The sequence below is a fragment of the Mauremys mutica genome, chromosome 1, assembly GCF_020497125.1.
Source record: "Mauremys mutica isolate MM-2020 ecotype Southern chromosome 1, ASM2049712v1, whole genome shotgun sequence".
NCBI classification, from domain to species: Eukaryota; Metazoa; Chordata; order Testudines; family Geoemydidae; genus Mauremys; species Mauremys mutica.
Window position 1 is genome coordinate 309487242 of NC_059072.1, and position 144179 is coordinate 309631420.

The 144179-nt window shown below is 42.6% G+C and overlaps 1 protein-coding gene across 1 annotated transcript; it reads left to right on the forward strand.

Moving 5' to 3' along the window:
- Positions 1-9828: 9828 nt before the first annotated feature.
- Positions 9829-102367, forward strand: FOXO1 (forkhead box O1). The gene is made up of 3 exons (XM_045014883.1): positions 9829-10876; positions 96657-98013; positions 98433-102367. The coding sequence occupies exons 1-2, from the start codon at positions 10271-10273 to the stop codon at positions 97998-98000; spliced, it is 1950 nt and encodes a 649-aa protein (XP_044870818.1). The 5' UTR covers positions 9829-10270; the 3' UTR covers positions 98001-98013; positions 98433-102367.
- The last annotated feature ends 41812 nt before the right edge of the window (positions 102368-144179 follow it).

A 144179-nucleotide genomic window follows, 5' to 3' on the forward strand; every position in this document is an offset into this window, starting at 1 on the left:
CTTGTGCACCTGCTTAAATGCTTTTCTAAACTGGGGCCTCTCATAAGTAATTCTTATTTAGACAGCTCACACGGTTGAAGCCAGTAAGATTACTTGCATAAGTAAGGATTACTCATTTGAGGAAAGTATATAGGATTGGCCCATAGGTCTTTATTCTCTTAATAAAGATCTGTGGGGATGGAGTGGAATTTAGAGTATGCAATATGTCCAACGCCCATTGGTTTTAATGATGCAGTATTTGGTCTTATGTGTTCCTCGTGTCTATTCCTTGAATTGTCAATACAGTGCAGCATTTTGGAAATTGGAATTTTTGATTCTTGGTGTCTGCCTTGGCCATACTTCAACAATCCCACTAACAACAGGCAGCACAAACTATTTGATATTTATGTTCACTGATAAGATCTGACCAAGAAGTGAGTGTGTCAATGACAAGTGGCACAAACATGACAAAAGAATCTGACAGAAGAGGAGGTAAACAATATCAACAATGTAACTGCTTTCCTAATAGGAAAATGCAATGTTAATCCTGTAAAATGACCAGGTAGAAAGATCAACACAGAAGTAAGCTTGGCAGAATTCAATTTTTTTATAATTTTGATGGATAATTTTTTATTTTAAAGCTTTTTTATATTTTTATTGATTTATATTTTCATAGTTGCATAGAATGATGGAATCAGAAAATAATTATTTAATGAGTAGATGCTGAGATTCAAAAAGTTAAATATTTATAACTGTTAAAACACAAATTGTCAACATCACATCTCAAAATACACAAAGTAAATATTCTTCAATTATACGCTAATAAGTTCTAAAGTACCATTTCCCCCCTGCTTTGCCTATTTGTAAATTTCAATTATCTTCAATGGAAATATTTTTTCATTGGTTTAGTATGTATGGTGCAACTGACACTTACCTACATTTATTTATAAAAATCTAATCCTTCCAAGACTACTAATAAATTATTACTGTAAAATTCTAGTAATCACTTTCTATATGGGCCAGGGAATATTTTTTTTTAATATCAATTAGTGTAGGATTTTAGAATTCTTAAATGATACTCTGGTTTATAAAACCATTTGCTTTAACAGGATGAGTGCTACCTCGGTTCTTCAACCTCTTTCCAAACACCTGTGGAAGGAAAGAGAAAATGTTCAAATTTTCTCAACCACACCTTTTTTGACTCCCTGCTAAACATGTCCAGTTCAGTTGCTGTTTCTTAGGGTATGTCTACACTACGGAATTACTCCGATTTTACAAAAAACGTTTTTTTAAAACAGATTGTATAAAGTCGAGTGCACTTGGCCACACTAAGCACAGTAATTCGGCGGTGTGCGTCCATGTACCGATGCTAGCGTCGATTTCCGGAGCGTTGCACTGTGGGTAGCTATCCCATAGTTCCTGCAGTCTCCTCCGCCCATTGGAATGCTGGGTTGAGATCCCAGTGCCTGATGGGGCAAAAAACATTGCCGCTGGTGCTTCTGGGTACAGCCTCACCCCTCTCTCCGTGAAAGCAGCAGCAGACAACCATTTCGCACCTTTTTTCCTGGGTGAACTGTGCAGACGCCATAGCACGGCAAGCATGGACCCTGCTGAGCTCAAGACAGCAATCATGGATGTTTTAAACACCTCGCGCATTCTCGTGCAGTCTATGCTGAACCGGGACCTGCAAAGCCAGGTGAGGAGGAGGCGGCTACGGCAGAGCGTCAACGAGAGTGATGAGGACATGGACACAGAATTCTCTCAAACTGCGGGCCCCTGCGCTTTGGAGATCCTGCTGGTAATGGGGAAGGTTCTAGCCATTGAACGCCGATTTTTGGCCTGGGAAACAAGCACAGACTGGTGAGACCGCATAGCGTTGCAGGTGTGGGATGATTCCCAGTGGCTGCGAAACTTTTGCATGCGTAAGGGCACTTTCATGGAACTTTGTGACTTGCTTTCCCCTGCCCTGAAACGCCAGAATACCAAGATGAGAGCAGCCCTCACAGTTGAGAAGCGAGTGGCAATAGCCCTCTGGAAGCTTGCAACGCCAGACAGCTACCGGTCAGTCGGGAATCAATTTGGAGTGGGCAAATCTACTGTGGGGGCTGCTGTGATGCAAGTAGCCAAAGCAATCACTGAGCTGCTGCTACAAAAGGTTGTGACTCTGGGAAATGTACAGGTCATAGTGGATGGCTTTGCTGCAATGGGATTCCCTAACTGTGGTGGGGCGATAGATGGAACCCATATCCCTATCTTGGCACCGGAGCACCAGGGCACCCACTACATAAACCCGCAAGGGGTACTTTTCCATGGTGCTGCAAGCACTGGTGGATCACAAGGGATGTTTCACTAACATACACGTGGGATGGCCGGGAAGGGTTCACGACACTCGCGTCTTCAGGAACACTACTCTGTTTAAACGGCTGCAGCAAGGGAATTACTTTCCAGACCAGAAAATAAAGTTGGGGATGTTGAAATGCCTATAGTTATCCTGGGGGACCCAGCCTACCCCTTGATGCCATGGCTCATGAAGCCATACACAGGTAGCCTGGACAGTAGTCAGGAGCTGTTCAACTACAGGCTGAGCAAGTGCAGAATGGTGGTAGAATGTGCATTTGGCCATTTAAAGGCGCACTGGCGCACATTACTGACTCGCTCAGACCTCAGCCAAACCAATGTCCCCATTGTTATTGCTGCTTGCTGTGTGCTCCACAGTCTCTGTGAGAGTAAGGGGGAGACCTTTATGGTGGGGTGGGAGGCTGAGACAAAACACCTGGCCGCTGATTACGCACAGCCAGACACCAGGGTGATTAGAAGAGCACACCAGGAAGCGGTGCGCATTAGAGAAGCTTTGAAAACCAGTTTCATCACTGGCCAGGGTACAGTGTGACTGTTGTGTTTGTTTCTCCTTGATGAAACCCACCCTTCCTTGATTGACTCATTCCCTGTAATCCACCCACCCCTTCGATCACAGCTTGCTTTCTAAGGAAATAAAGTCACTCTCGTTTAAAAATCATGTATTCTTTATTACTTAATTATAAAAAGAGGGAGAGAACTGACAAGGTAGCCCGGGTGGGGTTTGGGAGGAGGATAGGAGGGAAGGAAAAGGCCACTAAAATTTTTTCATAATAATGACAGCCTTTTGGTTGGGCTGTCCACTGGGGTGGAGTGGGCGGGTGCACGGAGCCTACTCCCACGAGTTCTTACTCGTCTGGCAGGTGAGGAGGCAAAGGAACATGGTGAGGGTGGAGGGTGGTTATACGGGGGCTGCAGCGGCACTCTAACATCCTGGTGCCATTCCTGAAGCTCCACCATACGCCGGAGCATGTCAGTTTGATCACGCAGCAGCCCCAGAGTTGCATCCCGCCACCGCTGATCTTCCTGCCGCCACCTCTCATCTCCAGCATCTCTCCTCTCATCTCGAGCGTCTCTCCTGTCCTCACGTTCGTCCCTCCTGTCCTCATGGTCACTGGCATCTTTCCTGTACTTTGCTACCACGTCCTTCCACTCATTCAGATGAGCTCTTTCATTGCGGGTCACTTCCATGATTTCCGAAAACATTTCTTCTCGCGTCTTTTTTTTCCGCCGCCTTATCTGAGATAGCCTTCGGGACGGAGTAGGGAGGCTTAAAAAATTTGCAGCTGAATGAGGGAGGGGAAAAAAGGGAGAGAAGTATTTAAAAAGATACATTTTAGAGAACAATGGTTATACTCTTTCATGGTGAACAACACTATTCACCTTACATAGCACAAGTGATTTCACTACAAGGTCGCATTTTGCATCTTAATATTGAGTGCCTGCGGCTCTGGTGTTAGAGATCTCACAGACGCAGGTCTGGGCAGCAGAATTCGGCTTGCATGCGGCCATGGTAAGCCATTGTCTTTTGTCTTCTGCAGCCTTCATATATCCAGCGCCCTCCTTTCCCAAATAGCAAGCAAAGCCCGTTGAGTGCTGCTTCTTTTCTGTTAACGTGCAGCAGCAGAAACCACCTCCCCTTCTAATTCTCTGGGATGATCGCTTTACCCCTCCCCCCCACCGCGTGGCTGGTATCATGGAAGATCACTGCTAAACACCCCGCTTTCCCCCCCACACCGCGTGGCTGGTAGCAGGGAAGATCCCTGCTAGCCAAACGCGGAAAAGCTCATTGCCAATTGCCCCCCCACACACACACACTTGGCTACCTGCAGGGAAGGATTTCTTTTAAGCCACAGGCAAACAGCCCAGTAGGAATGGCCATCTCTGTCCCCTTACTTAAATTCCTGAATTTCAACCAGGTTACCATGAACGATATCACTCTCCTGAGGATAACACAGCGAGATAAAGAACGGATGCTGCTTGAATGCCAGCAAACACCGGGACCATACACAGCTAGGCTTTGTCATGCAATGATACCAGATTACTTGCTACATGCATGGCGTGGTCAAGTGTCCTACCATGGAGGATGGAATAAAGCAGCGCTGCCCAGAAACCTTCTGCAAAGGCTTTTGGAGTACCTCCAGGAGAGCTTCATGGAGATGTCCCTGGAGGATTTCCGCTCCATCCCCAGACATGTTAACAGACTTTTCCAGTAACTGTACTGGCCGCGAATGCATCCCAAGTCCTCAGGGCAAATTAATCATTAAAAAATGCTTGCTTTTAAACCAATTTTTATATTTACAAGGTACACTCACCAGAGGTCCCTTCCATGGCTTCATTGTGTGGGATAGTGGCTTGGGAGGGCTGGGAGGGTAATTCCGTCAGGGTGAGAAAAAGCTCCTGGCTGTTGGGGAGAACAGAGTGCTGTGTGCTCTCTGCAAGCTCGTCCTCCTCTTCCTCCTCATCTTCCTTGTCCACAGAATCCTCAGCCATGGCTGAGATTACCACCCCCACCTCAGAATCCATGGACAGGGGTGGGGTAGTGGTGGCGGACCTCCCTAGAATTGCATGCAGCTCAGCGTAGAAGCGGCATGTTTTCGGCCCTGCCCCGGACTTTCCGTTTGCTTCTTTGGTTTTCTGGTAGGCTTGTCTGAGCTCCTTAACTTTCACACAGCACTGTACTGAGTCCCTGTTGTGGCCTCTATGCATCATGGCCTTGGAAATTTTTTCAAATGTTTTTTCCTTTCGTCTTTTGGAACGGAGTTCTGTTAGCACGGAATCCTCTCCTCATACAGCGATCAGATCCAATACCTCCCGTGCGGTCCATGCTGGAGCTCTTTTTCGATTCTCAGGAGACTGCATTGTTACCTGTGCTGATGAGCTCTGCGTGGTCACCTGTGCTGGTGAGCTCTCCACGCTGGCCAAACAGGAAATGAAATTCAAAAGTTCGCGGGGCTTTTCCTGTCTACCTGGCCAGTGCATCCGAGTTCAGATGGCTTTCCAGAGCGGTCAAAATGGTGCACTGTGGAATAGCTCCCGGAGGCCAATACCATCGAATTGCGGCCACACTAACCCTAATTTGACATGGCAATACCAATTTGAGCACTACTCCCCTCGTTGGGGAGGAGTACAGATATCGATATTAAGAGCCCTTTATATTGAAGTAATGGGCTTCGTTGTGTGGATGGGTACAGGGTTAATTCGGTTTAATGCTGCTAAATTCGGTATAAACGCGTAGTGTAGACCAGGCCGTACACACAGCACTGTAGTTTTCCTCTCTTTTCATTATGTCATCTTTGCTTCTTTAAATCTGGGTGCTCTCTCTTACTACAGGAAACCACTGTAATGTTGTGTAACACTGCTAAATAACTCTTTTCCAAAATGAAACGTGGCATGGAAGGTTTTAGGCTGAGTTGGGACTATTTTTCTTTTTATAGAATTAAAACAAATATTTTAAAATGTACTGGTTTTATGTAAATATAATTCAGAAATGACAACTTAAAAACAAATAAACCCTGAAATTTGACAGGCAGCCAGCCTATAATAAGGTTTAATCACCTTTGTCATTCTGGAAAATAAACATGACACATACTGTTGCAAATTGGATTGGATTTCTCACTTCTCACCATACATTTTGAAAAGTTTTTAAACTACAGACATTTATATGTGAATGTATGGTATATCGTACAAATTATACACGGTGGGCCTAAATTTTGTCTTATACTGGTTTTACCTCACTGTTATCATAGAATAGCATGGTTAGAAGGGATTTCAGGAGGTCATCTAGTCTAATCCTGTGCTCGAAGCAGGACCAATCCCCAGACTGATTATTGCCCCAGATCCCTAAAGGGCCCCCTCAAGGATTGAACTTACAACCCTAGGTCTAGAAGGTCAATGCTCAAACCACTGAGCTATCCCAGTGTAGTTGTGAGGTAGATACACCCCATCATGGAGTGTTCTATCACGTGTGACAAATAATGGGTTCCAGCTCAAATGGCTAGAGTAGGTATTGCTATCCTAACCTACAAAGCGGGGCAGTGCTGCCTAGTAGTAGCCAGAGTCCTTGGGGCTGCCCTTGCTCTCAGGGGAGCGTGGCCTAATAGCCACAATTCTTGAGCAGTATATGTGTAGGGCATGGTAGGGGGACCTGGGCCCACCCTTCTCCAATGGCTCCTGACCCAGGGCCCTGTGAAACCAGTGATCCATGATTTGGCTCAGTTTCCTATTTTAACAGTCACTTTCCCTGGGTTCCTGCTTTGTCAGTTCTCCTGGGGGTGTCACTCATTGGCTCACTCTTGTCCTCCAGGGTCAGCAGGGGTTCTGCTGTTGATCCCACTGGCTCGGCCTCCACAGTCTGTAACTCCAGCCACTCCCTGGCAGGAGCTAGCAATATGTATCCACTCTCCTCCTCAGACAGGATAAACTGAGCTGGGCCACACCCTTTTATAGCCTGTCTTCAGGTCGAGTATGCCTAGCAGGGGCAAGGGGGCATGGCCTCTTCAGCCCACAGTGTGCAGTTGACCCCAGCTGGGTCAGTGCCAGGTAGATACACCCCACTGCACCCAGCTTAACTCTACTGACTTCATTATTGTTCTTCCTGATCAAAATCTATTTTTATAGGAGCAATGAGTTACATTTAAACATTGCCCGCCTTGATTTAAAGATAAGGGCAACAGCAACATATCTACTGGCTGGAAGGTGAAAGCAACCCTGCCTCAGGGGCTCCTTGAGATTCAACACTGAGTGGTTGGGTTAATAATGTTTTAAGTGTCTAGCTTTGTACTGTATTACATCTAATCATTTATTTAGAAAAAACACAGTTGGAAAGAAACAAGAAGCCACAATGCTCAACTACCTATTTAGGTACTTATATACCTCCCTTACTACAGTATTCAGTGTCTGAGGGATGGGTGAAGGGCAGCAATGCTGGCAAGGTAATTTTTTAGACTAAGCTCACACTCTTTCAATATATAAACATAAAATTATAAGAATTAAGGATGAACTGTCAGATGCTACTGGTGAACGTTGTGATTTATTATTCCATGTCAAAAGTACATTATTAAATGTACTGCTGCTAGTAAGGACAAACGGGATCTTCTAAAATTTGGAGTTGCCAATTTGTAGGCAGTGTTGAAATGCAGTCATGCATCATCCTTTGTGATCTTTTCTCTATAAGAAAACATCTTTATTTTAATTTTGAATAGAACTTAAACTTCTATGTTCCCTGGAACATACTGGCCTTTGTATGTACATCCTGGAACCGATGTCTTATTGGGAGGGGAAAGTAAAGCCCTACTAAGTTATGTGGCCTTGGGGTTGGCTGAGAAAAGGAATATTAAATGTGTTAATTGTTAATTTAAAAATGTAATTATCTCAAAGTCATGTTCTGGCACACAATATAAAATATATATTCTGCAAAAACAGAGGCAACGTAAGTCAATGTTCACATCTCCTGGCAAAGTACACTGGCCAAAAGGGAAGATGGTGAAGTTACATCAGCAATCACTTTGGTCCTCACTTCTCCCAGGTTGCTTTTACTACTGAGCAACAACTGGCTGTCAGGAAGAACAGACCATCTGCCTGTGTTAGAAGAATTGTCTTTTAATTTATCCCATAGATTTTGTGTGCAGGAGGAAAAGACATTGCATCATGCTTTTGTATGTTCTAAAATCTAAATCAAGGGCTGGCTCAGACTGACAAGACTGCAAAGAGTCTCTTATGCTGATGTTGACCGTTCTGTGTATGTCAGGTGGGTGGGTGGAGTAGTTCAATGGCCTTGTTGCTGCTTACAGCTGTCAGTCAGCAACAGCAAGTAGTCTGGATCTCCATGTGGTCAGGGAGAAATCCAAAGCCAGGATAGATGGTGGTAGCAACAGAAGCTGACTGTGTGCATCAGATCAGACATTGCATAGTCCAGGGGTCGGCAACCTTTCAGAAGTGGTGTGCCGAGTCTTCATTTATTCACTGTAAGTTAAGGTTTCGCGTGCCAGTAATACATTTTAATATTTTTAGAAGGTCTCTATCTATAAGTCTATAATATATAACTAAACTATTGTTGTATGTAAAGTAAATAACGTTTTAAAAATGTTTAAGAAGCTTCATTTAAAATTAAATTAAAATGCAGAGCCCCCCGGACCAGTGGCCAGGACCCGACCAGTGTGAGTGACACTAAAAATCAGCTCGCGTGCTGCCTTCGTCATGTGTGCCATAGGTTGCCTACCTCTGGCATAGTCCAACACTGCTGGCAGAAATTCTCTCTCTGAGGGAGTTGGATGCTGGTTCTTACCAACCCTAAAACCAATTGTCCATTAAGGAGCTCTCCCTTTCAAAATAAAGCCAGACAATAAAGTCCCTCACATGTTAAGCGAAAGTAAGAGCTACCATACATAGCAGATTGATTTGATAGAAAATAAATGCCACTGAGAGAGAGGATGTGCGTGCTTACATTTGCATGTCTTTCTCTATCTACCTTAGGTACTTGTATAGCTCCCATTACCATGAATACCTCACAATCCTTAAAGAGACAAGGTGGGTATTTTTTATTAGACTAACTTCTGTTGATAGTTTTTTTGTGTTTCCTACATGATGTCTAGGTAAGTTTCCTGGTTGTTTTCTTCCAATAGGCAGGTGCATGTGATGATTTCCTGTCTGAGATGGCCCATTCTGGAGTACATGAGGTGCGCTAAATGGTTCTTCAGTTTTTCACCAACCTAGTCTCTCTAATATCCTTGGACCAACACAGCTCCACCCCCCGCATATCACAGTCCTTAATGTATTACTGTAATCCTCACAACACACCTCCGAGGCAGGGAACCACTGCTACGTCCATTTTACACAGAGGGAAGCAGGGGTGCTGGAACCATTTGTTCAGCGGGGGTGCTAATAGCCACTGAACCAAACCGTAAACCCTGTATATGATGGAAACTCCTTCAAGCCAGGGGGTGCAGCATATATAGGGGGAACCCAGACACAGCCAGATAAGTGATTTGCAGCAACTCTAGGTTTGTGACAGAGCAGGGAATCAAATCCAGGTCTGGCGAGCCCTGGTCGAACTCCCTAACCTAGACCATCCTTCCTGTCATTTAGTTTTATTACCCGAGTGATAGGGAAACACCCAGAGAACCGATTGCACGCAATAAATGGAATACCTTGCAGTGATAATTGCCACTTAATGACTACAGGGCAGCAGTCCAAGGGAAGCCCGCCTAGGAATCAGTGCAATGTGCATACAGAACTGAAAACAAACTCTTGCAGCCAGGCGAGTCCCGCTGCTGCAAAACCCTGGAGCAAACTCCAAAGCTTCTTCTCTGCTTATTTTGTAGTAAACAAACCCTGCTGCTGCCTGCTCCGGCTACAGGCTCCGCACCACCGAGCCAGGCTCACGCAAACACTCTCCCCTCAGTGACTTACCAGCAGCCACACACACGAAACCCTCATGGAAAATTGGCCTCTGCATAATACGACAGGCAAATCGTTTCCTAAACGGCGTGGGGCGCCCATTGGCTCGGGCGGGCCCGTCAATCACACGGCGAAGGAGGGGGGAGGAGGCGGGCCCCGCCGCGGCTGCGGGGCGGGCGGGAGTTCCAGTAAGTCCCCGCCGGGCTGCCGCTGAGTCGCTGCTGCTGCCACGGCCGCGTCCCGTACACTCAACAGGCAGCTGCGCGACCAGGGGGAGCGAGCCAGGCTGCAGCCGGCGGCCGCGCTGAGCCCCGCGGACCCCACGGCCGCGCAGCGCCGACCCTCCCCGGGAGCCTTGATGAAGTGGCGGAGCTAAGTGTCCTTCTCCTTCCCCGTTCTCCGGGCTCCTGCCCCGGGGCTCCCGCCCCCCCTCTCCGCTCGCCCCAGCCCCGCTCCGCTCCTCCCTGCGGGCTCTCTGCCGGCAGCCTCCCCGGCTGCCCAGCGGGCTCCCCCGTGCCGTCCCCTCCCCGCCACCACCATGGCTGAAGCGCCCCAGCTCGTGGACATCGACCCCGATTTCGAGCCGCTGCCCCGGCCCCGCTCCTGCACCTGGCCCCTGCCCAGACCGGAGTTCAACCCGTCCAGCTCGGCCACCTCCAGCCCGGCGCCGTCCTGCGGGGGGCAGCCCGACGGGGCCGCCTCTGCCTCGGCAGTCAGCGTCGATTTCATCGGCAACCTGAGGCTGCTGGAGGAGAGCGAGGACTTCGAGCCGCCGCTGCCCCCGGCCGCCGCGGGGGCAGCAGAAGGGGCCGCTCCCGGTGGCGGCTGCCTGTGCGGGGACTTCCAGTGCCAGGAGGCCGGCTGCCTCCACCAGCAGCAGCAGCCCGGACCGCCGCTCCAGCAGCAGCAGCAGCACCCGCCGGTGTCTGCCCTGTCCGCGGGTCCCATCCCCGGCCAGCCCCGCAAGAGCAGCTCGGCCCGCCGCAACGCCTGGGGCAACCTGTCCTACGCCGACCTGATCACCAAGGCCATCGAGAGCGCCCCGGAGAAGCGGCTCACCCTGTCCCAGATCTACGAGTGGATGGTCAAGAGCGTCCCCTACTTCAAGGATAAGGGCGACAGCAACAGCTCGGCCGGCTGGAAGGTGAGGCGGCGGGGCGTGGGGAGAGCTGGCCGGCCCGGGGCCCCGGGAGCAGCGGGGACACTTGCCTCTTCCCACCTCGCTTCTTTCAGAGGAGGCAGGAAGCTTCTTCCAGGGCGGTGCAGCGCACGCCCGGCCCCTCGCTAGTGGGGTGCGTGCCTGGGTTTAGGGTGCACTGGGGTTTGCGGACCACTGCAACCCCCTAGTGATCGGGGAGCTGGAGGGGAAGCAGGGCGGTTGCAGAGCGCTGCAAATTCTGCTCCCTTGCCCCTGTAGGTGAAGTGCACGAAGTTAGAGGGCAGCGTAGTGATTTGCAGCCTGCTCGCTGTCTGTTCACTGACGCTGGGGTGGCCGGAGTTTAGGCAAGTTGGCTCGGTTTGCAATGTGGCTGAATACTTTAAAAAAAATGCCCCCCCTCCCCCGAGAGTTGGTAAGAGATAGGAGGACGCGGCTTAAGGGGGAGATGCAGGGGTTACGCTGTCACAGGTTGCATGTGTCTGCGGCTGTCCCCGGGGGCGGGGGGGTTCCTGCCACTTTCCCCGTTGCCTAAAAGGGCAGCCGAAGTTGCTTGTGCCGGGTTTGTAACTTAGCAGCCAGCCGGCTGCGGAGACTCGCTGTGTCATTTCCCTTTGCAGAGTTGGGACGAACTTAAAGTGACAGAGATTCAAGGGCTAGCCGAGAGCTAGAGAAGCGCAGTGTTAGGGTGCCACGTGCTGAGGGCGACAGGGCAGCAGACACTAGCTCATTTTGCCTGTACTGTGCCCGGTGTGGAGCTAAAGTTCAAGCCTGTCAGTGTGTGCAATGCATTTAAAGGGCCGGTGCTTCGTGCTTCAGATCCAGTCCTAAGACACATGGCAGCGCCCTTCACCCACTTTGTGAGACCTTCCCCTGTAAGTAAGTAGGGGAGTACAGAGTCCTTTCCAACACACACTTTAATTGCAGTTAATCTTATTGAGGGAATTTGCCATTTTTTAAAGGTAGCTTAGCTGGAGCTAGTAGCGCTAGTGCTATTTCAGGTCTAAGATATAAAATCACCTTTTCATCCCATTGTTTATTATGTGCTCAGGCATTTGATATATGCTTCACCGAAGCAAATAGACAAGTCCTTGCCCCAAGGAATTTACAATCTAAATTCAGACATGACCCAATAAATAGGGGAGGGGGTCATAAACTAAAATGGGGAAGGGACATAGGCAGGACAAGGGTTATAGTAACACTGCATGTTTACCTAGTGTGCTGTGTGTGTTCATTGTAATGGCTTTGTTAAATTTAGTTTATAGGTTTTTTTAATTAGCGGGACACTCTTTCCCTCAGAATGAAGTCTGTCTGTCTAGAAGTAGCAGACTGCTAGGTGACCTGTTGATCATAGGATTTGCTACTCTGCCTTGTACAGACTGGAATGGGGTAGCAAGTACACACTAGCTGTGCATCAAGTCCTGATTCCGGCTTCAGGGTGGGAGTGATGATAATAACAAACAGCCAAGAGTTCTGGTCTTTCAGACTTCTAACACTGTTCAACAGTGGACATGTTCTCCTTAGCAAGTGACTTGACCTTTCTGTCACTTCACACATCACCAGCAGCTCTAAAAGTCAGCCATTAGCTGTAGTGATGGCTAGACATCCTGCTATATTTATCAGTTACATCTCTTCTAAGACTGGCTATTTGAATTGGTTTACAAAGTGCCACTTGTCTGAATACACTGATTATTAATGCACCGCCCTGTCCCATAGTCTTTACTGGGGACAATATTTAAACTGTTAATTTACTTCAAAGAAGTTAACCTTTGGTTTGATGCTGTATAAAGCATGCTTTGTATACTCTCATGACAGAGGTATATAGGGTTTTGTCACTACCTACCAGATTATTGTTAGAAGAGGTCTTCTGTTTTTTTTTGCCTACATAAAGGGAGAAAAATCCCCCACACAGTGGATTACATTACAGTAATTAATTTAATACTGCCACAGTATTTTACAAGTTTTAGTGTTTTCTGCTGGCTGGATCATAATATAATTTCAGTCAGTATTAGTTAAACTTTGCAATGTTGTAGATTTATCAGTTTTTCCAAATACATTGTACTTGGGTTTCTAGTTTAGATAATACTTAAGGCTTTTTACGTATTGGGGTAGTTGTCCATCCAAACAATGTCTTTTAAATTCCCCCCCCCTCTACCTCGGGATATGGTATTAGGAAAGGTACATTTTTTGTTTTGTTTTTATAGGTAGACAGCATCCTGCAGAGTTCGTGTAGTATAAAATTACAAAAACAAAAGGACAGTACTTAGCTAAATTTACCGCTAGGAGCTAAGAAACCTAAAGGTTGATGTGTGTGAAGAAATTTGAATGATAAAGCTTAACAGAAAGACCAGCATTTAAAAATGAGATCTTTCAGGTGGTTGTGCAGTCTGTTGGTACAGATTGTGATTATGTCAAGTGCATTTTCAGTTTGAGTAAAGCAGTATTTAAAAAACTAGAAAGCCTAAAAAGAATGTCACTGACTAATTACTTTGTATTCTATTACTTATCTTTTGGTGGTGCATTGTTTTAACAAGCTGTACAAAGCTTCAGCTCTCAAGTTAAGACTTTCCTGTTGCCAGCATTTGTTTATAGACTAAAAAACTGCTGCTGTTACTTCATTGGATGTGGAATGTTTGGGGTTTTTTGGGGCTGTCATAGTCTATGAACCCCTGTTTACGTATGGCTTTTTTAATGTTTGTTGTACTGTCTCCTTGGGCATAAGTCACTGTGATTCCTTTTTCTCCTCCTTGTGCATATTTTTGACGGGGTGGTAGGAAAGTTGTTAACCACTTATACACCCAGTCATTCCTAATTTCTTGCTTAGGTAGTAGCTGGAGGCTTTTTTACAACCCCCCGCCCCCACACGCACACTACAGGGTTAGTTATCCAAGTCCTGTTGAACTGAAAACCCTCATGCAGTCTTAACTATTGTCTTTCTACTGCTCCACCATAATATGTTCTAAGATATTCTGCTTTTAACCAGTTTTATAGCTGAGTTGACTGAGGCACAAGGAGTTCAAGTCACTTGCCTCATTTAATGTGATGAATCAGTGGCTCAGCTTGAATAAGGGTCTGTTTGGCTCAGGATCTGTTATTTTAGTACTATATTGTAATCAGTGGACTTCTTTAGGTGTAATTAAAACATTCTAAATTTCAGTCAGTTATGGGCCTTGAAAAAGGAGTATTACTTGGAAAGTTGAATAGAGATTAGAGGGTAAACTTTTGCTGACAGGATTCATAATAGTCTTGGGTCCATTTATTTATGGCCTGCAATACACAGTGTAGTATAGTTGCCTCTTTCTCAATTGGATTGCATGTCTTATTTGGGTAAAATGTCTGAAAAAAAACTTTCCATATTGTTATAATTAGAGTTTAGATGCTTTTACAGTTATAAACCTAATGTAGTGAGCTGTCAAATTACACACCTTGTTTTGAGTAGAACTTCAGAATGAAATGTTTAACCAAGATCTGATTTCCAATGCCTTCAACCTTAATTATGATATTCTGCATTGGTAACTGATTATTTAGGTCACTGACTATGTCTCCTCAGTTTCAAGTGTCTGTGATTCTGTAACTACCAAATTGTAATTTCAGTTGTTAAACTGCATTTTTCACTAAAAGAATTTTAACTAAGTCAACTTTATCTATCAGGTACTGAAAATAAACAGAGTCCAGGTCCAGTCTGGTGTATTTCTTGATTGCTAAAACTTCATCTCCATATTGTGAATAAAAGGAATGTGAAAGCCAAAGGCAATATAATTTTACATTACACAGAAATTGTACTTAAGTACATATACCTCTACCCCGATATAATGCGGCTTGATACAACAGGAATTCAGATATAATGCGGTAAAGCAGTGCTCCGGGGGGAGGGGGCTGCGCACTCTGGAGGATCAAAGCAAGTTCGATATAACGTGGTTTCACCTATAATGCAGTAAGATTTTTTGGCTCCCGAGGACAGTGTTATATCGGGGTAGAGGTGTACTTAAGTAATGTTTACTAAAGTAGGTAAAATTGAACTCAGTTATATGTGTGCATAGACTGCTCTAGAGTTCCTGAGAATTTCTAGTCTGAAATGTAAACTCTGCCAGCCCCCCTCAAAAAACCAGTGCCCACATGCTTATCAACTCCTCTGAATGAATCATGCAACAAAGGAAGAGCCTAAACATTCTTTACCAAACCCTTTTGTACTATTGAACGCTAACAAGCACTGTTGATAACCATATTTGCTTAAAAAGAATTGTAGAAAGACCAAGATCTGTTGTAGTGATAACAAGAAAGTTACTGAGTGTGTTGTGAAGAAGCACAAAGATTTATGGTACTATTCCAGTCAAAACAATCTCTTACCCAAGTTATGCGGATAAGGGTAGAATGTGGTTAAGAAATGGAGTCTGTTGTGGTGGCAGTGGACTTACCTCTGAGGGAAATAAGTATGGGTAACTTTTTTCCTTATATAAGTCTGATGATTTTTGGTTAGATATCCTATATAAACTCAAACACCTGGTGTGCGCACACTGCATGATGTACAGCATTGGTTTACTTCAGAAAAGTTGTGAGATTAATTATAAAGAACATCTATCACATCCCCTCTTTCAGCACTTGCTGCTCTAGTTCTTTTATTCAGCCTTTGAAAATGGAATAAAGCCAAAAGTTGACCCTACCAACATTCAGATATCCTCAGAGTAATTCTTTAGACAGAATGTTCCGTTGAAACAGAAAATACTACTAACTTTGGATGGCTTTCTCTGATTATTGGGTATATTATTTAAGTCTTGTGGAGATTATTAAGATTGCATCACTGGTTACACCTTCTTGACTTCTGGCTTAGTGAAGGCTTGATCACCTAGATTTACCTGTTGTCCTGGCTATAGGAATGAGACTAGATGATAGCAAGTTGCAGAAGTATGAGTGGAAGTATGCCTGATAGGGTGAGTCCAAAGCATATGCTGAGTTGAATGTCTTTGTCCATAAGAATTGTTGTAGTGGTCATGACTAACTCATCATTGAATAAGTGTCTATACAAAGATGATTCTAGGATGTGGTATTGATTCAAAAGCGACATAACACAATTTTAAATATTTCAAAAGCCTTTTGCAAATAGAGTACAGAGCACGTTACAAAAATTAGAAAAACCTTAATTTGCTATCTGAATAACTGAAATAACAAAAATACATTCCACGCTGAAGTATTTAAAATAGGTTTTATCAAACGTGTTTTTTTTTTTTTTAAATATGGAAGGTGATAGGATACTAGTTGATGGACACTGAATTTACTCTGCAGAATTGCTACATGCTCAAACAGTCATGATACAAGAAGTGTAGGGATCTAACTTTGTGATAGAAATTGATACTTTCCTAACTGATTCGTTGCTATATGTCTTTAACTTTCAGTGAGAAGGGACAATGCCAACTTAAAACATATTGTAAATAAACATATTTGGTCTGATGTCAAAATAAATCTTTCATAGCCATAAATGTCTGTCCATTGCCACCTCATTTCACACAAGCCACTAAATAGCTCTCAGTAGTTATTTTCACTATCTTTAATAGGCAAGATTCATACCAGTGACTCAAGTGAGAGGCTCTGTATAGAAGAGTGCCTGCATTCTTATTTATGTGCTGAGATGTTATGATCAGGAAAATAAAGCCAGTTTTGGCAATTAGTACTTGTGGCAAACTTACGTGGCAAAGAGCATATTTGTTTTAAAGGGACGTATATGTATCTCAGATGCACAGGTTAGTTTAATGTAATATTGAAACGATTCTGGCAACTTGAAAGCTAATTAATTATTTTTTTTAAACCAAGCTAAGTGACTTCAGGTCTGGGATCTCCTTACCAACTTCTGTGGCTTTATAAACTCATTTTCCTATTCTGTTTCAGATAACAGAAGACAACAATATTTTTAAAGGCCCACACAGATAGGTGCAAAACTGACTATTTTGGGGCAACAGTGAAATTAATGGACAGAAAATGCTGTCAAATGCACATGAAAGATCTTTTCCATCTTTTAGTTATACCAGCTGTAACAGTAGTAGATTTAAAAACCTCTCCCTTCTGTATGATTTAAAAAAAATAATTACCAGGCCCCTGTAGGTTGCACACAATTAAAGTAGCAGGAAGTCAGGAAATGTGAAAATTAAAAATTCAGACAGTAATGTTAATTTGATCATACTACAGATTCTATATATTTTAAATTTTACCCTTATGACATATATATGAATGTAATATTAAGGTATATGATTAAGCAAAAAACAAATCAAGACTGGAACATAATATGTAAGTCCAAGGTGGCTTGAGTTAGTGTTTCCGATTAAATCTTGAATTAGAACTTACAATGTGCAGAATACCGTGGAATGCAACAAAATTGCATACAGTCTAAGATCACAATTTCTCTTCTTGATAAAGCAGATTGTTTTTGGTGTGGATTTTCCTATGTGTGTTTTATTAATGCTTATAATCTTCCTTATACAAACTGTTAATGCAGCAGCAGCCAATGTCCGTGTGCAAGTCCCCTCCTAAGACTGGGCAGTTTGAACATGCATTTCGTATCCTAAAAGGGAACATACTTTCATTAGCATCTATTAACAATCAGAGATGAACATTGAGCATGCTCTTAAGTGATTTTTTAAAAAAAGCGCTTTAACATTTTTATTTATTTCCTACCTTACTTGTCTCCTCCCCACCCCCATGCCCATGTACTCTGTGGTAAGATGGACCTAGGTTTTGTGGTAAAAGCCCTGGATTCTGTCACCCTCTCATGGTGAAATAAAATTAGGCAATCTGTATGTTAGCCATTGTGGTGTTTGCTTTTATAATACATTCAGTTTGGTTATCTCTTTTTCTGATTTTTTTTCTTTTATAAACTATGCTCCAGATTTTTGTATTAACTGCATTGTAGAAGTTGTCAGGGAAGCTGGAGATTTTGGTAGCTATGGCTTTTGGCACACGGGACCGTATAAGAGAGGCAATCTGAGACAGTGGGATAAAGCTTCTAGTTGGATGTTTCTGATAAAATAACCCACAGTAAAATAATTGGCAGTGTTTTCTAGGTTTGAGTCAACACTATTGAGATAAATTGGGGCAGTTCACGCCTCTATGAACTATTGTATCAGGCTGTCTGCAGATTCAAGATGACACTGCCTTGTTATTTTACGGACCATGAATGCTAGACACCCTTTTTTAAATGAATTCTTTGAGAGCATAATTGCTGACAAATTCCATGGCAATGGAATTGCAAAATACACAGGACACTGGTTATGACCATGCTGAGCTTCAGTCTTCAGCCACCTTTTTGTTTTGGGGAAAAAATGTGAAAACAGGGAATTCTAATGGAAGTGATTTTGTAACTCTGAGTATAGCAGGTACTGACCCAGCTAATTCATGCAAAGACATACCAAATCTTTCTTTCTGTCTTTCTTCTATACAATAGAGACTCTGAGCTGATGATAGGCATCTGTTTGAAGTCAGGAGGAAACCTCAGGTTAAGTCATACATGCAGCAGTTAACTGTGACTTTCTTAGCATTTGCTAGTTTACACTAGAGTAGTGATGAGTTGTGTAGAAATTTTATTTATGAATTAAAATGCAGGGCAGTTGAATTTGATGTGGTATTGTAAGAATTCTGTCCTTTACCACACTAGCCTGAACTTCTTAAATCTAAAATGCACAAGGGAACAATCATGCATGTATTGGAGAACTGCATTTATGCTTCTGCATATAGAATTTCACTAGTTTGGACTATTTAAATATTGTTTACTGCACTTTACCTACTGCAAAGAATATATTTGCTGAGTTTATTCATGTGTCTTCATCCAGCAAAGTTGCTGTGTAGCTGTCTTTTAGGCTTGTAATGTGCATCTATCATATGTTAGCCCTGATGCAATGTAACATGACTGCTCTTGCAGTAGCTTTCAATTAGGTCATAAATGAGGATACAGTGAATGAAATCAAATGCTAAGATTGCACTGGAGACTGCTTCAGATTTTTCATTTCACTAGTCTTGGTGTCTATTTTAGATCTGTATATGAATATTGAAGAAACTACATGTCATGAAGTTGCTTAAAATCTGAGATGCTTAAGGGGTGAGTTTATTTGCTCCATTTGAAACACTGTTGCAATAGTTGCTAAAGATTTTGAAGTACTTTACTATTTGTGGATACATCAGGGGACAAGAGGCTCAGTTTGAAAAGTGTTTGCTGAAAATCTGCTGGAACTGTGTGCATCACTGGGTGGAGTGGAGTAGTCCTAGAATTTTGATGTGCAGAGGAAAACTGTTAAGGCTTATTGCTGAATAATGTGGGAGTTAAAAATGAGATTCAACAGAGGTAGTGAGAAGACCTGGCTATGTTTCAGTACTCCTTAAACTTGTGTTGGTTCTGGACTTGCAACTTACAAAGAGAATAGCTAAGTGGTTGTTGGCATATCATACCTGTGCTGCTGCTGCTTTGTATTGAGAAGGTTTCCTTATTCTAAGGCCAAGGCTAGTGACATTTAGGGCTGAAACTTCTCTGAAATCTTTTCTGAAATATTTGTTCTTGGTCTAAAAATTAATTTTTGGGCAAGCTAGAAAATCCATTCAGCTGTTTGGTTTGCAACAGCACAGAGTAATGTTTTCAGTGTTTATTGTGGCTGTCTTGTGCTCACATAATTCAAGCAGTTTAAGTTCCAAATTTCACATGCATGTACTGAATATAGTATATTGGGCGTGTGCAGTAAATTTTCCTTACATGAGTACTTATCCATACTTATATATTTGAGAACCCCATAATCTGCCTTATAAGCTAAAGATGGCCCCTTTCCTGCAGAGTATAGAAACTAAATTATATCTGTGCACTGTAATACATAGAAGCACTTGATTAAGTGATTAGATGTTGAAATACGTGAAGACAGTATATTACTCAGAAGTCCTCCCATATTAGACCTTCCCAGTGCTGGCAAATGTGAAAGGACTGTGTAAATCCCACTGCCACTGCCCTTTTCTGTCTCTCTCTCTCTTTTGAAAGGTATTAAAAGCTCAAAAACACTATTAAAGCAGTGCAAAAACTGAGATTTTAATTGCCCACCAAAAAAAAGGGGGAAGGAATTGAAAGCTGTTGTTCCCACAACAACCAGAGCTCTGTCATAATGGATGTAGAACGCATTGGGGAAAATCAGATATACAGTAATGAAATATTTATATGTGCAAGCAGCCATTTTATTCTCCATGGAAACTATAACTTTGTAGAAAGTTAGAACTTTTATTTAAGGGGGCCAGATGGCGCAGTGCAGCTACTTTGCTTCACATAGCCTAAAGTAACTGGTGTGGGGAGATCACTCCAATGTAAAGCTGATCCTCTGCTGACATAGGCAATGTGCGGCTCTGATGGCACTCCCTCTCCCTGTTGCCCCATTTTCTGTAATACAGAAGCATGCATGGGGGAAGGTGGTATGCCTGAAAAGCAATTATACCCTGTTATTTCGCAGCTGTGTTTTCTGCCCCATGCAGCTGGTCTAAATTTGATCAGTTCTTCAGTCCTTATGTTGCTCTAACCCAGCACACAGTCTTTTTTACAGAACGGCAGCTGGATCAGGGAGAGGTGACATGATCCTTAAGCAACCTTTTCATCCCTCCCACCTTGTACTCTACTGATCAGCTGGACTGTTGGATCTGGCCTAGTCTCAGTCTTAACGCTGCATTCATATAGGTTTTATGAAGTACGTAGAATTTTTCTTTTTTTATTTATAGTGAATTCAGCAGGGTTTTATTATTTAGACTGCCTTACTGCTAGACCACTTGTGACAGTCCTTATTTAACATCTTGTAAAGTAACTTTTCCCATGGTCGTACATTCTGGGCTTTGTGAGTGTTTTAGGAGTGCTGAGGTGCAAGAATTGGTTAGATAAAAGAGTAGTTAAAATACAGATTACATCGACTTTTCAAATAGGTAATAGAACTACATAGATCTGATCAGATTTTGGGTTTACCATTGATACTGTCTGAACAATATTAGATAGTGCTAATTTGTGATTCCATATTACAACAAAAGTTAGCAAATTCTTCAATTCTCTCAGGTTTGACTCCAGAAATTATCACATGGGTGGAGTTTCACTTACCCATCACCATTTAAGCTAGGCAGTTAGATAAGATTGAACTGAAGCAACTTGTTCTAAATATGGTGACTTGTTAGACTGCATTTTTTATGCAAATGAGCTTACATCTTGCAGGATCAGCAGAAATGTTTAAGGTTTACTTAAAGGGAAGTGGATTAAATTAGGTGATTTTAATTACATGAATTGCATACCTATCAGTAATGAGATTAAGGTATTGGATTTGTTACCCACTGCGCTATAGAAGGCTGTCTTCCTATGCCCATAAAATGAATAAGATAATTGCAAGTGGTGATTGAGCTAAAGCCACCTCAAATTTCATTTGCAAATTTTGTTGCCATTGGAGTACGTTTTGAGTCAGACATCACTTCTCTGCTAGTCCAGAAAGCAAATTTTGGCCTATTTTAAACAGCTAAAGGGAGAAAGAGAACACTTACAATGGTGCTACTTCAGAGTAAAACTGAAGTAATGCAGTAATGAATCACGGCTGAAGATTCCTAGTTTGTCTGCAGTGGGTGCAATTTGTATATGCCAGATTAAATCAATCCCTTAAATAAAGTGTGTTTTTTTGTAAACTCAATGAATTAATATATTAAAATTTCTCTAGTGTTTGGGACCCAGTTTCACTACTCTTAGAGGGGTTGCTTTAGAATGATTGTGTTATGGAATTACTGTAGTTCTAGGTCTCTCTTAAATTAGTGCTTTTAATTTCCATTCAAGGTATCTGATTTTTGGGTAAAGAGGAACTTTTAATTCTTTTTTAAAAATCAATAGCTGCAAGAATGAACTTTTTTTCTTCTCTGAAATATCAACAGAGTTTGACTGCTACAGGTCTATCATTACTAGCTCTGATTTGTTGAATGTAGTCTGGAGCAGCCATCAATAATTCCCCCTTGAATCATTGTCAAATTCAAACCTTGGAAGAAGGAAAAACAGTTGGGAGATGCTTGTACCAGGGTGAACCTAAATCTTTTCACTCTAAGGAGACTTGAGATTGGCCACTAAAATATTAGTTAATTGAATAGCAATAGGCCAGTTCACCAATTCCTTTTAGTTAAGAGTTTGAATTATGAGGTAATAGCCCTTTTACGTCAGGATTTCAAGCTGGCTGGAGTCTTCTTAAAGAAAGACTTACTTTTAGTTCTTAGATTAGTTTGCAAATACTCTGGCAGTTCATGTGTATCTGGCACTGATATACTGTAGGTAACAGGAAGGAATAAGACTTCCTGTTATGTATTACAGGGAGTATGTTAATCATCTAGTGATAAATATATACCAGTTAAGACTATTTAAAGTAGAATATTTATGGTGGCTAGTCTTAAAAATATTGTGCTTTTGGTTGATTTCTGTTTCTGTTCTTTCAATAAAGCATTTTGTTTTTTTTCTGATTGATCCAGCAAGGAAAGTAAATAGTTGAGGTAGAGTGGAAGATTCATGATAAAGAAGCAGTTCAGAAAGAGGTTTCTTGGTTAGGTTCCTTAATGTGAAATCTGGAGTTGGTCGGCTGTCCTGATAACAGAATGCTTTTTTAAAAATAAATAAATTGCCATGAATTTGATGATAATGAACATGAAGGATTAATCTGCTAGAGACAGATATGGTGCAGGTACTGGATTCTCTGCACAGCTCAGTCTCCAACTATTTCAAATTGCCTCATCTCTGTTAATCTAGACCTGGGCCTTTTGAACCAAGACTTCCTTGTGTAAAAATGGAGACTTTGGCTAGACCATGGGTGGGCAAACTTTTTTTGGCCTGAGGGCCACATCAGGGTTCCGAAACTGTATGGAGGGCCAGGTAGGGAAGGCTGTGCCTCCCCAAACAGCCTGGCTCCCGCCCCCATCCACCCCTCCTACTTCCTGCCCTCTGACTGCCCCCCTCAGAACCCCTGACCCATCCAACCCCCTTTGCTCCTTGTCCCCTGCCCCCCCAACCCCTAACTGCCCACTGGGACCCCACCCCTATCCAGCCCCCCTGTCCCCTGACTGACCCAACCCCGTCCACACCCCTGCCCCCTGACAGGCCGCCCAGAACTGCCACACCTATCCAATCCCCCATCCCCTGCCCGCCCTTCCTCGAACCTCTGCCCCATCCAACCGCTCCCTGTCCCCTGACTGCCTCCCGGGACCCCTTTCCCCTTATCCAGCCCTCCTGCTCCCCACCCCCTTACCATGCCACTCAGAGCAGCAGGACTGGCAGCCGTGCCGTCCAGCCAGAGCCAGCTGCACCACTGTGCATCCTGGCAGGAGCTCGCAGCCCCGCTGCCCAGAGGACTGGTAGCACAGCGAGCTGAGGCTGCAGGAAAGGGGGGACAGCAGGGGAGGGGCTGGGGGACAGCCTCCCCACCCGGGACCTCAAGGGCCCGGCAGCACAGTCCCACAGGCTGTAGTGTGCCCACCTCTGGGCTAGACCAATGTCCAGGAAAGTTTAGGGCGAGAACACAAATTTGTTTTAACCTAATCAATCCTTTGATTCAAACTTGAATTCAATTGAATCCTTTGATTCAAACTTGATTTGAACCTGGATCTTAAGAGCTCATAGGGAAGAGGAAAAAAACCCCCTTTTTTTGAAGGGTGGGGGGAACCCAAAATGTAATTAGATGCCTAATTAGAGGCCACTTTGCTTTCTTTCCATTCATTAGGATGGCTTTGTGAAGCCATTCTAATCGAGGTCAGAGGTGTATAAATGTTGTTACAGAGGCTGTTGCTACACTAGAGAGCTTACAGTGGTGCAGCTGCACCGCTGCAAGCTCTCTAGTGTAGCTGCTCTAAACAGACGGGAGCTGTCCCCTCGGCTTAAATACTCCAGCCCCTGCAAGTGGCGGTAGCTATGTCCTTGGGAGAAGCTTTCCCGCCAACATAGCGCTGTCCACACCAACACTTAAGTTGGCATAAGTTATATCACTCAGGGGGTGGCTAATTCATGCCCCAAAGCGACATTACTTATGTTGACTTAAGTTGTAGCGTAGCCATAGCCAGAGTTATAATAAATTATTACATTTCAAATACAGACATAATCTGACTGCAAAAACTGCATGTCCTCCTTTATCACTTGCATGATAAGATGAACTTTTGAGCCCTAGTTTGAAATTAAAAACCTCAACATTCACCTATCTTCCCCCCTCATCCCCACCTCTCCTTTTTCCTTGAACATGTATATCCACATTTATCACTATAATAGACTTGTCCTCAAATTTCTACCACCAAGTAATCTGTGCTACAAGAACTGAACAGTTCTCTGCCAAAATTAAGGGTATTCATATTCTAACAGATGTGAATTGCCTCCAAGTGATTGCACAATAAGTATTCTATTAGCCTGACTGCATAATAGTAGTATGCACATGCATAGAAATAGCATTTTTTGGTGGAAGGGGGAGAATATTTAGCAAAGAGAGCTAACGCATTCTTTACAACAACTGGGATAGCTGTATTACTGGCTTTAGCCATTGATCAGACAGCCTCCAAAGATAAAGAATACAAGAAAAGACAATTTTTACTTGAGCAATAACAAATGCAAAAATCAGTTCATGAGGACTGGCCCTCTGGGAGGAGTTTTTAGTCTGAGGCACAGTGTCTAGGCAGTTTAGTCATCTATCTAAAGAAAATGTCCTGAGGTGTGGCAATTACTACTATGAGAATAAAACAAAGAAAAAAAGCATTGCATAGAGATATTTTTAATAAATGATCGTTTCAGTTGAATGCACTGTGCACTAGCCCATCAGATCAGTATATGAATGTTCAACATTCCATTCAACTTGTAACTTAATTTGTAACTTCCTACATTGTATTGTATTTCTCTGGAAGACAGTGCCACTGACTCTTCCCCTTTGTGGTCAGGAAAACACAACTTTATTGCTTCTTTCATTTGGGCAGGTAAGTAGGTTTGATGGGGAAGGTGTTTATTAAAGCTACATGATGCAGACAGTCAACTTTTTCACTTCTTCTGACTTTGAAGCTTCACTTTGACATACCAGCAATGGAGATATTGCTGTTTGGAAATATTGTATCTCCGTATTATATTGTCAGAATATCGATATTTTATTGTCAAGCAATGGAGAATACTACTTGGGTATCTGAATAGAAATCTGTTAAGCATGTTCAAGCTAGATCTTTTTCTGTGGGTTATTTCTGTGGAAATCCCACAATGGTCAATCCTGAGGAATTAAGAGAATAAAATCCCTAACTGAGTTCTGACTTGTAAATACTAGCATCAGTGCCATTAATAGTGAGTTGGGACATGCCTTCCACTCCGTTTAAGCCTCATGGTAAATTATATAATAGGAATAATCGCTAAGAGTATGGGGGGTGGCTCTTGTATCCCTTAGTAAAACAGCGGCAAGGCAACTTCTTAATCTTCTCTTGCAGTTTAGATATGACCTGTATAATGTAGCTGTACAGTATCTCAAATGCTTTTTTTCACATCTTTACTTTTGGAGGTTTATAGTTAGCAACTGAGGCTGTAAAAAAGACTGAAGGCTGTTCTTGCACATGCACCACACAGTCAATAAAAACTGAGGTTTAGCTGTAACCATCCAAAATTGGCTGGGTCTTAGCTGATGTTGCACTTAGACTCTTTGCTTAACTTATAGTATTTACAAATTTTTGGCGCAATACTGTGTGTTATTTCTGTGGTCCCCATTTTTGCTCCTGTCCATATTAATCCTGGCAATAGGAGTAAATGAAAGCTGATGTCTTCATATTTGCTGGGTGTTTGAGATTAAAAGAACTACTAAACTGCTTTTCAGAAGGCAGCACATATGAAAACACCTTCTACAGTGCAAAATATTGTTTCCAGGCCACATTATGGCGGAATGTGACCAGCAGACTGCACTGTGATAATCTTTTTAACAGGATCTCCAAAATGGTATGCTTCCAACTTCAAGGCTTCTAGGTTCTTCATATTCAAGTGCCTAAAGAAGTAAAATTACTTACATTTTGTGGGTCTGATCTGCTCCTTGGCTACATCTATCCAACCCCATTAAAACTAGTGGGGTTACAAAAGTATAACTGAGTGCAGAATTTAGCCTAGTAGTCTTTAAACCAGTGGTCTCCAACCTTTTTATGCACAAGATCATTTTCTGAATTTAAGTGCAACCCAGGATCTTCCCTGCCCTGCTCACTCCATTCCAACTCCCTCCATTGCTTGCTCTCCTCCACCTTCACTCATTTTCACTGGGTTGGCGTTTGGGAGGGGATGCGGGCTCTGGGCGGGGGCCGAGGGTTTTGGAGTGTGGGAGGGGCTCCAGGCTGAGCCTGGGGCAGCGGGTTGGGGTACAGGAGGGGGTGAGGGTTGCAAGCTCTGGGAGTGAGTTTGGGTGCAGGAGGGGGTTCTGGCCTGGGACAGTGTTGGGGTGCAGGAGGGAGTTTGGGGTGCTGGCTCTGGGAGGGGGCTCGGCTGGGGCAGTTGGTTGGGGTACAGGAGGGGATTTGGGGTACTGGCTCTGGGAGGGGGTTCAGGGCTGAGGCAAAGGCTCAGGGTGCAGGAAGGGGTATGGGGTAGTAGCTCTGCGAGGGGGCTCAGGGCTGGGGCAGTTGGTTGGGGTACAGGAGGGGGAAGGGGGTGCTGGCTCTGGGAGGGGGGTGGAGGTTGGGGTGCGAGAAGGGTACGGGCTCCCACCGGGTGGCACTTACCTTGGGTGGCTCCCGGTTGGCAGCGCAGCAGGGCTAAGGCAGGCTCCACGCCGCTCTCGGAAGCGGCCATCATGTCCCTGTGGCCTGGGGGGGGAGGGGCGGTAATATGGCTCTGCACACTGCCCCTGCCTGCAGGCACTGCCCTCGCAGCTCCCATTGGCCGCAGTTCCCCATTTCTGGCCAGCGGGACCTGCGGGGGCAGTGCTTGCAGGCAGGGGCAGTGCGTGGAGACCCCTGTCCCTCCTCCCCTGGGGCCTCGGGTGTCCTGGCTACTTCTGGGAGCAGCGTGGGGCCAGGGCAGGCAGGGAGCCTGCCTAGCCCCAGTGCGCTGCCGGACTTTTAGCGGTGCAGGGGTGAATGCCCATTATAACATACCCATATAGCAGAGTGTTTAAAGCACTGGTCACCAACCAGGAGATCGCGATCAACTGGCAGAGGCTCCAGGATCAACCAGTTGATGGCGATCTTCTGGTTGGTGATCACTGCTTTAAACACTTTGCTGTATGGATATGTTATGGTGGGAATTCACTCCAGAGTGCCCTGGTGTGGAAACACAATTGGGTCTGTGCCTCAGTTTCCCTTAGTGGGCTTTCAGAATACTCAGTGAGGCTTGTATACAGTGAACAGTGCCCCTTCATGGGGTCTAGCTTGTTTAATTAACTGCCAAACATATGTAAACAAGCCTTCTCCTTCTGCTGTAAGTCCCCAGGCTTCTTGACTGTCTGGATCTTTGCTCACTCTCATATGCTGACTCATGGTGTCTCCCAGGCCTCCCTTCCTGGGGAGTTGTGTAGTCTGTCTTCTCTTGAGCTTTCTCTCTGTGTTCTGAGGCTATTTCTCTCTCTCTGGAAGCTTCTGCTCTCTAGGGAGATGCCCCTGGGTGTAGCTTCCTACCCAGTTTTCCTGAGAAGCTCTCTCCCTGGGAGCTTCCTCTGTGTTCTGGGCTCCTGTCTGAGTCCTCATAACCCTTTAGGGCCCTGGGAGTTCCTTAACTAACTGCTGCTCAGCCATGTATCCAGTTAACTGTGCACAGGTGGATCTGGACTGGCTGGTTCTCCTTAGAAGAGACTTAACTGGGGGCTAGCCCTGGTGACAGAGTACTAGTCAGTTACTGTTATAGGAGAAGGTAATGCCATCTGGGTAGTGTTTCTCACAGGCAAAGAGTAATGAATACATTGTAGTTTATGAAAGTGCTGGTTAAGACATTACATTTTTTTGACTATACCAGTAGTTCTCATTTTGTACTGGTGATGCCTTTTACGTAGCAAGCCTCTGATTGCGACCACCCCCTCCTTATAAATTAAAAACACCTTTTTTTTATATTTAACACCATTATAAATGCTGGATGCAAAGCGGGGTTTGGGGTGGAGGCTGACAGCTCGTGACCCCCCATGTAATAACCTTGTGACCCCATGAGGGGTCATGACCCCCAGTTTGAGAACCTCTGGACTATACTGTTGTGCGTCCATCCCAATTTTTGCTTAATTTTCTTCAGGATACTGAAGCTGTGCTGAAAATTATGTGAAGTAAAGCTAACAGGCTTCAATCAATCAATAAAGCCCTTCAAAAAAACCTCAGTATTTTAAATATTTCTGTCTTGGAGAAACAACATTGACATTCTGTTAAAACTCTAAATAGTAAGATATTGGGGTAATTTTAAGGGTTAATTGTTTTTTTGATGACGGTAAATTTAAGACTGAGATTGTTCAATTGAGATTCACATGTAATTGGGCCTATGTTATCTATTCTGCTAGTGAGTTAAAATGAAACGTTTCAAAATACTTGTTTTAAAATATAAGCTAAGCATTGATTCTTCTAGATTGGGATTTTAAATTTCTTTAATCCTTTTGGTTGTTGAATTCAGTTTAATATGCCAAAAGGATAAATAGAAGTCTGTGTAGGTTCGTTCTAACTTAGAACTTTTTTAACCTGTTTGGGAAAACCACTTCTGAAGTGAGTTCTGTATATTTATTCTAATATGCTAGTACATGCAGTTACTTAAATATTGATTATCATTTTATTGGCCATACCTTTCCCCAAAGCCAGTAAATTGCAGATTTTCTTCAGAATGCCTCTCTTATACAAAGTACTTACAGCTTTTCAAATTGAATTGCCAGTTCATTCTTTCTCACAGCTACACATCGTATCATGATACATGTTACCTCCTATCTTTTATGCTGTTTGGAGGTAGCAGACATCCAGGCACAGAATGTTTCAATGAACAGCCAGTCTTGCGGTGCTATAGATGCTACTCATGGTTGGAAGAGCTAAGTTTGACACAGTCTCTGGAACCAAAATTGCAAGTTGAAGTTGCTGAATGTCTGAGAAAGTATGGATTCATAACTGTGAGGAGTCTTGGGAAGTGATTTCCCTTCTCTCTGGATGTTCTAGCAATTGTTCTTTGTGACACTAGCAGTTTTCTCAGAGAAAACTGCATATAATATCAGTCCTTTAAATACTTTTTAAAAATACTGGCTAAGTGAATTTTCATGTAATATTTTAAACTTTTCCCCCTCACTTTCATTTTCTCAAAGCTCTAATTTCCTAATAAATAGACTTAACCTAATGCCTTTCTTTATACATATGTGAAAATACTAATAAAGGTCACTTAATGTTTTACTGACATTTTAACCTTTTAATAGAGATTTTAGCTACACACTGTTTGATGTACCTCAAAACCATATTTAAAAACTATTGTTTAACACCTCACTCTAAACACCAGCACATACCAGTGGAGTGTACAGCTACATACAGAGTACATACTTGGGCTGGAGAAACCCAAAAAATTAATTCTGGCAAAGCTTATAAAACTCTGGCAGCTGTGTTTTCTTCTCCCAAACAGGATCATTTTAATTACCAAGAATGAAAAGCTAAGATTTTGTCCATTTGTAAAAGTTGTGCTACAGATAAAACTGAGACATGGGGAAAGCTCTACTTCCCGTAGCTGATGATGAATTTATGCTCTGAAGAAAATGGATTATTAACACTTGTAATTTTCACTAGTGTAACAGCAGATGCTGTTCATAAAAATATCAAATTGATTTTTAATCACAAACTATTCGCCTCAAATTTATCCTACAGCCCTGGGTTCCACAGGTTAATTTCATATTTTGTAAAACATTTACATTTTTTCTTTTGTATTTGTCATATTTTAGTTTTGAGTGCCTTTGTCATAAATATAAAGGGAAGGGTAACCACCTTTCTGTATACAGTACTATAAAATCCCTCCTGGCCAGAGGCACGAAATCCTTTTACCTGTAAAGGGTTAAGAAGCTCAGGTAACGTAGCTGGCACCTGACCAAAAGGACCAATAAGGGGACAAGATGCTTTCAAATCTGGGGAGGGGGGAAAAGGCTTTGTTTTGTCTGTCCTTTGTCCGTCTGTCTGTTCTGTGTGCTTGCTGGAGACAGATCAAGAAGGCAAGCAATCCAACTCAATTAGAATTAGCAAGTAATAATAAGGAAATGCATTAGCTTACTTTATTTTGGCTTGTGATTTTCCTTGTCTAGAGGGAGGTTTATCTCTGGATTTGTAACTTTAAGGTTTTGCCTAGAGGGGAGATCCTCTATGTTCTTGAGTTCTTGTTATTCTGTAAAGTACTTACCATCCTGATTTTACAGAGGTAATTCTTTATCTTTTCTTTAATTCTTCTTTTAAGAACCTGATTGTTCTTTTTTTCATTGTTTTAAGATCCAAGGCTTTGGATCTGTGTTCACCTGTACCAATTTGTGAGGATATTATTGTCAAGGCTCCCCAGGAAAGGGGATATAGGGGCTTGGGGGATTATTCTCAAGCCTGCCCAGGAAAAGGGGTGTAGGGGCTTGGGGGATATTTGGGGAAGGTAGGGCTCCAAGTGGCCCTCCCTAAATGTTTGTTTAAATCACTTGGTGGTGGCAGCGTTACTTAATCCAAGGAATAGGGGAGTATTTAACCTAAACTGGTAGAAATAATCTTAGGGGGTCTTCATGCGGGTCCCCACGTCTGTTCCCTAAAGTTCAGAATTGGGAGGGAACCCTGACAGCTTTGTATTATGGATTGGGGTAAACGGGAGCAAATGACTAGCCATTCTCTGTTCGAAGGGCTGAAACAGGAGTCAGACAAAACTCAAATTTAATTAGACCATTACAATTAATTTGTGCTCCTTCAACAATGTGACCGTACATATGAGTGTGGATTTATCATGGAAGTGAAATTAAGCATATTTTGTGAAACTGTTCCTTTTTTTGCAAAATTCGTTATGAATTACATCTTCAAACTGAAAAACATTTCATACTTAAATATTCATATGTAGTTTGGTGAGCCCAGTCTTAGCAGCAGTGTGGTGGTGGTGTAACAACCTGTAAGTGAAACAGCCTGTGAATGACGTTTGAAACCTGCTTAGTGAAATGCATGTTTTTTTAAAAATAAAGATAGAGTGAAAGTTCTTTAAATTTTCATTTGTAATCTAAACTGAAATATAGGTAAGGAATTTTAGAAAAATTGTATTTAAATAATTTGTGGGGGTAGGCTTTTTTTGGTTAATAAATGTTAAATTTATCCCAAATTATGGACAGGTAATTACATTCTTCATTCTATTTCCCCATGTTAATTTTTCCCGTATTGTTACTTACACCTTCTTGTAGACTGTTTGAAATGGGCCATCCTGATTATCACTACAAAAGTTTTTTTTTTCTCCTGCTGATAATAGCCCACCTTAATTGATTAGTCTCGTTAGAGTTGGTATGGCAACCCCCATTTTTTCATGTTCTCTGTATATATCTATCTTCCTACTGTATTTTCCACTGCATCATCTGATGAAGTGGGTTTTAGCCCACGAAAGCTTATATCCAAATAAATTTCTTCATCTCTAAGGCGCCACAAGTACTCCTCATTCTTATTCTTCATACTAGTGTCCACAGATCCGTTACTTCAGCCTGCTTGCAGCTGAGGGCAGAAGCAGACCTGTCTTGTCCCACCAACTGAAGGTCCCTCCATTTTTTTTTCTTATCCCCTCAGTGGTACGCAACTCAGCCAAAGCTCTTCGTTCAGAGTTGTTTGGAGGGAAATTCCAAAGTTCACTTCACAGTTTTAGATTAAGAGTTTCGTTCAATAATATGACTAATTCCCAGCCAGGGACATCATCTCCTCAGCTCCACTTCTCCTTCTGAGGCATTTGTAGGGGCTGGTGCCCCTGCATTTTTCAGGGAGTGAGCAAGCTAGGCTGAGAAAGGCCAGAGGCAAAAAGAACGGTCTGTGTATTCTGCTCTCCACCCTATGACTCATTTTTGGGGGTGGGGGTGAGGAGGCTCAGCTGGCAGGCTGCAATTTCCCCCCTCACAGTAGATTTGAGTTATCCTGGCTGTGGAAGTTCTCAACTGGATGGAACTTCAGGATGTGGGGCATTCCACTGCTGCTGGTGCCTGACAGATCTGATTCTGCTTCCATCCTGCAAACAGGCTGTAGTACCCATTGTAACGGATTTGTGAACTTTATTACTCAATGAAGTTTTCACATAAGCAGGAATACATTTTCCTATTGTTTAATGATTGGGACCTCCTTTCCCAACACATACAACATTTGCATTAGTGTTGTTCAACTAGGATAGTAGCACTAAGGGAAGTAGGCAAATTCTTGGCCACTTAAGATTTCCCTGTTGTATCATTTGCCTACTTAAAGAGCATCACTATAAAGCTGATGGAATTCTTTGTGCATGAGTACAGCTAGGTTTTGAAAATCTGCTTTCTGACCTCAGAGAGGCACAAAAGGAGAAGGGGCAGCCTTGTTTGTCACTGTAAAGTGAGCTGGTGTGTGAACCTCTGTCCTCTTCCAAACAGAGTGTAAGATCTGCTCTAGTGTTTTTCTTCTGCTGGTTCAACTAGCAGAGCAGTTTCTTTTACTTCACTAACTTTTGTATTTGGAAATCATTCAGCCTGTTCAGCATGCCTCGTGCTGTGGTGAGAGATGCTCTTGGTTAAGAGGGGATGGGAATGAAAATGGACATGAAGTCCTGGGTGTTTTATAAATTAAACATATAGAGATTCAGGAAATAGTGAAGAATAATCAAACTTCTGTACAAAATAACAGTGCTACTTTCAGGTCTGTAGTCCAGAGCTTGCAGGACTAACAGTATGTCTATACAGTTCCTGGAGGACTGTGTGCACAATCTGTTAACTTTTAGATTAAGCAATTCATACTTTAAAATGATCATAACCTCAAAACTGATACAATTCTCAGATTGCTTTCATATCTCCATTACCAGGCTAATGGAGCAAAAAAACCCAAACCACTAAAATTTATGCTCTGTCACAGAATTGCAAAATGCTTATTAAGTCACATGTGCATGCTTTGTATGGACATTAACCACCAGGCATTTGTTTGAATCCAGAGATTGTCATGACAGCTGTTAGTTGCAACTTTTCCTGCTCTCAGAACAGGTGTGAGGAATGTACTTAACTGTAAATTATTTGGTGCTAGTTAGGAAGCCTAAAAGGCTGAATATTTTAAGTATTAGAACAAAGGAACTAAGAGTGCAGATTACCTTCTGGTAATCTGAAAATATTTCACTGACGAAAATCCCTCCCCCCAACTTGGAGGTGTGGCTTTTAAAAATGAAAGCAAAATTTTTTTTTCTTGGCAAATGTAGTGGAGGAAGTGAGAAATAATTTTGAAATATGTTGAGCTAAACAGTGACTGGCATGTTATATCATATATAGACAAGCAGAACATAAGGTATATGATGTTGGGGGCTTTTTGGTCAGTTTTAGCTTAGTAAGACCCTATTCTATGTCACTGTAAGCAAGAAAGTAAAATTTTCTTTTAAAGAACAAGTGTGTGTGTCAGGAGGAACATTTTAAAGATGTGTAATTTGTTACATAATGGAAAATAGTTTTGGAAAAGAAACTGTTGGAAATCCTATAGGTTTTACTCACTATTTTTTAAAGACAGACTTTACCTACAACCATAAAAGCTTCAATAGTATGTTTTAAATGCACTTGAGAGTAAAAGAACAAAGTGTGAGTATTAAACAATTTCAAAATAAAAAGTAATCTAATCTTATACAATTTTTGTTAAGGAAATGGCTGTGTAGTAAGTATTCTAATACTAATTATTTTAAAATAAATATACATACTTCAGTTTTGTATTCTGTCTGGGCCAGGGGTGAAAGTAACTTATCAGGGGAGCCCAAGTCCTGGACAGGGTCGGGGAGGGGGGGCAGTGGCTCTGGGCCCCTGGAAGGGGCAGGCCCTCTGGTGGAAGGGGCGGGGCTGGGGCCCGACTCCCCCAGCCAACCCTTTAGTGATTTAAAGGCTCCGGCGGTGATTTAAAGGGCCAAGGGCTCCGGTCACTGCCAGGATCCCCGGGCCCTTTTAAATCGCTGGGCCCCGGGGCAGCTGCCTCTTTTGTCTCTCTCTCCCCCTCCTACTCCTCCATCATGGGCCCTGCTGGTATGGTCAGCTGTGTACCGGCAGCCACTTTCTGCTTGCTTTCACCCCTGGTCTGGGGCAAAAATAGGTTTAGAACTCCAATAGCAACTGGAGAGCAGCAGGCTTTTGTTTTAAGAGTTAAAATAAGACTTGCCATCTGTAGTGTTGCAATATGTCTGCTTATATTTGTGCTAGCCAGCATTAAAAATCTGTAAATTGGGGGACAGACTAAAACATAAATACACGTCTTGACTCTGAAATAATCGTGTAGTAGGGGAGATTTGAAGGATGGAGTGGTAAGTGTTTGGCTAAAAGTGAATTGGCATGTATCTGCGCTGGGCTTGCAAAGTTTCATACTCTAAATTTCTCTCCATTATGAACACTGGCTATTTTTTCTTCACTTTCTGTAGATCTTTCTTTGATTTATGACCCCTTTAAAGTGTGACTCTAGTATGAAAAGTGGCTTTAAAGTGACACTGGAATTCCTTGATTACAGTCTATGCCTTTCACATAAAATTTTACTCATTTTAGAAATACAAAAATCTCTTCATGAACCAGAAGCCAGAAATGAATGCAGCTCGATTTCTCATAGCAATGTGGTAATGCTGTAGCTAACAGGAGTAAGAAGTAGTGAAAACTTATTTGTTTTGTTGGAGCAGTACGTTTCTATAACTAAGAATAAACAAAAGGAGCAGATCTCCTAAGTGAGGTACCATTTTTACGTAGTCATTCTAATGTTCTACACAATCTGTGTTGATAAATTTCAGCAGAATGAAATACTTTTTTGCATTTGGATAGTTTTTCTATCAGTGTCACACTTTAATATTTTCACTTATTTTGGCTTGTATGTAGTGTATGAATAGTGACTTAGTGTATGAGTAAGTGATACTTTGAATGTCTCAAAAGACCTCTGTGTGCTTTACAAAAATTAGTTTATCCTGAACACCCCTCTGAGTTAGAAGTATTCCTATCCCCATTTTTACAGATGGGGAAACCGAGGCACTGAGGTAAAGTAAGTCTCCCAAGGTCATAAGGAGTTTGTGGCAGAGCCAGGAATAGAACTAAATAAATCCAGTGACTTTACTACAAGATCATCTTTCCTTCTGAATGGGTGCTTTAGAGTTAATAGGTTGCCATGGCTTAACAGGGGGAGATAGAGAACACCAGAACTGTTAATTTTTTTTTCAGCTAAAAGGCAGCAGGGGATAGAAACCAAAACAAAATGACTTGTCAACAAACTATGGCACAGGTGTGTGTGTGTGGCAGCCCTGCAGCAATTGTGGCTCTCTGTCTTGACCACTGAGACCCAAAAGATCAGTGGTCATGGTAAATTTGAGCTCTTATTAAACAATGTTTAAAGAACTGAAGAAATTTTATTCAAGCAATTGAAAATAATGCCTTTCTGAAGCTTTAAGAATGTCAGTTTACAAGCTGCTGTTGGCCAAGAGGAGCTGCAGAACTTGAAAAGAAAAGCAGGAGAATATAACACTTGCATCTATATTTTGAATACAGTATTGTACGTTGTTCCTAAATACCTTTATCTAATAGTTATGGAGTGAGTACATGACTCTCTCCTGCATGCAAAGTTGATTGTAGTCTGAATGGAAGGTTTGTTCTATACTACAAACTTTTGCTGATGTAGCTTTGTTGGCTAGAGGTGTGAAAAAAGTCACATCCCTAACTGATGTAGGTGGGTGTTGTGTAATGTTACAAACTGCTGACTGTCAGAATTTGTGCTTTGCTGGTACCGAGCATGCTCAGTAACATCTGTTGAAGCTGTTGCCCTGACTCTGTTCTTCCTGGGGTTATCAATGTGCTCCCTGCTGCTCACAGGAGCTGCAGGGGCAGACTGAATGCACAGGAGGATCTAACAATGGGAGACAGGGAAAGAGGAGAGAGGGGCTAAATCAGGGATGGGTAGGAGCTGGTGTTGAGAATGGAGTTGAAGCTTTGCCAGATAGCAGCAAAGGGGAAATCCATGGGATGGGGAGGGGCAGAGGGGGTAACAATTACCCCAGATGGGACGTACCATCTTTAGTGCCTGCAAAAATGGGGTGTTGGGGGGCAGAGAGACTTTTTCCCCCCTTGAGGGATGGTTCATCTCATCATGCGCTTCCCAGGGCTGTGATCTTAAAGGCACAATTCATCCCAGTGTCTGGACAAGTCAACGAACCATTATTAGTTTGTGTCTGTATTAAAGGCTCATTGCAGTTCACAGTTTTGTCTTATCTGCTGTTCTGATTTCCTGAAGGGTACTGCCCTTTTCTTGCAAGCCACTCCTTTAATTAATGTATTTTTTTAAAATGTTATTTTTAATACTCTTAGCATTTCATTTATGTTCGTTAACAACGTGCAGATAGATGTCATTATGCTATTTAATTGATATTTTTATAGCAATAATCCTTGAAAATATTCATGGCTGCTAGTAGCTTCAGCAATCACATTTCAGCCTTTCTAGTGTACCGACATAGTATTTAATTCTAAATTTTTGCTTTTTCATTTTTTGTAATGCACAAGTTTATTCTTTGGGATCATATGACATCAAGACTGACTGACTTTCCTGGGTTGATGACAAAAATGCTTCAGTTTCCTATAATCTACCAACGGGGATTGCCTTTGTCAACTATTACTTTGCCTCTCTGTCCGACACCCTCGTCCTTTTTCACGTCACCACTTGTGGGTAGAACTTGGCTCCCAAATAGTCACTGCAGGCCAGATTTTTTAAAGGTTGAAAGAGTCGAGATGCTTTTGAAAATCCCACTAGTCACCCACATTCCTTTAAAAATCTGGCCTTATACTATCTTGTATGAAATCTTTCTCAAAGGTAAAGATTGACAACCACAAATATTCAAAGACCATGACTTATGAACCTAAAAGTCTTGAAATTAAAATAAATAAATACAGTTCTTTTAATTTGCCATTTTGATTTTGAGCCTTTAGGGCACACTAACTTCATATTTTTTGTTACCTCTCCCAAAGAATCCATGTACCTAAAACGGTTGTACATTCCTGTACCATTCAGTACGATTTTGGACTTCCAGTAACATATTATTTCCCCATACCTTTGTAATTGAAAATTTATTAACAATCCTTTTTTCTATAATTCTCCATCCTACAAACACTGAAGTGCAGTTTATTTTTCTATTGCTTCATTTGTTCATAAATGATTTTTCCTACTGAATTGTTTATACTTCTATTTGCATATTTTAATTTAATAGCCTTTTATGTATGCTGTGTATTTTGTTTTGATAGTTTTCAGTCATGTTCTTCATTCTGACAATCTTACTGTACTGTATTACCAAAATCAAGGATTTTCTTTTTAAGATGAATTACTCTGTTACTCCTTTGCATTGGTTGCCTTTTGGAGACACTAAAGTGCCTTGTCTCCATTGTGTTTTTACAGGGCTAATGCATATAAAGTGATGGCACTCTTGTCCCATTAGAATTAATCAATTGAACCATGTTTTTGATGCTTAAACTGTAAAAATTCCTCTTTGATCACAGCATTTGCCTGTTTGCTAACCACACTTGATATAAACCTTATTTTTTACTAAGTATGTGCTCCCCGGAAAATGTAACTTACAAACACAACATTTGTTGTGTTTACACTTTTCTTACATGATGAGGGTAATATTAATGAGTCTGTTATTGCAATATCCATAAAGGTGTGAGGAGACAGTATGATAGGCTGAAACAAAATATATTTTCAACGTACTTGAAACATTGTGATGTTGTGCCTCAGCTGAGACACATCACCTGACCCGGAAACATCCATAAATATGGTGCATCAGTTACTAGACAGGATCTGTCTTTGTTTCTGAAGCTGCATGGGATATTTCCATTGTAGGCCAGCACTTGGCAGATCGCTCTCTGTTTCCTCACCTTATAGCTGAGCTAATCAAAGCTCAAGAAGGGGAAATGGTATAAATATATCTGCTGAAGACAGCCCCGTGACATCAGTGGCTGATCATTGCAAGAACATGCACAATGTATGCCTGAAAGGCACTTTGAGAAGTCATTAAGTCCAGTCCCCTGGGCTGAGGTGGGACCAACTAACCCCCTAGACCATCCCTGACATGTATTTATTTAACCTGTTCTTAAAAAATTCCAATAGTGCGGATTCCACAACCTCCGTTGGAAGCCTGTTCCAAAGCCTAACTACCCTTATACTCAGCTTTTTTCCCCAATCTCTAATCTAAATATCCCTTACTGCAGATTAAGCCCATTACTTCTTGTCCCACCTTCTGTGAAAATGGAGAACAGCTGATGACCATCTTCTTTATAACCACCCGTAACATGTTGAAAGAAAGCTCAGGGGAGACCTATTAACAATCTTTTCTCAAGACTAAACAGCCAGTTTTTTTAATTTTTCCTCATGGGTCAGGTTTTCTGAACTGTTAATTATTTTTGTTGTTCTCCTCTGGACTCCTGTTAATACACCCCAGAGTGGTATTAGCTTTTTTCACAGTTGGATCATGTTGTTAACTCTTATTCAAGCTGTGATCCACTATAACCCCCAGTTCCATTTCATTACTACTGCCTAGACAGTTATTCCCCATTTTGTAGTTATGCAGAGGAAAGGAAGTACTTTGCACTTGTCTCTATTGAATTTCATCTTGTTGAATTCAGACCAATCCACAAATTTGTCAAGGTCCTTGAATTCTAGTCCTGTCCTCCAAAGTGCTTGTAACCCCTCCCAGCTTGGTGTCATCTTCAGATGTTTATAAGCACACTCTCCACTCCGTTATCCAAGTCATTAATGAAAATATTGACTAGTACTGGACCCAGGACTGAGCTGTGCAGGACCCCACTAGAAATATCCTCCCAGTTTGACAGCGAACCAAGTTTTACTATAGCTGGTGGTTAGGACATTCTGGTAGTAAATGGTGATGGGAGTACCCCCCAACCACCAGAACTTATTACCGCCTGCATCAGGAGATGGGGAAAGGTGAGAGCTAGCAAATTGTGATAAGCGTGCCTCCATTCATCTCAATTTGCTACCCCTAGACCAGAACTACTACTGGTAGCAAATTGTAATGGTAGCAGTTTGTAACATTCACCGCTGTTGCCAGCATATGATGCATCTCCAGTAGGGTGCTTTGCTTCATTATTACATAGCAAAGACTCGGTAGTGTAGACGAGGCCTAAGCCATTTCTCAGTGAGCATTATAAATGTAATACCATATGATGTGAAGTTTATTCAGTCATAGATATTAGAGATAGCAATTCAATGCTAGATTGTTGGCTATTGTACACTGACCTAAATGTAAGTGTATTTTAAGTATGCAGAGCTATGGAGTTTACATTGAGCCTAGAGTTTACTTTCCTTTTACCTTTCATCATATTGCTGGTATTTATGCAGTACCTCTTTTCACTATGCTAAATATTTTCACCCCCTCCTTGGTATATGCACGCTTCATATATGTTTCAACTTAAAATGTTTGGTATGCACTGTAGAAGTGCATTAAGTCTGACAAATAAAAGATGTCTCCACCCCAAGCAAGGAACTTACATTCAGATTTTGAGACAAGGTACATGCGTGATGTGTGGACAAACATGTAGGGGAAATGAGGGCTGTAGAAATAAGATGAGGTTGTTGAAAATACTGATGTTTGCATCTTGATGTATAACCTGTGGGACTGTTCTTTGTAGACACTGGCCCCAACCTTGAGTTGTCACTTAAGCAAGTTGTGATTTACTTATTCTCTATTTAATCTTTATTCATATCAGTCCCTTCAGCCCCTTAACTGCTTACTTGTTTGTTTTCCTCTGAACTCCCTCAAACTTGTCATCTTGGTGAGAAAGTGTCCAGGACTAAACTTGGTATTCCAGTTGCAGTCACATTAGAGCAGCGTGCAGCGGGATGAATACCTCTAGGATGTGATGCCCCAATATATGCAGCCTAAAATTCCATTGGCCCTTCTTTTATAGGGCCACATCCTATTGCAAACTGATATATTTGCTTATCACGTCTCACTTGGCATTGCTGCTTTCTGCATTTCCCTCTCCACCTTCCCCACCTCAAACAGATTTTGTTTGCTCATATTTTTCCCCAAAGATGAATGTCTCCATTTTTTGCCCACGTTTCTAATCTCTGTGTCTCTTTGTGATGGTATATCTGATGTACTCAGAACTCCTCCCAATTAAGTATTCTCGGTATGTTTCATTAGTGGGCTATTTATTCTGTCACTAATGGAGACAGGACTTAACAGTCCTGTCCTGTACCCTACTAGATGCCTCTGCCTCTCCTTTGAGAACTTCCAGTTTACCAGCCAACTTCCAAAATTCTGTCCACTCAATAGAGACAAGCCTCTTAGGATTCCCCAACTACCTTCCATACTAGTGGATTGTAATCCATCCTCCAGGGTGGAAAAATTTAAATAATCAAGTGGAAAGTCTCAAATTTAAATAGTTGATTTTAGTCCCTTTTCCATTTTGTACTTTGGTAATTTTCTACAGAAAACTCCATTTTCATTAACTGTTACAACCATTAAAATATACTGATTTAAACTAAATAAACCTTTGCATTAGATTTGATATATTTTTGCTGGCTAGGAGGGTACACTACAACTGAAGCAAGTATGTAGCTTAATATTTTCAGATTCTTAAGTGTACATTTTTACTATGTTAGAAAATGGTAAATGATATATTGCTTATATAATACAATTAACTTTTTGCTCATGATTTGTGTCAAGCTGCATTAAGATGGTAACTGGAATTTAATTAAACATACAGAACAGCATATAATTTTGTTGCTTATTAAATAAAACAAACCCCTAATACAGTACATGAGCTGTTGTGCCGCATTTATAAAGCTTGACCTGAAAGTTAGTATCTGGGGGAAAACATCTTTCATTAAATAGAAAAGCAGACTTAACTCAGTTTTTAATAGAAGCTCATGGATTCAGCATAATTATTTCTTGTTTAAATATTTTAAGAGATTATAATAGTTTAGGCCATAACATATTTTGTATTAAATTCAGATTTCATTTTAAACAGGTTTATTTTTAAAAAGAAAAAGAAATAATCAAATCCAATTTAAACAAAAAAAATCTGATTTTTTTTCTTTAAAAAAATCCCAAACCACCCCATCAGACTCCACTTACTAGATTTTAAAAACCATCATAATTTAATTTCTCTAAGCTAATATTGTAGATTTATGTGTAATGATTAGCGTTGGGAGAGCTGAGGAAAAGCAACTGTCTAGATATTAGCTATTGAAATAAAATATTACATGATCCTTTTTATTTAGCTCCACACACATTATTCTACAAACATTTTTTAAATACAGTATGAGATAAAACCACGTATTTGTATCTTCACATGAATGCTGTATTTTCACAATGGAATAAAAGCAACTGTGGTATGTACATTGTAGGTTAAAAATTTTTTTTTATATTGCAGGTAATTGTACCATAGAAAAAGTATAGATTCCATATTTTAAAAAAATCATGATATGGAGGGGAGGGTGGTTAAGAACCTAAGAACAGCCATACTGGATCAGACCAATGGTCCATTTAGCTCAGTATCTTGTCTCTCACAGTGGCTCGTCCCAGAGCTTCAGTGAGAGTGTACAAAACCGGGCAGTTGGAACGGTATACCCCATTCTTCCCCTTCTGGCCTCTGGCAATCAGAGGTTTAGGCTTTCCCTGAATATATGGATTCATCCCTGCCCATCTTTGGCTAATAGCGATTGATGGACCTGTCCTCCATGAACATACCTATTTCTTTTTAGAATTCAGTTATGCTTTTGGGCATCACAGCATCCCATGGCAATGAGTTTCACAAGTTAACTGTGTGTTGTGTGAAAAAGTACTTCCTCTTGTTTGTATTAAACATGCTGCCTATTAATTTAATCAGGTAACCCCTGGTGGTTGTATTGTGGGAAGGGGTAAATAACACTTCTATTCACTGTTTCTGCACCATTCATGATTTTATAGACCTCTGCATATCCTCCTTTAGTTGTCTCTGTTCTAAACTCTAATCTTTTTAGTTTCTCCTCATATGGGAAGCTGTTCCATACCCTTGGTTGTCATTTTTGCCCTTCTCTGAACCTTGTCCAGTTCCCCCATATCCTTTTTGGGATGGGATGACCAGCACTGGACACGGTATTCAATGTTTGGGTGCAAAATAGTTATATAGTGACATTATATTTTCCATCTTCTTTTCTATCTTTTTCCTCCTAATAGTTCCTAACATTCTGTTAGCCTTTTTGACTGCTGCTATGCATTGAGCTGAAGTTTATAGAGAAATATCCACAGTGACTCCAAGATGTATCTTGAGTGGTAACTAATTGAGTGGTAGCTAATTTAGAGCCCGTCATTATATATGTGTAGTTGGGATTATTTTTTCCAATGTGAATTGCTTTGCACTTTTCAGTGTTGAATTTCATCTGCCATTTTGTTTCCGAGTCACCCAGTTTTGTTAGATTCTCCCTCTAGCTCTTCGTGGTCAGCTTTGGACATCACGATCTTGAATAATGTTGTCATCTGCTAACTTCACTGCTCACTTCCTTTTTCAGACAAATATGTTGAACAGCCCAAGTCTCTGCACAGATCTTTGGGTGACCCAACTGTTTACCTCTCTCCATTGTAAAAACTGGCCATTTATTTCTACTCTTCTGTTTCCTATCTTTTAACCAGTTACTGATCTATGAATTACTGATCTTATCCCATGACTACTTACTTTGCTTAAGAGCCTTTGGTGAGGATACTTGTCAAAAGTTTTCTGAAAATCCAAGTACACTGTTTCAACTGGGTCACCCTTATCCACAGGCTTGTTGACCCCCTCAAAGAATTCTAATAGATTGGTGAGGCATGACTTCCCTCTACAAAAGCCATGTTGACTCTTCCCCGACAAATTGTGTTTATGTATGTCTCTGATAATGTTGTTCTTTACTATAATTTCTAACAGTTTGTCTGGTACTGATGTTAGGGTCACTGACCTGTAATTGCCTGGATTGCCTCTGGAGCCCTTTTTTAAAATTTGGCATTACATTACCTACATTCCAGTCATCTGGTACAGAGGCTTGTTGCAGTGATAGGTTAAATATTACATTTAAGTAGTTCTACAGTTTCATATTTGAGTTCCTTCAGAACTCTTGGGTGAATACCATCTGGTCCTGGTGACTTATTGCTGTTAAATTTATCAATTTGTTCTAAAGCCCCCCTCTGCCCCCGCTTCTTGCTTTTGTCATTAAAGCATAGGACAGAGCCTTGGAGATCTGAATTCAGCTCATGGCTCAGTCACTGATTTCCTGTGTGACCTTGAGCAAATCAGCTAATCTCGGTGCCTTAGTTCTCTGCCTGTAAAATGATGATGCTTACTTTCTCCTGCCCTTTGTCTATCTTGTCTATATAGACTGTAAACTCTTTGGGGCAGGGACTGTCAGGTCTCTATTCAGATCCTTGCACAATCCTTTCTATTTTAATTGGAGTCTATAGGTACAATTGGTACTACTACTGCTAATATATATGTTAGCTATATATGCTTCTGTAGTAAATTGGAGACCAATTTTTAGTGCCTGGTCCAGTTTCCCTTCTATATGTGAGAAACTCTGTAAATTTCTCTGGGAATCTCTGCACCAGGAGTTGTTGCTGAACATGTACATTTCAGGTAGCACCCAAAGGTCCCAGTCAGGATTTGGGTTATTTTATGCTGTGCCCTGCATGAACACCTAGCAACAGGCATTCCTTGCCCTGAGGAACTTGCAGTCATGGGCCCTGATTCTGCAAACATTTAATTGAGTAACTTTTTAACATGTATTTATTTCATCAAGGCCTAGGAAAGAGAAAAAGAGAGAGCAACTCCTTTGAGTAAAAGGTTGCAGGATCAGGTCTTATGTTTTCCCTTCAAATGAAGTAGTCAGTTGTTTACACTGGTTGACTAGTTTAGTCATTTTGGCAGAAGAGGGTGTTTATCACAGACTTAATATTCTTGACTGTTTATGCTATTTGCTCTTCTACAGTTTTTCTTGGATATTGTTTTGTGGACCATATTGAAAACGTGCCTTTTCCTATTCTAATTTGATTGTAGTAAGGGCTTTGTTAATCAAAAATAAGAGCAGTAAGGCAGAATGACTTAGTTATTTTTACATTTTCCTGTAAAAAACAGGCTCTGTAAGTGAGCCACAATGAGCCGTGATGTATTTCCTCCATCAGGATGGAAAATAAGCCACTTATTATTTCAGCTCTGACTCACAGTGATCCTGCTGACACTGAGACCTTTTGAAATCATAATCATAAGGAACAGGTTAGGGCAGCAACTTGGACGCCAGGCTAGGATTACCTACTTATTACGGGGTTTTACAACCTGGATGCTTTAGATTTTCTGCCAGAATGTCCTAAACACCACCTTGTTATTGTACAAGTACTGCTTGCAGGTTTTACTATAGGTGGTGCCAAATAGAAAGTTGCCTTTATTACAGGTTTTTTTACTATATGAAAAGATTTCATCCTTTTAATCCATACATATTTTACTGTTCTTAAAAGTGGCACCAGTAGATATACTTCCGGCTATACTGTCTTGTGCTGTGTTCTTAAACTAATCTGGGTTGGGCCTGATTAGTATGTAAATGGGAGATCTCCAAGGAAAACCCAGATTCTACAGGAAGAGGTACTGATGACTCAGTAGATGGCACCCAGTGGTCACTGCAAGATCCCTTGGCACGTTTTGTAAGAACACAGCCTTAACCCCGTATCCTGGTCTAATTCCAATTACATAATTACATTCTGCTTGCCTAGGTTTCCCCTGTAGCTTCAACTGGAGAAATTAAGCTTCGTTTCCATTCTTATAAATGGTCATGTAGTATTAGTGAAGAATGACTACTACCTTACACCTTGGACAGAGCTGTATTTCAGTGGTGGGCAAGTAATTGGATCCCCTTTTAAATATAGTCTGTAAAGAACTTTGGTAACTTTCTGGATAATAGGTGCTATATTTATTTCTTCAGATTTGTGTGTCTGTCCTGTTGCTTTACGTATTTGTACAAGTAAGTTTAAAATATGTGTACTGAGGATAAAAATGCCTAGAACACAAGTACTTGACAGGCCAATCCACTCTTCTCCCGCCCCTCCCCTCCCCCCCCGGCCCGGTAAATGATGCACCTTTTACAATGTGCAATCTCTCGCCTAATTACCCCAGATATTCTTATTGCACCTTCTTAAAAACCACCTGAGGCTACTGATGACTTTCAGGCCATCTGCAAGGTTCAGCAAATGTAGGTTCTGTTGGAAACAGGGTATGGGGATTGAGAAAGGGACCGAGTTCCATATTGGAGGATGTCACAGAACACTCTTCCCAGGTTGCTGTTGGCTAAAGCACCATTGCTGATCTATTCTTTTGGCATCTCATAGAGATGGAGATATATTACTTGGTGCCCCCAGCATACTCAAGTCTATGCCTCCTAATGGACTCAAACACATTGAACAGGAGAAGTAGCTAGACAGAACTTGGTGGTATCCCTCATGAGAGATTCTTCAAGGCAACTGAATATAGCTCTGAGCACTCTCAGAAAGAAATGTAGTGGCTCAGGCAATTTTATTTCTCTCTTGGGCGTCCTTCATGTGTCATTAAATAAAAGGCATGATAGTACTGAGTACATTCAGATGTAGTGCAGAAAGGTACTGTACCAGCTTTCGCAGGTAGAGTAGCTCTGCCAGTATTTCCTTATTCCTTCCTGCAACAACAGTGCAATTCCAATTTTTGCATTTTTCTGAGAGGATATGGCTAAATAGTCCAGAAATTGCTTGGTCCAGGTGATCTCCTTTAACTTGCTACCCAATCTAATTTGTCCCCAGGTTCCACAACTGAAGGGCTATTGTGTGTGTGTGTGTGTGTGTGTGTGTGTGTGTGTGTGTGTGTATACACACACACTATGTTGAGTAGATTTTATTTATATATATATATTATTTTATTTTATTTATATATATGTATATATATAATAAAATCTACTCAACATAGTGTGTGTGTGTGTGTGTATATATATATATATATATTTAACAAAATCACATAAAGGACAAAAATAATGGATGACAAATGGAGCTTGATTCATATGCAGCTGTGTACTTTTTAAAACAAAAGATTAAAGTTACTCACAGGAAACAGACTGAAGATGGAAGAATTGATTGACACTTCTGAAGACTATAGACCACTTTAATTTCATGATAGAGTTTATATTCGCAAGATTCAGGAATATCTGTGTGAGGAAGATTGCACAGGGTCAGATTCTCACTTTCTGAGAATTAAATTTGTTCTCAGGTTTGTGCAGGGGAAAAACCCAAACACAGTTATTTCTCTGAATATTGAATAGTATAAACTAGATCTCCTGGTGAATTGCCAGGTGTCATTCTGCTCTTAAACGGAAAATATTAGATTTAAAATCAGTAAAACTTTGTGCATATATATAATAGCTATCTTCTTGTCATCTGCCTTCTTAAACAGGTTAGGCCCTGTAGAATCAACTTATACTATACTTTTTGCTTTCATGGCCACTGTGCAACCACTGTCTACTTCATTAGAGGACTAAGCAGATTTTTTTTTGTGCGCTTGTGTAACACTGTTCTTTAATTAGCTATAGAGTCCACTATTAATCAGTGTATCTTATTTCTTCTCTTTCTCTACCCCTGCCTACGTGAGTTGAGAGTGCTGTTCTCACAGCATTCCTACAGCCTGCCAACATTGGGGCCAAAGTAATTGATTTCTTAATCAAATGCAGATTTCCCATTAAGCCATCTAGAGTAACACAGTTAGGCCAGCAAGAAGAGTCCTTCAGTAGGTCCACTTCGTAAATTCTGTATGTTTGAGATCTTTGTATTAAAATCTCTGCTATGGGGGGTAGATGGCGACCAACACTTTCTTTGCCACATTTTAATTCGCATGCCTTTTAGTGCTGGTTTTGGCAATCTTAGTTCCTCAGGCTCTTCAGAAATGAAGAAAATGTGTGTGAGTATGCTTTCAGAACAGCACCTTCTAAAGAATTTTTAGTGAATATGTACTGCTGTTAAGCTGAAATCTGTGGGTCAACATCAGAGATAAATAAGTAATTTTGCCCTTTATGTTGAGTGGTAGTATTTCCTTTGCCTTTTCTTTGTTTGTACCCTTTCTTTCTCTTGGGTCATCTATGATACCACTTCAGTGATGGCGTGTCTGCAAAGGTAAACAGTCAGTCTTGACATATTTGATTGTATGCCATTGTCACAAATCTAATGTGGTGCCACCTCGTTGGTCACCCACTAGATTGCAGTGAGGGGAATCCAAGTGATTAGCTCATAGCTTTTTACAATATAAAACTATATATCCAAGCCTCTGGATCCTGGGGTGTCTTAAATCTCTGGGGCCTGAATGGAGACCAGCCACTGCTCTAAATTTGGGGTCCCTTAGAACACTCTTTGGGTGCAGATCCATTGTCTGGGCACCCCCTTTTGAGAGCTGGAACCTGGAACCTGCTGCCCAACTGCCTAATCCCTCTGGGCACAGGGCTGACGCTTCAGACGCTCCCTTACGTAAACACACCCTGTCCCAGAACTCTACCTTAAAGGTGTGAAGCCTTCTGGTTTACTCTCTCTGAAGCCATGCAGTAGTTGTGAAGCATTTAGCACATGGAGAAACTTTGCTCAAGTATAACGTATTCTTGCTCTTTTAATTTATCATAGAAAGCACCAGAGAGAGTACAGATCATATAAAACATAAACATCCTAAATACAGTACCCCTTAATACTGCCACCCCTTGCCTTGCTGAGGGGAGGGAGATGGGGACATCTGTGTTCAGAAAGGGAAGCAGCGTCTCATGCTGCATTGCTTCTCTTTCCTCTCTTGCTAGACATAAAATGGTCAAAGACCCAGATAAATCAGCTCCTCTGTGTTTATAACTTTTAACTACTTTTGTCAGGTGACATCCTACTCAGCCTCGTCAGGTGATCAGAAAACCTGTTCTCCTGGTTGGGAGCCAGTCTTTTGTTCAGAGCTATTCCCTTGCAATGGAAGAACCCTTAACTTCAAAACTACATTGTTTTCTTTTGCCACCAGCCTTTGGAATTTCAGCCCAATATGAAGGCAAACAGAGAAAGCAGAAGGCTGCCCAGTCAAAAAGGAGTTTGTAGTTTGACAGAGTTCATAATCTCTCACAGGATTTATAAATCCTATCTACAGATTACCAAATAATCACAACCACATGTTTACACCACAGACTACTTTTCTTTTTTCTAGTTTTTCTGGGTGTCTTATAAAACCTCCCATGGCATTATGCAGGAATTTATTCATATTGTGCCATAGGTATATCTGGACCTTCCTAGATCATTAGGAAACATTACATTCTAGGTTAGATACTCCATGATGTAGGAAAACAATTAGTGAAACAAGTGAGATGGAAGGAAGGCTGGACGTGAAGGAAGCTTACGCAGTCAGAGATTGAGTTACCAGCTCTTGTCGTGTACAGCATGTTAGTTACTGTGATAGGGCAGGCCTCACCTGGAGTGCCCTTCAGTGAAAGGCCACAGCACAACAAATGCACCTGTCTCAGTTTCCCCTCTGAGACCCATGAAGAGGAATACTGTGTCTTCAAACCTTTTTGTTTGAATATAAGGTTCCACAGATCCCTTGTAGTAAAAACAATTGTTCTAAAATCCCCAGAGTAAAACAAGGTTGTAACAGAGCAGCTCTTCAATCCCACTTAAAAGTCACCATTACCAGATCAAGTTATTAACCACAGTTCTTTTAGCCCACTTTCCAGGGCTCCTCCCTGAGATTTCCAAAATCTGCTCATCTCCCATGAGATAATAAATAAATAAATGTTTCTTCTAGAAAGATATCCTATATGTTTAAAACAGGAGTGCAAATAATTGCCTTACACACAAGTTAAGATATTGGTTTGATATGTTGCTTGTGTGTTAAATTTTTGGCATATATTTTACAATCGGGAGAACTTTGTGTTGCAGAGACCAAATTCTAGGTATTTAAATAGTCTAGTTACAGTACTAAAACCAATCTCTATAAAGGTGGTATAATGCATGATGAAGAGGAACAAATCTGACATTTATCGAACAGGAATCTGCTGATGATACTTCGTTCTACTGTACATGTGCTCAGCATATATCCAATTAGTCTTCAATGTGATTAGCTCATAGCTTTTTACAATATAAAACTATATTTTGTCACATTTTAATGCTTTAATATAACATTCTTTTAAATTTTAAATGCGGTTTAAAAACTAGATTTTTGGGGTAGAATTTTTAGAGGATGATCAGTATCCATTCTAAGCCATTTGCTTTGTGGTACAGTTTCTGAGAAAACTAGTGGACCTTTTGGGTACATGCAGATTAATGTTACTCTTCATTCTCCGAGCACTTGATGACTTTCAGATTTAGGCAGTTTTCATTTACACCACAAGAACTAACTTATCTAACATACCTTCTTTTTAATTTGTCGTGGTTCAGGAAATAAACAGATGGCCTAAGGAATATTAAACAGAGGAGCCTACTGTTGGGGGGAACAAAATATGTATATTAGCACTAAACATAGATGATATATTACTCTGAATGATCTCTCTAGGAAGAATGTTTTCAACTACATCTCTACCCCGATATAATGCGACCCAATATAACACGAATTCAGAAATAGCGCAGTAAAGCAGTGCTCCGGCGGATCAAAGCAAGTTCGATATAACGCGGTTTCACCTATAACACGGTAAGATTTTTTGGCTCCCGAGGACAGCATTATATCGGGGTAGAGGTGTAAAAGGTATTCTACAACAACGATGTCAGCTCATCGTGGTTCAGAAAAAGCAAATATCTTCTCACAAACCATACCAAAATACATATTGACTCTGTCCAGTCACACTACTACTTTGAGCAATTAATTACTTTGTGAACCTGCCTTTGAACTTAAGCCTTTCCCCTAAAATGACATCCCTGGAAAATCAGAGAAGGTGGCAACAGCATAGAACTATTAAACTCACATAGCCATAAATCTGTGGTTTTTAAAATCTTTTTTGTTCTGTGGCATAAGGATAACATTCTGACATTGGATGTATGTTCATAATTAACAGCTTCTTGGATTCTCTAAAGATTTGACTTACTTCAGGATTTGACCATTGGCAGAAGCTGTCTCTTGTTGTTGTAGAACACATTTCTCGGCTACAGGGGCGCCTTTTTTGTTGTTGTTAAGAAAAGGCTAAATGTGCCTCATTAATTTTATAATAGGTTAGTTTGTAGATCCATTCAAAAAGTCTGTTTTTAGGATCATAATTGGTGGAAAAACGAAGGGAAAATGTGTTTTGAATAAATTACTTCAATAAATTATTTTTCAAAATGTTTACTATGTGCGTTCACATATGGCTACAGATATTAGTCATATGGATTTGGAGCTTGTTTGAATTAGTAGTTGATATCGGACTGCTAATGTGAAAAAAAATGATCTTCTGAATAAATTATATAGAAATGTGGGTTGCATGCCATGCCTTCTGTTACTTCAGGTAATTGATCTTGCTAGTTTTTATGGCTTTGAGACTTTGGCCTCTATCACATATGTCAACAGGAAGGTGGTACCAGGCCAGAACTTCTGAAAGACGCATTTATTTTGCTAGGCTGAATTGAAAACCACCCTCCCTGTCACTGGTTGGAGTAACCCACTGAGTCAGCCATAAAACATCAAAAAGTAACTATCAAAACGTATGAGAACATACTCATCTAGAGCCATGATATTGCACTCAGAGAAGGGAACGGGGAGAAGAGGTCAGTGACTAAAATACTGTAGAGAAACTTATGAGAGTGCAACTTCGTATTTGAAGTTAGAACTATGGAGCAAATTTCTTCTGCCTCCATGAGCAGTGGGTTCCAGATTTGGTGAAACTGATACAGGTGTGCAATCTCTGCTGCATCATCCCTCCCTTTCCACATGCCAATCCCTCCCAGGAATCTAATGAGGCATAGCTACTCTGACACATCCTCTCCCAGACAAACCTGCAGGAAATACAAGATTGTGCTGCTAGGATCAGTATTAGTTTGCTCCTTTTCCTCACTACCACCCGGGTGCTCTAAAACAACCTCAAGCCGGGGCACTGGAACAGTTTGTATAGTAGGGGAGTACTGAGATCCATTGACCCAAACTGTAAACCTTGTATATAATAGAAACCACTTCAAGCCAGGGGGTGCAGTAGCAGCCCCAGCACCTCTAGTTCCAGCCCCTATGATCTCAAGGGAAGATTTGGTGGCAGCAGTCACAGTGAGGATGCCTGTGACAGCTTGGCTATGGAGTTGTTGCCATAGAGATACTGGGATAGATGTTGGGACAGGATGCAGTTTTGAAACGCAGCTCTGGCCCCGCAGTGGATGTGCCAAAAATCCACGCGTTTCATGGGTGGAAGGGGAGGGAAGAATCCCATAACCCCTAGAGGGAACTGACGGGAACTTCATGAGTGGGAGAAAGGAAAAAAATATGAAGGGGATGATCTGGAGTGATGCTCTGATTTGAAATTTAAAAACAGAAGAATGATGAAACAAGAGGTGCTCTTGTGCACATTCTGCAGGCTATACTGAAGCACTGTACATTTGGTGATGAGGATTTGTGGCATGTTAGATGCCTTGCATTTCTGAGCAAGTTAAAATGATGTAACAATGATCTTTTTGAATACATTATCTCAAATCCTAAAATAAAAAAAAATGTAAGACGACTGACTGGCTTGTGCAAATATATAATACGTACACATACCACAAACAGGACAAAGTTCACATATAATCAGCAAACTGGCTTGTGAGTACAAATTGTAAAATGCATATGATTACTGTATACCTAAAGCTTCATGTTAGGTTATGGCATGCATGACATGCAAAAAGCAGCTTAAAACATATATTTAAGTAGTCTATTTTTAATTTTGTTTTAATTTGAATTAATTAGTTTTAATTTGAATCATTTAGATTGATGAAAGTCACTTGACTGGATTTCACCACCCCACTTCCTCCTTTACCCTCTTTAAAAAACAAACAAAAAAACCCAATCCCAATTAGAGATTACTAGCTGCTGTATGAGTAAATTTCTTCAGGCCTTGAAAAGTGTGATCTGAAACCATGCTAAAATGAAGCCCTTGGGGAAATATAAAAGTAGCCACTCATTATTTTGCTGAGAAGTTAGTTTGCTTTATAATCTTGGTGTTGCTACAAAGGAAGAAATGTTAACCATGTATAGTACTTTTAAGACATTTAACATCTTCAGAGTGCTATACAACTCCTACTAAAACTCCTTTTCCAGAGATTCATTCAAAGATTCAGAGGCTCTCAGAAGGGTCCACTCTGATCATCTTGTCTAACAGGCCATAATTTTTTTTTCAGAAATTGGATTAAAACATCTTTTTAAAAAAGATATCTAATTTCTTATCTTAAAAATACATGTTTAAAGACTCCAAGCGATGGTGAGTCCACTACCTCCCCTAGTGAGTGGTTCCAATATTTAATGACCTTTACCGGTAGGCAGCTGCAGTAAGGTTGCCAAATTCAAGGTTGAATTTGTCCAACTTCATCTTCCAGCCATTGGATCATGTTATGTCTTTGTCAGCAAGGTTGAAAAGCCCCCCACTATCAGATATTTTTCCCATGTATAAGTAACTACACAGTGATCAAGTCACATCTGTCTTCACTTTGATAAGATGAATAGATTGAACTCCTTAAGCCTCACATCATAAGACTTGTTTACTATCCCTGAATAATTTTTGTGGCCCTACTTTGAACTCTCTCAGCATGCCCCCATCCTCCTTGAAGTGTGCAGACCAGAACTGGACACAGTATTCTAGTAGTCTTATCAGTGCTGTGTACAGAGGCAATATCCCTTCCCTGTTTTTACTTATTTAGTTTTGTATATGTCCAGGGATAGCATTAGCTCTGTTAATGCCCGAGAATTCATATGGAGGCAATTATCTACAATGACCTCTAGGTCCTTTTCTTAGTCACTGCTTTCCAAAACAGTCTTCCATCTTGTTGGTATAGTCTGCATTCTTTGTTTCCAGATGTATTACCTTGCATTTGGCTATAACCATTTACACAGGCAGTTCAGATCACTCTAACAGTAACTCAGTCCTCATTAATTATTACCCCACCAATCTTTGTCATCTGCAAACTTATCATCTAGATCATTGATAAAAATATTGAACAGTATTGTACCAAGAACCAATCCCTGAGGGACTCCTTTAACAGCCACACTCAGTGATAGCTTAACTACATTTAGAGAGATGTCAGTGAGCAGTTTTTAATCCATCTAGTATATGCCCAGTTAATTCAATATAATGGAAGGTTTTTAGTCAAGATGTCATATGATACTAAGGCAAACACCTTGGAGAAATCCAAGTGGTACCATATCAATACAGTTCCTTTATCAACTGCCCAAAATCTTTTTTGAAAAAAGATAACAGGTTTGTTTGGCAGTACCTACATTCCATGAAACCAAGCTGACTGGTATTAATTATATTTTTAGCCTCTGAATTTTTTGTTGATAGAGTGAATTAACTGTTTGCTTAGTATGCCCAGAATTGATATCAGGATAACCAGTATATAGTTCTGAGTCGTCCTTTTACCCCTTTCAAAATACTGAAATTAGGTTGGCAGTCCTAATATCCTTTGGAGTTTCCTCAATTTTCCAAGATTTGGTAAAAATTAACATTAGTGGTTCAGAGAACTCCTCAGCTGCTTCCTTTATGACTTTTAGGTGTAACTGTGATCTGGGCCTGTTGAGTTGAAAATATTCAGACCTGGGTAACTTCAGCCTAGGGGACACTTGCTGGATATCTCATGTGGCCAATAGCAAAACTTCCTTAGAATTTCTAAAAATAATTGATTTTTCATAACACAAAATCCTACACACAACACAGAGTAACTCAACATTGGACCTAGTTCTAATGGACAAAGAGTTAATTACTGAACTAAAAATTAGCAGTTGCTTAAGTACCCGTGGTTCTGGTCTTGTTACACTTTCTTTGTCCAAACAGAATATGGAACCTGCTAGTAACATGTGTACTTGAAACTTGAAAAGGGCCAATTTCCCCAAGCTTAAACCAATTTTTGGCATAACTAACAGGGAACAAACTTAAAGTGGAAAGTATTAAAAAAAATCTGGGACTTGTTCAAGGACATCCTGCTGGATGTTCCAAAAGCCAGGATTCCACAAAAAGTTACACTGGTCAAAAAACCATCCTGGCAAAAAGACGATGATGTGAAAGCAGAAATAAAACATTAAAAAAAAATCTCTGTATAAAGAATGGAAAAAAGGAGAAGTTAATGGCAATGAATGTTACAATTTTTTAAAAAAGTAAGTGTCTGATAGGGGAATCTAAAGGAATCAATGAAATATCAGAGGCAAATAAGGTTAAAGACAATAAAAATATTTTAATAACATTAAGAACAAAAAGAACCCTAAGTCAGGCAGAGATCCATTGTTTGATGCAGATGGTAACATCAAATAGTGATGCAGAAAAGGTGGAAATGTTCAATAGATATTTGTTCTGTATTTAGAATGAAGCAGGAGGATATATCCATCCCATATGATGATGTGGCTGGAATAGAAGGCTCTGAAATAAAGGATGTGAGGCAGCATCTGCTAAAATTAAACACCACTTTGAGGTAGCTAAGCAAGTATTCCCATTTTGCAGATGGATACACTGAGGCAAAGGGGTTCTCTGATTTTTCCCTAGACTAGATAGTGAATCGGGCAGGTCCCAGGCCAGGAGGGCCATTCTGTGAGAGACCACTCCTCCTTTTCCATAATACTACACCTGAGATCTGCAGAGGTTCTTTAATGCTGTATGACTGTTGGATTAGTGTTCTCTGCTAATTTCCTCTTCCCTGTCTGCAGTAGCCCAGGTCAGCCTCTCTGTAGGCCAACCTTGTCAAGGCCAGCCATTGTAGGAGAGTTTTCAGGGTGGGAAATGCTGTTTGATGGATGATAAAACAGATCATCCCATTCTCATCTCATCTTCTGCAGTGTACGTTTTATGTTTTTATTATAATTTGTGGGGTTGCTGCTTGCTCTTTTATTAATTGTACTTTAATTGTCAACGGTCCTACAATGTAAAATAGGCACCCATGTGGCTTAAAAATGTTGAAATAGGTCATGGAGCACTTCACTCCTAGTCTTGTGCTCAGTCCTATAGCAGTTTCTGCTACATTAAATTCTAGTGCTTGTATTCACATTTCATTCTGCATTTAAGAGTATTGGGGTGTTCTGGGAACAAAATGGTTTGTATAAGGCAAAAAAAAATCTCATTGGATGCTTCACCATAAATAATATTCAGCTGTAAGCTTCCATGCAAAACAGTCTCAATTATTATGAATAGTAGTTTAAAATTCAGCTGCACGGCATGCATGTGAAAATGGCTTGCTGTGCTTTTGAAGAATTTTTGCAGGAAACAGAACTGATATGGGTACGTAGTTAATCTCCTTTAACTGTTTATTCCCAAAAGGCCAATTTCCACTAGAAAAATTCTTGCCATCAGAGTGTAACTTTCTATACTTGGGTGTCTTTCTAATATACAGTGAAATTATGAACTACAGAAGATAAACTGTTGAACTCTTTCCATAAACCTATTTGTGTTCTCTTAGACCGCACTGAAAGGTGGTGTGTAAATCCTTTCTCAAGACTCACTGCTGATGTAATCTCTTGCAAGAAATCTCTCTGTTTAATGGCTAGGCTAAGGAGCAGTTGGGGGAAAACTTGGTTTGTTAGAGAGAGAGAGAGTGTGTGTGTGTGTGTATGTATATATGTGTATATAATATGAAATCTGTATATTTCATAGAATCTTCCCATCCGTCATGCATTGCTTGTCTCATTAGAGTGGTGAGTGTGTGGGTTTTTTTTGTTTTTGTTTTTTGGATCAGTGACCCTTTGTACTTCAGTGCCTCTTAAATACCTGGTACAACAAGGCCCCTTTTGATCAATGCCCATGGGTGCTACTGCAATATAAATATTTTATAATAATAAACTCACAACAGCCTTATCAAGATGTTGTTTAATTGTTAGTTCAGCCATATGCCAAGTATTTTAGTTTAACAAATGTTCAAACTGGCTGTTACACAAAATGTGAAGACTTCTATGGAAGAACCAGGTGGTCATGTTTACCATCTAGTAGTACGTAGGTACGGCCTGGCTTTTCTTGCAAACAAAATGTGCATGAAGTGATTTTATTTAATAGCAGTTTGAAAATTTGTGGGCTTGATAAGCTTGAGACAGCAGGAATCTGATTATTTTATATCTAAGATGTAAAACAGAGATTTGCAGGAGATTTAGAATTAACTATGCATTTGTGTGGTCTACAGGAAAGCAATTGTTAAAAATTATTTTAAAAATCACTTTTGGCAGTGAAGGAATGAATTAAGGTTTAATACAAATTTTCTTTCAGAGGAATTAGAAGAAGAAAAGCCTTCAACCATACTTCTTGACTTTTTTTTTTTTAAATCTGAATTACTTTTTATTGTTCAATATTTGCCACTTCTCTTGGTAAGCATCTAGGAAAATCCAGATGTTCTTCCAGCCAAACTTTTTTTTACTCTTTACTCCACCTTTTCCAGACCAGTTTGTTTGTTTGTTCCATATTAATTCTTGGTATATATGAGCACTAATACCATCCATTATCAAGCAATGAAAACTTGTAATGAAAGGCAATGATTGAGTTTCTAGCAACCTCTAAAGTTATACACAGGAGGTATACAAAAGGATACTACTAAACTCCTTGCACTCTTCCATTTAAAAAAAAAAATCAGAGACAAGGTGGGTGAGATAATACTGTATTTATTATTGGACCAACTTTTGTTGGTGAGAGAGACAAGCTTTTGTGTTTATACAGAGCTGTTCTTATCTGTTTCCACTAATGACACTTGAATAATCCACAGTTTGAATGGAATATTATCAGTCATATAATTAACTAAAATAGCTATTGAATACATTTATTTTCCTATTTTTTTATAATCAAATAATCATAGATTGTATTCTAGTGTCTATTCATAATAATTTGAAGTGAAAGCATAATAAGTATGGGGAAATGCTACAGAGTGTCAGTAGTTCTAAAAACTGATACGATTTTCTCTCTCAAATGTAGAATAGTAGTTTCTACACTTATGTTCCTCAATGATGAAGAATGATGCTAATCAAAATGATATATAACTTTTTTCTAAACTTGAGTGACACAATTGACTATCGTGTGCTCAAGTGAAAATATAGTGAGAGTTGCTGCTGTTTTCAGCGTTGAATGGATTTTTTTTCTTCAAAGGTCTCCTTGCTAGAAAATGAGTTCATGGAAGATGCTTTTATAATTGCTACTTCCCTTTTCTTCATTATGGGCTATATTCTGTTGCCAAAGCCATTCTAGCTAGTGGGAATTGCTCCATGCTTTTCTAAGAGTAGAATTTGTCCCAAACGATTTTTTAACGATAAACTCAAGAAGGAGATGGAAATACTACTTCCTCTATCTAGCAGCATCAGCACATAAATGTGAACACATCAAGGAAAAAATGAGATTAAAAATAGACCTTTCTTATGACCTTTTAGTATCAAATATTGAATTATTCTTTGTTAGGCAGCGACATCATTACAAAGGGTTATGCTATCTTAAGAATTTGCATCAGATTGTCATGTGTTTCTTTAGCCAGTGGTGGTCGTTTCTGTTATGCTTTTACTTTCCTGTCAGAATATTTTGGAAAGATTTTTTTTTTCAGTTTTCATATAGCTTTTTAGTTTGTTCACAAGACAGTTATTCTTGCAATGTTAATATTTGTGTCCTTCCTGTACAGTTTTATAGTGAACCTTCTCTCTTATCTGCAAAATCAGTTGATTTGTCTACTGCTTCAATATTTTTCTGTCATATAAACCATTTTTCTGTTGCAGTCTTATGTGGGGTGTTGCTTTCTCTCTCTCTCTCTCTCTCTCTCTCTCTCTCTCTCGCGCACACCCCCCCCCCCCAAAAAAAAAAAGAACCTGGGACCATAAAGTTGTCCTGCAGCCACAGGTTAATAGGAATAGTATTACTCAGCAGGCAGTCTCTTCTTAGCACATTCCTTTCAGGTTGGAGACTGAAGTACTAGATGTTCTGATTATTAACATACCTCAAAACTCTTTCAAAAGACTCTTTCAGATGTTGGAAGTTTTTGTGGGCACGGAGAGAGAGGACCTCTAACATTTCTGAACAGAGCACCTCAGATACATATTCATAGCTGTTTGGGTCTTCTATGGTAACTTAAGTCTTATCCACACAATAGTTGAAATAGTGGAAACTGCTAGAACAGTACTAGCAACGACTATCTGTTGTTTTCTCAGTTTCAGACCTTGCATACATAAGAACCTAAATTACTTGGCCTTGAAAGGCTCAGGCAATTGTGAATTAATATTTGAGGAATTGTTCAGAGCCCATATCTTGGAGCCTGATCCTATTTCTGTTGTTGTAATTGGAAGCCTTGTTCCAAGTGATTAGGAAATTGTGAGACTCCAGTTTCTACAGCATCCTGTCCCATGACCATTCCAGCAGGGGTACAGAGGATGCTCAAATCAGGTTGTCATTTAAGATAGGGATATAAGTATATTCCTTATAGATGAACTCTGACTATCAGAATTATCAGGATCTTCATGGAGACCAAGGGGCAGATGACAACCTGAAGGAGAGAAGACAAACTGGTAATGCTGATCACCCAAGGGGAAGAAGGGAAAGTGCCAGTGGTCCAGGTGGATGGGGACACGAAGGTAGATGTCCCATAGTTTAGTTAAGAAACAAAAATCACTCTGGGAAAAGGACATGAGACTAGACTTAGAGGTGTTTCCATTTGAAATTTGCATTAGCAAAAATCTGGGGACGAAAGACCCCATGCATTTTCATCCCTCTCTCTAGCCTTGATAAATGCAACCTTGCCCCTCTCATAATGATTCAGAATGTTGTTGCAAAAACCATTTCCCTAGCCTTTCATTTTGACCCTATCATCTCTCTCTTTGCCTTTCTCCACTGGCTCTCCCTCTCTGTCACCTCAAACATAAGCTACTTGTCTTCACTTCCAAAGTCCTTTAATTCCTGCCCCCATTCTACCTAACAACTCTCATTCACTATTGAGATACTGACTCCCACCTCAGATCAGCCCATGATGCCAGCCGCAATCACCCATTTACTAATTTTTCAACCAAGTTCCTTTGTGCTTTCTCCCATGGTGCTCCTCATGCTTGAGGGGAGCTCTCTGTAAACTTCTGCAAAACTAACACATCCTTCTTCAGAAACTTCCTTAAAACGCTCCTCTTCCATGATGCCTATAAAAAAACTGAATAACAAGTAGGTTTCTGGTGTGCTGAGACCACTGTCTATCATGCTGACCAATCTTGTCTCATGGTTTCCTTGTATTCCCCTTTTGTTTGTATCCATCTCTTGCCTTAGCTTGCAATCTGAGGATTTCTGAGTGAGGCAAGGATGGTCTGTTGGTTCTGTGTTTGTACAGCACCTAGTACTAGGGCTCTGGTCTATGGCTAGGGCTTGTAGGCACCATGGTAGTACAGATAATAATTAATGGTAAATCCTTGACCCCTCTCACCTAGAGGGTGGGAGACTGAGCAAATGGCTCCCTTGTCCAGAAGATCCTGACTTTCAAAGGGCAAATGCTGGTGTTAAGGGACCTGGAGGAACTTGGTGTAGTAACCCTCTTTGGCAATCTTTTTTACCCAGAGGATGTGGTCCAAATCCCTGCAAATTGCTATAACTGAGCTCCGATTTGAAAAGGGAACAGTGGCTGGGGTGGCCTGATTTCAATATGGCTGATTGCTGCACACAATTAATAAAAATAATGTAAAGTATTCAGTGGGACATCAAACAAATATTGAGGCCAACAGGAGAGAAAATAGTATGATTATTCGTAATATATATTGGAATAAATCTGTTGTGTATTTAGTCCTACTGTTAATCTGATTATATTTATAAAATGAAAACAAAGCTCCTAGCTGCTGCCAGTCTAATACTAGATCTAGCAGTAGTAAAGGTTATAGTAGCTTTTTTTGTGTATTAATTTCAATATGTGCAACATTACTCTCTCCATATCTACAAATATGTGTATATGATAATTACAAGCCAAAATAAAAATACTAAGAGATGATGTTCTTACACTGCACCCAGCACCTTGTTAGCTTCCTGTCACAAGCTAAAAGCAGAAATGCACAAATTTTCTAACGTTCTTGTGAGAATTGAAGTGTCCAAAAGATTAATGGAATTAATAGTGTTGGCAAACGAATTTTTTTTTAAAATTGTTTTTGAAAGCACATTTTGCATTTGTCAAGTATCAGAGGGATAGCCGTGTTAGTCTGGATCTGTAAAAGCAGCATGCCACAGGATTCTTTGCTGATTTTTGCATTTGAAAGCAAAAAGATTCATCATTACCACTGTGTGTAGGAGTTTTATTAGCAATAAATCAAATTCCATGTTACTGTAGTGATCAGATATAGTCAGTTTTCCTTTAATATATTAAATATTGCTTTTGAACATGAGTTATTTCTGACTGACCATTTTTCTCCATGTTACGTTATACAGTTTTGATTTAACAGTGTCATTGGCTTCCTAGATTACTAATGGCTCTTCATCATCATGGCTACTGATACACTGAAGGCTCAGAAATGACTGTTTTAATGTTCTTAAGTATTCTTAATAGTTGAGAATTACAAAGAAAAATTTAGTTGTGATATTTTTCTAAGTGTACTTTACAAGAGCAAAATTGAGATTAAACTTTGTTCTGTAAAATAAACAGAGTATGAGGTAATTTCTATTTATTTAAATAGTTAAGGACATAAGAATGGCCTGAGACTGCCCCAGCAGCAGCCAGTGCAGCCCCCCCGGGCCAGCCACACTGGTTGCTGCAGAAGTCATGGAGGTCCCAGAAAGTCATGGAATCAGTGACCTCCGTGACAAACTTGCAGCCAGGGGCGGCTCTACACATTTCGCCGCCCCAAGCACGGCGTCATGCCGCGGGGGGCGCTCTGCCGCTCGCTGGTCCCGCGGCTCCGGTGGACCTCCCGCAGGCGTGCCTGTGGAGGGTCTGCTGGTCCCGCGGCTTCAGCCTGCGGGAGGTCCACCGAAGCTGCGGGACCAGCGGACCCTCTGCAGGCATGCTGCCGAAGGCACCCTACCTGCCGCCCTCCTGGCGACCGGCAGAGCGCCCCCTGCGGCATGCCGCCCCAAGCACATGCTTGGCGTGCTGGGGCCTGGAGCCACCCCTGCTTGCAGCCTTAATCATAATTCACTTCATTGTCACCAGGTATTTTCCTGCTCTCTAACCTGAGTGTATGTAAGCATGCTTTTATTCTCCTTTCTACCACCCAGAATGCTCATAGCACAGTTAACATAAAAATGAATTATTCTTAAATGAGCGATGCTAGCTTATTAGCTTGTTTTATTGAAGTACTGGCAAAGAAAAATAGTGACTCAGTGCCGCAGCTCTTATCTCATACATATAATATGTTTAGTAGTGCTGTGTTAATCAGGGTCCTCAACATAAATTGAGAACATAAGAACGGCCATACTGTGCCAGACCAATGGTCCATCTAGCCCACTATCTTGTCTTCTGACAGTGGCCAATTCCAGGTGCTTCAGAGGGAATGAACAGAACAGGCAGTCATCAAGTGAGCCATCCCCTGTCGTCCACTCCCGGCTTCTGGTAATCAAAGGCTAGGGACGCTCGGAGCATAGGATTGTATCCCTGACCATCTTGGCTAATAGCCATTGATGGATCTATCTTCCATTAACTTATCTAGTTCTTTTTTGAACACCGCTATAGTTTTGGCCTTCACTACATCCCCTGGCAATGAGTTCCACAGGTGCAGGGGTCAAATTTGGAGAATCCTTGGTGTTTTGGGTTGTTGCTTCTGTGGTAGGAATGGATGATATCAGTAATTTTTATATAAACCTAAGACTTAATTTTGACAAATTTTAAGTCTCCAAGTAAGGGTAAATACATATATAAAGTATTACACCCATAGATGTATTGCAGGTTTGGCTTTTGTTCCTGTTATTTCTTTCCCTTGGGCTCTGTTGAATGCAACCAAATCTTTAGCCTGTATGCTGCCTGTGATCATCTCACATCTCATAGGCTAAATAAAGTTTGACCAGGTCAATATTGAGACAAAACCTACAAGGGAAAAATGGCATATAGTTAACATCTGTGCCTCAGACTGTAATGCTCTTCCTATCAAGAAATCTCATTCTGCAGTTCTTGTTTCACTTCTCCTTCCATCTCATCCATATTTCGTTTTAAAAAGTCTGTATGCAAAATGTAACATGACAGTTATTTAGACGTGAATATGAAAATTTTGGTTTAAGTGCCAAGCTTGAAAATTTTGGTCATAGCTTTTTCATAGAATCCTAGAATGGGAATCTCCTGTAAGTTACCTATACCATTCCTTGATCAATCCATGACTGTTTCCTACAGTATATTTTCTAGTGTTGTGTAAATTATTTTTTGCTAATAATAATGTATACAAAAGTTGGCTGCTGTCAAGCACAACTATTACTGGAATAAGATGTACTTAAGGTAAGAATTCATATATAGTGGGAGTCTGGCATGTATTTAATATGTTTTTGTTTTAAAATACAATCTTCTGCTCTCTTGCTATTTGTTTCAACATATCTTGGAATCCCCTTCGATTCAGTAGCTTTGCAAACAAAAATTGGAATTAGGTAAGGTTGGCATATTGCATATGTAAAATTTAGTAGTTAAAAAAACAAACGACCAACACAAAACAGATCTAATCTACGAACCAAGTAGCAAAATTCTAGATGAATTATTCAAAGACTTTCCACTATATTTTCTAAATAAGACTTTAAAAGCTTGCCTGTACAGTTCTGCTAGCCTTGGACCCTGAAAACGGTCTACAAGAACTTGCTTAAACATCTGTGTTTAGTCTTCAGTCATGCTCTGGTGACCAGCCCTAGAACTGTGACATGTTTTCATGCCTCAGCTCATATGATGCACTGTTGATGTAAAACTATTAATTAATGGAACACAAAGATTATACATATGAACATGCAGGATTGAGGAAATTGGGAAAGTTAAGACTTCTATGGTTATAAAAACTTAGACTTAGCACATGCATAGCCTTTTGCTGCTTGTCTGCAGAGTAGTTGTGTGCTAGCACAGAACTCCGCATGCACGGACATCCAGAAGTGAGAGGCGCAATGGGTACCAGCACAAACTGTCACTTTCTGTTGCTCTGCCTGTCCACCCACATGCTCAGGAGACATCCTGTGTGGTGCCTGTCATGGCCAATTTTTGTCACCTTTGTTCAGTTTGTATGTGAAATCACGCTGAGAATTTATTTGGTGGCGTGGTCCATGTGAAAATTGTACCTGGTCCCACAGAATGAAATGTCAAGATCAGGAATGACCAGTTTGGGGGCTCTCATGATGTCTGACAGAGATTACAATGACGGTAAAATAGCTACCTGATATTTAGTGTAGACTTTCTGTTTGTTCTTTTGTTTTGTGATTTTTTGTTTCTGGTGGGTGGCTGGATTAAATTGCTTTCCTGTGTGTCTTGTATTTAGCTTTAATTAAGAGCTCAGAGGCTTGTGGTTAGCAAGAGCACTGTGTGTGTGTGTGGAGGGGGGATTGGAGGGGAAATTGTAGCACCACGTTAAATGAACATTCAGTTTGTTTGGATTAAATATTTATATTTGGAACTGAGAGTGGGTTATTCTTGGATGCTAATTTTTCAGAAATCCATCTGTGATATGTTGCCAGAATTTCTGGTACAAATATTTTGTCATATGCTCTTGAGACAATCTGGAATTTCAGTCCTGGGTGAAGTTTTCTGAAATGCTGCTTGAGGTGTCATGGAAATATCTTTAGTTAAAATCACTAAGTAGTATTTCTAGTAGAAACTGAATACAGTCTTTAAACCTAAGCGGTAAACAAAATCTAAACAGTTCATTTTTGTAGTACCCATTGTGCTGCACCAATTTGAATACTTAGATATAGGTTGTTCTGTCTGTTCTCCTAGGGAGTAATCCAGGACTCAAACATTTGGTGTTCAGTTACTCCACCCTTTTTTTGTTGCTTTCTGTTCTTGTTAGCATTGTGATGAGAGCTTTTTTCCGTTGTCAGACTTCGTTCTCCTTCATCCTCTCTGAGAATGGACAAAGGTGACAAAAGTCCAGCATCTGTCAGGCAATGATATTGTAATATATAGCTTAATATAATTGCCTTCTATATAACCCTTTGCATTTAAAGAAGCATATTGAGAGTCTTAACACAGGGGTTGTAAACCTAGTTTTGCAACTGACTTGTGTGATATTAAGCAAGTCTTTGCTTCAGTTTCCCCATATAAAATGGAGACAATACGTACGTCCACTTGGTGGTTGTACAGCTTAACTGTAAATTGCTTTGACAACACTGGATGAATTGCTCTAATCAGAGATCTAAACTTGTATTCACTCAAGCTTTGCTACATACAGTTTGTCATTCACATCCAGTTTTACATTAGCAACTCTGTGGTTGTCACATTCATGAAGTGGATGGTGTAGGCAGTAATTGCTAGTAGTAATCCCACCAGTATCATGTTGTTCATTGGTTACTGCTGAAGTTCCACTGGACTGTTTTGAGGAGTCATTTCTTTCTTGAAAGTTTTTGGTTCTGCCAAGGCCTCTTAATGTAACTCAGGCATCCCACTCGAGTTTATGGTGAAGGTAGAATATATGTTAATTTAAAAGTAAAGTTTATATTTATGCATATTTTGATGGATTGAAAGTGCATCTCCATTGTGTGAGATGTTCTTACAATTATTAGATATATAAAATATAAAAATCCAAAGTGCAGGCATAAAAATAAACTAAGTTTTTGTGCATCTCCAACTGAACATCGTGAAACAGGATAGCCGCCTAACAGAAGTGATGACAGGAAAACTGTTTGCTACTGGTGAAAATAAACACATTCTTCTTGGTTAGTTTAGGACAGGGGTCAGCAACCTCTGGCACGCAGCTTGCCAGGGTAAGCATCCTGGCAGGCCGGGCCAGTTTGTTTACCTGCCGTATTGGCAGGTTCAGCAGACCGCGGCTCCCACTGGCCACGGTTTGCCGTCCCAGGCCAGTGGGGGTGGCGGGAAGCGGGGTAGGCGAGGGATGTGCTGGCCGCGGCTTCCCGCCACCCCCATTGGCCTGGGATGGCGAACTGTGGCCAGTGGGAGCCGTGATCGGCCGAACCTGCCGTTGTGGCAGGTAAACAAACTGGCCTGGCCTGCCAGGGTGCTTACCCTGCCGAGCCGCGTGCCAGAGGTTGCCGACCCCTGGTATAGGAGTTTACCTGTTCTCTTGGTTCTTCTGTTTAACTGACAGGGTCTGAAAATCCACTCCCAAGTTAGAGGGCAGGGGAAGGGTGAAGCCGTCAATATGTGCAAAATTTAATATTTCAGATATGTGAAACATTCATAACCCTGCAAGGTAACGTTCCAGCTGTTTGCAGATTCAGGGAGATGTCACTGCATAAGCTGACAGCTCCAATATCTGTCACTGCTCACAGCTTTCTCCAGCAGCAGCTTGAAATTAAGAAGCCTTTGGTCGGTTTCACATGTCTGGGAAAGCTATGAACAGCAGCAATAGAAACCCACTGAAGTTATTAATGGAGAAGAGAGAACTGGAAAAAAACATGGAATGTGAGTAAAATATCATCAAGACTTAAGGACAAAGAGATGCATAGAGAGCCCCTTCCAGAAGCCAGAGGGTGTTCAGGTGTGGCAGGGAGGACATCAAATGTTCTATTCACATCCATTATCCAGAAATTAATATGAAATATGGAGCCCTCGGGTAAGTTCCATTGCGAGAACGTCTCGAGGAACCCCCTCTCCTCCTCCTTTCCAGTAGCTGGGCCTGGCAGCTGGACAGCTGAGCTTCTCACCAGGTATTACCCATGGTCCTGACTGGTGCCCTCCAGTCAGTCTCTTGGTTTTGGTCTCTGGATATCATGTCTGGCAAGTTGTCAAGCCCTGTTTAACTCCAATGCCAGGAGAGTTGTGAAGGATTTACAGTGCATAGTTTTGCTAGTCTTAACTTTCACTGATCTTTTTTTTTTTTAATTGACATGTTGAAGGGGAAAAGCAGGGGAGGAAAAATGCCAGGAAATTAAAAAATGAAGCTACTTGCTCCTCAACTAATATTTTTTGTGTTATTTCTTCTCTTCAAACTCACCCCATTATTTGATTCCCTTAGCTATTAGACCTACTATTGTTTTATTCACATATCCTTTGCTTGCATTTGGTATACATTTCTGTTAGTAACAAGTACACTTCATATGCCTAGATTGTGAGCATTCTTGGGCAGGGTCTGTCTTTATTAGTGTAGTGCCTATTAAAATAGTGCACTCATCCTTGTTTGAGGTCCTCAGGTACTGCTTCATTAATACTTACTAATCATGTGGTATAATAACAATAAACATATATTCATGCCTGTTAACCAAAATTATGGAGCTTGAATTTTTACTTTGTCCCTTTTAGTTTAAAAAACTGTACAGTGTTTAATACTTAAGAACATGGAAGTCCAGTGTCTAGAACATAATTTCTTACAATTAATCAATTTAATCTTATTTTTATTTATTATAAAGTGTAAGGGGGGCTGTTCATGTTTTGCTGAACAGGTGAAAGTGAGATTCGTAGTATAAAACAGGAAGCAGATGGGTACTAATTAAAGTCCTGTTACTGATGAAAGGGTGACTGAGTTTGAAACAGCTGCTTTCCTAATTTAAACCTATTTTTGTGCATTTTCTATAAGGACAGACCTCCCTACATTTCATTGTTTTCTTAAAGCTGGAGGAAGTTGCTTGCAAATCTTGAACCCCTCTCCCCAGATTATTGAAAAAGGTGCATTTTTAGTGTTTGGCAAAGATGCCAGACTATTCCTCTCTCTCCCTATGTCACAGAGCAGGTACCGTTCAGACATCCATGCTTAGCAATGAGTGGTAGATGAGATCAAGCTTCTCCATGCTACCGTCCAACATTTCTTAATGCAGTGATGTGGAAGAGATGTTTCTAGCAGTGATATGCAAGCTCCATTTCTCTGATTCTTTAATCACTATGCAGAATTTGCCAAACTTGCTAGCTAAGTGTCCACTCTTCTCTATGCATGATACATCATAAGTAAGGCTAAGGTTTAGTCATGGGTATTTTTAGTAAAAGTCATGGACAGGTCACGGGCAGTAAACAAAAATTCATGGCCTGTAACCTGTCCATGACCTGTGTGGCTAAATCTTAGGAGGGGCGGCCCAGGGGTGCCACAGGTGCTCAGGGGGTGGGGGTTGGTGAAGCCGGCAAGCTCCCTACCTGGCTCCTCATGGCTCCCCCGGAAGTGGTGGCATGTCCCCCTCTCTCAGCTACTAGCTCTGTGCACTGCCCCTGCCCCAGGTGGCGGCTCCGCAGCTCCCATTGGCTGGGAATTGCGTCCAGTGGGAGTTGTGGGGGTGATACCTGTGGGCAGAGGCAGGGCGTTGGAGGTAGGAGCTGAGAGGGAGGGACATATTGCCTCTTCAGGAGAGCCTCCCAAAGTAAGCGCTGCCCAGAGCCCTCACCCTCTCCCGCACCTCAATCTACAGCCCCCTCCCCCACACACATAAACTCCTGCAGCTGCTGTGGGGGAGGTTTGAGGCGGGGGGTGGCTCGAGACTGCCCCAGCAGCGGCTGGTGCGGCTGGCCCAGGGGCTGCCCGAGCTCCTCAGGCAGCCCCCGGACCAGCTGCACCGGCTGCCGCAGAAGTCACGGAGATCCCAGTAAGTCACAGAATCCATGACCTCCGTGACAAACTCGCAGTCTTAATCATAATTGACTTCCTGGTCACCAGGTATTTTCTTACTCTCTAACCTAAGTGTACCTAAGCATACTTTTGTACTTCTTTCTGCCACCCGGAATGCTCATAGTACAGTTAACATAAAAATGAATTCTTCTTAAATGAGAGATGCTAGCTTAACTGGTTTTATTGAAGTACTGGCAAAGAAAAATTATGACTCAATGCCACAACCCTTACTGCGTACATATATGTTTAGTGTTAATCATATGTCCTAAACACAGAGAACATAAGAATGGCCATACTGTATCAGACCACTGGTCCATCTAGCTCAGTGTGCTGTCTGCCGACAGCCGGCACCAGATGGAATGAACAGAACTGAGCATTTATCAAGTGATCCATCCCCAGTTGTTCACTCCCAGCTTCTAGCAGTCAGAAGTTTAGGGACACCAAGAGCATGGGGTTCTGTTCCTGCCCATCCTGTCTATTAACCATTGATGGACCTATCTTCCAGGAACTTATCTAATTCTTTTTTTAACCCACTTATACTTTTGGCCTTGACAATATCCCCTAGCAACCAGTTCCACAGGTTGACTCTGTATTGTGTGAAGTACTTCCTTATGTTTGTTTTAAACCTGCTGCGTATTAATTTCATTGAATGACCCCTGGTTCTTGTGTTATGTGAAGTGGTAAATAACGCTTCCTTATTCTTTCTCCACACCATTTATGCTTTTATCGACCTCTGTCATATCCCCCCTTAGTTTTCTTTCTATGTTAAACAGTCCCAATCTTTTTAATCTCTCCTCACATGGAAACTATTCCATACATCTAATCATTTTTGTTGCCATTCTCAGTACTTTTTCCAGTTCTAATATACCCTTTTTTGAAAGGGGTTGACCAAAACTGCATGCAGTGTTCCAGGTTTGGATTTATATAATGGCATTATGAGATTTTTCTGTTTATCTATCCCTTTCCTAGTGGATCCTAACGTTTAGGTTTTTTGACGACCGCTGCACCTTGAGCAGATGTTTTCAGAGAACTATCCATAATGACTCCAAGATCTTTCTTGAGTGGTAATTGCTAATTAAGATCTCCTGATTTTTGTATGTGTAGTTGGGATTGTTTTTCAATGTGCGTTACTTTGCATTTATTAACCCTGAATTTTTTTTTGTCTGCCATTGTGTTGCCCAGTCAGTCAGTTTAGTGAGATCTCTTTGTAACCTCTTTGCAGTCAATTTTGGTTTGAACTTGAGTATTTTATTATCTTTTGTAAACTGTCACATCACTGTTTACCCTCTTTCCCTGATCATTTATGAATATGTAGAACAGCACTGCACTCATTACAGATCCTTGAGGGACCCTGCTATTTACCTTTCTCCACTGTGGAAAACTAACCATGTATTCATAACTTTTGTTTCCTATCTTTTAACCAGTTACCAATCCATGAGAGGACCTTCCCTCTTATCCCATGACTGCATATTTTGCTTAAGAGCCTTTGGTGAGGGACCTGGTCAGAGGCTTTCTGAAAGTTCAAGTACACAGTATTGATTTGATCACCCTTGTCCACATGTTTGTTGACACCCTAAAAGAATTCTAATAGAATGGTCAGGCATGACTGCCCTTTACAAAAGCTGGGTTGGGAGAGGGCTCAGGGCTGGTTTGAGGTTCTGGCTCTGGGAGGGGGCTCAGGGCTGGGGTTTGGGGTGTGGCCTCCTGCCGGGCAGCACTTCCCTCTGGCGGCTCCTGGTTGGTAGTGTGGCATGGCTGCTGCTAAGGCAGGCTCCCTGCCCCCCGCCTTTCCCAGAAGGGGCCAACGTGCCCCTGTGGCCCCTGGTGTGTGGGTGTGGGGGGGGGGAGTGGCACATGGCTCTGCACGCTGCCCCTCTCTGCAAGCACCGCCCCTGCAGCTCCCATTGGCCACAGCTCCCCATTCCTGGCCAATGGGAGCTGCGGGAGTGATGCTTGCAGGCAAGAGCAGTGTGTGAAGGGAGACCCCTGTCCCCAGGGTCGCGCTGGCCACTTCCAGGAGCAGCATGCAGGCAGGGAGCCTGTCTTAGCGGCAGCCCCGCTGCGCCACCAGAGATCGCGATCAGCTGGGAGATCCTCTAGGATCAACCAGTCAATTGCAATTGACTGACTGGTGACCACTGCTTTAGCACCTTGATGACCTAGTGGACCCGCAGATTTGGTTTGGTGGGCTTCCTGCTTTTGAAGTACTTAACTTTTTTTCTGTTAGTTTGTGTCTTACTAGTGGCTCTTCAAAATTTTTTGGTCTACCTAATTATACTTGTGCACTTGACTTGTCAGAGGTTTTTATGCTCCTTTTCAATTTTACTCACTAGGATTTGACTTCCAATTTTTAAAGGATGTCTTTGTCTCTAACCACCTGTTTTACTCTTTGTTTAGCCATGGTAGCATTTTTGGGGTCTTTTTAATTCAGGTATACATATAGTTTGAGCAATGGTAGTATTATGGTATTTTAAAAAAGTTTCCATGCAGCTTGTAGGTATTTCATTCTTGTGACTGTTTCTTTTAATTTCAGTTTAGTTAGCCTCCTTATTGTTATGTAGCTCTCCTTTTTTAAATTAAATGCTAGTGTGGTGGGTTTCTTTGGTGTTTCCCTCCCTACAAAGATATTGCATTTAATTACATTATGGTTTCTATTACCTAGTGGTTCAGCTATATTCACCTCTTGGACCAGATCCTGTGTGCCATGTAGGGACTAAATCAAGAACTGCTTTTACTCCTCCCTTGTGGGTTCCAGGACTAGCTGCTCCAAGCAGCAGTCATCAGTGGTGTCTAGAAATTTTATCCCTGCATCCCATCATGAGGTGACATGTTCCCAGTCAATACTGCAACTATCTCCATTCCCCATTGTTATTGGGTTTTCTGTTTTTATAACCTCTTTAATTTCCCTAATTATTTCAGTCATGGTCACTGTCCTCGTCAGGTGGTCAGTTGTATATTCCTACTGCTATACTCTTTATTAGTCAAGCATGGAATTTCTATCTGTAGAGATTCTGTGGTACAGATTGGAGATTTTTACTATAGTTGACTCTGCTTTCTTTCACGGAGTGCCACTCCTTCACCAGTTTGACCTATTGTGTCATTCCTATGTATTTTGTACCCTGGTATTACCGTGTCCCACTGGTTGTCATTGTTCCAAGTTTCTGTGATTCCAATTATACCAATATCCTCATTTAATACCAAGCACTCAAGTTCACCCATCTTAGTATTTAGACTTTTAGCATCTGCATCCAAGCACTTACAACAGTTGGCAGTATTTTAGTAGTCTGCCTTCATGTAATATAAGTGAATGGAACTTTTTTGTTTGATTGTTTCTCTTCAGTTCCTACCTGTACTTATTAATGTCTATCCTCTCCTCTTTCATAGGATATAGAGGAACTCCTTTAATAAATCCTCCCCATAGGATATGTCCGTCTGAACCGTGTGCTTCTCTGCACCTGTCAGCTTTCCCCCAGCCCCTAGTTTAAAAACTTTTCTACAATCTTTTTAATTTTACATGCCAGCAACCTGGTTCAGTTTTGGTTTAGGTGGAACCCATCCTTCCTTTATAGGCTCCTCCTTTCTCAAAAGGTTCCCCAGTTTGTAATAAACCTAAATCCCTCCTCCCTACACCATTGTCTCATACATGCATTGAGACCTCGTAGATAAGCAAGTAAATGGTAAAACTCCTATGGACTTCAATGTGGCCAATATTTTGCCCAGAATCTATTATAAAATTATTGAAGAATTATTTTATCATATGCTGTCACTAGCCAAGCAATCTGTATGAGCTTTCATTTATGCTGCTACTTACCCTGGAAAGTGTTTGCTTTTCAGTGTTGATGTAGAATCAACAGTCATTACAGTAAAATTTAAGTAAACGTGGCAAATATGTAAATTGGGATAACGTTTCATCAGACATTGGTTTGAGACATTATGAAAGGGGAATGAGCTTGAAAACTTAATTGGCTAGTTGTAACTGCAGGTGTAAGAAAAGTATGTTTTCCTACAGAGAGAGAGATGGGCAAAAACTTGAATTTCTCTGCCCTGTACTGATTGACTATTTGCTCCAACTTTCTCCTTTCTCCCCCCTTCAGTCTTTTCACCTGTAATTCCATACCTGCTCCCTTTACCTTCTTCTCCCCTTCCTTGTCACTTCACCATCTTTCCCTTATCTCCTCCTACCAAAAACCACCCCTTCAAAAAAAGAAATAAGTGAACGTTGTTTACTCTGCTTGTGATGTTTGTCTTCCCTGACCCCATGCCTGTGTTTTTCAATTTAGATTGTAAGATATTTTGGCCAGGGGACTCTCTGCTACTCAGTGTTTGTATGGTGCCTAGCCCAATTCTTTGGTTATCCTTAGACTCTACGGCAGTAAACATAATTAATAACTAAAAATATTCCAATCTTAATTTCCAACTCAATGAAGCTCCTGATAGAGAGAAACCCAGATGTCTTTTGTCAAGAAGAAATAGCCCTTCAGTGTCAAAGCCACTACAGTGGGTGTAAATGCCTAGTTTGCTGCTCTTTAGTAGAACAAGTAGGAACAATGGTCTGGGTTCTTACCGCCTCACAAGTTAAGCAGCATTATTGCCTGGTCAGTAACTGAATGGTAAGTCAAGGAAAAACTCCACGTGTCCCAGGAAATGGTATTTGATTGAGAAGACAGCACTCTTTCCTTTCCATCATTATGGAACTAATGCCACAGTAAGGCATAAGTGTGCAATGTGCTTCTGATACGATTTAAAACAGTCTAGAACAGTGTTTCTCAACCTTTTTGATACCATGGACTGGTCATTGAGAAACACTGGTCTAGAACATATCTGTTCCAATTCTATGAGACTACTTGAAAGAAAAGAAGTGTTAACTCTGGTCTTGGCCAAATTTGAAGGTGGGTTATTATAATTCAGCCTACCTGGAACACACTCTGTACGTTTAATTGGATATGCTAATCTTTGCTTCCTGTCCTAAATTGTTAAGCACTGCTTTGTGCAGTTAAATCTTGTGGTGATGGCATTTTTAATGGTTGGAAAGTAATTTTATTCAATGGCAGCTTTCAAACTACAGTATACAGTAAGTTGTTGATAAATGTTCTGAATAATTTTGAGTTAATGCTATCTGTGGTTGAAAGGATTTGTTCAGCATGTTTTTCCTTTCCTCATTTTTACTTCTTTTTAAATATAATTTATCATTGTTTTTCTAGATTTTTATTGGTAATTACTATTTGTGTGGTGTTTTTAATTAAAAAAAGGTAAGTATTGTGTGATTGAAGCCATAATACCACTTCTTTAACACTGCGAGTATCATGCACATACTCTAATTGCATTACTATCTGCATTATCTGAATAATTTTAAACTGGTAGCATATGAAAGGTTCTTTAGTGTATAGTGCTGTTAGAATACATTTTGAATTTTAGTTAGTAGATAATCCTATAATATTTATATCTTTAGACTGTTCTGGGTGGAATTACTTACACTAAGTTTGACAGCATGTTAAAAGGTCAGATTTACCTTTGGACAATGTAGTCTTTGACAATGAAGGCCTTGAATATGAAAATACCTATATTTGTTCAGGAACAAGGTCAAAGGTATTGACAATTGGACATGTAATTAAAGCTATATTTTTTTCCTTGTATAAAAGTGCCTTTTTCATAGGGCATATTGATGTATTTAATGGGGAACATAAAATTTAATAAATATCAATGTTAATGCATATGTGAACCAAACAGTTTATAAGATGCTAGAAATATTTTGGAACAGAGCTGAGAAATAAATTTACCCACATTTGTTAAGTTGCTGGGCTTTATGTTGAAAAATTCCTAGAATCAAAAGATAACTTATTATACATGGTCAAAAATTCAACACATCAGTAGTCAAAATTATTTAAAACTATGGCTGTAGCAAAAGTGAATTTTAAGATTGCTTCAACGTAGGAATACTGAAGTTGGTTATACACACTAGCACTGAGTGGCATGTTCTCAGATGTTAATACTTACAAATTAAAAGGCCGCCTTCTTGTTGCTTTGTTACATTGCTTTTATATCAAGCACCTCTTTCACAGTCGCCTGTCTTCCATGGAGCAGGTTGTAGGAAAATTGAGCTTTTCCTCTCTAAGATGGAGCGAGGCGTCTTGATGGCTATCGCATGCAGCTTTTCTTTATAAACAATTGGAATATTTTGTAGTGTGAGACATTAAAATTTGTCAGGAATATTTCCTAATTTAGAATCTGCCTTTGTCTGCCGTGACACTTTATAGCAGTGGTCTGCAACCTTTTTATGCCCCAAATCACTTTTTGAATTTAAGGGCAACCCAGGATCTGCCCTGCCCCTTCCCCAAAGCCCCACTCAGTGCATTCCCCCCTCCCTCCATTGCTCGCTCTCCCCCACCCTCAGTCACTTTCACCGGGCTGGGGCAGGGGGTTGGGGTTCGGGAGGGGGTGCGGGCTCTGGGCTGTGGCTGAGGGTTTCGCAGTGTGGGAGGGGGCTCTGGGCTGAGCCTGGGGCAGGGGGTTGGTGGTGCAGGAGGGAGTTTGGGTGCAGGAGGGCGTGTGGGCTCTGGGAGGGAGTTTGGGTGCAGGAGGGGGTACAGGGTGCTGGCTCTGGGAAGGGGGTCAGGGCTGAGGCGGGGGGTTGGGGTGCAGGAGGGGGTGCAGGGTGCTGACTCAGGTGGGGCGGGTGGGTCAGGGCTGGGGCAGAGTGTTGGGTTGCAGGAGTAGTTCTGGGGTGCTGGCTCCAGGAGGGGGGCTCAGAGCTGGGGGTTGGGATGTGGCCTCCTGCCGGGCAGCACTTACCTCCAGCAGCTCCTGGTTGGTGGTGTAGCATGGCTGCCGCTAACACAGGCTCCCTGCCTATCCTGGCTCCATACCACTCCCAGAAGGGGCCAGTGCTCCCCTGGGGCCTTTTGGGGGGGGATGGCACGTGGCTCCAAGCACTGCCCCTCTGTAAGCACTGCCCCCTGTTCCCGACCAATGGGAGCGGTGGGGGCGGTGCTTGCAGGCAGGAGCAGCATGTGGAGGGAGACCCCTGCCCCCCTTACTTCCAGGAGCAGCGTGGGGCCAGGGCAGGCAGGGAGCCTGTCTTAGCTGCGCCACCTGAGATCGCGATCGACTGGGAGGTGACCACTGCTTTACAGTATCTCAGACTTTAAAGTCTATCAAGCGTCTCTACAGAAACCGCTCTAGCCATAGATTTGCCTGCCCTGAGTGGGGAATGAAGCCTTTCAGAAGTGAGAAGGAGGAGAGGAGTTTAGGAGAATGGGTCTGTGCCTTGACCCTACCAAAGCAGTATTGTTTGCTAGTTGTTAGTATGTTCTCTAAGCTGTCCCTTTCTAAATTTAAGTGTTTACTTCTCAATTTTTGAATGGTTTCATCCCTTTGAGGCAGCTGTAACAAGGACCCTGCCCTGCAGACTAGATCACAGAGAACAGGACTAGGAAGAGGGGAACAAGAAACAACAAGAATTTGGGAGGAAGGGAACAGGTTTTTTCTCTTTTCTAAACTAGGAAAACAGTGTTTTTATTTGAGGAGAGCTGGGTTCCTTTTCTCTTAAGCCAAGTCTGCGAGTCCCAGCCAGTGCTCCATTCTCTATCTCCAGAACGCTCATCCATTCCTCAGCAAGCTCAGTCACTGCATCACTTCTGCTTTCCTCTGTGCATGTGCAGTAAACAGACAAAAATTCACAAGCTGGAAAGTTTGTTTTAAATTTTTAGTAAAACTATTTGTTTTTTCATGGCAAATGGTCCCCTTCACTTTTTTTTGTGAAACTCGTGACAGACCGCTTTTACTGAAAGTTAAATGTCCTCAACAATGCAGGCACAGTAAAATGTTCTCAAATGCACATTTGCACACTTCCGATGCACCTTCTCTAGTGCTAGACTCTTAATTAAACTTTTTTGCTTTATTTTTTGACATACTCTGTAACAGTTTTCAAGTATCTGTTGATAGGCGACTCACTGCTACGTTGACATCTTAATGCAGCAATGCTCACTGAAATAAATCTGTTTTAAGCTTGTTTTCCCACACTGACCCTTTAGCAAAGTTTGGGAATAGTGTTCAAATGTAGTGTAAACATGGTTCTTGCTGTACTGGCTTCTAGTGTAAAGAAGAAAAAATGTGGATGAAGTCAAATGGTTAAAACCATTCTGTAGCCTCTAAGCTAGAGGGGTGTTAAAGGGATGTCTGTACTGCTTAAAAACAGTTGTCAGATGGACTAATTAAAACACGATAGTTCACATGCACGTTTAAGACCCTTTTTTCATAGTATATAGTACCAAATTGTCTAAAAGTTGGATAAACTCAGGCAGTAACACAGGTTGAAGGGCCATTTAAAAATTAGGTCTCAGCTGCATTACAAGGTTGAATTATACCTTTCATCATATTAGGAGACAAGCATATTGTCACTGCGTCTCTGAGAAGTTTATTCATAAGGCGAAAGGAATCTAAATTTGGTTTAAACATGGCTTTGCATCGTCCACAATAATCAGCCAAACAATACAGAAATTGATTTAACTGGAACAATATTTAGACTGAGATTAAACACTTCTCCAAAACTCTCCCAAAGGCTGAATGTGTAGCCTTAAGTTTCATTTTTATCATTGCTTTCTTTTAAATGATCCTTGAAGGATTCTCCAATTGGAAGAGGTTAGCAAAAATTGACCAAAATGGGTGAGATGCTGATGTTTCTAGCTTTTAGTTTAAAATATGCAAAGAATCCTGTGGCACCTTATAGACTAACAGACGTTTTGGAGCATGAGCTTTCGTGGGTGAATACCCACTTCGTCGGATGCAAGGATCCAGACTAACATGGCTACCCCTCTGATACTAGTTTAAAATATGTTTTTGAAATAAGATATCTTCCACTGTTTGCAGCGTTGTTGTAGATGTGTGTCCCAGGATATGAGCGAGACAAGGTGGGTGAAGGAATATCTTTTATTGGACCAGCTGCTGGTAGTGAAAGAGACATGCTTTTGAGTTTCACGGACCTGAAGAAGAGACCTGAGTGAAGCTCACCATTAGAAGCTGGTCCAATAAAAGATATTATCTTGTCTCTTTTTGAAATAAGCCCTACAGCAGGGATTGCTTCTGATAGATCAGCCTTCTGTATTCTTAGTCAGCAGAGTAAATGTCGGGATGCTAAAATTCTCCTTAGAAAATCATTCAGATGTCCTTCCGGAACAAGGTTTTTAACAAACTTTGACCCTGATACCTCAAGGCCTCCTTATGTGATGTCTGGCTTTAAGTTTAATGCTGCTTTTCCCCTCCCTCAAACCAACTATACAGGGGCCCCTGATGCCCTCTGTCTGTCTGTCGTCTGCCTTCCTTGGGAAGCCCTAAGCAATGTTACCAGTTTCCATGATGGTAGTGTGAGCCTAACAATGTTTTGTTAGGTGTTTTTCCTAAATCCCCAGCTCCTGAAATCATTTGACTATATGAGAATTTCACTTTCATTGTAATAAAGTAAATTTCTAGACCTGGTCGTAGCAGAGAAAAGTTTGTAAACACAATTCATAAAAGCTCAAAAAACAGAATGCAAGTAACCCCCCCCATCTATTATTTTTTAAAATATGATTTTTGAATGGTTGGGGTTGGCAATATGGATACGTGGGGTTCTGGATTTGATGGTACAGGAGCAATAATCAGAGAGAAGCAGGAGGGGGAGCTAAGCTCCTCCATTCTAAGTGCCTCATTTGAGGCAGAGGATGGAGAGGCTGGCAAAGAGGAAGGCAGACAGAGGTGTAAATTTAGTCTCCCTCACCCTGAAGGTATCTGTGCGCAGTGAATCTACTGTGTAAAAAGGTAAGTCAGACACAAGAAGCAAGTGCAACAATAAACTTTAAAAGTTAAAGCTAGATTTGAATGCTGCTGTATTTTGGCACAACACTCAAGTGTTGTTGTAATACTGACAGATCCAAGTCTTTGGTGGGCAGGATTGAACCTGGGACCTCTGGAGCTTAGTGCGTGAGCCTCTACTGCCTGAGCTGAAAGCCAACTGGCTGTTAGCTAAGGCTGTAGAGCAAACTCATTAATCTCTCTCTCTCTCTCTCCCCCCTCCCCCCCCCGTGCCATTAGATGGAACAGACCACCAAACCCAGAAGGTGTGTGGGCTACATTATCATTTGGCATTTTTACACTATTAAAAGGCAACACGGCTTCTTTTGTGGTAACCTGTAGTACAGAATGGCTAAGCCTTTGGCTCGCAGATTCCATGTCCTTATTTAAATCAGCCTTCCCACAGCCTTTTGAAAGACTGAATCTTTAAAAATAGCTCTTCTACAGGACCCATCTCACAAGATTGTTATTCTCATAGTTTTTCCATGAAATTTCAAATCAGACAGTGTTGATAATGAAGAGCATTCAGTTACGTTGGATTGACGATTTAAGTATTTTTTTTAAGCTGGAGATAAACTTTCATGCGTCAGAGCATAAAACAACCACTAACTGATGAGAATTAGGAGTAATACTTCCCCTGTGGACAAAAGATTACTCCATGATTATCCACCATGGTGTTTTTAGTACTTTTAAAGCATCTGGTACTGGCTGTGTCAGACACAGGATACTTGAACTAGTTGGACCATTGGTATGATCTGTCATGGTAATTGCTATGTTCCTAAGATTCTTCTAATGCGGCTCTCTCCAGTTTAATATGCCTAGAAAATTGGGGCAGGGCAGAGCAGAGGCAAAGATGGATGTTAGAACTATCCTATATAGCCCCAGAAAACCTTATGAATAGATGCAGGTGACAATATCCATAGGAAAACTTATTCCCCTGTTGCTAATAATTTGACCCGGTCAAATCTCTGATCACTAGTTATTAGAGGTTATATAACATCATAAAATTTAGAGATGGAAAAGATTTATTATATCTTCTAATTAATCTGCATGCAAGGGATTGCACCCTCACATAGATTTTCCATTGTTTTAGCTAGCTAACTTCTTGCATTTTTTTATAACAAGTCTTTATGCTGTCTGCTGTGCCAAAATTGAGCAAGCTAGTTGAATGTGTTCCAGTTCCAAAAGAAGGGTATTTTTGGATATCCATACTCTGCTGTGATTTAATCAGTAGATTTTTTGTTGAAGTTCATTTTGGCAGTCTATAGAGTCCTTCAATTTGGGGAGTCAAATGGCTGTCAAACAAAATAGCAGAAAAACCTGTTTCTTCCCAGCAAATGGGTATTTTGAGGCTCACATTGGGATGATCCAAACGTAAGTTGTTTTTTTTTAAATCAGGATCTTTACATCTTGTTCTCTTAACCAACAAAAGCAGGTTACTGTACCTTAGATGAAACTAGTGTCTTGCATTCTTCTGGCTGTGTGGCCTTTTAAATGATGATTGCTTTAAAATTATTTTGGAACTGATTCCTATGAGTTTTGGAGAAATCTTGCTTCCCCCAAAACTGACTAAATCAAAGCATTTAATGAAATTGGAGGGTTCTTCCCCATTATTTTGTATTCTCATGACTGGTCTGCTCGGAGGGGTGGCGGGATGGGGTGGAACTCTCATGTTTTTGAACAAGGTTGTAAATCTGACTCTCTTTAGAATGGAAGGCTATCCCTCTCTTTATTGATGATTTTCCAGTCTTTGTCCCTCTTGCTGTTTCATAATCAAACTGCAGAAAAAGCTGGAAACTATCAGTGTCTCCTTCCTTTAAACACCCCACAAAAAGTCAGACACATGGAGTTTTTAGACTGCCATCTTGATGGCCTGTCTAGCTGGACTTACCTACATGAATGATTTGAGTGTTTATACTTGAAAATAGTACTAAATTGGGAAAGCTCTTTATTCTGCAAATCCACAATGAAACCCATATGCAACGATATTTTTGCCCTAAAACTGACCACCAGATTTTTTGTAGTATGAACAAGTATTTAGCAGCAGTGGGTGTGAACGCCGTAACTTTAGGAATAAAGTATACTGGTAAGCATACCTATCAATTCCAACTTGACCAATAAGAAGACATTTATTTCCAGTGATACCAAAGCACAGTTTACTCAGCTATATCCAGTTTTTTTTTTTACTTTGATTTAAAAAAAAACAGATCTAGAGTACATAATTATTTTGTTCTCCGGTGTTAATAAAAAGTGCCTGTTATTATAATACCATCTTTGGGAGCCAAGTAATAAAAAAAACAAATGGCTTTAAACTGTTTAGTTGGTGCAAAAGAAGGTAGTGGGAAGTAGAGTGGAGATGTGTCTGCAAAGCAGCATTGCATTAAGACAATGGCTTCACCGGCTTGAACATTGTTAAAGGTACATGTGCAGTACGTGTAGATGCATACATGCATATATTGTGTGTGTACTGTGTATTAAAAATATTTCTTAGAACTCTGCCTTCTTAGTGTTACAAACTGACACTTTCTAGTTAATATTACTATCTTCACCCTTGTTCCTGTTGAATAGGCATTGCATTGCTGCTTAGCCACTAGGTTATATCCCACTGTAAAAACATTCAGATATTGCTTATTTCCTTTTTTGCTGTTCAAAACAACTTCAGCGATGTTATGACCAGGCCTAAACAATAACCTAAAGGAACAAAAATAAACATTTTAAAACAGAAAAGGTATGGCCTGCCAAATACTGTGAATAATTTATGAATGTATGAATGATCAACAAACAAAATGTTTGAAAACACTCTACATTCCTGGGGGGGCGGGGCTTTTCTTTTTTTATTTTTAAAGGAAGACAAATTTGGAAACATGCCCCAAATCTTTGAAACTAAAAATAATAAAATAAGCAAAGCCTGGACCTTAATCTATGGCCCTTTTTCGTTCAGCTGTTCAATGAATGCTTGGATATGAACTTGTTTGTAAACATTGTGCACGGGTAAACTAATGATACAGTAGTGGAAAATTGCTACAGTAACTCTATAAACAGCAGTTTACCTTTTAGATGTGATTGTTTAAATAATATTAAAAACAAAACCTACAGAAAACTTGCATTCCTTTTTTTCTTTCAAGTTTATTTTTAGGAGACTCATCTAGGCCTTAAAATATCCTCCAGTATCTTGGAAGCTGATAATCTGAAGTTTTAAATTTAAAAAATGAGTGTATCCCATTCCAAACGAATGTGTGTGAATTGTCTCATTGAAGAGATCTTATGTGTCACCATTTGGCTATCTTTTAAACTCTGTATTAAATATCTAGCTTAAGTATGCAAAAGAGGAAAAACAAAATTGGAATCTTAAAATAAATAGCTGTCAGAAGGAGATGAATAGTTGTAAGTCCTTGACACTTGTGCCTTTATACGTAAAAAAATAAAAAACCAACCAGTCTTTTGGGTCGTTAGGATGCCTTTTAACTGTCTGTCAGTATTTCCATTAAAACTGTTTCAGAAATGTATAATTTGAGGGTTTAAATGGTAAGGGGGAAAATATTTTGCTCAAGGCTCAAACGTGGCAGTTGGAATATGAATCTTACAGCAAAGTTCACAGTTTGTTTTAAAGGTTAGAATGTTGTCATGTATATGTTTTAAATAGGTAAACAGAAAAAGGCATAGATTTAACAGCTGGGTACTTTGGGCTGAAAGAATGTCCATGGTTTGTATCCATACCACCTTGGGGTTAGGCCCAGTCATTAACTTTATGGGAGACCTTCCAGAGAAATGCACAAAGCTGCAGGTTGCAGTGTTGGTGTTTTGAGTAAGGTGGTTGTCTTTGCTTTGAATCACTGCTCCAGTTGGGTGTTGGATTCTACACCGTTGGAGATGCTTTCTTTTAGATGAAGGTGAAGACTGATATCCTGACTACCTCCGGATATTAAACATGCTGTGGTGGTTTTTGCAAAAATAGGGTGTTGGCCTGTGTCCTGGTTATATACCTGTTTCTGTTCAGTCTGTTTCCTCTTGCAGATTCAGTTGCATAAAGCAGTGTTCTCTTCCTGTCTTAGAATGAGGTGGTGATGGTCCAACGGTGCCTAGGATTCTCAGTCTTAGACCAGGGCCCCACTGTGCTAGGCACTGTACAAATGCAACAGAAACACAGTGCCTGCTTTGAGGAGATGACAATCTAAATACAAGATAAAAGAAAATAGATGTATACAACAAATGGACACGGGGAGCATAAGGAAATAACGAGATAACACTGGTCAGCATGAAAAGCAGTGGTCACAGCACACCATTGTCAAGATTTTTTTGGTAGGCCTAGAGTTGCTGTAGGCTGTTCAACAGCTGCTGTAGGTGCATTTCATTCCAGAGGTGGGTGAAGTGATACCTGTGTGTATGGGTGGCATGTGCATGTGTGTACTGTTCTCCTGCACCTGTGTGCACACATTCAAGAAATGCAAAAGTAAAGGAATCCAGGCCACATTAGCTTTGTCCAGCTTGAGTGCCCATAGTATTTTATGTTACCGTTTGCAATTATTCATAGTTTTATCAGTTAAATTGCATTTTAATTAACGTTGTGAGATCCTTGAGCACCCTGGGAGGGAGGGGGGGAGGAGCAGGGGTGGGAAGCACTGGGAGGGGAGAAGGAGGTGAGGAGGGGGGGAGCGTGGCTGCCGGTGGTTGTGGAGCACCCACTAATTTTGCCCCGTGGGTGCCCCAGCCCTGGAGCACCCATGGAGTCGGCGCCTATGCCTCTCAGTAACCTGAATGCTGCAGTAGACAGGCTACAAAGGATCCGCAGCGTTCACCAATGTAACCTCACATTTGGTCACCCTACCTAAGGAACCTTATCATTGTTAGTAAAGGAAAGAGCAATCCCTATGATTTTCCTTTCCTGAAAGCCCTCCCAGTGTTAACTTAGCCTAACGTAATAAAGACAAGGTAATGACATTTTATTTTCAGATTTCAATATATTTCTCATTTTATGGGCATACATTAAGATTAGACTCCCACTTTCTTGCATCTTCCGGGTGGGAGGGTGTTTCTAGTATTTTAAGAGTCCTCTGTAGTCAAATAGAATTGATATATTTAGTTCACATGAGAACTTCTGCATGTTAATTGGAGCTAAAACACTTCAGTTAAGCTGCCTTAAAAAAAAAAAAAGCTTTTTTTCTGTAAACAGTGCCACACTCTCTATTTGTGATGACTTGGGTGTAACTGGAGAGAGTGGCAAAGGTGAAATAGGCTGTCTGTTAAACAGGAAATTAGTGATTAACATTTTTGTCTGAGTGATCGTAATAATTCCTGCTGTCTGGAAAAACAAAACAAAAAAGCCACACCCATTAGTCTCCCATAATAGTCGTGGAATAATATTTTTAAGTGATTTCCAGGGATTCTGGCACTGGATCATTATTCTGCTACTTTATTAATATACAGTGTCATCCTTCACAGCTAATCTGCAAATCTCAGAATCTTTTGTAGTCTGTTTTTATTTATATCATAGTTCAATATTTTATGAATCTCAATTCTAAGCAAAGTCTGTTTATATAAAGTTAAGATTATATGCACTTAAGATACTGCATCCGATCAAAGATTAATTTTCTTTAACTGAATCTTCAACAGTCACCACTCTGTAGTATTTGTTAGTGTTTTCCCCATGTAGTTGTGTTGATGGTAGCTGTTATAAAGCTGTGTACAAAATTTTTAATTTTAAATCTTAATGTAGGCTGAATTTTTTTAATGAAGGGACTGCCTTTCTATATCTCACAAATGTCTCTAGCGATCATTACTGTGCTTTTACTGCAAATAATTCTGATTGTCCTATGTTACATTCCCTCCAGCGCAGTCTTATTCTCATTAAAAGTAAAACGATATACAGTGGAACCCATTTATGTCGACCTCGGTTAACTTGCCAACCCTATTAAGTGGACGGTTTACAAGAGGAACCGCCAAACGCCCTGTTTGCCTTATGGGTTTCTCATCTGTTATGTCGATTTGCAGAACCCTAATATCTCGAGCCCGTCCCCGACCCACCGTGTCCCCAGCCGCCCAGCCACGCGGTTCCCCGGCCGCCCGGCTCCCCAGCCCGGCGGTTCCCCGCGTACCCGCCCGCCCAGCTCCGCTTCCCCGCCTGCCCGCCCCCGCATACCCGGTCCCTGCCTGTCTCCGCCTGCCCGCCCGGACCCGCATACCTGGTCCCGGCTCGCCTGCCGCCCGCCCGCCCGGCTCCGCCTCGCCTCCCGCCCGGTCCCTGCCTGTCCCCGCCCGCCCGCCCGGACCCGCATACCTGGTCCCGGCTCGGCTGCCGCCCGCCCGCCCGGCTCCGCCTCGCCTCCCGCCCGGTCCCTGCCTGTCCCCGCCCGCCCGCCCGGACCCGCATACTGGTCCCGGCTCGCCTGCCGCCCGCCCGCCCGGCGCCGCCTCGCCTCCCGCCCGGTCCCTGCCTGTCCCCGCCCGCCCGCCCGGACCCGCATACCTGGTCCCGGCTCGGCTGCCCGGCTCCGCCTCGCCTCCCGCCCGGTCCCTGCCTGTCCCCGCCCGCCCGCCCGGACCCGCATACCTGGTCCCGGCTAGGCTGCCGCCCGCCCGGCTCCGCCTCGCCTCCCTCCCGGTCCCTGCCTGTGGCGGCCCGCGCGCTCGGACCCGCATACCTGGTCCCGGCTCGCCTGCCGGCCGCCCGCCAGGTTCCGCCTCGCCTCCCGCCCGGTCCCTGCCTGTCCCCGCCCGCCCGCCCGGACCCGCATACCTGGTCCCGGCTCGGCTGCCGCCCGCCCGCCCGGCTCCGCCTCGCCTCCCGCCCGGTCCCTGCCTGTCCCCGCCCGCCGCCCGGACCCGCATACCTGGTCCCGCTCGCCTGCCGCCCCGCCCGGCTCCGCCTCGCCTCCCGCCCGGTCCCTGCCTGTCCCCGCCCGCCCGCCCGGACCCGCATACCTGGTCCCGGCTCGCCTGCCGCCCGCCCGCCCGGCTCCGCCTCGCCTCCCGCCCGGTCCCTGCCTGTCCCCGCCCGCCCGCCCGACCCGCATACCTGGTCCCGGCTCGCCTGCCGCCCGCCCGCCCGGCTCCGCCTCGCCTCCCGCCCGGTCCCTGCCTGTCCCCGCCCGCCCGCCCGGACCCGCATACCTGGTCCCGGCTCGGCTGCCGCCCGCCCGCCCGGCTCCGCCCGGTCCCTGCCTGTCCCCCCCGCCCGGACGCATACCTGGTCCCGGCTCGGCTGCCGCCCGCCCGCCCGGCACCGCCACGCCTCCCGCCCGGTCCCTGCCTGTCCCCGCCGCCCGCCCTGACCCGCATACCTGTCCCGGCGCCGGCTCCGCCTCGCCTCCCGCCCGGTCCCTGCCTGTCCCCGCCCGCCCGCCCTGACCCGCATACCTGGTCCCGGCTCGCCTGCCGCCCGCCCGCCCGGCTCCGCCTCGCCTCCCGCCCGGTCCCTGCCTGTCCCCGCCCGCCCGCCCGCCCGACCCGCATACCTGGTCCCGGCTCGCCTGCCGCCCGCCCGCCCGGCTCCGCCTCGCCTCCCGCCCGGTCCCTGCCTGTGCCCCCGCCCGCCCTGACCCGCATACCTGGTCCGTGCTCGGCTGACGCCCGCCCGCCCGGCTCCGCCTCGCCTCCCGCCCGGTCCCTGCCTGTCCCCGCCCGCCCGCCCGGACCCGCATACCTGGTCCCGGCTCGGCTGCCGCCCGCCCGCCCGGCTCCGCCTCGCCTCCCGCCGGGACCCGCATACCTGGTCCCGGCTCGGCTGCCGCCCGCCCGCCCGGCTCCGCCTCGCCTCCCGCCTGGACCCGCATACCTGGTCCCGGCTCGCCTGCCGCCCGCCCGCCCGGCTCCGCCTCGCCTCCCGCCCGGACCCGCATACCTGGTCCCGGCTCGCCTCCGCCTGCCCGCCCGGCTCCGCCTCGCCGCCCGCCCGTCGGCCCGGCGCCGCTTCACCGCCAGCCCCCCCCCCCATACCGGGTCCCGCCCCGCCGCAGCCCCGCCTACCTGGTCCCGGCTTCGCCTGCCGCCCGCCCGGCTTCCCTGTCCCGCTTTGCCGGATCCAGCCACGTGCAGGCAGCGTGTATAAGACGGTTATCTTGAGTCACTGCGCATGTGCTGAGTTCACGTAGTACGTGATCACGGTCTGTATGGTCGTTCACTCCCATGCCAGTTCACTCATTCTTGTTGATCTTGTCTGAAGGATCTGTTTATTTTTTCCCTTCTAAAAATGTCTGGAGGTGTTAAGAGAAAACTGGACAATCAGTCAATAGAGAAAAAGTATGAAATCATACTGCAGCTAGAAAAAGGAGGAAAACCGGCAGACCTTAGTCGTCAGCATGGCATTCCAGCAAACACCATTTCAGGATGGAAAAAGAAGGCCGACGTGATAAAGCAAATGTACGAGAAGTCTATCTTTGATCCAGCAAGAAAAAAACTTAGAGTGGCTGAGCACAAAGATGTCGACGATGCACTGTTTCAATGGTTCACAAATACGCGAGCAACAAAGCTTCCCGTCAATGGTCCCTTGCTGATGGAGAAGGCGGACATCCTTGCTGCAAAGCTAGGACACCCTGACTTTAAAGCAAGTCAGGGGTGGGTGGATCGTTTCAAAAAGAGGCACAACATTGTCTTCAAAGCAATTTGTGGAGAGAGCGCTGCGGTTCAACAGGAACAAGTGGATTCATGGCTGAAGACTCAAATGCGCACAATTTTGGATACCTATGAGACTCGGAACATTTTTAATGCTGATGAAACTGGGCTGTTTTGGAAATGCCTTCCAGACAAGACTATGGCGTTTCGTGGGGGCTTGTCACGGTGGAAAAAAGTCGAAGGACCGACTTACAGTGCTAGTTGCTGCTAACATGGATGGAAGCCAAAAACTCCCGCTCTACGTTATAGGAAAGTCCAAGAATCCCAGATGCTTTAAGCAGACCAAAGTTCTCCACTGTGATTACGATGGCCAGCCAAGCGCCTGGATCACAGGAGATCTATTCAGTGCATGGGTGAAAAAGTGGGACAGGAAGTTCCAAGCAGAGAAAAGGAAGGTGGCACTGATCGTGGACAACTGTAGAGCTCATCCGGATGTTCCTGGTCTCAAGGCCATTAAGATCTTTTATCTCCCACCTAACACAACCAGTAAGCTCCAACCAATGGACCAGGGGATAATCCAAGTGCTTAAGGTGTACTACAGGAAAATGTTGATGCGCCAATACCTGCTCCATCATGAAAAGAAGGCACAGTACACCCCTTCCCTTCTAGATGCAATGAACTTCCTGAGATCAGCCTGGAATGACGTGAAGAAGGAAACAATCTCAAACTGCTGGATGCACTGCGTCATTCAGGATATTTCCGATGATGAGTTTCAGGCACAGTGCCGTGCAGCCGCAGAAGAACTCGCGGAAGTGGCGGGAAAATCAAGCCTTACAGATGCTATCTTGGAAGAGGAGGCACAGGAGTTAGCCATCACTGTCCAGGAATTCCGAGATTACATAGAAATCGACAAAGACGTCGTTACTGATGGCGTGATCACCGATGAAGACATTGTATCAAGTGTGCAGTCAGCACAGGCAAGCACATCTGCATGCGGCAATGACAAAGAAGATGAAGAAGATGCGGACGAAGATTTGGAACCAATTCCCTCAGCTGCTGAGGTGGTAGAAATGCTACAGAAAATTCGACGGTATGGTTCTTTTGTAGGAGATGAAACTGTTTTAGACAGCATAAATAATATTGAAGCATTTGTTTTCAAGCAGACTGTTAAAGGCAAAAAGCAACAAAGCATTTTAGGCTTTGTAAAGAAACCACAGTAACCGCGTGTACGATACTTTTCAGAGCTGTGTCAGAGTGAAATGACTCGCAAATTTAATTTTGACACTGGTTAGCTTTTTGTAAAAACGAACTACACCCCGCACGTTTTTTGTGATTTTGTGATTTTGAGAGCGATCTTTGTGTTTGCAATGTTGGAGAATATAATAAAGGTTTGTATCGAGAATCGACGGTGGTTTGTATTGTATACTGGTAAACAAAAAAACTGTGTAAAAAAACCTCCAAAAACATGTGCATGTACATTCTCATTTATTAACGCACATCATGTGCATAAAGAAATTTCAAGCACATGTTAATGTATTGCCGCCATATTGGTTTTTGTTTATCTCGATCATCGGTTATCTCGACGGTTTTTGGCAAACCCCTAGGCCATCGAGATAACAGGGTTCAACTGTATTAGCAAATGTTCATGTACATAGTGTACAATATATTCATATTACACTTAGTATGAAGCTGGGAATCCTTTTTATACAAAGAGTAGTTATAAAGGTTTAATTTGCACTAATTTGGATGATCTACATAAATCGCTATAAAAATATGTGTGACATGATAGCGGGGTTGTATCAGCATGAGTTTGGAATGGATGCATTACTATTCCTTTCTCTGTATTTGCATGGTGTGTACTTTCCATATCATTACTATTATACTTAATGCTTATATAATGTTTTACAGTTCTAGCGTGTTTGCATTGATCCTTTCCTCATCCCCTGTGAGGCAAATAGGAAAATGTTATCAACCCAGTTTTACAAATGGGAAAGCTGAAGATAGAGAGGTTTCTGTGTTACCTGCTCAACGCTCCCCAGTGAGTTAGTGGCAGATGTGGAATTAGAAATCTGAAGTTCTTTGTAGAGTGTCGATGTGGATCCTGCTGTAGGTGCACGTGCATGCGAGATCAGTCTTTTGAAGAGCCAGGCCCTTTGGGGTGTTCATGCGCTCTCTGCCTCCTTGTGCTTCTGTGGGAGGGCCTAACGAGCAGGGCAGCTGTGACCCTCAGTTCCTTCTCACTAACCACGGCAGCCACACAGAAGCCAGCGAGTGTCCAACCTGCTAGTCTGTAGCCTCAACTACATCTTCCCAAACTCCTTCAAAATTCTTTTGTTTCATCTGTGAAGAACTGCTGTGAATGAATTTGATCTGTCTGGACTAAAAATTACCGGTATGTGGTCAGGCTCCCCCACTCTCCCATAAGACTTTCACTATAAGACACCTCAACATGGCAAATTGTGAACATGTGGGCTACAAGCCCTGCCTTCCTGTGACAGATTAATTCCACTGAAAAACGAGCTCAGCAGATGCCTCTTTTGTCCAGAAGCGTCTCATATAATAAGTAGAAGCTCAGTATGCCTGTTGTTCATAGTGAGAATGTGTAAGTCACAAGATGTGAGGTTGACACAAGGCTGCTGGAACTAGGGGTGATGGCGGCAGCACTGCCCAGACTTGAAGTGATTTCCATCGTATGCAGGGTTTACAGTTTGATTCAATGGCTCTCAGCACAATCACTATAAAAATTGTTCCAGTGCCACCAAAAACTTTAATCTCCTGGAACAATTTATGAGGTTTCTTCACATGGAGAAGAGAAAGTCACCAGAGGTTTGGCACTGGACAAACTAGCTTTGTCTAGCTTCCACGCTGGCAAACATGACACCTAAGACGAGCATTAGCATTGATACCAGCACCAAAGCAGAACCCACCAGCAGAGAAGACAACACCAGCACCAAACAGATGCTGATAGCTCCAGTACTGAATTCCAGCACCACTGTGAACACAGAGGCAGAGAATCCAGGTGTCACTCAGTGCCTTCACACATGGTCAGTCTCCTTAAGGCCTCATGAAAGAGAACCAGTAAGCCCCAGGTGGCATGGAGAGCTGGTGATACAGAGCAGTCTGCAGGACAGAAGAATGCCTGCAACTCCAACCCCAGTGCCAGTAATCCAAGGATGCAGCATCAACGCCTACACCTGAACCAAGGCTACTTGATATGCCCCTACAAGAACCAGGATTGTGTTTTGATACAGAAGCACTTAATGGTACCAATGAAGATCCTGGTACTGAGAGCACCATATACCTTAGTGCCACCTCAAAAGGAAATCTACTCTTTTCATCACCAAGGCATATGTACTCACCTCCTTTGAGCAAATAACCCTCTCATCTGAGATCCATAGGCGACACCACTGAAAGACCCATGGGCTCTCCCTGCGGGGCTCTACTGCTGCTCCATTAGGAATGGCGTTGACTAGCTAATATCAAACAAGTCTGCCACATCCTTATGGCATGTTGCTGAGGCCCTACAGGATGTATTGGGGGTTGCCCTTCACATTCTTCTTGCAGCCGATCTCCAGTACACTCTAGGAACAGAAAGAGATCACTCTCCCCAGCAACATTCCTGTCCAGGCCACTGCCAGTTGTGTGGGGAACTGAGGAACGATTGTGGCTGCCTCACCATTTATGGACTTGTAAGATATCACGAGGAGGCAGAGGACGCATGCACAACTCTAATGGGCAGTGCTATTCAAAACACTTGGATCTTATGCACATGAGGTGCACGCATAGCTATAGTGGGATGCACATTGACAACATCTTGAAGAACCATAGTTCTTGTCGGGTAAGTTACCTGTCTTTCCTACTTCTCAGTCCCATGTTTGCATCATCTTTCGGTATGGAGAAAATAAAACCAACCTAATTGTACATATTTCTCTTAAGCTTGTAGGCTTGTTGCTGTCCATATTAATCCAGATATACTGCAGAGGAGATGTTTTAGATGTCCCTTGTTCCACCCAGTTAACAAGAAATATGGCTTCAGAGAACAGTTTACTTTGTAAACAATGTGAAATCTACCAAAAAGAAGGGTATTCTCCCTTTACAGAAGTCTGGAAAATGAAGAACGGTAGAGTTTTCAGGCATCTGCCAATTAATTTTGGATTGCTTGTTTTTAATACATTCATATCCTTGCCTTAAATTCAGTATATTAGCAGCTGAACTCACTGTGTTACAGGGAAAAGGGGAGGGGAGATTAAGAGATTTTCACCTCATTTTAAAATTAGTTGAAGTAAATTATAGCTGAAAAATTTGTGCACTGACAGAAACAAATAGCTTCCATGAGTCCTCCTAAATTTTATTAGCTGCTATTTTCTCATTACAAAGTCAGTACTGTATTGTTAATTACAGTTGTACACTTTGACTCTCAAATAAGTAAATAATGGCAAGCACAGTCATAAACCATAGTCTATACTGAAATACAGCAGAGCCAGTTTTTTTTTTCCCCCGAAGGTCAAATAGAACTGGAGACTTCATTAACTTTCTTTTAGGGTCACAGATATAGAATCAATCCCAAGGAGCACCCCACAGGTGGCAGCAGTCCTACCATAGTCATAATTTGCTTTTGATAAAATTCCAGCTTGTATGCTTTGAAATTTAACTGGCATACTTAGCTTTTGAATAGAAAATCAGTTTAAATACAATTTCCATTTCATGTCTTTCAAATCAAGTTTAAAGGTTTGACTTCAAATTAAATTAAAAAAAACAGTGTTTAAGTGATCCGCAGCAAAATAGCTATACATAGGAGCTTGGCTGGTGGTCAGAAATGAATGCCTCTGAATCTTGACAACCACACTTGCTCATCTTGCTGCCAAGTTCCATTGCTGAAACTATACTTTTATCAGTCATGTTTGTGTCTGGCAAAGGTCTGTAGACACAACATCATTTAACAGCAGTGCATATTTTCACAAGAGTTACCTCTTCAACACTTTTTCCAAGTTAGTAAATCATAGCTTCTTTAATGTCCTGCTGGCTGTGTGAAAAACAGGAATTTATGTAACAAGCTCTGTGCTGCAAACTTTTTCCTGTTAGGAAAATTTTTTTTATTGTTGGCAAAGTTAGGAGACAGCTCTGTTACTCAAAGAGTGACCTCAAATGTCCTCAGTACAATAATACCAGTTTATAACATTTTTGATGACTAAGGAATTGCAGTAATTTCTTAAATATTTAGCACTTTTTTTTTTTTTTAGGGAAGGAGGAGTTAAATGTTGCTGCATTTCTATGGCCTGGTGTTTTATGTGTTTGATACTTTTTTTTAGTAAACACTAAAGCTGTGCCAAGATGGAGTATGTTTACAAAATACAATAAAAATGAACTAATGCAGGAGACTTTTAATCAACAGACTTGCAAAATAATTTTCTTTTAACATTTCTAAATCTGTAATTTTATCAGCCTTTAAAAAGGTAATAAAAGGTAATAAGTGGAGATATACCAATCTCCTAGAACTGGAAGGGACCTCGAAAGGTCATCGAGTCCAGCTCCCTACCTTCACTAGTAGGACCAATTTTTGCTCCAGATCCCTAAGTGGCCCCCTCAAGGATTGAACTCACAACCCTGGGTTTAGCAGGCCAATGCTCAAACCACTGAGCTATCTCTCTAGTATTAATTCAACTACATCTCAAGTGGTAACAAAGGACTGAGTTTGTCTGGATTTTCTAGGAGATCCAGATACTTGAAATGTGGTCTCCCATGTGGCAACAGAGAGTCTACCCTCTTGACGTTGAGTTGTTGCTACTCAAGAGTGCTTCAGATGCAGTGAGTTCAGCCTGTGGAAGGGGCAACAGTGAAATTTATGGTTGACCAAAGAGTGACATTTGGACTGCCAAAGGAGTTGTGTTTGGCCCTCATTGGCTTATAGCCAGTAGATAAGATGTGAGGTGTGGTGAAGAGAAGGGCATTTGGTCTGGGTCCAGCAAAGATGATAGTGGTTAAGAGGTACACAGCATCGACAGGCAGTATTATCACCTAGCAGGGTTGGGCCCTTATATGAGAATAAAAAATGGTGATTCCCCACTGTTCTAACTAGAACACATATCCTCGGATCAGAGATGAAAGATGTAGTATGCCAAAGAAAGGCATATCCTCATTCTAACCATTTCATATTAGAGAGCCTGTTTAAAACGAACAAACAAAAACATCCCCTTCACAATGGAGGGTGGAACTTCTGGCATTAATATTGATATGTATTTTTAATTGGATTACTTAAAAAAATTTTTTTAAAGTATAAACTTTTTTTGTTTCTAAAATTCTTCTAGATTCCCTGCAGCAGTGAGGCGGCTCACATTTGCAGCAGAGCCTTTGGCAGCTTACTGCTAGCTTTGTTTTGAAATCTTGAAGATCTTCAGTGTAACTGACCCTGAAAGCATCTCCAGCAGTTAACGTGGGAGAGGAGCCTGCCGCTGCTGACTCGCTGGCAGGCGTGTAGGTCTGCCTCTGCTGCCGTTGCATGCAAAAAGAGGGGCAGTGTGCCTCTTGAGATGCCCCAAGTTGCTAGAGCCATTGCCAGGAAGGTATTGCTGCCCTTGCTGGCTTCTGTCTTTCTCCTTCAGACAGAACCAGAGAACAGGCCACCCTCCTTAAACTGTTTTCTTTGGCCTCAGGAGCTGGAATAAAAAGAGAGTGGTGTTGAGCTGGGAAATCAATATTTGCTCATCTCCACATGTGGTAGAGCCCCTCCTCACAAAGAGAATCCTCTGGCAGGTTCCATAGCAGCTAGAGACTTCAGAGGGTTGAGAGACAATACTCAAGTTACTTTCTGTGGTCTCAACTAAATCAGCAAGCTAACTCTTCCATCTGGGTGTTGCTACAGGCAGTGAGATGTACTCATTAGCTGAGTGATGGTAACTTTGAGGAAAGGGTGGTTGTATTAATTTCAGAGGAATAAGTGGGCTCAAAGAGGCAAAATGCTAACGTGGCCCTGTTAGTGTATAACACTAAGCACTTTAAAATGTCTCAGGGTTTTGAGTACGTAGACCTCAGTCTGGTTAGTCTCCTGGCAAACACATTAGAAATGTCACACCAGAATTTAGAAATGTATTGATTAGACTACACGAGAGAGAGAGAGAGTGAGAGAATAAAAAATGAAACATAAAGCATTTCGGAAATGAAGTTGTTTGGCATAACCACTCAGTGTGATTAATTGTGATTAAAAGTTTCTTTTTCAGAGAGAAGATATTGGTGGTTCTCTTATTTTGTGAAATAATCCTTTGTGGGGAAGATAGGGTTAGTTCTCCTGTAAAATTTTGAGTTGACCCTGTGACTGGTGGTTACTTTTCCCTGCCTTTGACAAACCAGAAACAAGGGGAAAAGAAGAGATAGTAAAGGTGGAGGAATGTGACTCTTTGTTGATGTTCTCATGACTTGTGGTGGCTGGTCAGTCACAAGCAGATGCTTTGAGCTGTCAGGCCACTTGTGACAGCTCTTCCTCTAGACCCTGGCTTGCTTCCCTGCTGTGGGATGTCATCTGGCTGCCTCGGTCAGGTTCCTCTTTCACCAGACCTTCTTGGGCTGGATGGGCCATCTTACTCCATTGTGCTGGTGCAGTTGAAAGGAGAGAGAAGATAGGAGGACAGGAAGGAACACACAAGAGAAGGAAGGACAGAGAAGAATCTCACATATATCAATCCGTGGTTCTCGCTGGTCCAGCAGTGGTGGTCAGGTGTCCCAATTGGTGTCTTGAGGTCTGAGTGTCAAAATGACCCTTGCGGCTCACCAGAGAAGGGCACAATCTCTGGAGTGAAGCAGAGCCTGCCAGCCTTTCCTGAGGAATCCTCAAGGAGTCCATTTTGCCATTTTAATCCCTAAAGCCTCTCTTTAAGTACCTCAAAAGGGGGTGATGGGTGGAATAAGCCATCTTCTCAGGTCTTATTTTGCCCACCAATTAGGCCTAATTTCCAGCACACCAATTTTGATCCATTCTTTTCCATTTCCATTCTCCTGTTTAAAAGTCATGACAGTTCTTGGGTCTGATTGATAGGCCCTCTAATTTACACTAATCCAGTCTTTCTGCATCTCTTCATACCCTTTCTGTCAATACTCACTGTTTTAGGTGGTGTAACATTTTGACCTTTTACCTAGTTTATGGCCATTGTGCTCACAACTGGGGCTAGGCCCACTAGACAACAATTGTAACAGGGCCGTGGCCCTGCAGCAGCGTATGGAATGGGGAAAAAGGTCTCTGGGTTGGTCAGGACTGGAGAAAATGCATCTGGAGACTTGTCTGTCCTCCACCTATCAGTGTCTGGGCTGCCAGATGGCCTTAGCATGAGGATGGTCTTTTGGGGATGCTGTCCCCTATTCCTCATATGGGATCCTCAGTTATTGGGTTCCTGCCTGATGCTTCGTCCCCCTGTTGATCTTGGCTCATGTACTTGAGCAAGAATACCAGGAACATTTAGGTAGACATGCTGCCCCTTTTTTTGCCTTCAGCAGGAATAGGGGCCTTGGGCGAGGCTATGCAAAATTGCTTATCAACGGCATGAGATTTTAGTGTGTTCTCTGGTTGGCTGTGGATCTCCTGGGTTCAGTGGCTTTTCTGACGCTATTCATGTCTCAGAAGGTGACTAGAAGCTCTAGTGAAGATATCAGCAGTTTCTTCTCTTTGCAGAAGTACAGTCATCCTTCAGGGCTGCCCGGGGGGAGGGGGGCAAGTGGGGCAATTTGCCCCAGGCCCAGCAGGGGCCCCGTGAGCCCTGGCCCGGCGGCAGTCTGGGTCTTCGGCGGCATTTCGGGGGTGGAGGGGGCATTCAGTGCTGCCGAAGACACGGCGCGACAGAAGGGCCCCCCTCCACCAAAATGCCACCAAAGACCCGGACCGCCGCCGGGTGAGTACAAGTGCCGCAGCTCCCCCACTTTTCCCCAGGCTCCCTGAATCCTCTGGGCGGCCCTGTCATCCTTTAACTCTTTGTGCCTTTGGGTATTAGAATAGTTAATTCCACATACTAAAATGTTCAAGGAGAAAAGATGGTTTTAAGGATGAAGTTTAACTCTCCATGAGTCATGTTTCCTCTCTGCTGTTTGTCTTCCCTCCTTCCTCATTGTTTAGCAATTGCAATTTTTATCTGTTTAACTTGGGACCTTATCCTGAAATTACTTATGCACGTGAATAGATTCTGAGAGTTCAACGAGGACTACTTGTGTGTGTTTGCAGGTTGGGGCTTACATGATTGTATTGTTGAGGCTGGGTCATGCTTTAGCTTTAAAGTTCTGTCCACAACATTGATATTAATAAACTCTGGAATTCCTTGTAGTTGCTATTTTACAGCAATCCCATGTTTCTAGCATAATTTGAGTTTTATTTAAAATAAAAAAGACGTTACAGAAAAATAGGTTTTTACTTTGTAATGTGTAATGTAATGTAATTGTAATGAATCCAGTCTCATATGAGGCCCTGCATTTAGGCGTTTTTGTAAAGGGTAAATTTTTGAACCGGTGAATAAACGGTTTGTGTTAATGCGTATTTTGTCACAAAAGTATAATTATTCAAATCGTCTTTGTTTAGGAGTAACCCTCCTGAAGCTGATATATTACTGCAGGGTAGTATGTGTGATGAGAGGGATAGATAGATAGAAAGGAAACAGTTGCTCATGTACGGGGTTAAAAAATCCATTTGTTTAATAAAATTGCCCAAATGCAGGCTACACATTAGTGGGGACTTGTACAATCAAGTTGAGAACCAGTTCTTCAGTAAAACAACAAGGAGTCTGGTGGGACCTTAAAGACTAACAGATTTATTTGGGGATAAGCTTTCGTGGGTAAAAAACCAAAATGAGGTTTTTTACCCACAAAACCTTATGCCCAAATAAATCTGTTAGTCTTTAAGGTGCCACCATACTCCTTGTTGTTTTTGTGGATACAGACTAACACGGCTACCTCCTGATACTTGACACCATGCAAAATTCTTCAGTGAATTTTTCTGATTTTGGTGTCCTCTTATCATGTTTCAAATTGATGCCTTTGGCACATGCCAAATTCTTCTTCTTTTTATCATGTCAAATGCAATTAAAACATATGATAAATTATATGACAAAACTCGTTTAAGCCAGTTTTGAACCAATATGTATATTTCTAAACTAGCACCCTTCCAAGCTTTACTGTTACACTTAGGTTTTCAAACTAAATGAAACATTGAAGGGATTTTTCTTTTCTCCTATGGAGGAGTTAAAATCATTTAAATAAGGATTTCTAGCAGAACCTGCTCATAGTGCCACTGGTTGTGTTTTAAGGAGATTTGATGCACAAAATGTTTTGAAATATAGGTTACATTAAGGGTATTAAGCAAAATATTCCTTTCCTAAAAAAAAGATACTGGGTACAGCAGTTAAGTTGGGTGCTTTGGAAACTTGAGATTTGTACAGTAATTCAGTCAGTTATTTTTATAGCATCTTTCAGACAAGTAGCATCAGAATGGTTTGCTCATTTAAGTGTTACATGCTGAGATAAAGAGAACTGGCCCTTTTCTTATTCCATATTTTATCTTTCAGAATTCAATTCGTCATAACCTGTCACTGCACAGCAAGTTTATAAGGGTGCAGAATGAGGGAACAGGAAAAAGTTCTTGGTGGATGCTCAACCCTGAAGGAGGAAAGAGTGGAAAGTCACCTAGGAGAAGAGCCGCATCCATGGACAACAACAGCAAGTTTGCGAAAAGCAGAGGAAGAGCTGCCAAGAAAAAGGCAGCCCTTCAGTCAGGCCAAGAAGGAAATGGAGACAGCCCAGGATCACAGTTTTCAAAGTGGCCTGCAAGCCCCAGCTCTCACAGCAATGATGACTTTGATAACTGGAGTACCTTTAGACCTAGAACTAGCTCTAATGCTAGTACAATTAGTGGAAGGCTTTCTCCAATCTTACCAGAACAAGATGACCTTGGAGATGGGGATGTGCACTCTATGGTATATCCTTCATCAGCAACCAAAATGGCTTCTACTCTACCCAGCCTTTCAGAGATGAGCAATTCTGAAAATATGGAGAATCTTTTGGATAATCTCAACCTCTTGTCACCTAGTACATCACTGACCGTATCGACCCAGTCTTCACCAGCTACAATGATGCAGCAAACACCAGGTTATTCATTTGCATCACCAACCACAAGTATAGGTTCACCAAATCCAGACTACCGAAAATTTACATATGCTCAAGCTAGCATGAACTCTTTGCCCCAGATGCCTATGCAAACTCTTCAAGACAGTAAATCAAGCTATGGAACGATCAGCCAATATAACTGTCCTGCAGGACTCCTGAAGGAGTTACTAACTTCTGATTCTCCGCCGCACAATGATATCTTGACATCAGTAGATACTGGTGTTTCTCAACCTAGTGGTAGAGTATTGGGCCAAAATGTGCTGATGGTCACAGATTCAGTGATATCAACATATGGTAATCAACCATCCCACAACAAAATGATGTCTCCCAGTGCCCACCCACACCAAGGACGTAATCAGCCAACAGTTGCAGTTAATGGTCGTGCCTTGTCACACACAGTGAACACCATGTCACATACTTCAGGTTTAAATCGTTTGTCCACAGTGAAAACTTCATTACAAGTGCCTATGAGTCACCCAATGCATATGAACACAATGAACCCTTATGCTGCTGTTAACAGTTGCAATGGCTATGGAAGAGTGGGAATTGTTTCTCTCCACCAGGAGAAGCTTCCCAGTGATTTAGATGACATGTTAATTGAACGGTTGGACTGTGACATGGAGTCAATTATTCGTAATGACCTTATGGATGGAGAAACATTAGATTTTAACTTTGACAGTGTGTTGCCTAACCAAAGTTTTCCACACAGTGTAAAGACCACCACACACAGCTGGGTGTCGGGCTAGGAGTTAGCACAAGGTAAATTCTCATACTATTTTTTTAAAAAAAAATCTGAAAATGAATTTAAAGGAAAAGTACAGGCTTTAACAGATTTGGAAATGCTTAAAGTTTTAATGGTTTCCAGTGTGTCATGTGCCTGCATCTACCATCACTTTGTTGTCTAACTTGCTAGCTTTTTAAATGGGTTGTAAATTACATTAGACTTACGCATATGCAATGAGGATACCTAATACAGACTTCTAGCATTTGTTTCTACAGGTAGAGTAGTAGTTTTGGACATCTAGCCAGTAGTATTAAAATAAATATATATAATAACAATAGAGTGGAAGTTTTCATTATTGTCTGACTTAGAGCTATTTGGAGCACGTATTCTATATCTTTTGCTTATTTATGAACATTAATTTTGTTTCATTGTGTTTTTTCTGTTTTTTTCCTAGGCTACAGTTTAAAGCTCTTCGGACTTGTCTGACAACAGGAACTGAGAAAAGTAGTCCAAAGATGTCCTTCGCCCTTCTTTTAGTTTTCTTGATAAACTGTTCTCATTTTTTCCTTTTGTCAGAATTGGCAGCAAACAGACTTTTCCTGTACAGGATGTTTGCCCAGTGTTTGCAGGTTATGTGCTGCTGTAGATAAGAACTGTGCCATTGGAAATTTTATTACTCTGAAGTGCCAAATTCACTACACCATATAATCACAGAAAATACTTTTGCATCATGTTGTGCTTTCGGTTTTTGTACAGTATGAGCTGTAGATGTTCTTTTTAAAAATATGTTTGGTCCAGAAAAATCCCTATAAACTTCTTGTAATACTGTGGTGGTCTCATGCCATAAGTAAGTTTAACTTTTATTGAAGTTACCTGTGTTCTGCTGAACTGATGAATTGAGATAACTGTGGACTTTGTTTTGCAGCTGTATGAACTGCCTTGTATTTGTTAAAATTGATACACATTTCATATGAGAAAAGAGCGGCCTGGTAAATAAGATCCAGCTAAGCTCATTGAATAGTCAAATGTTCAAAACAAACAATAGATTAAATGGCAATTGGTATGTTACCGATCTTTTCATTATGTAAATTTATGCAAAAATATTTGTGGGTCTGATTTCCAGATTAATGAATGTTATTGTTGGACTTGAGAGAATATTTGGAATAGTTATAAAGCTATTTTGTTCTTATAATTAAAGTCTACTTTGTTATATAGCCTACCTAAAAATTTACAGAATCTAAAATCTGGCAGCATTCATAACCTTCATTTATACAGCATTTTAACTGGATGAAGTGAACATTTTTATATATTTGCTTAGCACCTTAGAGTGCTACTAAAGAAAGACAAAAGCTTAATGAGTACCTTGAATACAAAACATTTCTGTCCCATATTTTTTGGCAGAAGAGTGATGTGTATAGACAGACATTTTCCGTTTCATGTTTAGGAAATATTTAATCGGTTTTATATATGCATTTTTAGAAACTTCATCAGCTTCTATTACCATTTTAACCCTGACTACCACAAAGTCTTAAGTATTCATTGTTAGATGCTTGTACTGTGCTTCATGTTGTATTTATTTCATGGAGGTCTCATAATGTTTGTGGACTCAAAAGCAGGATCTTTGTTTTAAGAACATTCACATTTTGGTAAAGTTAATGACAGAATTTCCATTAGCATTAGTTTTTAGGGTCTGTCAGCATTTTTATCATCACACCCTATTTTAGGGGGGTTGAAAGTTCTACTATAAAACTACATGGGGGATAAAACTTCCATTATATAACATTTCAGGGCAAGGACATATTTGTTCTCCATTTCTGGGAGTGGGGAAGATTAATGAAATAGCAAAGTTACATAAGCACAAGAGTTTTAAGGAGAAGGGATAGCTTTAGTTACTAAGGCTTTGGTCCTGCAAACCTTTACCTTTAGGTGATTAGGCCCATTGACAGCTATTTGAGGGTTTATAGGATTGGGCCTTTACTTGGTAAATATTTGCTGTATTTACATAGTTAAAGTGTGTTTTGAGGGATGAACGGGGAGGTAAACCTGCCTGCCTGCCACTGATTACTGCACATCATTTGTATTAAAAAAAAACAAAAACAAACCAAAAAAACCAAGGATTTTTATTCTGCACTTACAATATTTGTAACTTTTATAATAGGTCTAGAGATGGAAATGAATTTTTCTGCTGTACTATTTTCAAGTGATCCATAACTGGAAAGTGATTATAATCCTATTTTAACTCCCATCTTCTCCATCGTCATTCTCCATGATCATTTGTGGGACGTGCCAGGAGAGAGAAGATTAAGGAAATATAAAAAAGTCTATGGTATTAATTACAGTGTGCGCTCAGTGCTGGCAGTTCACTAAAACAGCCTGCATTTGTCTAATATCTTCCCTATCAAATTAATTATATTTGAAATGTAATCACAGCTCTTGGCCATGGCATGAGCAGAAGACTCTGTGGGACCAGTTTCCAAAGAGCCTCCTTTTTGGTGCATGTGCAGTCCAATGGCAGTTGACTAGAGTAAGTGAAGTACTGAGTCATATAATTATTTGACTTTTATGTGCCAATTTTGCGTGCAAAAAGAGGGACCCTTTGAAATTCGACCCTCTGGCGCAGGAGCTGAACATGCTACATTTAACAATTTACCTCTTATAATTTTATTGCTACTGTATAACTTACAAATATATTCTTTTTTTTATAGCTATGATGAACTTGAATGCAACGGTTCTTTAATTAAAATAGGCTGCAGGAAGTCCTGTTTGATCATTATCAGAATAGATACTTATAGATGGTGGGAATTTTGGTTCTGCATTTTCTTTTTATTTTGTTTGTGTGTCAAAGTTCTAATATTTTTGCTTGTAACTGTGGGATACTGTGAAATCTAATGAAGGGTAGGTTGTCTGTCTTGAAAGCAAACATTATGTGACCTCTAGTAATAAATTCTTTTAAGTAAAAGTACTGAACTTTTGGAGTAAATTAGTTTGTCAGAATTATTGTAAATGATTGCTTTGTGAATTGTGCAGATAATCTTACCTATGCAGCTTTGGTTTTGACTTTTCTCTGGTTTGTACTGTTATTAAAAGTATATTGTATTATAGAGCTGTTCAGATATTTTAAATATAAAGATGTATTGTTTCCATAATATAGCTATATGATATATGTTTAGGTAGTAGGTGCATTAATTGGAAAGCTCTGCTTTGATAAACTGACAAATTGCCTACATTTATAAGCAAAAGTTGTACTGCTTATTATTGGCTTAAATCAACAGAGCATCCCTAAGAAGAGGAGAGAACTTAAAATTGGACCAATTCTAAAATAGTATAAATTTTGCACTTGTTAAACCACTGGATGTATGTTAGTACTTTTTTATTTTTTTACTGATTTGAAGTTCATATTTTCATTATGAAATTGCTAGGATTCTTAATTTATAACTGATTTTTAGATAAGATGTTGTCATGTTTTTTGTAATCATTACGTAAAAATGCAGCGTGGTTTATGCAAACAAACAAACAAACCTTGGCATTAAAACTAGCCTCCTTTTTGAGGGTTGTTCCACAAACCAGCAATATCACCAGAGAATGGCTTGTAAATATGGCTTATTTTACTCGTGGGTGGTGTAACAGCACTTGTGTGTTCCACTGCTCTTATTCAGTAACATCGCAGAATTAAAGTTCATATTTGGATATTTTCAGAGAAGTGCCTGATGTACCTACAGACACAAGAACAATCCTTTACTGTTGTATAAAGCCATAAATGTATATAAATTATGTTTAAAAGGTTTTGTGTCCTTTCTTGTATACTGGAAATGAGATTTGTACCAGGATTCTACTTGTGATTAGCAGTTATCATATTCAAACACTGTAGTAATTACATTCCTTACCGCCTAATATTTTTAATAATGATAATCCCCTTTTGACAATCTTGTTGGCATTAGCAATTTTATGTGGAAAAATACCTCATGGTACCAAGTCTTGGAGTTCAGCAAGATGATACCATATTAATAAGCAAACACTAACTGCAAAATAGCTAACAGATTTTCCAGTACTTTGTGTAAGGGGAATTATCTTTTGGAATTTCTTCTGGAATTGGAACTGTATCAGGTACAGTAACTTAATAGGGCTGTGTTAAGTATTTTATCACAACCTATTGTGATAAAACTAACTTGTTTATAACTCTTTGGGACTAAACACAAGAAGAATCCATGACTGAGTTGACAAGATATATTGTGTAGAGATACTTTGTTGCTGGAAGCTGCTTTACACAGCTCAAGCATTGTTACCATTGGTTCAACAAGCCTAGTTCAGAGAAAATTGCAAAAATTCCTGAAATCCCTTCAGAATGCATATTTGTAAGTATAAGCTTTTAATAAAATTGCTATGACATGAGATGGTGATTAATGTATTAGAACATTATGTAATACATTTAGAAAATGTGAAACAAAAACTTACAGGAAGGAATTACTCTTAAATTAGCACATGTTACAGATTAGATCCTAAAATCATTAGATGTGGGAAGGGGAACAGGTTTTGGAGGGGGTGTGAGTGGGGTGGCAGCAGAACCTTTTTTTAAAAAGATGGAACACATTATTATAACCTGAAGGTGCTTAATCCAGAAATAACCCATGTGGCTGAATAAATTTTGAAATGGAAGAGGAGGTGTTTTGTAGCAATTTTCTGAAGCCAAAGATCTGAAGTTTATTAGTCTGGGACATGGTGGTTCCAGGTGAACAGCTTCAAGTCTCTGCTATGCTTAAATGTTTAATTATTCAAATTTCCCTGCTGAAGAATTAAAAAAAAATCTATTGACCCTGTTTTTCCCTACTCTTATCTCTCCCTCCTCTTCCTCTTCATTTCCATCTTTTCACTTCTCCCCACCCCCCACAGGTCAGCAATGCTTTCCCTCCCATAATAGCTGCAATTCATATGCCAAATTGTATGGTTGACTTATTATGCAATTAGTCTTGTTATAATCAATGGGGGGCAACTCCCATGAATAAAGAGAGCCAGATTTGACCCTACTTCTTGTTAGGTTATGTTTCCAAACAGAACTGAGAGGGGCTGACTCCCAGTTTTATTAATAACTCCCTCTTTCCCCCTACAAACCAAGTAACACGTTTCTCAGAGCCCTGCAAAGGCGGGGGGGGGGGGAAGAGAAAGAGATTACACAAGGCTAAATTCAGCTTCTGTTCAAGTCACTGGCAAAAATACCCATTGACCTTAAAGCGAGCAGCACTGGACCCGAAGAAGAGAAAGAGAGACTAGTTTTCGCTTTCCTACATTTTGCAGTCCCATATTTCTGGGCCTTCCCTGTGTCGCTCCTGCACTTTTCAGGTAAATGGTGGTGCCCCCCTTGCCCCCCCTGCCCCATTTTAGCTTCATAATAAAGATGCTGTTTAAGTACCTCATTTTAACAGTTTGGAAATGCTGAGTTCTGGAGCAGAAGGATTATAGTAACCAATGAGTCAAGTGATTTGCTTATTCATAACAGTGCTGGAAAGAATTGTGCAGTTTATGCAAATTCTTGACTAGTAATGGCTGTCAGCCAGTTGCAGTGGACAGGTAGTTACAAACTATGTCACTGAGAAATAACTCTACAGTGATTATACAGATCTGAAAGCAAAGCCAATCAGAATACAGGGACTAGACTAACCGGGGAAGGAAAACTACTGTATAGGTCAGAAGCTGTGCAGCATCCTTGTACTCTAAGAAGGCAATTCTATTTCAGTACAATACATTTTGCAGAAATGCTGGCTAGATTCTTAGATTCAAATATTCTAATTGCAAGTACAAATAATGGCAACATTCATTTACAGCTGGTGGTGAAATAATACACATTTTGCAATAACTCCTTAAGGAAAATTAATTTGCAATGAAAATTGCCTTTATGCAACCCTCCTTTTTGAGTCATCTGTCACTCCCTGACCATTAAAAACAGTGTTACCTTATCTGGGGTCATGATCTCAGACCCATGTGCCAAAGTGACACCTAAAAAAAGTAGGCCCAGAGGAATCTCCTTCCCCCTTTGTTACCATTGTTTCACCAATTTTGGACCGTGGGGGCCTTTGATGCGTTAAATTTATTGTTACTAGTTTTTGGTTTGAGTGCTTGTCAGGTCATGCAATCCTCTCTTGGTTGTGTGGGAAATGCACCGAAAGAACGTTGCCCTCACAGTAGCATGCGCTGTACTGCCTGTGGTTGGGGTGGAGCAAGGCTTGGTTTGCCCGGACCAAAAGAAACTACCAACTGCTATTTGTTGGTAGTGAGTTTCCCTGTCTTGGTGATGCAAAGGGTTAAAAAGAAATCCTGAGAGCTATGGTACGGCCGATGCTCTGAGCTGCTCCTCAACCGAAGGTGTCAGTGTTTTGGGATTGCTATGAAGCCCAATCAGTAAATGTCTTGGGGGTTACTGGTGCTGATATTAAGGCCTTACTGTTACTGAACCACACTGCTGCCTCTGATCAGTGTTACTGACAAGAGCTACTCTTTCCACAAGGAGTCGGCTTCCTCATTGTTTCTCAGTATCAGTGGAGGGTCCCCCAGAGAAACAAGAATTCACTGCCTAGGAAAGGATATGTCGTGGCCACCTCTGAGAGCTGCTGACAATTACTGATGATGATAAACTTCTTCCACTTCATATACATCTGTTGAGTTAATCATCTTCCTCTGATACAATCTACCACAGTTGACTTTGACACATTGTGGTGCTTTGGGGGTTCATCCAGACAAATAAGGGGTTGTGTCTCCTCTAAGCCTGGATATGTCTGTGCTGTGCAGCTTTGACTCGGAGCCCTGGTTACTTCTTGCAGGGTGGCACTACAGCCCTTCTCAACCCAAGTCTCTGCCAAACCACCTCCCCTGCAGCATCCAGTCCCTCTCACTGGATCCTCACAGCAGTTGTCATGTTCACTGCCTCAAAAGAGCCAGATTGCTGAAGATCCACACAGTGACACAGCCCTTGCAAGAGTATAAATAAAGCAAGAGTAAGTTTGCTAATAACACAGGTTTAAGTGATTTGCAGTGAGAGTGAAAGAGAAAAGAATGGTTACGAACAAAACACCTTTTCTGGTGCCTCAAACTTAAAAACAAGTTACAATCTTTGCCAAAGCAGTTACCTTACTTACACCAAATTATCAGCAGCCTTAATCCTCCAGACCTGGGGACTCAACTTTCATAGGGCTCGAAGGGTGCCGTGCCCCATTGTCCCCTCAGGGATGGATAATAAAATGGCGCTTTGCCTTTGCTTGTATCTTCCTAAAGTTCACTGACTCTGTGTTTGAAGAGGCAGAAAGGCTTCCTGGGGGGGTGCAGTCTCCAGCCCTCATCAAAATTCTTAACTCGCCATTTTCTCCCCCTTGCTCACCTGATTGCTTTGTTTACCTTCTGTGTAAAAGTGATTTTTTTCCCTTGGCTTTGGTCTCACCATATCTAATGTACACTGGAGACACAGTCAAGCCTGCAAACCAGTGTTGCTTTGTGTAGGACAGGCTGGGCTTAGGCACACATCTATAATTCTTTGTACACCTCCCATACGTGCACCACACAATAATGTTAATGACCAGTGTGTTACCAGTTTGCATATGACACCTGACCTGACACCTTTTAGATACAGATGATGACAACAGCGAGTTGGGGCTATGAATGTGCTAGGGCTGATGAGAGTTATGAGATGGTGTGCCCTCTGCCAGTTGGCATTAATGGGCTCTCTGGGTCTTTTTTACACACACACACACACACACTCTCTCTCTGTGGTTCTTTATTTTCCTGAGTGGGAGGGTTCAGTATCTCTCTGCCTCTTCGATCGCACCTCAAGTCCCTTTTGTGCTTATTCCTGTGTCTTTCTCTACTGAGTGGTCAAGGAGATTCCAGCTCCATCTCTGGAGCGGTCTGGACACACTCCAACCTCTGTCTGCCTGAGGAATTCCATCTGCGTGAGGAAGAAATTAGTTTTCCTTCCTTTTGTGAAGAAATATCTAATGTGGTTCCAGACCCAACTCCTGACCTCAGTTCTTACAAAGAGCTCATTCATAAGTTGGCTGTGAACTTTTGAAGTTCCTTTCTTCATGGTCATCTATGCAGTGTTTCTCAACAGGCAATCTGTGGACTGGTGCCGGTCCCCAAGATCTCCCGGACACAGTTTAGGAAAGCAGCAAGCTGGTCCCTGGTATCAGAAAGGTTGACAAACACTGATCTATAATACCCCCTGCAGCCCATGAACAAGGTGTCCCCTCCAAACAGTCATGTTTACTCTTCAGCACAGTAGACAAGTTACGTGACGGGGCATTCAACCTGATGCTTTGGGCAGATAATGCGTTTCATTGAACTCTGATGCCACTAAGGCATTGCATGGCAATGTATAAATTGCTTATGAAATCATTACACAAGCTTCTGTTGTATTGAAAGCTTAGGAGGGTATAGCAAAATGAAAATATATTACAAAAATGGATGTCTTTGCACAGTAACAAGGTTATCACCCTTTTAGAACTAAACGTGCTGTAGGAGGGGAGCCTTTTTGGTCTGTGGCTGGCTGGGAAATCAAGGCAAGCAGCAGCTTGAGGATCAAAAAAGGCTTTAGCTCTTTTGGGGGAGGCAGAACTAAGCCAGAGCAGAAGTTACCTTCTGTTAGATTTTAAAGTTGCATGCAGCAGTTGCCTTCTGCTATGGCACAATGTCCTTAGCTGTGCAGGAGCTGTTTATTGCTGAGGTGGCCTGCCAGTGGAAGATGGTTACTAGGAGAAGCTATTAGACCTTGCAGGAGTTGAATTCTCAGCTTATGAGCCTAAATAAGTTACCACCTCCTGCTGCCCCGTTCAAGATAGAGTGCTTCAGATGCCTTTTCAGAGATGGCCTCGTTGCGCAAGTTACTGTACTTGGTAAGTTGAATCATGAAATGGCCTGTCAGATTGCCTTCTGTGCCCTTTTAAGGGTAGGAATTGATAACCCACCAAACTTCTTGTGGAACACAGACATGAAAAAGGAAGCCCAGATGCTGAGCAGATAAGCTGGAAGATGGCAGGAAAATTGCCATTTTTGTAGAGCAAGGTGACATGAGGGGCTTTGGACAAAAGATAAATATTCGGAGCAGCTCCATGACTCCTTAATTACATTTATAGACAGGATTCTGCTTCCTAATAATGAAAGTCAGATCTGGGAAAAGACAACTCTGGACAGAGCTGCAACAGCAGCTGGTTGAAAACATGCCAGGTTCTTTTAGGGCCTGAAATGGGACTGTCAACATTAAAGGTTATTTTCCCCATTGAGTGAGCTTTTAATTCATTAGAGGTGTAAGCCAGAAACCCCTCAGTCATTCCATACCAATGAGGATTCCAAGTGAAACTCTTTGAGGGGGGACGGGCTATTGATCCTTGATCCTTTCTGTGTGGGTTGCTATCAAGTAGTTCTCATCTGAGAACCTGTGCAAAAAGATGCTTACAACCCCACAACTCTTGCTAAAGCCAGGTGCAACGCTGACAGATCCTGGTTTTCAGTGGGCGGGATTGAACCTGGGAACCTCTGGAGTTAAATGCATGAGTTTCTACTGCAGGAGCTAAAAGCCACCTACCTCTTAGCTAAGGCTGTAGCAGACTCATTAATCGCTAAGTGGTCTCCATACCACTAGAGGGGACAGAACACCATACCCAGGAGGTGAGTGGGTTACACAGTCAGACAGTTGGTTTAGTAACTGAAGGTGTTAGACCACTCTCAAACACTCCTTTCCCTATCCCTGTCTCTCTCTCAAAAAAAATCACCCCTATTAATCTTGCAGTCTTGCACTGAAGGAACTTCCACACTAATGTATTAAGAAGGTGTTTGTTTAATGCAGCCACCTCCCTCCATTATGCGGTGATGGTAAAAATGCATCCAATGTGGGTTACTTGTTTCCAGGGTGGACACAGTAAGAGCTACAGCTCTATAGTCTTTAGAATCTTCAAGTATCTGCCTGTCTTTCTTTTAGTGATTCTAGAGTGTGGATACAGTCAGTCAAATTGGCAGCCCTACTTCTGTTCAATTTTTTTCTGTAGGGTGGGGAATGGACATAGCCAGAGCTGTTTGCCACAAATCATTTGAGACAAGGTGATAGAGCCTCAAGTCTTCTCTCCAATTTTCAGGCTGTGATGATGAACTCTTACTTTTTGTATTTTACTTGCTGCTAGAGGTACCACTTGAGTTCAGAATCCCATTGTGGTAGAAGGCATTTAAAAAAACACACAGTAAAAGCCAGTTCCTGCCCCCCACAACCCTACATCTAAACAGCCAAGACAAACAAAGGGTAGGAGAAAGGAAGTATTTGTTTTTCCAACTAGCTGTACCAAGGATACAATGGGTACAATGAGGAGATAGAGTTCCACATTTTACATATCGAAAAACCTGGTGAAGAGCATATGGCTCTGACATCTTGCAGAATGTTAGTCACTGTCTCAGATATACTGGGGCCTTGGAAAGAATGTGATCCAAGCTACTGAACAGTTAGCTGGTGAGAGAAGTTCTGGAGTTAATTGTATGTTTGTGGTGGCAGCTCCCATAGCACTGATAGTCCAGCTCAGCAAGAGCAGAGTCTTCAGGACAATGAACTATGCAACTTTACCTCTTCCTAAGTATTTTAATGATGTGGATGCATGAAGGATGGGATGGAGTTTGATTTTTGGATCCTTTGTTCAAGCCCTTGTATTTTAACAAGATCATGCTGGAGCTGAACCAGCTGGTTGATAAATACTGAAATAAAGACACAAGGGGGAAAAGCCCCATTATCCAGTCCTTAGCCTGTCATGAAATTTAAAGTGTGAGGAACTACTGAAGAAAGATCAGACCTGACTCTTGGACTCTAACAGTGATCAATGCTGCTGGGACTAAACCTGCACTGTCGCTCACCAGGCCTATGCACAGGAAACCACAAGAGCTCACTAAAGGAGTGAAAATACAGTGCTAATGAACTCCCGCATATATTGCAAATTTGGCTTTCTTTGCCCGGATCTCTGCCCAGTGCTGCTTCCTCTGTGAGGCATTTCCACTGCGCTCAGATGTGATAGCTGATCAATGCTGGCTCTTGCTTAAAAACACAAAGGATTTTTATATATTTTTAAATTTCATCAGTCCATGCTCTATAACCCCAAGAGCAACATGCTTGTGAAAGGTACTTTCTTAGCTATAGCTTTCTTTACTACCATAGGTGGAAAGTTAGAGTCTTGGCAGCTGGAAACATGGTGTGTAAGTTTTAGAACCTCCACTATATTGTTTGTTTGTTGTTAGTTTCTAGGAGTGTCTTCATTGTGCTAGGCACTTCCAAACATCATAGAAAATATTTTCCTAAAAGGGTTTACAGTCCACAATGCTTGTGTATCCCTTGTGAAGTTTGGGGGTGGGGTATATTTGTTTTACAGAGCTTGCATGTGCACCACCTTTCAGATACATCAGGCATCTGCATATACTTTTAGTCTAGGCAAATACTGAGCTGGAAACCAGGAGCTGATGTGCAACATCTTTCGCTGCTATTTCTATTTCTGTGCGGTTCCTAGTTCTTATTGAGCAAAGCCTCCTATACCCTTACTTAAGCAGCAGTTGAGTATCAATCCTTTGCAACCTTTTATAGGTAAGTTAACTGAGAGGTTGTACAAAGTCATAGCTGGCAGAGATGGGACTAGAACCATTGGCTCTAAGTACCCATCACATGGCCTTTCAGAATGAATGTACCGTATTGACAGGCTTGGCGCTGCTAAGTGTAACCACTAGAACATAACTCCCACCCACAGTAAGGGGCAACAGTTACTCCTGTCTAACAAATAGTGATCTAACCCACTAGCAAAGTATGTGCCACATCTACCTCTAAAGGCTGCACAACAAAGAAACTAATACTTACTCCTTCTGTTCAATTGGTAGCAGTCTGTGTTCAGATCCTCCTGATGGGGATGTGTGGTTCCATGTGACGGAATTTCTGATTTTATCCAGTTTTCTTTATGAAATAATAATTTATTTGACTTCCCCAGAGGGAAAATATCCTTTAAAACAAGTGTTACAGTTTTAAAACATCGTAATTGGTCAGTTATGAGTGACACACAACAAAACAGATGGGTCACATTTCAGCCACTTATCACACATGAATGGTTGTTACTCATAAGCAGGCTTGAAGGCTGAGAGGTGTGATGGGAATGGCTAGAGTCACAAAAGGATGAAGACATCTAACTGCCTCTTAGGTGCATAAGTCCAACATTTAGATGCCACTGACATTCTGAAAACCCCTGTTCAGCTGCTGCCTCACCCTCTAGGCTCCTAAATCCCCCTAGGTGTCTACATTTCTGCTGGAAGATATGGGCAAAACTGACCAAATTCTGATGCTACCTCACAGCTAATAAGCTGCTCTGAGCCCTCCTTCATGCTTAAGCCCCAGCAGGATTCTCAAACTCTGTGTTCCCCCACCTATCTCACCTGTGGTACCTGCTCCTGTAGGCATGGTCAAAAGGTGACTGGGATGAGTAGGTCCACACAGGGAATGTATGAGTCACAGTCTAGTGGTTAGGCTGCTCACCTGAGAGGTAGAAGACTTGGGTTTAAATCCTCTTCTTCCTGATTTGGAACAGGGATTTGAACTCAGCTCTCCCATATCCCTGGGGAGTACCCTAGCCAATGGGCTATAGCATCACTCTTTCTTTGGTCTAAGGATATATAAACAGGTTTGCCACATCCCAGGTGATTGCTCTACCCACTTGGCTTTTGGGTATAATGAGGCAGCAGCTCTATTTCTGTGGGTTTTTTTATGAGAGAGGGACAACCTGGCTTAGGTGCCTAACTCCAGGAGAAGGTTTATGGCTGAGAAACCTGAGAGGAGATAGGTGTTTACGGCCCTGATCAATGGGAATTAGACACCTAACTACTAGGGCTGTCAAGCAATTAAAAAAATTAAACGCGATTAATCGCGATTAATCACACTGTTAATAATAGAATACCATTTATTTAAATATTTTTTGATGTCTTCTACATTTTTCAAATATATTGATTTCAATTACAACACAGAATACAAAGTATACAGTGCTCACTTCATATTTATTTTTTGATTACAAGTATTTGCACTTTAAAAAAACAAGAAATAGTATTTTTCAATTCACCTAATACAAGTACCATAATGCCATCTCTTTATCATGAAAGTTGAACTTACAAATGTAGAATTATGTGTAAAAAAAAAAAAAAAACTGCATTCAAAAATAAAACGTAAAATTTTAGAACCTGCAAGTCCACTCAGTCCTACTTCTTGTACAGCCAATCGCTCAGACAAACAAGTTTGTTTACATTTGCAGGAGATCAATCTGCCTGCTTCTTGTTTACAATGTCACCTGAAAGTGAGAACAGGCGTTCTCGTGGCACTGTGGTAGTCGGTGTCACAAGATATTTACGTGCCAGATACACTAAAGATTCACATGTCCCTTCATGCTTCAACCACCATTCCAGGGGACATGCGTCCATGCCGATGATGGATTCTGCTCGATAACAATCCAAAGCAGTGCAGACCAATGCATGTTCATTTTCATTATCTGAGTCAGATGCCACCAGCAGAAGGTTGATTTTCTTTTTTGGTGGTTCAGGTTCTGTAGTTTCCACATCGGAGTGTTGGTCTTTTAAGACTTCTGAAAGCAAGCTCCACACCTTGTCCCCCTCAGATTTTGGAAGGCACTTCTGATTCTTAAACCTTAAATCTCACATTGGTACCTTCACATTTTGTCAAATCTGCAGTGAAAGTGTTCTTAAAATGAACATGTCATCATCCGAGACTGCTACAACAAGAAATATATGGCAAAATGCGCGGTTTAAACAGAACAGGGGACATACAATTCTGCCTTATGAAGTTCAGTTAGAAATTTAATTAATGCTTATTTTTTTAATGAGCGTCATCAGCATGGGAGCATGTCCTCTGGAATGGTGGCTGAAGCATGAAGGGGCATATGGATGTTCAGCATATCTGGCATGTAAATACCTTGCAATGACAGCTACAAAAGTGCCATGCGAACGCCTGTTCTTAGTTTCAGGTGACATTATAAATAAGAAGAGGACAGTATTATCTCCCTTAAATGTAAACAAACTTGTTTGTCTTAGCGATTGGCTGCACAAGAAGTAGGACTGAGTGGACTTGCAGGCTCTGAAGTTTTACATTGTTTTGTTTTTGAGTTCAGTCACGTAACAAAAAAAAATCTACATTTGTAAGTTTCACTTTCACGACAGGAGATTGCACTACAGTACATGTCTGAGGTGAATTTAAAAATACTATCTTTTGTTTAGCATTTTTACAGTGCAAATATTTGTAATAAAAATATATACTTTGATTTCAATTGCAACACAGAATACAATATATATATGAAAATGTAGAAAAACATCCAAAATATTTAATAAATTTCAATTTGTATTCTATTATTTAACAGTGCAATAAAAACTGCGATTAATCACTATTAATTTTTTTGAGTTAATCACATGAGTTAACTGCGATTAGTTGACAGCCCTACTAACTACCTTTGTGGATCTGGGCCCTAAGCCTCACCTCTTTCCTCTGCATTTCTGTCTTGGCTCATTTAAGTGGCTCCCCATTCAGCATGCTGACTTCTAAGAATCCTTTTCTTAGGTGCCTAACTCTCCCCATCCAATGCATGGGAAGCCAGGATGAGTTATTACACTGATTGAATCTATTTCCCCATGTTAAGTATCCTCACACCTCTTGTCAACTGTCTGAAATGGGCCTTCTTGATTATCACTACCAACGTTTTTTTTTCTCCTGATGATAATTGCTCATCTTAATTAATTAGCCTCTTAGAGTTGATGTGGCTACTCCCACTTTTTCATGTTCTGTATGTGTGTGTGTATATATATAGCTCCTTACTATATGTTCCATTCTATGCATCTGAAGGAGTGGGCTGTAGCCCACGAAAGCTTATGCTCAAATAAATGTTAGTCTCTAAGGTGCCACAAGTACTCCTGTTCTTTTTGCAGATACAGACTAACATGGCTGCTACTCTGTAACTGGGTGGCAGGGTATCCAGGCACTGGGTGTTGCAACACCTACGTTTTCTTTGTGAATCCAGCCCTTAGTGAAACAGTGGCCATCTTCCCTGATGGTAGTTGATGGCGTTAGTGCTATCTGAATTATTGGGAGATGGCAGCCATCTTTACTAGGGGCAGGCTTCCTTTTTACATGGTAAAACTAGTGAAATGGCAGCCAGCTTCCTTAAGAGAAATCTCATCCCTGTAGGAATGGTTTTTGAGGTTCTCAGAAGCATGGCTTTAGTATCAAGGTTTATATGTAATTTGTCAAAATGCTAGAAATCATGCCAGTATCTCTACAGCAACTGAGCTAAAATGAGAAATGAAGCAAGGTTTTTGCTTCTGGCTGTTTGATGTGGCTGCATCAGGAGCTCTTTAATGAGCTGAAAATCCAAAAAGGAAGCTTACAAAAAGTGGAAACATGGAGAGATTGTTAAGGATAAGTTCAAAAGAATGACCAAGCATGAAAGGACTAAATCAGAAAGGCGAAGGCACAAAATTAGTTGCACCTAGCAAGAGTATAAAAGGCAATAATAATAGGTTCTATAAATATATGAAGGGCAACAGAATAACAAAGGAAAGTATAAATCCACCATTTAGTGGGGAAGGAGAACTAATGATAGACAACACCAAGAAAGCAGAAGTGTTTAATGGCTACTTTGTCAGTCTTCACTTAAAAAATTAACTGTGGATGGCTGCTTAATACAATTGGTATTAACAGCAAAGAGGAGGGAACAGGTTGAATACATTTAACATATCAAAATATCCTTTAAGTCAACAGGGCCTGACAAAATTCAATCTTGGTTACTCAAAGAAGTAGCTGAAAGCAATCTTAGAACCCTTAGCGATTATCTTTGAGAGCTCATGCAGGAAGAGTGAGGTCCCAAAAAATTGCAGAAGAGGAAATATAGTATTTATCTTTAAAAAGGGAGAACAAAGAAGACCTGGATAATAACATACTAGTCAACCTAACTTCAATTCCTGGAAAGATGCTGGGACACATTATTAAACAATCAATTTGTTAGCACCTAAAGGATAATACAGTGATAAGGAATAGGCAACATGGATTTGTCAAGAACAAATCATACCAACCCAACCTAATTTCCTTCTTTGATTGGGTTACTGGAGGGGAGGGGGGTATCTTGATTTTAGTAAGTCTTTAGACAGTGTCCCATATAATATGCTCATAAGCTAATTAAGGAAATGTAAAGATGAAATTACTAGAAGATGGGTGCAAAACTGATTGTAAAACCATACTCAAAGAGTAGTTAGCAATGTTTCACTGAGAGGACATGTCTAGTGGGATCCCACAGGGGTTAGTCCTGGGTCCAGTACTGTTCAATATTTTCAGTAATGCCTTGGATAATGGAGTGGAGAGAATGCTTATAAAATTCACAGATGACACCAAGCTGGGTGAGGTTGCCAGCCTTTTGGAGGACAGGATCGGAATTCAGATGACCTTGATAAATTGGAGAATTGGTCTGAAATCAATAAGATGACATTCAATGAAGACAAGTGCAAAGTACTACACATAGGAAAACAATCAAACGCACAAATACAAAATGGGAAATAACTGGCTAGGCAGTAGTACTGCAGAAAAGGATCTGCAGGTTATAGTGGACCACAAATTGAATCTGAGCCAACACTGTGATGCAGTTGCAAAAAAGGCTAATATCAGTTTGGGCTGTATTAACAAGAATGTCGTCTGTAAGACTCAGGAGGAAATTGTCCAGCTCTACTCTGCATTGGTGAGGTGTCAGATGGAATATTGTGTCCAGTTTTGAGTGTCTCCTTTTAAGGATATGGACAAACTGGAAAGAGTCCAGAGGAGAACCACAAAAATGATATAAGGAAAAGATATGGAAAACCTGACCTATAAAGAAAGGTTAAAACAACTGGACATGTTTAGTTTTGAGGAAAAAAGAACAAGGAGGAACTGATAATTTTCAAACATGGGAAGAGCTGTTATAAAGAGGATGGTGATCAATTGTTCTTCTTGCCCAATGACGGTAGGACAAGATGCAGATTTTAAAAATAATTGCTCTAGTCAGAGACTTCAACAAGCAGATGTTTGGAATATGCAGCAGAATCCGGGCAGTATTCTGGCTATTAGATTAATGAGGAGAAATTGTTATGTTGGCAGTTTGACCCAGTGATACATAGAGAAGTATTTTGAAAAATGGATCAGAACAAATATAAACCCTATTTGTGTGTGGTGAAGAGAGAGAGCGCATTAGAAATTTTGGGGAATTATGTGAAGTGTGATAACTCTATTAGAAGTACTAAAGAACTGATGCCTGATGATTGTAAGTGAGAGTTCTTGGTTATTTATATTGTTCCTGGGTAGAGCTGCTGGGCTCCATCACTCATCTATTTAATCTCTTACAAAACTGCATGTATATTTTGCGTTCGGTACGTGCCAAGAATGTTTGGTGTATCTACACTTGATCTATAAAACTATGGATTATATACTTATGTGATCCTCGGTGAATAAATACATTTGTAGATTGGTTAAGATTAACTAAGTGGCCTGATTTGAAAAATACTTTCCAAGATAAAGTAGGCCGGGAAAGAACCTAGTGGTAAAATTAGTAAGGTAATGCTCCCTGGATTCAATACAAAGAGATTTCCTAATGAAATTCCAATCAGATACTGGTGATAATGCTTATCCAATTGGCAAATCTCATTTGGTAGATTTCAGTTTTCACATCTAACTGGCACCTCAGAAAATTCATATCATGCTTCTATAACCCACACACCTCCTGGGTCTGGTGCTCTGTCCCGTCTAGTGGCACCGCGACCACTTAGAGAGAGAGATTAATGAGTCTGTTCTACAGCCTTAGCTAATAGTCATGCAGTAGAGGCACATGCATTTAGCTCCAGAGATCCCAGATTTGGTCCTGTCCGCCGACAAGCAGGGTCTGGAGGAGATTGGCCGATGGGGTCTCCTGTGACTGTGGGGCCTATTTCCGATCCTCTGTCTGTTCATGCATCCGGGCAGAGTTCCTCCTTGATGCCTTTGAGGAGCAGTGGGCGCTGTCCGACGTTCTCTGCTCAGTGTCCCAGTCAGGTTCCCTTTGTTTGACCCTTGACCGCACTCCTGTTCCTGTTATTTCATTAGTTGTCCCCCGGAATCATTTGGTTTCCAGGCCCAGTGGATCCCCCCCCTTAGGCTGTGGTGAGGTCCTTTAGCAGTGGGTGGGTGGAGGATCCCAATAGGACAAGCAGGGTCTGTCGGCGTTACACTTACATAATTGAATAGCAATAACAAAGTCCCGACCAGACTTTTTGGAGTCTCTGGCACTTCTCTCTTTTCGGGATAAAAACTCGGCTTCCAGAAGAGTGAGAGGTTTTTTTTTTGTTTTTTTGTTTTTTGTTTTTAGACCATCTTAATTTCCTTTGACACCCCTCCTACCTAATGAACCTCTAACAGTGTTGTCACTCGGACTATGCTTGCTGTGCACTAGATCTCATTTTCAGAGAATGCCAGCCTTCAGCACAACAGTCTAGTGGTATGTGGCCAGGTGCAGCAAGTTATAGTTTCCCATCTAATGACCAGTTCAAACATAGTTTTGCGGTAAGGCGTGATCATGCCCGCAACACATGATACTTGGACTAGGTCATTGTTGGGATATTTTGCTCTGTTTTATTAAACTGTCCTCAATTTGAACTGGCTGGTTAGAGCAATAAAACTCAGCACCTGTGAGAAGTATATCAGATGCTGAGGGGACCTTTGTGCTTAGGTTAAGCCTGATATCTTGGGTCTGGGATTTACAGCCTTGGAGAGTTGAAGCTATAATACTGCATTTGTTGGAAAAAATCAAGCTGCTAAATCCATTAACGCTCCAGTTTTAAGGTATCAAATTCAGCATTTTTTTTTTTAGTTTCCAGCCCAATTCATTTCCAACAGAAATACATTTTTAAAGAATCCGCGTAGTTTTCCTACAGAGTCTGTGGCTATAATACCTACTTCGTAGAAGGGTTTGGAAGCTTAATTAATTTGTTTGTTAGACATTTGTAAGGAGCTTTGAGATTTTTGGATGAAAGGCACAATGTATGTGCAAATTATTATTACAAAGGCCCTCTTATTTAAAATGCCAACGTTTTCCCTCTCCTCTCTGTGAAGACAATGGAGAGTAGGTCTGTTTGGTACAAGTTTTTCAGACAGGAGAACTGAAGGAACCGATCAGCCAATTGATGAGATTTTTTTTTCAGAAGTTAAACTTACAAACGTAGTGCGTGTTTGCCAGTCAGGAATTTTGGGTTCAGCCTGCCCTGTGCCTGTGAGCAGTGAAAGGAAAAAACTGGTTGAAAACATCATGTAATGACTTAGCTCAGCTGATCACAAGCTACAATTTTCTGTCACCAGGAGGTACAGAAAGCAGCCAAAAGTCTTCTGTTCCTAGCAACTTTTCTTAGTAACACTGTCCTATGCCTGTGGGGGCTTTTATGTGGCAGCTCAGCCACTTGTTAGTGGATTGGATTCTTGGCTGGCGGCTGCTCTTAGATGATATAATGGTGATCCAAGTTCTTTGAGTTATGTGGTATATTGCACAATATATTTCATGCAGTCGTTTGAAAATAATCATGTAATCTCTTTAGGGTACTTCTGTTTTTTCATACCTTTTAAACCACATCGTCATTCCTTGGGACTCTTACTGCTTCAGTATCTGATTCCTAAAGTGTTTTGGAGACAGGATAAACTTACATTTGTCTTCTGGTCAGCCATGGAACTTTAATAGCCTTTAGACTAGTTTTAGAATGCTGAGGTGCAATTCTGTGGCATTTCAACCCAGGTGAAACAATCAGATTGTTTACAATAGTGACAGTGAATGTTTCCTTCCATAGAGTCATGTTAAGACAAGTAAAATAGCCTATCTAACTTCTCTTTCTCGTTCTCCTTCAGTTTCTTACCGAGATGGAATCTCGAGAGCTGAGAAGTAAGTAACCTGAGTGAGTGTTGTTTGTATAGATTAAAAAAAACCATTCCTGGTAAGTATCCTTTTTAAAATCTCAGTTTTACCAGGAGCATGGACAAATTTCTCAGAAACGCCAGCAAGACCTTATCTCCCTCTGGTTGTACCTTTTCTAGCTAGTGAGTGTAGAACATCGATGCTTCTGAAGCTTTTTGAATAGTTTCCCAAAGATACTTCTTGGAATCAGCCTGTGCAGCTCATAAAACTCCATTATGAGGCAGAGTGTCGTCACTTCACAGGTAAGACAGTGTAAATAAATAGTAAATAAATTCTCTAGTGCAGTGATTCTCTCCCCCCCCCCACATTTTGATTTAAATTTTTTTGTGGACCCCCAAGCTCCCCTCTCCACCCCTTCCCCTAAGGCTCCACCCCCACCCCACCTCTTCCTGCCCTCACTCCACCCTGCCCCTCCTTTCCCTGCCTCTTTCCACCCCCTGCCCCGAGTGCGCCTTGTCCCTGCTCTTCCCTCTCCCTCCCAGTGCCTCCTGCACACCTCTGAGCAGCAATTCCCTTGTGTGCAGGAGGCGCTGGGAGGGAGGGGGAGGAGTTGAACAGCAGGGCCCACGGACCCCCTGGAGTACCCTCACAGACGCCCAGGGGTCCGCGGACACCAGTTTGAGAAATGTTGCCCTAGTGTAAATAAAACCTATCCCTTTGTCTTTCAGTGTAAGTCAAGAAACTCAAAAGTATTTGCAGTTGCAGATCTCTTGCTGGAATATTGTTAGGCTGAAGTGAGTGCTGCTAGCTTATCAAGCAGGCCAAGCGCTTGTTTCCAATGTACCAGGTTGAAGCATTCACACATTGCTGCTCAAGTTCCAGCATATGCAAGGAAGAATTTGAAAGGTTGCTTTACTTCTGTTTCTACCCGATATGGTATTGCCTCCTCTGTAGAATAGCAAATGCACAAAGATCCACAATATACAGTATAAATAAATGTATTATCAGTATGTGCAGAATTAAAGATACATTACCAGAAACCTAGCCAAGTGTATTGAGGCAGTTCTGCTTTTAATACCTCTAGGAACTGTCTTTTCAGAATGAGTGAAGGTCATTCATGAAGGCACAGTTAAAGGGGAAAGAGAATTGGTGTGGGGGGGAGATCCAGCCCTATTAACTGTGAAAAACAATGTTCTGATTGTAGCTACTCTGTATATGGCAGACTATGGTTCCTGTAAACTTAAGCATTTGTGAATCTGTTAGAGCATCTTAGTTTAAATCTAACTCATTTCCCATATCTCACAGAATTGCCTCTTCTAATGTAGAAAATGTAGCCTTTAGCCATAAACTCTTGACCCGCAAACCCACTGAAAAGGATTCTGCTCTTCTGAGAACTGGAACTTGAATATTGACAAAACGTTGTTCACCTGGATGGCTATGAGGATAAATAAGTTTGGCAAAAGCTTAACATTTACGTGGCTTTTTTTGGTGTCATTAACTCATGGAACTAAAATTTGTTTAGAATGTTTGCTTTTGACACCCCTGGGACTTAGACGATGAGCTCTGAAGAGGAAGGAGTAAAGTATAACATTAGCTCCCTGCAGCAGGTGGACACTGCACAAATCAAGCCGCCTTATCTGAGACTAGCCATGAGAGGCATCAGGCAGGGCAAAGGTTTTGAAGTGTGCTGCTGTCTGTTGTAAGAAATGAGGCAGACCAGAACATATTGCTAGATGTTTAGAGAAGTAAGGAAGATGGCATCTAAAATTTCAGTGATCCGTTTCAGCTAGGTACAACCATTGCCACAGGCCAGACAGTAGGAGCAGAGGGACTCATCAGTATTAGTGAATTAATGCAGTTGATAGGCTGTCTTACAGTCAAAGCCTTTGCAAAGGAGGTTAATGCTGTTATAAATATTGGATGACCACTTGAATGTTTTCACGATTAGAGTGTACCAGGACACAGTACTTTCAGAGACAAAGGAGGAAGGCTAAGGACCTATCTGACGGTCTGATTGTGAAGGCACAATAGCTACCTAAATGAAAATATCCTTCTAAGGATATTTCATGCTGGAAGTGGAGTTCTTGTGTGGGAGGAAATGGATATTATCCGGTGGAAGCTATTGCCAAGATCCTTCCATTATTCACAGGATCAACATACTCTGAGCTCTGGGGAGAGGCACTTCAGCAAACAGGGTTGTAGTCCAGGAGTTATTTCACTATCAGCCTCTGGCACAATGGGTCATTCAGAAGACTTCAGGAGACTGTGAATGGAATATTCACTGTCCAGTACTGTGTTGGGAACTACTGGGGCACTCTACCAGGGAAGTTTGATGTCTGTGAGAATAGAAGCCAGGACTAAGGTCTGGAACACCCTCCCACCTACAACAGGTTGCTTTATAAATTGGGTGTTTGAAGCCTGGGCCTTTGAGGATGTAGCCGTTGAAAGTGGTTATCAATCCCATGCATGAATTTAGCAGCATAACAGCCCTGTTTAGCGCCCTGTGAAGAGAAGCAGTTCAGAGATTTCAAGAGAGCACAAACACTAACAAGAGAACTCCTTGCTGTACCCTCGTGATGACTTTAACAATGGAGACACCTTCCCCTCCCCCTCCCCCTCCCCCCCCAATCAATGTGCAGTTTAGAAACTCTCCTCAGCTCTCCAACTCAGGAGACTCCTAGGCAGGAGAACTTTAGAAAGTGGCTAAAAACAGGAGACAATGGGCCAAAATAGAATGTGTGATAGGTCTGAGTAGATTTAGTGGACCAAAGAATTTGGTTCGTAAACTGTGTCAACATTTGACAGCTAGCAATAGGGACCTCTGGAGAGGGAAAATAAGGATGTCTTGAAGACTTATTCTTTTTAAAAAAGAGGTTAGGAATTGATGTAATTTTTGGAGCGAGAAAGTGAAAAGAGTCACTCCCCCTTCCCCCCCCCACTAAAAATCCAGGCTAGCTGGAGGGTATGAGGCAATGTTGTGAATTTCTGTGTGTGTGGTGTGTGTCTGCTTGTAGAGTAGAAGTAACAGGAAGCAAGGCTTTTAGAGCTTCTGCCAGAAAACCTCAAAGCTTTTGATGGTATTTTAAATGTCAAGTATATTTAAAAAATGAGGAAAGTAGCAGACTTTGTTCCGGGGAAGACAATAGAGACTTGATGGTATTACAGGAAGTCATGTGTGAAAATTACATAGAAGTTCGTGGTATAATACCCTGTAAAAAGCGAGTTCCTACCCCTTTAACTCACACCTCCTTAGGCGCATATTCCAAGGCACATAATAAAGAGTGTGTCATTCTGGTTAAATTGCAGAGTTTAGCATTGCTATTTAAAAAGCACTAAAAAAGAGTCCTTTTCTAAAAGCCTATGGCAGGATCTTCCACATGGCAAAGGTCTTTTTTTTTTTTTTTTTTTTATTAAGGCCGAACTTGTGCTTACTTGTGTGCACTTCACTTTGATTTACAATAAAATCAAGAAAGCTGGTGGGACAAGCCCATCATATCTAGCCTGGAAGATTCTCTGCACACTGGAGAACTAGTGAATGTGAAATAGCTATAGGTCCTATGCAGCAGGTGTACCAACAATTTCTTATCTGTGCACCTTTTGTGGCATTAGATATACTTCAAAATAAGCAAGCAAATAAGAATTCCTACGGTGACTGCTATATCCTGGCAGTATTCTTGGAGTGGTAAAAGCTTAGATTGCATGTTTAGATTGGACATACTGTAGGAAGCTTAGAATCCAAAATGACCCTGAGAATTCTACTTCAGCAAGCTGCCACTCCTTAACTGTTGGCCTTATACCAAACAACGATGATTCTATTTTGGCTGCATTCAAGCACAACTTATTATAATCCACCCAAGACTAAATTGCATTCAGATAATTGGACAGCAGAGACACTGAATTAAAAAGTACAACTGTAACCCTGTTAGAGTATAAAAAATGTATCTAGGGGTCTTGAACTAGTGCCCCTACACACTTTATTCTGCAGCTTTTTAAGTATATTTTTTGTCTTTGCAGAAAGGGTTGAGGAGAGAGTTTGAAGTGATCATGGACCTGCTCTAAAGTCCTGTATTTAATTTTTTTCTTTAAAAATGTTATTCTTTTTCATAAGCATTGGAACAATGCATCACATTTTCATGCCCTGTAGTATTCTGAGGTTGAACAGGGAATACAAAGCTGATTGCATGCAATTTTCAAAATATGCTATCGTCTATCTAAACTAAAAGAGAGAATAACAAACTATCTTCAATACAAAAGACCACTGGGAATGGAGTCTTTGTTTTGTTGGTTGGAAGTATCTATCCTGTTCAAGATTTATGAGTCAGTAAATGGAGAAGGCATCCTGTGAACTTGATGCATGTCTTGCCCTCCTGAAAGTGTCCCATTATATGAATTGCAGAGAGAGGAAGGGAACACTGAAATCACCTTTTTTAAGTGCTCTCTTTTCCTCATTGAGCAGGCTGGAACATGCCAAGTCTCAGGAGTCACCAAATGTTGAAAACTTTATACAGAAGGAGGATGAAATTCCCTTCCGTGCAGAGGGCCAGTACAAGGCTGAGGTGTCACTCCCCCCTTTTGCACAGCAGGACATTTCACCCAGAGAGCTGGCTCATATGGAGTGCTGAGCATCTTTAACACCCATTAGCTTTATCAGGAAATGAAGGGCTTTGGCAACTCTCAGGATGAGGCTCTGAGCTTTTCCTGACAACTTTCTCCAAACTGGCTTAGTTCTTAAAAAAATTCGGTTGGGGCTTGATTCGTACATTCGAAGGCCAGGAAGGACCATTATGATCATCTAGTTTGATCTCCTGTATGACACAGGGCAGAGACCTTCCCATAATAATTTTAAAAAACATCCAATATTGATTTAAAAATACAGTGTTGGAGAACCCGCCACAATCCTTGGTCAATTGTTTCATGGGTTAATTATTCTCACTGTCAAAAATGTATGCCATATTACAAAGTTGATTGAAGTCAACAGGAAAATCCCAATGACAACACTGGCCTGAGGTCCTGATTCTGCAAAGTAATCCTGGGTCTGAGTAAAAAAGGAGTCAGGATTTCAAGATTTAGCCCATTTTTATCATTATTAGTTCAGTTTCACTTTCAGAATTTTGAAGATTATAAGAACCACCTGATCACAGATATTTGGATGCTGATATTATTTTTCTACATGCTGGAAAAAAGCTTACGGTGTTTTTGTCCCAGGGCAAAAAACTTGCAGGAAGTACATTTCCCTTTCTCAAAATAAAGTTAGATAACGATCTGGGTTTTACAAACCATTTTCAGGTTGCTCGGTCCCTATTATGGGCCAGATTCTCTGCTAGTGTAAATCAGCATAGCTCCCACGGTCTTTGGTAATGCTAAATTGAATCTTGAAACCCAGCCATTTTCATGAATTAAAAGGACACAAACATTGTCTTGCAGACATGGCATTTTCAAAGAAGATTTGAATTGCTCTGCTTTCGTAGTGCAAAAACAGGCTCACTGAACCAGCTCACAAGCAAAACAGAAGCACCAAAAAGACAATATACCTTCCTTCCTCAGGGAGATATTTCAGGGGTTGGGGAAACACAGTTTCCTGTGTTCTCACACGGATTTCGATAATCTCTTGGGCTGTTTCAGAAAGAATAGAACACTAAATAACTGTTGAGAATAATGCTGTGTTATTGTGTAACGTGCAGTAGTATGAAACTACCAGCTGTAGTGGAAACTACTGAGTACATGTCCTACAAAACAAACATACACAGCATCCAGTCTGTCTTCAGTCCTTTAATAATACGATGGGACCAGGGAGGGAAGAGAGCACAGAGAGAGAGAGAGATGTGTAGCAAGAATTATTATGAATGCGCTTGAAATTTTTAGGCTATTGCTATTCTTTAAAAATTCTTCTTCTTCTTCTTCTTCAAGTGATTGCTCATGTCTATTCCACAGCAGGTGTGTGTGTTCGCCACGTTGCACCAGTGCTGGAAGTTTTTCCCTTAGCAGTATCCGTACTGGGGGAGCACTGTGGCGACCCCTGGAGTGGCTCCTGTATATCGTGCTATAAGGGGAGCCACAGCTCCCCTGACCCTCAGTTCCTTCTTGCCACCAGTGAAGGTAGTCAGAACTTTGTGCTCCAGCTCTGCTGCAGCCTTTTCTTCTCGACCTTAGTGATACTGTTCGTGGATTGTTTCTTCAGTTGTTAGAGGGGCTCGGGGCATGCCCCATGCCCCAGGATTCAATTCGTGCAGCTTCTGTTGTCGTTCTATGCCTAGGAGTGACCTGCACACTGAGTGTCTCCGCTGCCTGGGTGAGACTCACATCAGCGACCGTTGTAAGATCTGCAGGTCGTTCAAGCCAAGGACTAAGAAGGAGAGAGACATTAGACTTTGAGCTCTCCTGATGGAGTCAGTGCTGGACTCAGCACCGGCCACCGCGTCGTCGGTGCATAGCGAGGTCCCTTCGACCAGTTGGCGCCGCTCTCCCTCCAAAAAGCAAGGGAAGGGCTCTGCCTTGCAGTGGCACCGTGACAAGGAAAAGGGGGAGGCTGGTTCTGTGTTGGGCAGCCCTCGGTCCCCCTGGGCTCAAGACCTCTGACTCGTGTGGGGCGGAGCAGCCCGGCACCGTCGGCCTGTGCATCCCCACCGGTACGGATGCTGTCGACGCTGGAGGTGATGCAGGCTGCGAAGGACGTTATGATCCTGCCAGTCCCGAGCATGCAGCTGGGCACGGGCCTCAGGTCTCATGGCAAGCCTCCATTGGGTGCCCACCAGACCTCTCCAGCCAGCCGCAGTTCCCACTCTGAGGATTGCTCCCTGCACCACTTGGCGCGCAGTGGCCGCTCACCTTACAGCTCCCGCCCATCCTTGATGCCGGCCAGACCATCTGGGTTGCCGTTGGAACGGGAGTCACGGGGACCTTCGACACCTCCTGCCAGCGAGCGTAGGCACCAAGAGAGGCATTGGGAATGCTCCCCTGCATGGCATGGGTATAGCAGCCGCTCCCAACAGGATAGACGTTCCCGTTCCATCTCCTGATGAGCTAGACGTCGCGCTCAAGACACCCTCCCCCCCACCCCGCCGGGGTGCCTTCGCACCAGGGCACTGGACCTTGCATCGCCATCATGGGTACCAAAGTAGTTCTTCGGGTACCGTTCCCCGACATTGAGGTCCAAGTCCCGAGGGGAGACAGCGTCACAGGCACCTTTCCTACCGCTCCTGGGGCACCGAGCATTTATCGGCAACCTCGGCCTTGGTACCTGGCCACCCATCCTTGGTTGACGCTGTTCAGCCAGGACAGTGCCATCGGGCTCTCAGCTGGGTCAATGGCAAGGGGCCCCATGGCAGGGACTGTGGTGCCAGTGGGCACCATGGCCACCGATGCCAGCATGGATGGCTTCCTGCTTCCAGGAGGACTCGCCTTACCTGCTCTGAACACCTGTTCTCCTTGTTTAGCCACGGAGCAGCCACACTGTCAGGTGGAGTGTGGCCACATTGGGATGGAGGAGGCGGCCCTCATCCTGGGAGAGAAGGTCTGAGCAGAGCGGCAGTGCCCTCGGCGGGACTGCCAAGAGGTGTAGGAGGGGCCCATACCAGTGTTGACGGGCCCATGCTGGGGCTATGAGAATGACTCTCACCTTGTCCGTCTTCATCTTCTGAAAGACCTTGGCGATGAGGGGGAAGGGGCATAGAAGAGCTGGCCCGACCACCATAGGAGGAACGCATCGGAGATCGCACCCTTCCCCACCCCTCCCCTGGAGCAGAACCAGGGGCAATGCCGGTTCTAGCGGGTTGAGAACAGGTCGATATGGGGAACTCCCCACTCTTGGAAGAGCCGGTGAGCGACCTCTGAGTGGAGCGACCACTCATACTGCAGGGAGAAGACCCTGCTGAGGCAGTCTGCTTGCATATTGCGGACGCCCGGGAGGTAGGCCGGCCTCAGGGAGATATCGTGGGCTATACAGAACTCCCATAGGTTCAGGGCTTCCTGGCAGAGGGCTAGGGAGCATGGCGGCGCTGTTGTCCGTGAGGACCCTGACCACCCTACCGCGGAGGTGCATGTAGAAAGCCACGCACGCCAACTGCACTGCCCTGAGCTCTTTGAAATTTATGTGAAGGGACAGGTCTGGAGTTGACCACGTTCCCGGCTCTGCACGTTCCCTGTGTGGGCTCCCCAGCCAAGGTCCAAAGCGTCGGACACCAGGTCTGTGGACAGACTGGCATCCCAAAAGGGAACTCCTTGCAGCATATTGCTCGGGCAAGACCACCATTGAAGGGAAGCCAGTATCGGGGACGGAACCGTGAGCACCTTGTCTAGGCCGTCCCGAGCTTGAGAGAATTGGGAAGATAGCCAGATCTGGAGGGGCCTCACTCAGAGTCTGGCGTGGCGGACCATGTATGTACACGCTGCCATGTGCCCCAGAATTCGAAGGCACGCCCTCGCCGTGGTCACCGGGAAAGCCGTGACTGAGGCGATAAGATCCCTTAGGGTCTCGAATCTGTCCAAGGGGAGAGAGGCTGTGGCCCTCGAGAAGTCCAGCAGGGCCCCAATGAACTCTATGCACTGAATGGGAACTAATGTTGATTTGGTCTCGTTCACCACTAGGCCGATACTGGCGCATGTCAATAGGAACAGCTCCACGTGGGTCTTTACCTCAGAGTGGGACTCTCCCTTGAGGAGCCAGTCATCCAGGTAAGGAAAGATCTATATGCCCTCCTGCCTGAGATAGGCCGCTACCACAGCCATACATTTCATAAAGACCCTGGGTGCCGTGGATAGGCCAAATGGGAGGACCGCAAACTGGTAGTGGTCCATCCCCACCAGAAAGCGGAGGAAGCGCCTGTGCCCCTCGAATATATGGATGTGAAAATACACGTCCTGAAGGTCCAGGGCCGCGTACCAGTCCCCCGGGTCCAGGGAGGGGATAATAGAGGCCAGGGACACCATGCAGAACTTGGAACGGACTAGAGATCGGTTTAGGCCCCGCAGGTCCAGGATAGACCTGAGGCCGCCTTTGGCCTTCAGGATGAGGAAGTACCAGGAGTACCCTTTGCCCTGGAATTCTACAGGTACCCTTTCCACTGCCCCCAGTTGCAGTAGCTGGTCCACCTCCTGCCCCAGGAGGCGGACATGCTCCAGGTCCCCTGGGGCCACCATGGAGGGTGGGTGCTTTGGCGGGAGTGAGGTGAACTGCAATATGTAGCCCTTGGAAATGGTACTGAGGACCCACTGATCCGATGTTATGCGGGACCACGCCCTGCAGAAAGCAAACAATCAGTTGTAGAACACACACTTTATTAAATGGGAGGTCTCCCTGGCAATAGGCCCGGTGCCCCCCTGCAAATAGTCAAAACTGCCTCCTTCCTTGCCTCTTGCCCTTGGAGGGCCCAGGCTGCAAGGCAGAGCGGGACTGCCGCTAAGACCAGCGTTTCTGGCCTCTGGGTCTTTTACATAGGGGCTCGTATATGGTCCTTGCAGGTTGAGCCACCAGAAGTAATCTGGCCTTGGCCTTAGCTGGAGGGATGTAGAGGCCCAAGATCTGCAAGGTAGTGTGGGAATCTTTCATCCCATGCAGCCTGACGTCCGTCAGCAAAGAGCACCTTCCCATATAACGGGAGGTCCTGCATCAGGGATTGGGCCTCCGTCAACAGGAGCCACGACACCCTGTGCATGGAAATCGCGGAAGCCATCGAGTGGGCTGCAGTGTCAGCTGCATTCGACAACGACGCTTGCAGGGCCGCTTTAGCTACCGCTGCCCCCTCTTCCACCAGCGCCTTGAAGTCCTTCCTATCCCGATCCGGGAGGGAGGAGGGGCTCGAACTTAGGCAGAGACTCCCAAAGGTTAGTCATATCTGCTCAGTAAGGCCTGGTGGTTGGCTACCCTAAGCTGGAAACTCGCAGAGGAATAAAGCTTTGTCCCAAAGGAGTCCAGCCGTCTGGTGTCCTTATTTTTGGGGGTGGGGGTGGGCTGGCCCTGTCACTCCCTGTGGTTTACCGATTCCACCATGAGCGAGTTGGGTACCGGGTGGGAATAGAGGTATTTGTGGTCCTTGGCCAGCACAAAGTATTTCCTCTCCACCTTCTTGGAGATAGGGGCCAAGGAGGCAGGGGTTCACCACAGCGTGTTGAAGATGCTTGCAATACCCTGGTTCAGGGGCAGGACCACGTGGCCCAGTGCCGAGGGAGACAGAATGTTGAAGAGGGAATCGGATGGACCCTCCATCTCCTCTGCCTGCAGCTGGAGGCTGGATGCCACCCGCTTTAGCAGGTCTTGGTGTGCCTTGAAGTCCTCCTGTGGGACTGATGGCAGAGGCGCCGATATGGTGATGTCCGGTGCTGGGGAGAGGGCCTGCACAGAGCCGAGAGCCTCAGTCGGTGCCGGGGCATCGAGCCCCAGATCAGAGTCCGGGCGCAGATCCACCGACTCGTGACCGGCCGACTTGTCCCGTAGGCAGCCGGACGAGGCCGATGGAGCCTGGGGGGAGGGATAGCTCAGTGGTTTGAGCATTGGCCTGCTAAACCCAGGGTTGTGAGTTCAATCCTTGAGGAGGCCACTTAGGGATCTGGGGCAAAAATTGGTCCTGCTAGTGAAGGCAGGGGGCTGGACTCGATGACCTTTCAAGGTCCCTTCCAGTTCTAGGAGACTGGTATATCTCCAATTATTACCCTATTGGACGTATGTGGCGAAGTGGTCCAGGTTCGCCAGGGGGGTGAGTGAGCGTGGGGTCTCCCCCTCCGCCGTGCCTCTTCAGCTTATCCTGGACTACATCCTATCCCTTAGGGCCCAAGGACTAGCACCTGCCTTGGTCAGGGTGCACCTGGCAGCCATATCGGCCTTCCACTCGCCGGTGCAAGGACATTCGGTCTTCTCCCACTCTGACCTCCTGTTTCCTGAAGGGCCTTGACTGTTCATTCCCATATGCTAGACCCTCCATGCCACAATGGGACCTAAACCTGGCCTTGTCCTGACTCACGGGACCTCCTTTTGAACCCCTGGCCACGTGTTCCTGGTCTCACCTCTCATGGAAGGTGGCCTTCCTTGTAGCGATCACGTCGGCCCGACGTGTCTCGGAACTTAGGGCCTTAACCTTGGAACCCCCCTATACGATCTTCCACAGGGATACAGTCCAGCTCCGCCCACACCTGGCGTGCCTCCTGAAGGTGGTCTCCACCTTCCATATGGAACAGAGCATCTTTCTTCTTTCTCTCCTAAGCCCCATTCCTCTAACGAGGACTGCAACCTTCACACGCTCGATGTGCACAGGTGCTGGCTTTTTATCTGGATCGGACCAAGCCATTCCAGAAATTCTCACAACTCTTTATTGCCTCGGCCGAGCTGGTGAAGGGGCAGCCTATCTCCACCCAGTGGCTTTCCCGCTGGATCACTTCATGCATACGCACGTGCTATGATCGGGCAGGGGTGCCCCTGCCACAGATCATTAGGGTGCACTCTACGAGGGCTCAGGTTTCATCAGCGGCTTATGTAGCCATGTTCCTATCCAAGATATTTGTAGGGTGGCCACTTGGGCCTCAGTTCACACATTTACTTCGCATTACGTTATCTCCCAATCTAGGGATGACGCAGGTTCGGCAGGGCAGTACTTTGTCCCGAGCTAACGTGAACTCCTACCCACTTCCAGCAGATATTGCTTGGAATCACCTACTGTGGAATACACATGAGTAATCACTCGAAGAAGAAAGGACAGTTACCTGTTCCATAACTGGTGTTCTTCGAGATGTGTTGCTCATGTCTATTCCACACCCCGCCCTCCTTCCCCCCTGTTGGAGTTGTCCGGCAAGAAGGAACCAAGGGTGGGGGGAGCCTGTGGCTCCCCTTATGGCGTGATATACAGGCGCCACTCCAGGGGTCACCGCGGTGCTCCCCCAGTACAAATGCTGCTAAGGGAAAAACATCCAGCACTGGTGCACGTGGCGAGCACACACACCTACTGTGGAATAGACATGAGCAACACATCTCAAAGAACACCACTTACGGAATAGGTAACTGTCCTTTATTATTGGCAGGGCTGATAGCAGAGACTATTATTAAGGTTTCCTCACACTCCCCATGATAAGACCCTGTTTTCAGTTGCTTATAATTTTTGCCAAATTTTAACCATTTGAGCTGAAATTTTCCATGCCTTAGGCTGAATTTTTTCTGGAAAACATTAACTAAAATAGCTGTGTCATTTCCATGAAGGAGGCTAGGAAAAAATATATTTTGCCCACCTTAAAAACTTCTGGTGACTTTTTCTTTGAAATGCTCTAGTGCCCACAATACTTTGAGCAGGGACTTGAACTTTGGCAGGGGTTACGGCCTTTGTGTCAGGGATGTGCCTTTTGCTAGTCCCATGAATATCTGCCTATATTTGGCCACGTCTTTGAAAGCAGTTTGCACATGCTCAGCAAAGACTTGCTAGAGCTTAATAGGTAAAATCTCCAAAGATTCCATCCTCAATGAGCATGCTCAACTCTCTCTCAGCTCCTAGTGCTAACCAGGCTGTGCATGCACCATCCCCACAGAGCGACTGAGCATGTTCCACATCAGGACTATGATGGCTCAGAAGGACTTTCCCGATAATTGCTGCTCCAGGCCAGGCAGGGACTGGGCACTGGAAGGAGAGCAGGGAACCTTTCTCTCCTGTGCTCTTGATGACTGCCTCCCCCGCCCCCCGCTGGTTCCCTCGCAGTGCGAAGGAGGAAGGAGCCACCTGAATCAAATGCAGAGGGGAGGAAAAGAAGTGGGTTGGGAAAAGGAGCCTCATCAGATTGGGCCTGGAAGTGGGGAGAGAAATTGGGGCAGTGAGTTGGAGTGGAGAGAGTGGGATTGGTTGGGTGAGGACACTGAAACAGCAAGATGGGTGGGGAGGCTGGGCCCGGTTGGTCAAGGAGCCCAGAACTGGTGACGGAAATGGATTGGCTGTGGAGGAAAAGAGGGAGGAGAGACAGATTTGACCAGGATCTGGGGTATGGAGGTAGAACTGGGACTGGCTGGACAAAGAGACTGGGTCAGGGAGCTGAGAGAGGTCAGGGTCTGACTGAGATTGGATGAGGAGCCTTGTGAGTGGGAGCCAGGGGGTGAGAGGGGAGAGACAGATCAAATGAGGAACTGGGCCTGGCTGGGCAAGGTGACTGGAGCCAAGGAGTGGGGGCAAAGGGAGAGATGAGGACTGGCTGGGCAAGGAGGCTTGAACTGGTTTGAGAAGCCTGAGGAGTGGAGGCTGGGACTGGGTAGAAAAGTAGAATGGGACTTGGAACCAGAAGCCAGAGCTGGAAAAGAGACAGGCTTGGGACAGGAACAGGTTTGAGGGAAAGAGGCAAAAGGGGTCAAGCTTTTGGAAAATGGGCAGAGGAGTCTTTGCCCGCTAGAGCACACTCCCCTCCAGTGCCTGGAATGAAACCCAAGATTCCTCCTGTCATTGGACTGTTTCGATTCCACCAGATCAGCATTTTCTGATGGAAGTTTGTACCATTGTTCAACACACTAGAGGTCTGAGTTCTATTTGGCTCTGGCCAAGTATGAGTGTCTGACTCTGCTTTATGCTTGTTTTATTTCCCTTGTTGACCTAGAAGTAGAGCAATCGTTACTTTCAAAGTACGGTTTTCATCCTGCAAACTCTACCTTCCTCCTGGGGTCCCACTGAGGAGTTTGTTAATCCAGTGTTTAGCGTGGTGTCTTTCCTGGAGCAGCCATATTCATATGACAAACTGACTTCTTGTATGAATAGAGGTTTGCAGCATTGACCCTTAGAATATTTGTTGTTTTCTTAGCGCAGGCTGGCACAAGATGTTCCTATAGTTTGGAATAATAATAATGATTGTTGCTGAAGACGATGGATACATTTTAAAAGAAAAATGGTGATTCTTGCCAAGTTTAGTCTCATCCGACTGTCTAAGCTGCTTCACATTAGAACACTGGGGGGATTGTGAAAGGTGACATGAAAAGGATAGGAATCTCAGGAGAGCTAAGTTTATATCTGACAGAACCATTCTGTTCCCATTGGCCCCTATGCTGAGGGGTGGGTACTGAATACCTATATATCACGTTGTCTGCAAAGGGAGATATAGGGGCTTGTTGCCTCTCAAGGTCAGGCCCAATGTAACTTTGGGTAAGTAACATGTTTGAGGCACAAGGACATCAACAACTCACCCGTCGGGTTGGGTAAAAACAGGACCTCACTGAAAATCAGTTATTGCTGTTGAGTTAAGGTAGCTCCGGCACACACAGAAAACTTAAAAATAATTACGTTCAGGAGGCTTGTTAAAAGAGTCAAAAACGTTCATTGAAAAAGAAAAAGGAAACTAGTTTATGGTCCCAACCCTGCACCGGGATTCACTAGCATGCATCTGTGTGTGTGTGTGTGTGTCTGACTTTACTAGGGTTCCCCGTGAATGATGATCCTGATGCACAATCAGGTCCTTTGTTTGGATTTCCCCCCCTTCCTCTTTCTCATTTAAACAGAATTAGAACTCATGTGGAAAGTGCTCATATTACCGGGAACAACAGTAGGAAACTCTTTGTTAACCTTAATTTCCCATCTAATATTTCTCTGCAGCGTAAGTCAGTCTCCAAGGAGATAGGGTTGTTGACAATAACCCCAAATTGCTATATAAGTGTCATATTGTGCAGTTCATTAAGAGCAAATTGTTAAATCATCTGCCTGAGTTTCCCCAGATTTGCTGCTCCTGCTTATTTGATTTTCCTCCTTTAGATACCATAATACCTCAGAACCTCTCCTGTACGTTTATTAAATTACAGACCTGTGTCCCTGAGTTTTCTATCCATGAAATCATGAATTTAGATTTCTTTCAAGGGCCCAATCCTGCATCCTCCTGATCTCCTCCTCTGTGGTTCTCAGAATCTTTCCTTTCCTACAAAGCCAATAGGAGTTGAGGGAACTCAACATCACACCAAACATGCTCAGCATCTTGCAGGATCAGGAATTATATTTTCTCTAAATCTAGACTGTAGCACTTGGGACTAAAACAAGAAAAATGCTGAGCCAATGAGACTCAATGAAATCAACACTCTCAGGATTTCATCCATAGAGTGGATTGGTTTGTGTAATTATGGTATCTTAGCTGCTATTAGCTATTAAAAGGTAGCTTCATGCAACTTGGAAAGAACTTAAAGGGAATGGTATATTAACATAGTCTTGAAGTTGGAAAATGAAATATTCCATTAACCTAAAAGAAACAAAGCAGAGTTAGTGTATTCCTCTCCTGGAGGAATAAGCGTAATGCAATTCAAAGCTGTAGTGACTCACAGCAGTAGTGACTAGTGAAAGAAATAGTTAGTTTATTATAAGGTTTTTCCTGTGTGTTCTGATGTTTGGTAAAGTATATTGTTCTTACAAATGTTGAGCGGACATTTATCACATCCCCCGTCATAATTATTAGTGACAAGGCATCTGAATGAAAACAAATGGAAGAACTATAAGTGTTTACTTCAGTGTGAATTCTTTCTGATAATGCCTCTTGAGATTCTTTCCATCTGATGTTTGTGGGAACTGAAAGAGGATTTTGGCTGTGGACGTATTGGACGTATTACAATTGACATGAGTGGGAGTGGTCTCTTTAATGCATTCACACCTAGAAAGAATAGGCTGGATTTATCCCAACTGGGTGTTGGGTCCCATGCATCCGACGAAGTGGGTATTCACCCACGAAAGCTCATGCTCCAAAACGTCTGTTAGTCTATAAGGTGCCACAGAACTCTTTTGTTGCTTTTATGGACTTCATTGCACCTCTTCAGCCAGTTGCATTAAGCCTCGCTGTAGGTTCTCTTCCAAGTTCTTTGTGATTAGTCCCTTTGCATGCTACATTTTAAAAGTGACGAAGTGCTACCGAGAATAGGTTTTTTGGTTTGGCTTTAGAAGAATGACACCAGGGATGAATTTAATCGACTTTTCCTACTCTTAAGGAGCTTTCTGCAACCACTGTGCTTTCATTACATTTTCTACTAGTCAGATGTAAAACCACATGTTTACGAATTGCTTTATCAGTAGCTAGGAACTGCAATATGTACTAGTGGAGGAAAGAAACAAGCCTGGCAGTCCAGAAATGGATATATGCCCTTGATGCTTGTTTGCTATTGGCTGTTTATAGAATAAAGGGCTTTCCAAGAATTTTGAGAAAATAGATTCCAAGTCCAGAAGGGACCAGTGTTATCAGTCTGACCTTCTGTATAGCACAGGCCATAGAACTTCCCCAGAAAAAATTCCTAGAAAAACATCCAGTCTTGATTTAAATTTTTTTCCATGACTCCATGTTGCTTGCTAAGTATTGATTAGGAAGAGGAAATGCTAGCTTTAAAAAATGTTAGGTCTAATTTGGGCGGGGAGGGGGCTTCTAGTGTGTTTTATGGTTTGTCTTTGTTCTTGGTGGTCTATGTGGTTTTAAATCTTCTAAAATGATATGAGCTGAACTCAATCTTAGCGCTGATTTTTTAAAAAAAATCGATGGTATGCAGCTGCATATGTTTTCTGTCCCTGGTAATGAAGGAGTTAACATTTTCATGCCATTTTCTTTCATATTTATATTTTTTAAAAATTCTGAGCTTTTCATGCTGTGACCCTGGGCTTAGTCAAGACACGCTGGGGATGTGTGTCTACGCAGCAATGTATGTTTCCACTGTATTTTGAAGACAATAGAAAATATGCCCTACATTTTTGTCTAACTGTAAACCAAAGACTGTGTAAGCTAGTAGAAAAAAAGATGCCTTTTAAACAGTAAATGCAGTGAGTACCAATCTTGGTGGTGGTGTATTTTTCTTAGTTCTTAGTCGTGCTTATACTCTGGGGGCTAAGTCTTCAAAATTGGCTGTCTGAATTCCATCTTCAAAATTTGTACATCTGCTTTAGGGAGACCTCAGATGGCAGGTTAAGCTGGAGGATCAGGATCTGTCCTATAAAGTCTACTTTTCAGGAAGCTTTGCCTGCTACCGTATATAGATCTTGGTATGAACTAGGGAACGTATTTTGGTTGTTTATAGTCTATATTTCATGAAATAATTGAAAAGAAAGTGTTTTAGTTGGACACTAGTTATAGTACCAGATTCATTAGTATGAGTCATTAATGTTGTTAATTTGGTCATGTAGAATTACATTTTGTATTGCTTAGTTTCCCCTCTGACACACACTGTTCAAAACATCCTATATGTCATGTGTGGGGTGCCACAATAACAGGTGTTTCTAGCGTGAAGGGAAATTCCCCCACACTTATGGCTCAGACTCTGCATCAGTGGCTATTAAGAGCTTTGGCTAGATATGCTTAATTTCTTTGCACCATTCAGACAGTTGAGCTCGCGCAAGGGGAGTCAACAGTGCATATCTGCAGCTGTGAATGACACAGTTTTGAATCACAGAGCTAATGGGATCTACTGACTGCTAGACTATGTTACAATGGGCAGTCAGTCATTAAGAAAACTGTTGCTGTAAGAAAATGATACTTATCAGAAATGTGATTGTTCCCTCCCCCCTCTCTGTTGCAAACAATAGATGTTGTGAAATTTGGCTTGGGATCATTCAATCCAGCTACAGAGCCTATTTTGATTCTGGAAGTACAAGACCTGGATATTAAAACAAAAGGTAAAAAGGAAATAGTGACTTGAGGTTAATGAAGCAAGATAAAGTATTGGAAGGAAAGAACACAGGGAAACTGGTGCTCAAAGCCCACTGGGAACACAGGGAAGCTGGGCCCACACATCTAGGAATGAGGCCACTCATTAGTTGAGAAAAAATAGAGGGGTACTGGGCCCAGTGATTAAAGAGGATCCCTCTGGCTCTGGAGTGGGAAGCCCTTATTTATCCCTGTGACTTCCTTTGTAGCTGGTGCTGCCTAATGGGGCCAACATGGTACGTGAGAAGTAGGGTTGCCAGGAGACAATGGACGATTTAAATGGTACCTGGATCTCTGGGACATGACCTGTTCCCTGGGAGGTGCTAGGCACCAGCAACCCACATCAAAGTCAATATGAATTGCTGGTGCTTGGCATCTTTTTGGGATTTGCTTCTCTATGTAACAGACTAAAAGACAAAACTGTTTGTGGAAGAGCTGTGAAGAAAAGGTAGATGGCACTGGGATCCTTGACTGGTGTAAATGGACATAGCTCCATTACAATTATGCTATGCGGATTTACACCAACCGAGGCACTGGCTCTGAGATTTCTGTGATTAACATTTAAAGAGAATTATAAACAACGCTATTTGCATCCAACATTTCAATGGAGAAAAGACAGTTTTTCCTCCCAGTGTGGTGGATGGATCACAACAGAAGGATAAATAGTCTCACTTCATTGAAATGAAAGTCTTCACCAGTCTTGTGTCTGTGGGGGGGAAAAAACCTGGTGGTCTCTTTCAGATCCCAGAAGGTCAGTGTCAAAACAATCAGAAGACCTCATCAACCAAAAGACCTCATCAATATGATTTCCTTGTTGTCTGCAGAGTTGCTGTATCTGTGTTGGTCTCAGAATATGAGGGAAACAAGGTGGGTGAGGTAATATCTTTTATTGGACCCACTTCTGTTGGTGAAAGAGACAAGCTTTTGAGGGACACCGGACTCTTCCAGACCTAAAGAAGAGCTTTGTTTAGCTCAAAAGCTTGTCTGTTTCACCAGCAGGTGTTGGTCCAATAAAAGGTATTTCCTCACAAACCGTATCTCTCTGATTCCCTTGTTGACAGTCTCAAAAGGATGCCTTTTGCCTCTAACAGCCCTCTGCTCAGGGACGGTGCCATTCTTTTGGTCCTCTTATTGTCTTTTCTGATTTGGGGTATACCTTCAGTCTGAGCCTTCCACGGGCTTTGGATCATGGCCTCTGCACACACTTACAGAGGGCCTAACAAAATGTTGCAATCCCTAAGTCTCTTTGTGGATCTGGGCCATAGAAACTGAGGCTAAAACTCCTGAAAAACGAAGTGCTGCTTAGATTAATTTTCTTCCAAGCACCTTATTGGAAATCTGATGTTACTGCTTCAGGTTTCAATTAAAGATCTGACAACAGTGAACATGCCTAAATAGTTTGTTCTCCCATCTCTCTACAGAAAGTAATTGGCACTGAACTCAGTACCATATGGTAATTACACACACAATGGATTTTGTTAGATATTCCTAACAATTTTTGCAATATATGGGGCTCAATCCAATGCCAGCTGAAATCAGTGGGACACCTTCTATTGACTTCAGTGCACAGTGGCTCCATCCCTATGTGGGTTAGGTGGCTCTGAGCTACAAAATGTTTAACCAAGTCACTAGTTTGAATCCATCCCAGATTGGTAGTGACAAGTCTGAAGCTATCTGAAGGCTGATTGATGGCCTATGTAAAATGAGTTAGCAGTTTCAGTCCCATGAACAAGTGTCTATATAACAAGACCCTTCCTGGCAATGTAGTAGGGAAGATTTTTACCACTACTGCCCATGGTATAGCTTTTCTGTGGATAAAAGGCTTCTCTTTCCAGGGATGACAATCAGGTATCTTTAATGCATCATATTAATATATTAGAATCAATAAGTAATATCTAATTAGCCCATGCGCTAAGCAGTTGCAAACTCTTGCTTTAAAAAAGGTAGTTTTAAAAAATAACATCCAATATTATGTTAGCTACACAAGTATTTTTAATAATTAGTTACTAAGAAAAACAAAGAAATACATTGTCTGTTGGTTACCTCTTCTGATTTTTCTATATCCCTGTCAAACAGCCCCTTTACTCCAAATGGGTGACTTGAATTGGTGCCTTGGTTGCATTATTGTACATGTTGCTTATTTTCCTTGCGGAAACTTCAGCTTTGCCTTTTAGATTTAGAGATTTCCCTATGATTAGAACGTAGTGGTTACACACATTCTCTCTGAGGGCTGTGGGCATGTCAGTGTGGTAAAAGAGGAGGGTTTGCAATCTTTAGGATAGAGTTTCTGAATATTTATAAACATACTGAGAATTCCTTTCATAGTTTTATGCATTTCCCATGAGAACGAGAGGGTCCCAAGGATGTCTTGTAGTTCTCAGAAGTGCACTGAAGTTGTATCAGTGCATATAATAATATATTGGCTTGCCAGCATTCTGGTGTGTACAGTCCCAGCATTTCAATTAATCAGCAAGGGATTTTAAGGAAGATGAAACTGAAGACTCAGAGAGCTATTGTCTGAATTCCCTGGTGGCCATAGAGCCTGTGCTTTCATATCTCAATAAATACTAAGTCTAGGATAAAACCACTTTGGTCATCCAGTCTGACTATCTGCACTTTTACAGGATTGCTCACTCCTGTTATCTAACATATTGTTGAATACCTGGGGTGATGGAAACTCAGCCACCTATTCCCCCGCTCAATTGCCCTTAATGACATTTTCCTAATATCTAGTTGTTTCCTAAATGTCTCCTTCACCAGCTTCAAGTCATTGCTCCTGATCTTCATATTGTATTGGACTGTGAATAACCTTGGGCGTAGGCACACAGGATTAAGCAGTACATATGCATACTCCTTCCAGCTCAGAGTGGGGGCAGGGAATGGTCAGAGCCAGCAGGAAATTGCTACCCTGCAAGCAAGGAGGGAATTGTGCCTCAGAGGACACACTTCCTCTTGCTCAAGGCTGTTCCTAAAGGCACATCTTTAAGGATTTACTGCATATGCTACATAGGTACCTTTCAAACATAATCCTTTAGGCCCTGAGTCTGCAAATGCCTCCTGCCTGTTGGTGCCGAGCTGTCACGCAACCATGCAGGTGACCATCTGCACAGAGGCAGTTGCAGAACCAGGGCATAAGGGTTAGATTTTCAATGGCACTCAGCATTGGCCTAAATCTGCTCCTATTGAAATCAGCAGTAGCCCTCCTGCTCTTTAGGAGCTCCCACTGACTACAGCAGGAGCAGAGTAAGGTCGGTGCTGAGTGCTATTGAAAATCCCACTCTTTAGTTTTTCATGAAAATGCTAAAAGTACCCGTCCACTTGTAAGAGGGAACCGTCAGCAAAATGTTTGTTTTCTTTTGTCTGGAGCTGTCAAGGAAGTCTGGAAAGGCACATTAGGTCCAAATTACAGTGTTTGCTTCTCTCTCATTTAGAAAATAACACAATGGATTCAATAATGTTCAGTTAAAACTTGCTTCAGTTGCTTCTGAACTGCATATATGTACACAAAGTTAATTGATGGGCTGAGGTTAAAGAAAAATCCTGAAGGCTTTGAAATCCTGTTGTCAGATTTTTGTGCAATGCAAGGAAAATTATAGAGACACTGCTGTATTGCTGTATGTTAAGAGACATTTTTGAAGAGATCACACTCCCCATCAAAGGTAAGAAGTAATGTATTACTTACTTTTAAAATGAACATGAATGCTGTTCTTGTGAAAGACGTCAGCCCCGCAGAATGTAGTCCTCTTTGAGCCAGATTTTCAAAAGTATGTAGGCACCTAAAGATGCAGATAAGCTTGCAAGGGGGAATAAGGGGCCTAAATCTAACATTTGGGTCCATGCCCTCCCCCACTGACTCAATCAATATTTACACCAAGTGAAACAGCTCCAGGAGCAGAGATTGAGTGTAACACCCCACCGTAGCCAAGAGCCGGGTACTGCCCTAGAATATGGGAAATGTGGCTTCAAATCTCTGCTCCCCATCAGGTGGAGGAGGGATTTGAATGTGGGTCTCCCACATCCCAAGTAAGTGTTGTGTTGTGACCACTGGCGTAATTGGTAAAGGAGATGGGAACAACAGAACCCCCTCAATTTTTCTTGAGACAGGACTGACCTGGCTGAGGCACCTAACTTCCGGACAAGGGTCACAGCTGTGAATCCTCTGGCCTCGACTTAGGAATGTAGGCCCCACCCCTCTCCTCAGCATTTTCTATGGGCTAGTTCAGGAGGCTCAGTATGCTGGCTTCTGTGAATCCCTCTTTCAGCCCCATGGGGAGACTGTGCACCTTTTTTAGCTCCTGGGATTTTCAAAACTGTCTAGGTGCCCAACTTCCAATGGGGAAATCTCGCTAGCTGCCTATCTGCATCTCAAAGTGCCTAAATCTGGCCCTTTGTGCCCACAAGCAGTGCCAGCTTTCCAAGACTGCCTTGTTAATGAGTCTCAGAGCAAACCAGAACAAACAGCCTGTGGGGATTGGAGACCCTTAGTTCTACCTGTCTGTTCAGACTTGGGCTAAAAAGGATGCCAAAATCCGTTATTGTGATTGGTCCAGTCGAAGCCTTTTCCTGCTAATCCAGGGGTCTCTTCTGTCACTCCTGTTCACTTTGAATAGTACTGATGAGAATAGTCCCCCTGAGGTATCCGTACTCTTGTGAATAAGTAAATTAGAGAGGTTGGAAGAATTGGGTCCACATCCAACTATGCCCCAAACCTGCAAAATCCTTAGTTCCATGAGGAGTCCTAACAAAAATAGCCTCTTTGACTTAAACGAAATTGCATATAGAAGTCAGGGCTTGTGGAATTAGGCCCATAGTTAGGTGGATAACAGATGTTTTGTGTGGCACCCACTTAGGCATGTCCTTCTTTAAAAACACTGTGCAACAGCTGGTTCTTTGGCTAAAGGATGTAATGCAATTCTAGCTTTAAGCAGTCATTCTCAGCAGGTATGTGGTGAAGTCTGAGGACTTTTCATAAATTCTGCCTGTGATAGCTACAGAACGGTGCACTCTTTTTCCTGATTTGTTCCTAACTATGGCTTCATTGCAATGGTTCCAGGGAAAAATAAATTACTTAGAATTTATAAAAAGGTCACTCAGTTACTTAGTCATTATAGGTTTCAGAGTAGCAGCCGTGTTAGTCTGTATCCGCAAAAAAAAAAACAGGAGTACTTGTGGCACCTTAAAGACTAACAAATTTATTTTAGCATGAGCTTTCGTGAGCTAAAGCTCACTTCTTCGGATGCATAGAATGGATTTCTCTGTATGTATAAATATCTCCTGTCTGTGTGTTCCATTCTATGCATCCGAAGAAGTGAGCTTTAGCTCACGAAAGCTCATGCTAAAATAAATTTGTTAGTCTTTAAGGTGCCACAAGTACTCCTGTTTTTTTTTAGTCATTATAATGACTCACTTGTAATTCCCTTCCACACCTTTATCCTTATGCACCTGTTATATTAGCATTTGTGTTTTGCACAGAATTGAATAGTGGTACACTGTACCCACACCTACATAGTGGGGCAAATTTGTCATTGGCATACCTGGACAGAACTCTGTTGGCTTCAGTAAGTGCACACTCAACTAGCTGTGCAGCACCTGTATTTTTAAGTGCATACCTGTTGATATGACATGATTTTCTCTTGCACACACTCTGTATGTAATTGTCAAATGATCATTCCTTTGTTAAATCCAGACCCATCTTTTTAAATACAGCAGAACACTACCCTTTAATTAAGGGGATTATGATGGAAACTGTTTTGTTAGATTACCTGTTATCACAGGCATGACCAGTGGGGGTTATAATTTCACTGCACTCAGATTTAAAACTGGATGAGTTGTTTAATGCTGGTGACGTTTGATTTTTATCTAGCATTTGAAACAGATGCTCTCCATCTCATGTCATCTGGTCAAGTGCAATTTTCAATTAGGGCTATTTCACTGACTGAAAGAAACAGTATTACCTTTTCATACTGATCCTGGTCCCTGATTGCTGATGGACAACACGGTGTAGGGATGGTGCCTATTGTGAAGGGCCCCTCTCCTTCAACCAATACTTACTGACTATTAACACTTACCTAGTGCTGTTTCCTCTGTAGATCTCAAAGGAAGGCCAATAGTTTCCCCAGCTGTAAAATAGGGTGGATAGAGACACACACTGCAAGCGTGTGCAGTGACTTCGTGGCAGAACTGGGAACAGAGTGCACTTCTCCTGATTTAGAGGTCTGGGCCTGCTCCACTGGACTACACTGCCTTTATGCTGAAGCCTTACCGAGTCACTGGAAACTAATGGACCTCAGCATTTAACAGGCTTGGGGCCTTTATTCTTAAAGATATATAATAGTGAGGCCTGGCTGAAACAAGCTCTGCATGCTTCTAGGGCTAGAGCCACACAGGGGACTTAGACTCAGCATTGCAATGACTAATGGTTAGCTGTCCTGTTGCCTAGTGAAATCCACCCCAAGTTGGCACCCAGGGTCCCTATTCAATGCCTGGAGAGAGTTAGGCAGCCCCGCTCCACCCCTTCCCCAAGCCCCCACCCTAGCCCCACATCTTCCTGCCCCTGCTCCGCCTCTGCCCCACCTCTTCCCACCCCCTCCCCCAAAGTCTTCCTGACCCCACTCCTCCCACTGTCCCCCAGGACCTTCTGTGGCTGGTGGGAGGCGCTGGGAGGGAGGGGAAGGAGCTGATCGGCAGGCCGGCGGCGGGGAGGAGGGAGAGGCACTGATCCACAGGGTTGCCAGTGGGTGCTGAGCACCCACTATGTTTCTTTCTGTCATAGCCTATGGTGGTGAGAACACTCACCCAGAAGGTGGGAGATCTGGGTTCAAATCACTCTGCCTGATCCAGGGGCGGCTCTAGGAATTGCGCCGCCCCAAGCAGGGCGGCACGCCACGGGGGGTGCTCTGGCGGTCGCCGGTCCCGCGGCTCCGGTGGACCTCCTGCAGACATGCCTGCAGGAGGTCCACCGGAGCCACGGGACCAGCGGACCCTCCGCAGACGTGCCTGCGGGAGGTCCACCGGAGCCGCCTGCCGCCCCCCCGCTGCACGCCGCCCCAAACACGCGCTTGGCGCGCTGGGGTCTGGAGCTGGCCCTGGCCTGATCTGTAGTAGGGACTTGAGCCCAGGTGAGCACCTGAACCACTGGGCTTTTGCTTAAGCTTTCCAGTTGAAGATCTTTCATTTTGTAAAAATATTCATCTAGGTACTGGAACAGGGGGTAGACCCTGAGTCCCCCTTGTGGGCGCTCTAACCACTGGGCTACAGATTCTCTCCCTCTTCTTGCCTCAGTTAACTTTCAAGTGTTTTGTACAAAGCAGACCTACTTCAATAGAAGAGAGTGATAGGGCCACTCACTCAGAATAGCCTATAACCTGGTGGTCAAGACATTCACTTGGGGCAGGGGAGTGGGAGCCCTGATCCGGCTCAAGCAGAGTGGGGACATGAACTGGGGTCTCCTACCTCAGTGTGCTGATAACTGAGCTGTAGCATATAAGTGAGGGTGGGGGTGGAGCATCCCCATTTTGTGTGAGGCCCAGCCTGGTACATGGCCTCAGAACACCTGCTGGATTGAGCCCGCAGGAGAATGCCTACTTCGAGCATCTCAGTGGGACTTAGGTGCTGAGTAGCTCAGTGCTATCCAGACTTAAGTGGCTTTGTGTATGTGCACTGGCAGAAATGTAGGCAACTAGGGGACATTACTGGCAGGAATATAGAAGCCAGATAAGCAATGGGTTTGAGGATCTACATTTTGGACTTAAGTGGTAGTTAGCTGCCTAAATCCTTCTATGGATCTAGCCTCTAGGGCAGAGGTGGGCAAACTACAGGCCACATCCGGCCCAGGGGACCGTCCTGCCCTGCCCTTGAGCTCTTGGCTGGGGAGGCTAGGCCCTGGCCCCTCCCCTGCTCTCCCCCCTTCCCCGCAGCCTCAGTGTGCCATGCCGCTAGCACTCTGGTCTGCTGCTCCTGCCGGGAAGCGTGGGCAGTGTGGCTGGCTCCAGCCGTGCGGCGTGGCTGCGAGCTTCTGCTGCTCTGAGTGGGGGGGTTGGATAAGTGTGGGAGTCCCGGGGGGTGGTTGGGGCAGGGATGTGGATAGGGGTCAGGGGACAGGGAGCAAGGGGGATTGGATAGGCATGGGAGTCCTGGGGGGCCTGTCTTGGGGCGGGGGTATGGATAGAGGTTGGGGCATCAGGGGACAGGGAGCAGGGGGGTTGGATGGGGACGGGGGTCCTAGGAGGGGACGGTCAGGGGACAAGGAGCGGGAGGGTTGGATGTGTAGGGAGTTCTGAGGGGGGCGGGAAGTGGGAGGGGGCGGATAGGGGGTGGGGTCCAGGCTGTTTGGGGCGGCACAGCTTTCCCTACCTGGCCCTCCATACAGTTTCACAATGCCGATGTGGCCCTCGCGCCAAAAATTTGCCCACCCCTGCTCTACGGGCCAGGACAGATAGATCCAATGCCTTCTAACTTGTGGTATCCCAGTTTAAATCTCAGTTGTGGCAATGTGCGGGGTCTATGTAGCAAGTCCAGCCAACCAATACAGGACTATAGTAGTAGGTGGTTAAGTCTGCTGTAGTGTCTGGCCAACAGTTGATAGATACGTCAGTATTTCCTCATTCCGAAATTGTCCCTCATTGAGCAATTGGATTTGAAACAAATCTCACATTCTAAAGTGACCAATCTGAGTC

Excerpts from the sequence above, each read along its gene's own strand:
- FOXO1 (XM_045014883.1), top strand. The coding sequence starts at position 10,271 with ATGGCTGAAGCGCCCCAGCTCGTGGACATCGACCCCGATTTCGAGCCG. Across the intron at positions 10,877-96,656 it reads ACAGCTCGGCCGGCTGGAAG|AATTCAATTCGTCATAACCT; the intron begins GTGAGGCGGCGG and ends TTTATCTTTCAG.